This window comes from Cydia strobilella, chromosome 14 (assembly GCF_947568885.1).
Source record: "Cydia strobilella chromosome 14, ilCydStro3.1, whole genome shotgun sequence".
NCBI classification, from domain to species: domain Eukaryota; kingdom Metazoa; phylum Arthropoda; class Insecta; order Lepidoptera; family Tortricidae; genus Cydia; species Cydia strobilella.
Genome location: NC_086054.1, coordinates 13,831,840 through 13,950,168, shown reverse-complemented (window position 1 = coordinate 13,950,168; position 118,329 = coordinate 13,831,840). Strand labels below are relative to the sequence as shown.

At 38.1% G+C, this 118,329-nt stretch overlaps 7 protein-coding genes across 8 annotated transcripts; 3 read left to right on the top strand and 4 right to left on the bottom strand.

Annotated features, from left to right (window-relative positions):
* The first annotated feature begins 9,417 nt into the window (after window positions 1-9,417).
* LOC134747233 (torso-like protein) lies at window positions 9,418-14,893 on the top strand. Its single transcript, XM_063681838.1, has 5 exons — window positions 9,418-9,768; window positions 11,721-11,939; window positions 12,268-12,562; window positions 13,314-13,448; window positions 14,567-14,893. The coding sequence occupies exons 1-5, from the start codon at window positions 9,608-9,610 to the stop codon at window positions 14,825-14,827; spliced, it is 1,071 nt and encodes a 356-aa protein (XP_063537908.1). The 5' UTR covers window positions 9,418-9,607; the 3' UTR covers window positions 14,828-14,893.
* A 2,626-nt stretch (window positions 14,894-17,519) lies between these two features.
* LOC134747263 (tetratricopeptide repeat protein 5-like) lies at window positions 17,520-27,026 on the bottom strand. Its single transcript, XM_063681878.1, has 8 exons — window positions 26,804-27,026; window positions 24,711-24,843; window positions 23,162-23,382; window positions 22,364-22,660; window positions 21,711-21,896; window positions 21,358-21,533; window positions 20,541-20,685; window positions 17,520-19,728 (listed from the first exon to the last, which is right to left on the bottom strand). The coding sequence occupies exons 1-8, from the start codon at window positions 26,870-26,872 to the stop codon at window positions 19,609-19,611; spliced, it is 1,347 nt and encodes a 448-aa protein (XP_063537948.1). The 5' UTR covers window positions 26,873-27,026; the 3' UTR covers window positions 17,520-19,608.
* A 2,796-nt stretch (window positions 27,027-29,822) lies between these two features.
* On the top strand, window positions 29,823-32,984 carry LOC134747232 (uncharacterized). Its single transcript, XM_063681837.1, has one exon. The coding sequence runs from the start codon at window positions 29,951-29,953 to the stop codon at window positions 30,695-30,697; it is 747 nt and encodes a 248-aa protein (XP_063537907.1). The 5' UTR covers window positions 29,823-29,950; the 3' UTR covers window positions 30,698-32,984.
* Window positions 32,985-34,004: 1,020 nt separating this feature from the next.
* On the bottom strand, window positions 34,005-43,444 carry LOC134747166 (structural maintenance of chromosomes protein 1A-like). Its single transcript, XM_063681745.1, has 7 exons — window positions 43,178-43,444; window positions 42,768-42,975; window positions 42,087-42,289; window positions 40,572-40,665; window positions 39,548-39,676; window positions 38,641-38,864; window positions 34,005-34,299 (listed from the first exon to the last, which is right to left on the bottom strand). Exons 1-7 carry the CDS (start codon window positions 43,351-43,353, stop codon window positions 34,005-34,007), a joined length of 1,329 nt encoding a protein of 442 aa, XP_063537815.1. The 5' UTR covers window positions 43,354-43,444.
* Window positions 43,445-44,168: 724 nt separating this feature from the next.
* On the bottom strand, window positions 44,169-60,834 carry LOC134747484 (pickpocket protein 28-like). The gene is made up of 11 exons (XM_063682106.1): window positions 60,495-60,834; window positions 59,506-59,671; window positions 57,381-57,457; window positions 54,263-54,377; window positions 53,949-54,103; window positions 49,531-49,756; window positions 48,929-49,196; window positions 47,292-47,357; window positions 46,021-46,201; window positions 44,956-45,047; window positions 44,169-44,427 (listed from the first exon to the last, which is right to left on the bottom strand). Exons 1-11 carry the CDS (start codon window positions 60,719-60,721, stop codon window positions 44,297-44,299), a joined length of 1,704 nt encoding a protein of 567 aa, XP_063538176.1. The 5' UTR covers window positions 60,722-60,834; the 3' UTR covers window positions 44,169-44,296.
* Window positions 60,835-74,843: 14,009 nt separating this feature from the next.
* On the top strand, window positions 74,844-85,941 carry LOC134747287 (uncharacterized). Its single transcript, XM_063681910.1, has 6 exons — window positions 74,844-74,921; window positions 77,962-78,034; window positions 78,315-78,391; window positions 79,204-79,297; window positions 82,364-82,488; window positions 85,533-85,941. Exons 2-6 carry the CDS (start codon window positions 77,974-77,976, stop codon window positions 85,620-85,622), a joined length of 447 nt encoding a protein of 148 aa, XP_063537980.1. The 5' UTR covers window positions 74,844-74,921; window positions 77,962-77,973; the 3' UTR covers window positions 85,623-85,941.
* A 7,742-nt stretch (window positions 85,942-93,683) lies between these two features.
* LOC134747286 (CAPA peptides) lies at window positions 93,684-117,622 on the bottom strand. 2 transcript variants are annotated; one of them, XM_063681907.1, is made up of 5 exons: window positions 117,576-117,588; window positions 105,933-105,997; window positions 98,635-98,742; window positions 94,766-94,960; window positions 93,684-93,880 (listed from the first exon to the last, which is right to left on the bottom strand). In XM_063681907.1, the coding sequence occupies exons 2-5, from the start codon at window positions 105,994-105,996 to the stop codon at window positions 93,801-93,803; spliced, it is 447 nt and encodes a 148-aa protein (XP_063537977.1). In that variant the 5' UTR covers window position 105,997; window positions 117,576-117,588; the 3' UTR covers window positions 93,684-93,800. The 2 variants fall into 2 exon arrangements, with proteins under 2 accessions (XP_063537977.1, XP_063537978.1); XM_063681908.1 differs by having other exon boundaries at window positions 93,685-93,880; window positions 105,933-106,001; window positions 117,576-117,622.
* Window positions 117,623-118,329: the final 707 nt, after the last annotated feature.

Below are 118,329 nucleotides of genomic sequence, written 5' to 3'. Positions count from 1 at the left end.
CAGGTAATCTACCTAGCTTCAAATAGTAATTAATTATTACGCTTTTAAAAATCCAAGTAATTTGCAAATACTCTTGATAATTCTATTTTCCTCTTACTTTTGCGGGCAAAGTTGCCGTTAGTGGGCAAAGTTCATTGACGTTTCACGCCAGTTCTTGAGCATCAATGTGTTGCTTTTATTTATTGGTCTGAAATACTCGTATTTATTTTAATGTATCAATAGGGGATATTACTGCAATATTCTGCCACCAGAATGCAGCACTAGCCTTTGTAGTAAACCATAGAGTAACTTATACATACTGTACCTTTAACAGGTTTTTGACATGTTTTCAGCGGTAATAAAATATAACATTGATGCACCAAGGCGGTTTGTTTGCAGAGGACCTACCGGGAAACGCGAATTCGAAATTTCGCTATCTGCCTCTTTATTGCTCGAATATTCGATTTTTTGTTTCGCGATAAACCCTCAGATTGTGGTAGTGGCGCCCCCTACACAGAGTTCGCGTAATATTCCCTATTGCCGGTTATTTACATACGAAATTAAGGATTCGTCGCGATTAAGGTTGTCAAATAGCGCGGATGTTCCTCAACGCTTCAGTTACTTTAAGGATCTAGATAAATTGGACCTTATAACGTATTTAATAAGGTGCAATTTGTTTAGTAATAGCCAAAATAGCCGAATAACTGAGACTAGAGAATTGCGCGGGCGATGATAACCTATGACATGAGAGAATTAACAGATAAAGAAATGAAGTCTAACAGAGAAATACTGAATATCGTGTTAAAGAATAGTCAACACGAGGTATTTTTTTTCTTATCGGTGGCAAATATGCATACGGCCCGCTCATGGTAAGCGGTTACCGTAGCCTATGGACGCCTGCAACTCTAGAGGTGTTACATGCGCGTTGCCGACCCTAACAACCCACACCCTCGTTGAGCTCTGGCAACCTTACTCACCGACAGGAACACAACACTATGAGTAGGGTCTAGTGTTATTTGGCTGCGGTTTTCTTTAAGTGTACTTTCCCAGTTGGGCTTAGCTCTAGATCTGGAACAAACATCGGCTGTGCTGTGCCCTACCACACTAAGCGAGATTACCTAAACTATACTAATCGAGTTATTACGGACAAAAACATCTGTAAACTTTAACTTTGATTAAATTGGTTGCTATAAAATTGTAAATAGGTACACAATAGGTACCTACTGTCCGCGCGCGAATTTCGTGCACGGCTGAGGAATGTTAGGAATGTTGGGCGTCATGACAGAGTAGTGTCATTTTGTACGTACGGGCGCGGCGCACACCCTCCCACTTCCTCGACCTCCGAATGCACGGAATTAGCGCGCGGACAGTACACAAAGAACAAAAAGAAAACATACCGTTCATTTAGTAGGATTTAAGGTTACTTTTCGTTCATGGTCAATGTTATGTACTGGGAATTAATATTTGGGAGTCAAATAACACAGCGCGCAAGTATATTCGAGACTGATTTATTTACCTTCAGTAGGTAGGCGCGTAAATCTTAACCTACCCTTATTTAATACATCGCATCCTTCCCCCCTTACAGTAAATTACCTTATTAATAGCTACTTAATAGTAATTATGCTAAGTGTCAGTTTGTCTATCCCAAATCTAGCTTTCGTTGCTAGCTGATTACTCGTATAACATACATGTTTGGTTAATAACATATAGGCTATTGAACCCTTATTCTAACTAAATACTTACGACATATGTTTTGCCCGCTATATTACTATTTTACTATAATGTAATAAAAAGTACCTTATTGTTATACTCAGTCGGCGATATCGAGCGATATTAAGTTTACAGATTATGACAACAAAGTCTTTATTTTTTTAAATAGTATTTACAACTAAACATGCAACTAATGAGCGCCTAACTCACACCAATATTATCACTTAATCTAAGGCGCCTTTAACACTATTGGATAAGGTTTATAATCGACAAGCTTGCCATTATACTAACATTGTATTTTATTTTATTTTTTTACTATGAGATTATTCAAACCCGTATCTTATCGGTGGACGACGAATGCGTTTCGGTCTTTGTATAGGTACATTTGGTTCCGAAGTCGTGTTATTGTCATTGCTTGTGCGGTGTAGTGACTCAGTGGTGGCCGGAATCGCATGAGCCAGCGAGGTAGCCCGGTTCAATTCTTGGGAGTCCGAACATGTGCTAATGACGGGATCGTTAAGCAATTGATTAATATGCCTTTTGTGACTGCGTCCGTCGGCCCCTTCTACCCGGTATGTCAAGGGGCCCAGCCGTTCGATGACGGAACCCGCTGCCCAAAATTGCTTGTTTTGCTGATATACTCGATACATAATTTTTTCTCCTACCTTAAATTCGCGAGTCGGCGGTGCGTCCATACCTATCTGCTTTCGTTGAGCTTCCCGCACTTCTTCTCTCGGGTCTGGCCGCAACAAATCAAAGCGACTGCGTATGGTGCGCTTTAACAATAGTTCCGCTGGCGACTTACCGGTTGTAGAATGCGGGGTTATGCGATGAGTTAATAGGTATATTTGCAATGCTTCATGCACGTTCGCATTATCCCGTTCCGCCTTTTTTAGGCATTTTTTAATTAACCCGACTGTATTTTCGGCAGCCCCATTGCTACTTGGCTTATACGGGGAAATGCGGATGTGCTTGATGCCCTCTTTCTTTAGGTATGATTCGAACTGACCACTTGTGAACGGTGGTCCGTTATCAGATACCAACTCATATGGATTTCCGAAACGGGCGAATATTTCGCGTAGTAGGGTAATGGTTTCGTCGGCGCGCGTGCCTCTTATTTTGCTTGCCTCAATCCATTTGGAGTAGGCGTCAATCAGCACAAAATAATACGTACCAGCTGTCGGCGTCAGAAAGTCCACGTGTACTCGATACCACCTCTCCTGCGGCCACTCCCACGGATGCGTGGCTGCCCGTGCTGGTGCCGGGCGCTCCGCTGCGCACGCTGCGCACTCGGCTGTCACCCGCTCCACGTCCGCGCCCAGCCCGGGCCACCATACATAGGCGCGCGCCAGCGCCTTCGTGCGTACCGCGCCGCCGTGCGCTGCATGTAACTCGCGCAGCACGCGTGCGCGCAGAGTCGTAGGTACCACCACCCTGTATTCAAACATTATACAATTTTGCTCGCGACTTAACGCATTGCGGACGCGCCAAAATGGTTTTAAGTTTTCGTCTCCGCAATACTCCCAGCCTTGGCCTAATAAGTTGAATACTTTATGCAAAACCGGATCTTGGCGTGTCGCTTTTGCAATATCGCGATGATTTGTCGATATACCGTCATCTATAAAATTCAGAAATTCGCACGATCCCTTACTTTTTTGTTCGTTTTTTCTGATGTCTAACGGCAGGCGTGACAAATTATCGGCTAAACAATTTTGTTCCGCTTTAACGCAAGCTATCTCATAGTCGTACCCGCTTAAAATTACCGCCCACCGCTGCAAGCGCCCCGCTACCATTTGCGGGATACTTTTATGTTGGCTAAAAATATGCGCCAATGGTTTACAGTCCGTAACTAAGGTAAACCGTCTACCAAAAAGGTAGTGATGAAATTTTTGAACGCCAAAAATGATTGCCAGCCCTTCACGACATATTTGCGCGTAATTTCGTTCGGGCGGTGTGAGAGCTCGCGAGGCGTGCGCCACTGGCAGATCACCCCCCTCGCCCTTTTGTACCAGCGCTGCCCCGACCCCGTAAGGAGATGCGTCACAATAAAGCCATAGGGGAGCATCTGGTTTATAATGCATTAACATTGGTTTTGCGGCTAACATTTGTTTCACTTTCATGAATGCTTCATTGCATTCCCTAGACCAAATAAATTTGTTATGTTTTTTTAATAGCTCGTAAAGCGGGTGTAAAACGGTACTTATATTGGGTACGAATTTCGCGTAATAATTGACCAACCCTAAGAATGCCTTTAAACGCGATACGGTGTCCGGTACCGGGGCTGCCTGAACGGCATCTATTTTGCTCGTCTGTGTGCTCAGGCCCTTTGCGTCGATAACGTAACCTAGATAAGACACAGATTTTTGAAAAAAAATGCATTTATTTTGTGCTATTCTTAATCCTGCCTTAGACAATATTTTGAATACCGATATCAAGCGTTTATAATGGTCATCGTCATTAACTCCCGTGACTAAAATATCATCGCAATACACTGCAATAAGGTTCATATTCTTGAATAGACTATCAAGGACGCGCTGAAATTTACTCATGGCACACTTAATACCGAATGGTAATCTATTGTAACAAAAGCTACCCTTATGCGTCACAATTACGCACAGCTGTTTTGATTCTTCTGTAAGAGGTAATTGCTGATAAGCATGACTCAAATCTATTTTGCTGAACAGTTGCCCTCCTTGCAAATTAGAGAATATTTCATCGATACGAGGTATCGGGTATTTGTCATCCTCTAATACCGGGTTTAGTGTTACTTTAAAATCCCCGCACAGTCTCACCTCACCTGATTGTTTGATGACGGGCACGACAGGCGTCCCCCATTCGCTAGTCTCCACCGGCGAGATGACTCCGTCCGCCTGCAGACGCTCCAGCTCGGCCTCGACGGCGGCGCGCAGCGCGTGCGGCACGGGCCGCGGCTTGCAGAATACGGGCCGCGCATCGCTGGCCACTCTTAGTTGTATGGGCTTACCAGTGAACGTGCCAGTTCCCTGCGCGAACACCTGCGGGAATTCTCGAGCCAGCTGTGTCCCTACACGCTCACGATCCTTAATAATACTATATATCGACTCGGGAGTCTCAGGACTGCATTGTATACCTAACGCCGTCATCCACCGACGTCCGATAATGGGCGGGCTGTCGTCTGTGTCTACTACGACTAAATTTAAATTTGATTTCTTTTTATCGCCATACATAACTTCACACAACATAATGCCCTTCGGTGTGACTTTTTGTCCCGCGTACATTTTTAACTTTGTCTTAGGAGGCAACAATTTAACATTTTTAAACAGCTGATTAAAAAAATTGCTAGACACAGCGCTTATCGCAGAGCCACAGTCCAGCTGCATGCGCACCTTGACTCCGTTGACCGTCACTGTACGCCACCATGGCTGATCACCGCCGGTGTCGTCGTCTATAGAGTACAACGGCACGTCGTACTCGTCGTCGCCGTCCTCCGACCCGACGTCGTCGCTCGTGTCCGTAGACTCCGTGCACGCGTTGACGCTATAATGTTTCCGGTTTTTACACGCTTTAGCAATATGTCCCTTCTTGCCGCACACATAGCACTCCGTGTTCATGAATGAGCAGCTCCTCGGATGGTGCGTGCCCAAGCACCGGGGACAGCGCGCGCGCGGCGCCGCCGCCGGTTGCCTACGGCGCGGGGGCGCACGCGCGCCGCCGCCGCCGCCGACGCGCACCGCGTGCACGTCCTCTTCTCGCGTCGACATCGACTCCGATGTCCCGCTCCCAGCACCGCTGCTAGGTCCGCTGGCCTTCGAGTCTCGATCCGCCGCCTCCAGCGACGTCGCTATTTCCACTGCGCGGCTGAATGTTAATTTGTCTTCCGTTAACAGCTTGAAACGTATCGCATCACTTCTCAATCCATATGCCAGCTGATCACGTAGGTTCTCTTCTAAGTACGTGGAACTGGAGAAATTGCATTTCTGCGCAAGCTGCCTGAGTTGCGCCACGTACTCATTAATGGACTGGTCGGCCGTTTGCTTACATGCCCGAAATGTCATACGCTCTGCCAGCTCGGATCGCTTAGGTGATAAATGTTCGCGAACTTTTGACACTATATCGTCGAAACTCACTGTAGCCGGCAACGATGGATAACACAAATCTATTATTAAGTCCAAAGTTTCCGTTCCAACCACCGCAATGAGGTACTGCACCCGATTTTCTGTTTTTACGTTTGTTACCTCAAACCATGCCGTTAACTGACTTATATACGTATTCCACTTTCCCGAGCGTAAATTAAACTCCTTAATGTTAAAAGGTAGTGTTTTCGACATCCTCGTCAGCCAATGTTATGTACTGGGAATTAATATTTGGGAGTCAAATAACACAGCGCGCAAGTATATTCGAGACTGATTTATTTACCTTCAGTAGGTAGGCGCGTAAATCTTAACCTACCCTTATTTAATACATCGCAGTAATCACGGATAAATATGGTATCAATGCATTCAGTATAATGTCATGAACAAAAATATATGAGATGACAAGCGCGAACATGGTAGGGGTAGTTGCTGTGACGTCATAAAGTCTAAATCTTAAATCTAAATTTTAATATTAAATTGCAAGCTTAAACAACCAAGGTGGGCGCCCCACAAAAGGTAGCCCAGCAATAGCTACTAATTTTGGATAATTTTCTAGATCAATCTGTCATAATTTCGCATACGTTAGAAGGTGAATGACACGCTATCAGTGTAGACTTTGCGAACACTCTATGGGAGACAATGGCCTCCTTTACACCGATAACGATTGTTTGGAACTAATGCACAGCGGCGTAGCTACCAGAAGGTAAAGCGGGGCAGTGCCCGGGGGCCCCCAAAATTAACCTGATTATTGATAAAGTAGCTTTGCATTTTTAAAATATGTATGTATACCTATTGGCTAAAATCTAAACATTTTAGAGGCCCCAGTGCCCTTCGTCATCTATTGCTACGCCCAGGGGTCGGAAACCGGTATTTGCTCCATACAAAAATACCGGTATTATTACGTTCTTTTTCGTTCTTTTGTTTATAATTTCATTTTTAATGGGACGTTTTAATAATGCAAAATTGTTTCCTAAATACATGATTCAGTCCTACGTAATGAGCATAAAATAATTCAAAATATTGGGCTATTTAGGGGTTTTTTAAAAATACCGGTTCCGAGCCCTGGCTACGCCACTGCTAATGCTAAATAGTCACGCTCTTATTATAAACCATTTATATAGGTATGGCCAAACATTAGGTACCTATTATTAAGCTGTGATTTGATATCCTAGATACAAAAATGTCAGTTCAATTGGTCATTGGACAAATAGGGGCAAACGGACCGTCATTTTAGTATTTGACATGTAGGTAAAAACAAGAATCAGGATCATTGTATGCTCGAGGTAATTACATTACATCTCTACATAACTAATCATCAAACGAAGAATGATAGAGCGATTTGACCCCTATGTATAATTGTATATGTTTTCTATGTAATGGTTTCGATTATGATCGGTGTTCGCTTGATCCATACTGAAGGCCCTGAACTTGTCATTATTAATTTTATAGCCGCTTTCCTTGTTCATTCGTAAAACAGGGATCTCCTAACTATAGCCCGCTGTCCTATAGAAATAAACACTAGTCTAGATAGTGATAGGTGGGAGTCCCACCCAAAAACAGTATAAAAAATGATGTATGAAAGAAAGATAAAGTATGCAGAATAAAAGTGCGAGAGGAATAACAGCGAGAACTGATCATCATCTTCCTCGCGTTATCCCGGCATGTTGCCACGGCTCATGGGAGCCTCGGGTCCGCTTGACAACTAATCCTAAGAATTGGCGTAGGCACTAGTTTTTACGAAAGCGATTGCCATCTGACCTTCCAACCCAGAGGGGGAAACTAGGCCTTGTTAGGATTAGTCCGGTTTCCTCACGATGTTTTCCTTCACCGAAAAGCGACTGGTATAAATATCAAATGATATTCCGTACATAAGTTCCGAAAAACTCATTGGTACGAGCCGGGGGTTTGAACCCGCGACCTTCGGATTGAAAGTCGCACGCTCTTACCGCTAGGCCACCAGCGCTTCCGAAAGAAAGATAAAGTATGCAGAATAAAAGTGCGAGAGGAATAACAGCGAGAACTGGTATGAATGCGAAACTGTAAGCATAGGCTCCGATAATGTTGGAGGATAACATTGTAAAAAAAACTCGTCTAATTATAATCTGGCCCGCAAACAAAACGGAAAACGTATTTAGGTAGTCAGCATTAATAATAGCAGATGAAACAACGCACCTAAACCTCCACCACCCTGGAATTATTTCACATATCTCTTTAGTGCGCCTTCAAAGGTATCGGTTAGTCTACTTTGTTCTACATGTAGAGATTTTTTGTTAAATTATTAGAGAATGATAGCTACTTTTGTTGCTGACTGTACTTATACTAGAGAGTGGTTCTAAGTATATTGCAATGCAAGCAGCTTTTTTGCCACCCGAGTGCTGAGCGTTGTAGAAAATAAGAATTATTAAATAATGGTGGGTACCTAAGCATTTTTTGTAGGCTAGATAATAGATGCAAATTATTGTGTAGATATTGGTCAGGAGACAGTCATAAATGTGTTTATTAACATTTATTTACATACAAGATATATACAGTGGTACTACGTAAACGAAATTAATAACTAGCTTAAATCTAAAATAGGCCCTTGAGGCATTGTACCAAGGATGCTGGCGGCATTTCCCCGCTGTATCGCAATGCTGATACGTTGTGCGAGAAAGCCGCCAGCTCTTCGGTCACCAGTTACGTCAACCAGACGCTTCGCGATTTCTGCAAACAACTTATGCGCGCTGGGACCCCATGGACCTAGAGTTTCAACTCCAAATGGAACGAAATGATGATCAATGATAATCGTTTATTAATGGTTATAATAAAATGTGTCACCCACTGCTCTACTAAATCAAGAATTTTAATAAAGTACGTAGATCATTTTCAATATGGTAATAATGATAAAAGAAAACTAAGCGCGGTTTTAACTAGAAGGTCAGTTATATGAAAATGTATGTTTTTTTTTAAACATGCATATTTGCCCTGGAGTTCCAAGCATCTAATAATACAGTAGCCGTATAATATTGTATATATATGGTACAATATCACGTGCATGTTATAACAACCTCTAAATACACTCCTTTTAAAGAACTCCATGTACCAGTCTCTAGAAAAAAACCTGGCAAGAGTATATTCCAGTGGGCGTTCCCAATTTCGAAGAACTAAAATTTTCTTAAACAGCACAGTGCGAGTTCCCATCTGTGGCTGCCCCACGTGACAAAGGCGGGAATGAACGGTAGGTAATACTCACACTGAGGCCATTTAGGATCATTTCAGGTTTCATGGTACGAGGGTGAACGCCCAGCCGACGCGGCCAGCGGCACGGTGGTATTAGCATAGCAATCACCATGGCAGTTTCATAATCAAACAGCTCTTTTTGAGTAAGTCTAACCCGCCCTTCATTGTTAGGTATTTACACTTGGCATAGGATAAATTATAAATAAAGTAGCGTGGATAAGGCTCATTGCTTATATAGGTACATATCATACAACGTTATGTGTGATTTCAGTTTGGCAAACCAATACGAATAGCGAACACAAAAGTTACACGCGCCTCTTTAATACCGCTGATTTTCAATAAGTATTAATAACAGATAACAGCTATGTATTTATATAATAGTGTCACAATATACGTACGATACTACACGCTGTTCAAACGAGTTTCCTCAATAAATGACTTCATTTACAATTATGAATTGCGTTAAAATAGCATACCTATGTAGAGCACGACGCTCAGTCTAATCTCGTAGGTCAAGTTCACAATGTGTTTACTTATATACATCATTAGCAAAATGTGAAAAAAACCTCAGTGTACATGCCGCTTCCATGCGGCGAGGAGTTTCAAATATTGTTACAATTTTTTACGCATTTTCGAAAATGTTTACGGTGCTTTTCATAATTTGTTTACGCGTGGCGTTTAGTGCGAGTGATGAGAGTGACTTAGGATATAGTTTGAGTATAGGAAATGCTATAAATGTGTTTGCCAAGTAAGTTTTTATTATTATTTTGTGCAATTGTAATAAGATCAGGTGCACTCCGATTACTAAGCGATATGTAAATTAGTAGCATGTTTACTTATTTATTGTCGCGTAACTGGATCAAGAAATAAGCCCTAATTTCGTTTATAATAATATGTTTGTGCCGTTAAACCGTTACTTACTTACTTAATGGCACAGCGACCCAAAATGAGTCTTGGCCTCCGACACGAGTATACGCCAGTCGTCTCGATCCTGTACCATGTCCCGCCAGTTATCGGCATGGAGATCGCTCAAGTCTACTCCAACAGCATCGCCCCAGCGATACCTGGGACGTCCGATCGGCCGTTAAACCGTTGGTAGACTTATTAAGTTGCAATTAGGCATGCTGGTGCTTTTAAACCAAAGGTCGCAGGTTCGAACCCCATAAGTTCGTGTCTATAAGTTTTTAACGTACGATATATCTTTGATATATACCAGCCGCTTTTTGGTGAAGGAAAATATCATAAGAAAACTGGACATCCCAGTAAGGCCTATATTATATAGGTAGTTACTCCTCTGGGTTAGGAAGAACATATGTCAGTCGCTTTCGGAAAAACTAGTCGTCGCTAATTCTTGGGATTAGGTTGCCAAACTAAGATGCTTATTGCTTAATGCTCCAATATGCTGCAGTAGGTACATGAAGTGACACCCCTTTAACTCTCGAGAAAGTTGACAAGATTAATATATTATGATTACTATACATATATATGATAGTATATTATGATAGAGTTTGGCGCTAAGTTCCCCAAAATAATATCTTTTATTATAGAGATATGATGAGCAAAAGAGATATTTGTAGTTTAGCCAAATATATAGCCCATACCCCCCAAGTGGTCAAAAATAGTTTGCATTTATTCATTTCGCTTCAATTGTACTGGTACCTATTTTTATGCGCTATTTTGTTGTATAATCACAAGGCTGCTAAAAAATCAAACCAAAATTGTTAGTATTTTTATCATAGATTTTGTGTTTCCGAATAAGCGCGCCTCTGCCAAGAACGCGTTAGGTGTGTTCATTTCACTGAAAGTGTTAATTGTAAAATAAAGGCATTTTGTTCAACATTGTTTTACCCAGTGATTCATGCTAATAGTAGTCACTTAGAAACACCTAATCTGTGGTAAAAATTTAGCGTACAAATTATTCCCTATTATATGAATCTAGAGGTATAATAATGTTGCCGAAAATATTCTTTCGTAATTGGTCAAGCTGGTTTCAATCGAAATATTAGAATCCATGTTGCCGAAAAGTCTGTTAATGTGTAGTTTTTTTTTCTTGGAGATAAATGGCGCTGCCATCACGATCACCAACAGCTCCTTGAATTTAGCTTTTTAAAAGGGTGTCTCATAATCGGTACATCCGATTGATGCGAGTTTAAAACACCCCTCTGGTTATGAGGAGGACTAGACAAACAAAATGAACTGAGAAGAAAATTCTACCCGTTACTTTGTCACACGTATCGATGTTTCACAATTTGTTGCTTATTAATCTTATTTTATTACAGTCAGGTGATAGAGCACGCATACTGTGAGTTAAATATCTCAAATCTCTGTAGAGTCTGTAGCAATAAACTTATCTCCCAAATACGTACATTCGAAATAGACACAAGGTTACTTCACGAACTTGGCCTGGCGTCTGTCGAATCTAAAATATGATAATGTCGTCCATATTGGCTAAATTATGTTTTAACATGGAAATGATAACACAGAAATTTAATACTTAAAACACGTGTATTCTTTCTTTTGTGTGTTTCTTAAATGTTGTCAGTTGAATTTTACGATTAATGAAACCTAAAGGCACTTACGTGATAATAATAGCGTCGTGGGGTGACTAAAAGCGATGATAATACACGGTGCGCGTCGTTGGAATCCAAATAATCTCGCCCTGTGGCTGTGACGTAATATGTGGATGAACCCATTTTCCAGCTACGGCGACCTCTCCCAAGTAACCCAAGTGATCTCAGCCGACTACGACGACGACGAAGACGAGTTTCCAGAGCCCTTCAGCGAGAAGAACATTAAGGTCTTCCTCAATGTTAGCAGCAAAGAAACCCTGGGCGAAGACAGGGTGGAGATGAACATATTGCTGTGTGAGACCTTTGATGAGCTGCTGGATGGATACTTTCAGAATTTTCAGATTGAGGGGTAAGCATTATACTTTAATTTCTTTACATTAAAGTCCTCAATGCCAGCAGCAAGACGCCGAGAGAAGACCGCATGGAGATGAGTATACTGTTGTGTGAGACCTTTGATGAGCTGCTGGATGGATGGAATTTTCAGAACTTTGATTATAAATAGATTTATAATTTTTCGAATTAACCCCTATAAAAACAATAACATTTTATGAAATTTGGTAGTTATTTACGTGGCCCACGTATTATAGGAACCGGGGTTTGGTGGTCGGGTTAAACGCAACTTCCTGACTGACTTATCAAAGCAAAGCCAAAATGACCAATTTCACACCCTTTTTCAGAACAGACAAACCATGGAAAGCCTTCATGGGTGACTGGATCCAAGACGAAATCATGCGCACACTCGGCATAGACGTGGACATCGCTCGCGACAACTGCTGCTACGTGCTGTTAAAACTGTCAAAAGTGCACAAAACCGTCAAGATTGACAGTTTGGAACAGGTGGCTGTTAAGAGCTATGTGGAGAAGGCGATGAGCGCCATGAATGGGAGCGATGTGGCGGATATCAGAAAGTTTATGAGGAGTTATGGGACGCATTATATAGATTCTTATGTGACGGGAAACTTTGTCTATCAGGTAGTCTGCAGTTCTCATTTTGTAGCTGCTATTTTACCGCACCATATATTTACACCTATACGGAACGCAGTATTTTATGGATACTCTACCTTTTTATGACCAGTCTACATTGACCGATCAAGACCGGAGCGCACTATACCTACTAATCATAGAATTTGTAAGTAAGCTCACGTCGATTTTCCTAATCCAGACAAACCAATATTAATGAATGACAAACCTACTGAAAAGCAAAAAAGGAGTGTACAGGTTTTTAAAGGGTCGGCAACGCGCGTGTAATATTTCCGGTGTTGCAGGCGTCCATAGGCTACGGTAACTGCTTACCATCAGGCGGGCCGTATGCTTGACTGCCACCGACGTGGTATAAAAAAAAACAGCGTCATAGCTTGCCGTGACATTATGCTGAGTGGGGATCCTGTTTAGCATCTAGTTTGTATTGTATGTGTTTTTCAGTATTGTCCAATGTTAAATAAATGTATTTTCTTTCTTAATGACGGAAATTGTCGCTCCTTTCGTCGTGTACCAAAATTCCATCACGTCATGTGCCAATATCAAGTTTATGTTTCTGATTTAGGACACAAGATGGCAGATCCTCTAAAGCGCAAGAGAGCTTACCTGAACTGTAGGGGGCACGAGGCGTCAATGTCAAATTTAAGCTATTGATTTAGACCACAGATCTAGAATGTAAGCTTAAGCGTCTATAAATATGCGATGTAGACTAAAATACCAGTATACATTACATTCTCTGTTGCAGGTGTTCAAGTTCAAGAGGTACGGGTACAACATGCTGCGCTCGTACGTGCGGGACCAGAAACACCATACTGACAACTCGGACAGACTGAGGTCCCACTTTGCGTCCAACTTCCTTAGACAAGTAGGGGATATTAGGGTACGTTCACATAACCCCGCAATAGTCACTTTTCGAATTTAAAGAATAATAGGTAAAGTAGTGCATTTATAATTGTTTTCCATCGTATTTTTTCGTTAAATTTGTCATGCTACTTCAGGCAACCTTAGTACTTTTGTACCGACTGACTGAAATCGAACCTCAATACTTTTTGTACTGAGATTGACTGAAATAGCATGTCACGTTTGTACGTTTCCGTGGAAATACGATGGAAAAGAATTATGCACTACATCTGTACGTACATTTTGTTGCATTTACGTGTTATGTACGGGTCCCATAACGTATTACTTGAGCCGTAAATGCCGTAAAAGTGGCACCCCCAGACCCCCACACTTTGTTGGTGCAGATGCAGTGCTCATATCGAGTCAAATTTTTTGGGGGCATACAACCCCCCAAAAATAACAAACACATTTTTTTGGGGGTATAAATACAGTCGGAAATAAATGAAATGTTTTTTTTTTCAGGCAGAATCTTATTTTCAGCAATCTGTGTTACCTACTGTTATTCCCCCTGGCTCACGAGCATAACTGCGTCAATAAATTTCTCTGATATTTAGATTAAGGCAAATTAAGGTAATATTTGTAAAACTTGACAATTTAAAAGAAAAAGCACTTTTAAATTGTCAAGTTTTACAAATATTTGGCTAGGCCTATTTGAATAAAGAATATTTTGACTTTGACTGACATACACCGGAGTTTAGGATGCGGGAATGTTTTACACTGGCCAAAAATAGGTAAAAACCTAAAAACTAAAAACAAACTATTTTAACATTTCCAAGCACATTTGGAGTTTACTACCTATGTTTAATTCATAGTTTGGTAATTAATTTACAATAAACAAAGTTATAAATACACTAAATAATTCCCGCACCCAGAACCAGTACAAATTGAACCGTAAACTTTAACCGTCCGTTACGGTTTACGGTTCAATTTGTACTGTTTAATGGTTATTTGCAATTAACGTTCGGCCAACACTGCTACTTGACAGACTAAAGAAGAAAGTTGTTTGCCCAGACAAATACAACATTTCAAATTATCTTCTACATTTTGAGCTCCAGACAACCAACAACAACAACCAACAACAACAACTTTTAATTACAGTTAGCAAGCGGCAACAAAACAATAGAAGCCTGGGCCCGACGGAACCTCCTCGACAGCCAATACCTCTACTACCGGCCAAGCTTACTGCGCCTCTTCTACAACAACGCATTAATCCTGTCCCTCAATCGTATGCTAGACGACGGAGCCCTACTAGGGCTTTCGCTTAAGACCCTAGCTCCCTTGTTTAAAGATGAGGAGAAGAGAAGAAAATATGTAGAGGTGGTTGAGAATGATATGAAGCTGTGGGAAGTTAATGCTTAACCTTTTTTAGATAGGCAAATGAAAGAGTACATTACGATACAAGTGCGTAAAATAGGAAATTCGAAACAAGTGGCGATAAATTAAAACAGGGTCTCTATTGTTTCTCATAAAGCTTTAAGTCATAATGTATTGCTTGTCCGAATTTTCATTTGATTAAATTGGTTTTTCTCAGAAACGCGTAATTTTCAGGATTGCCATAAACCAAACTTAACCTAACCTATCTATAGGATAACCTCACGAAAATCCTGAAATGTTAACGGTTTAGAATTATGACTAATGATAATCTGACAATCATTACACTATATTTATATTCAATAATTATGTCAAACAACAGGATTCCACACACACACAACACAACCGAAGAAACACGACCGAAGGGAGTGTTTTAAAACGCCACGAGTTGCGAATTACCCATTTGCACATGTCTCGTACAACGTTTTACAGTAATTATGGGCCCTTTAAATTTTCGACATATAGTTGCGTAATTTGCTAATTATCGCACTAGTGCGGTGAAGTATGGGCTAAATTTATAACTACGTGTTGGATTGTAATGAAACTTTGCACATGAAATGACATGTGATATATGTACTGTAAAATCTTTTTTAATACTTAGATAAATTGGGATGAATTATACAGATATGAATACCCCGTTTTCGGAAGAGTGACAGCCCCTGCGACATAGGTACATTATCTTCATATATCAAAAAACCACTACGTTAGATTCTTTGTCTAGAAGCGCTGGTGGCCTAGCGGTAAAAGCGTGCGACTTTCAATCCGGAGGTCGCGGGTTCAAACCCCGGCTCGTACCAATGAGTTTTTCGGAACTTATGTACGAAATATCATTTGATATTTACCAGTCGCTTTTCGGTGAAGGAAAACATCGTGAGGAAACCGGACTGATCCTAACAAGGCCTATAGTTCCCCCTCTGGGTTGAAAGGTCAGATGGCAGTCGCTTTCGTAAAAACTAGTGCCTACGTCGATTCTTAGGATTAGTTGTCAAGCGGACCCCAGGCTCCCAGGAGTCGAGGTAAAATGCCGGGATAACGCGAGGAAGAAGTTAGATTCTTTGTCTGAGCCAAGAACAAACTGGTTATGTAGATAACCAGCACTGTATGAACATTTATCAATGTTTGATGCCAGTGATTTATTTAGAAAATGACAATTTCACTAGATTTATATTGACCGGGATATAGACCGTGATTACCTTTTGTATTATTTGTGAGCTCCCGATATTTCGACGCAGTTACATGCATCATGTTCACGGGTCTGAAGATAGCGGGTGGGTGTCAAAGTTGTGTAGACAGCGCTCTGTCTACCCTCATTCTATTTACATGATGCATGTAACTGCGTCGAAATATCGGGAGCTCACAAATAATACAAAAGGTAATCACGGTCTATATCCCGGTCAATATAAATCTAGTGAAACTAACCGTGAATCATTCAAAACTCTAAATGACAATTTATTGCTAAAAGCATAATATATAATTACAAGTTTTAAGACACTATTCAGAGTATGTCTATAATACTTCAAATCTACTGTTATATTATAGATTTGAGGAATAAATTGTCAATTTATTTGTTTTAAGTGTAAGCAGTATTGAAAAGTAAATAAACTTTTTATTATTAATAATACATTTTATTTCCATAAAATATAATTTAAGCCTGTATTTTATTAGGTATTAGTATAGCTATTTGTTACGTTATTTCTCTCAGCTATACAGTACAAGATATTTATTATAAGAAATACATCAATTTATATGAATAATAAATACTGATTGTACAATATGTGTACAGTATTAAATAGAAACATGCTCATAGTTTGACAACTGAAACGGATGGCGCTGCTCAGTGCCATGTTTTGTGTTTACTGGATTGTCAAATTCAAGTTTTGGCAACCAGTTACCGCATAATTCACGGCGCCATCTACACAAGCTGTCAAATTCGAGACACGATTTGATCTTTGACTACACACATACTCTTATTATACATGCAATGAATCTTTTTTACAAATTTTTAAAAAACCCCGCTGTTAGTTAAGCTTATTAATCGAGTCTTAAGATCATATTTAGCACATTTTTATTATGATTACAACCAGAAATTCATATTCACACGCAAAAATAGTGTAATAAAATCACAGACATATATTACTTCGTAAAGAGCGGCCTTACGAGCACTACGAATGGGGCCGATACATTGGAGTCAAAATCGCATTTAGTTACACCAGCGCGCTCAGTCGTGTGGCGAATTGCGCAGTGGAAATGTAGTGAAATTGTGTAAAAACTATTCAGGTTCTTATGCGATTATATGCCATTTTGACTCCAATGTATCGTCCCCATTCGTAGTGCTCGTAAGGCCGGTCTGTACGAAGTAATATAAGTATATGACTATGAATAAAATGGCGAAAAAAAATCTGTAGTTCCAAAGAAAAACTGATACCTATGATTCGCCGAAATGTATGAGAAAAGATCACTTTGTATAGAATATCAACATATTTTTTGCGTTACACTGGATTGTCACTTTAAGTCATAATATGTATTACTTTATACCACATCAGTCTTGCACATCTTAGTTCAAATAAATATTGTATACACATCTTTTCAACTGTTAAATGGGGCATTTTCTATGAAAAGGGACCTTATTGTCGATGGCGCTTACGCCGCACAGTGTCGCGCGGCATTGTATTTATATCGGAGCATCTTTTATTATCGACATCGACAATAAGGTCCCTTTTTATAGAAAATACCACAAATAGTTACACATAACATAACCCACAACACAATGATGCATAAAATACTGATACAACCACAAATCACATTTAACCCTTTTACAGATCCCCAACGTAAATTTTTACTTTTACATAATTTTAGGACAAAATAAAAATAGCAATCAAAGTGACATAAAAATATAAAATGATGTCATATCGCACTTGCCTTCAAGTACTATATGACCACCAGAATACACACACGATTTCATTTCAATAATTCCTATACACAGTTATGTTCCACCACACTTACAATCATACTTAAAAAGATATTTTTTTTTGTAAAATACGCCCACTCTTTCTCTATTTTTTGTCAATTTTCAATTGTCAATTTAATAATTATATGTACGGCGCTTTTACGATTAATTTGTATAGATTTGTCGTCAAATGAAACATACGGGTTCCCCTCATCTGGCATAATATTGTTTGTCAGGAATACACTTCGCATAACACGTATCGCAGAAAAAAATTAGTCGAATGATACTTTCGCATAAATATATAATTGCCATAATAGTCATTTCGCATAATATTCATTTGGCAGAATTTTCAAAGTGGGTTAGGTTAGGGTTTTCTGCCAAATAATATTGCGCGAAAAGAAATTCTGCAAATTAATATTATGCTAAAAGCAGTATGCCAAAAGTTTTTCTGCCAAACGATATTTCTACCAAGTAACATTATGCAATACAAAAATATGTCAAAAAACTTTCTGCAACACAATAGAGAACCGAAACATACATTTATTATAGTAGTGGGGAATACTTAGATACTTACATATACAGATGTAGTGCATTATTATTTTCCATTGTATTTTCACGGAAACGTACGAACGTGCCTTGCTATTTCAGTAAGTCTCGATACAAAAATTACTGACGTTGACTACACACGTGTGTGTGTGTGTGTGTGTGCGCGCGTGCGTGCGTGCGTGTGTGTGTGTGTGTGTGTGCGTGCGTGCGTGCGTGCGTGCGTGCGTGCGTGCGTGCGTGCGTGCGTGCGTGCGTGTGTGTGTGTGTGTGTGACTAATTAATGTGTGATGAATTATGCACTAGGTACATCTGTACATATATCCAAGATAGAAATGTAATGTACAATACCTATTAGTTTTCATGATTTCAGATTATTTCGCAACGAACACAGCTTGGAATTTCGTACGTTTCGTATATAGTTACATTTCATACTTAAATCAGTCTGGTTCATTGATAGAAATTCGGGTTGTTTCTAAGATAGATTTTAAATAAGCCAGTCAACCAATTTGATTCCTAGGCCACTCTCATCTCCGTGTCGCTGTAACTACTATATGGTATGGTTCTATCCTATGGTATGGCCTAGGAATCAAATTAGTTGACATATGTGCCATTTTCAATCAAAAGGGTACTTATTGTCGGTTGTCAATAAGGCGCTATTTCCATACAGCTTTAATTTGAAATCAACCTTATTGACAAGCGACAATGTGGTACCTTTTGGTTGAAAGGTCACATATATCGACTTCAAAATGGACCGAAATAAAATAAATTAACCTACAAGCGAACGAAATTATTTTGACATAATTGCGGAGTTAGAAGCGTTTCAATGTTTTTTAATTTAATTTTAATTTTATTTACCAATAGTGTTATTACCGGGTCTCTATTGTTTGACATAATTATTGAAAGTCATAATGTAATGATTGTCATATTATCATTAGTCATAATTTAGTTTTTCTCAGAAACGCGTAACTTTTCAGGATTGCCATAAAACAAACCTAACCTAACCTATCTATAGGATAACCCGAGGAAAATCCTGAAAAGTTAACGGTTTCAGAATTATGACTAATGATAATATGACAATCATTACATTATGACTTTCAAAAATTGTGTCATTCTCAACCAAAAGGGTACTTATTGTCGCTTGTTAGTAAGGCGCTATTTCCATATAGCTTCAATTAGAAATCAACCTTATCAACAAGCGACAATGTGGTACCTTTTCGTTGAAAACGTCACAATTATGTCAAACAAAGGGACCCCGTTATTACCTGAGTTAGGTTCGTCAGTGCACCTCGTAGGTGCTGGTGACCTTGGTGGACGCGAACTGGTCGAGGCCGACGCGTTTGCCGTTCACGCGGAGGAGAGTGGGGTTGTTTACGCGGATGGTCTTGAAATCGTACTTCTGAAAAGTAAAAAACTGGCCAAGTTCGTAAGCAGGAAAGCAGGGGTCACTACCGGTGTCTGCGGTAAAACAGATATAATCTAAAAAACCGTCCAAGTGCGAGTCGGACTTGTGCACGAAGGGTGCCGTACCAACAGGTAAGTTTATGATGATGATGATGACAATTGTCACAAGATTTAAAAGAATTTTCGATAATGCTTGACAGGAAATGAGTTCTGTGTCGGAATTTCGTGACAATTGTCGTTTCTTGTGACAATTGTCATTAGCTTCGCAAAGTACCTACCTACTTATTTATTAGCGATATAATGTAGTTTTTTATTTCTTTAAAATGTTGTTGGCAAACTAGCACACCGCCCGCCCGATGGTAAGCGGTTACCGTAGCCTATGGAGGCCTGTGACGTCAGTAACAGTGATGTTGACAATTGTCGCACCTGTCACCGTGGTGAAATAGGTGCCAAAACTGCGTGACAGCAAGACTATGGCTACTATGAGCGATTTCTCTAAACCTAAGTATTCTATAGTTGGTCAAACCAAATTGTCAGTAAATGTGACGTTTTCAATGAAAAGGTACCACATTGTCGCTTACCATAAGGACGAAAATTGCTTGAAAATACGAAAAACCTGTCAGAGCGTCCTTATGGCAAGCGACAATGTGGTACCTTTTGCTTGAAAACGACACAAATAAGAACAAAAAACTACTCTTTTTTTTGGGTGCTAGTACTAGTGTAAGACAAAGATAGTATGATTCTCTAAGTCTATGTTTGAAATGAGACAGTCCTTTGACAAACTATAATAATATAATAGGTACATACGGCTAAGGGTCCGTCCAGTTTGTGCGTGGTCAGTTTCGGCTCGGGAATGGCCACAGAATCGCCTATGATGGCTCCCCGTCCGTCCGCCCAGTTATAAACGGTGACGAGGACGCACTCCATCGAGGCGTCCACTATCGCGAATGTGCTGTGAAATTGACAGTTGTGATTATATTCATAAGGTTCATATTTTTATAATAACTACCAGATGTGGATAAAATAACACAGCCTATATCCCTCCAAAATAAACGTTTTATCTATCTATCTATCCCTCAAACAGAGACTTTCGCATTTTTAATATCTACTAGTACTGTCAAACATCGCCCAGGGACTTGAGGGTTCACTTTAGAGTTAAACAGCATTTTTACTGTTACTGTTACTTAGGCAAGGCAAGTAATAAAATAATTTCTATGACTGGTAGTTCAAGGCACAAAAATTATAAATAGTACATGCGCGATACAGTGGTTATGTTTTAATAAAAACCGGGCAAGTGCGAGTCGGACTCGCCCACCGAGAGTTCCGTACTTTTTACTATTTGTTGTTATAGCGGCGACAGAAATACATCATCTGTGAAAATTTCAACTGTCTAGCTATCACAGTTGATGAGATACAGCCTGGTGACAGACAGACAGACGGACAGAGGAAGGAGTTTTAGTAATAGGGTCCCGTTTTTACCCTTTGGGTACGGAACCCTAAAAAAAGGTGAAGGTAAACTGATAAAGAATAAAATAGATCTGGCATCCGTGGAAACTGTCATAATTGTAAAAAAAAAACAAGAGAAATTAGTAGCTATCAAAGAAAGCAAACTAAGTAAACTTACAACGGCACAGCGTTCTCGTTATGTATGGAGCCAACAACTTTTCCCAGCACAACTTTGCCTGCGTTCTTCCCGTCGACCAGCTGGTCAAAAGTGGCGTGGCTAAAGGCGGGCTCTCGCTTGCCGTTGTTGTCTATGGTCGCCGTCGCGTACACGCCCAGCATCTTTTTGTCTATGGCCTGCGGAGAATAGTTATTTCAAGGATTTGACGAATGTCTAACTTGACGAATCAAGGATTTGACGAATGTCTAACTTGACGAATCAAGGATTTGACTAATGGCTAAATTGACGAATTAAGGATTTGACTAATGGCTAACTTGACGAATTAAGGATTTGACGAATGGCTGCGTAATCACCTGAACCATCTGTTGCAGCCTCTTTGTCTTTATTCTGCCTCTCGTTCTAGCCAGGTCGTCCGCGGCCGTCAGGTACTGCTTCAGTCTGGCTAGTTCTTGCCGAGGCAACTCCCAAGGCGTATCCAGGCGGCACGCGTAGTCGAAATCTGATAGGGCTTCTGCGTAGTATTCTTCGAATTTCAATGCCTGAATTTTTTTACATTAACAATTAACTGTATGTTCATAGTCTGGCTAACTAAATATTTTGACGCAGTAATTAATGGCAGATGCAGACAGGTTGGCCTGAGTATTATTTATTTTCAAATAATGTAAATTAGAGTGTGTTTTAATGCATCAAGTATAGTTAATTACTTGGATATTTAAAATACAGTTAGGGATAAAAAATAAATTTGTTTTTAGGAAACTTTTTCATTTGCATGTTTTTTGGATATTCCAATATTACGCATTATTAAGTAGTATTATTACATATAAAATAAAAAAGATTTGAAATTCAAAAGTCAAAAATGTTACATGAAACAATTTATCTATTTATAATGTATTATTGTTACTTTTAGTTGCCCAATTCAATATTGACCGTAATTTTTTGGCTGTGCCACAAACGAGTTAAACACATACTTAGGTCAAAAGCATCAAATGGATGGATAAATACTCACAATTCCCTTATTATAATACAAATCCGGCTGCCCCTTAGCCACTGGGTCGCTCAAGGCCTGTTTATAAGCGCTCATACATAGCTTTAACTTCGCCGGATCTTGCACACCGAGGAAGAATTGACACAAATAAGCATTTCCTAGTACTGTCCAAGACACTCCGTCTTTAGTGTCTAGGGATACCGCTTCTCTGGCGAGCTCTACGCTCCGGGCGATGGTGGAGACGATGTCTTCTCGCTTGTCTCCGGTTTCCTGGCGAAGGATTATGGAGAGACAGCGGAGGGAGAGGCGGTTGCGTTCCTAGAAAGTTAAGTTAGCCCTAGTAACTATAGTTAAGATAAGAGCCAGCATGTGGTTGACATATGACAGACATTGGATTGGAGTTCCTATATTGATAAACTTAAGTTTTTTATTTTTTTTTCTCTTTTCATCTTTATTTACCAAACACCAAAGAGTTCTGACCGCCCTAGGCTGACTATGTATATCCGCCCCCCGCTTGTCTCAACTCAGAGCCGCCGCCGCGCCCCCTTGGTCCTTGCGCCCTAGGCTTTAGCCTTATTAGCCTGTGGATAAATCAGGCCCTGCATATTGTACAGATTCCTTTTAGTATTTTTGTCCGAATCTGATGTCTGATCATACGTAAACCATGTTGTACGGGTATGTCTACCTAGCGCACTTGTTCTTCGTTTTGTATGGGAAATGTTCTCATTTGAGAATATTCACCATAGTAAACGGAGAATGTTCTCGAGAACGGCACAACTCTATGTTTACCTACATAAAATAAAACAAAGTCTCACTTACATGTTTCAAAGCCCCCTCAAAACTAGCCTTCGCTTCTTTCACATTCATGTTCTTCCAGTAACACTCTCCCAGCTCGTTCCATGCGTCCACCATCTGCGGGCTCAGCTTCACCGCTTTACTGAGGCACTGGGTCGCGCGGGCGTCGTAGCTGGTGCTGCTGTTGTAGCACCGGCCTTTCATGTACAGGAATCTGGCACGGAGGGAGAATGGGATTTGGCTATCTAGAAGAGATTTAAAACATGATGATGTCGAGTTCAAGTTCATAATTAAGAGTCATTAGCTGGGTCCACACAGAGCGAGCACAGGACACGAGCGGGACAGATTGGATGGAGAATGGAGAAGGCAAAATACCGGAATGATTGGAGACACTTGGATGAGGCCTATACCCAAAATGGAGAAATGACTAAAAAATTGTTTATGTTTTTAACTTTCTTTGTATGTAAAACAATGTAAAGTCATGGAAATAGAGGATATATTTTTTATTTTTATTTATTTATTTAAGCCTTTATTTTTCCTTGACATGACAGAGGATATATTATTATATTATTAAAGGAGACATTCAAAGCGAGAGGTAACACATTGTAATTTGTTATGTGCAATTGTGCAGGCACATTCTGTCACAATTTTTTTTTTATCTGGTTTTTATAGAGGCTTTGGACACTCTAGGTGAACATGTCAGCCTCATGGGTGCTTTCATAGTTCCCTACTCAAGGGAGTGGTAAACACTGATTGCTTTGTCCGATATAGGCTCTGCCAACCAACAATTGATCTGTCCATTGTGTATGGAGCCCAGACTACCAAAAATTCTTTTTGTCAAGTCCGAATTCCGGACGCCTTCCAACAACACGTGAGACAAGTCATCAGTCTTCTGACAGTTTGCACACAGTGGTGACGATTTAACACCCATCATGCACAGAAACTTGTTTGTAGGGATGTGTCCGGACCAGACTAGGAAAGCTGAGACTAACACTTTTCTAGCGAGGTTGGCAGAATCAAACCAGGGTATCCACAAGGGTCTATCTTGGATTGTTCTGTACCAGATTCCAACACCCCTTGATATAGCTTGTTCTCCAAAATGGTATTCCCATTCTGTCACTCATGACATGTTTTTTTTTTATAAAGATTTTACTAGTTAAAACTTAATAGTCCATAATATTGTCTTCGGTTACCGCGATAGTTACTCATGAAATAAAACTATGAAAACGGATTATATCGCGTATATTGAATTTATAATACACGTTATAATTTATAACGTCGGGATGTATTATAAATTCAATATACGCGATATAATCCGTTTTCATAGTTTTATTTCTTAATAGTCCATTTAACATGTTCATGTAGATATAAATCATAGAGCATATAATCACTACGATCTAAATGAACCGATGATAAACCATCCCGTAGGATGGTGCTAAAATTATTAATTGAATTTAATTGAATTGAAAATGCCAGAGTGAGGGTAAATATGGCATTAACTTTACTTTACTAAATGTCCTTATAACTTTTTATTTATTTACACATAAAACAATAAGTTTAAAAAATAGTTTACCATCTATGCTTTCAAATTTTTCAATTAGGATTTCTTTCTTCTCATCAACAAGTTTATTCTTGTCTGGAGCCAACTCAATTGGGTTGTTTTCAAAGAATAAATCTCGGTAATCAAACAGTATTTTGAGTTCTACCTGTAATAAAAATAATATTCAGTATTATAATATAATTTTGGAAACTAATTTGGTTACTAGCAGCAGGCCTATGCAACTCTCCGCGCGAGCTTGGATTTATACCTACAACTCGCTTCCCGCCGGCGGGACTCAAGCTAGCCAGTTGGTTGCCACACGCGCTCACATACGCACGTCACCGCACGCTATGCTTAAGAAATATCTTCATCACAAACAAATAACCCCACATCGCCCTTGATCGCGTTAAATGGAGGGATATAGTTCTTGGTCACGATCCTCAGTCATGATGGAACGATGAAGAAGAAGAAGAAGAAACAAATAACACTGCTTGTAGTATGCATGAATGCAGAAACAACAAAACAAATAATAAGTATAGTTTTTTCCTCTTTCGACGGATGAGGAAAAGTAAGTAGACATTCTCAATATAGGTACTTAAAGGCTTATGACAGAGTGGTGAGGAATGAACTTTGGTCGGTACTGTCGGTGTATGGATTGAGCGGCCGTCTCATTCAGGCACTGAAATCGCTCTATGAGGATTCCAGTGCTTGTGTGAGAGTAAACGGGTCGTACACTGAGTGGTTTAGCATCGAAAAGGGTGTTAGGCAGGGATGTGTAGCGTCACCGTGGCTGTTTAATCTGTTCATGGACAGTAGTTTGCATGATTTGAGAAATGATGAGTGTGGGCTGAGAATGAGTGGGTTACCCGTCAAATGTCTTCTTTACGCTGATGACCTGGTATTGCTAGCGTCATCGGGTGAAGAGTTGCAGGAGATGGTAACTAGAATGCATGGATCTTTTGAAAGGAAAGGAATGAAAATAAATGTAAGTAAGACGAAAGTTATGGTATTTGAAAAGGAGGAATATATGACAAGCTGTGAAATTTTGATTGGTCAAGAAAGAGTAGAACAAGTGAAAGAAATTGTGTATCTGGGAACATTATTCACTAGGGACGGTAAGCATGATAAAGATATTGAAAGGAGAGTGAATGCTGGAAATCGCGTGAATGGGGCACTTAACGCTTTTATGAGCAGCCAGAAGGTGTCGCAAAAAGCACGGTTGGCTGTGCATAGAGGGGTGCTGGTGCCTACACTTATGTATGGTAGCGAAAGTTGGGTATGGCAGAAGAGGCATCAAAGCCAAGTCAATGCAGTGGAAATGAGAGCGTTGAGAAGTGTATGTGGGGTGAGATTACAAGATAGAATTAGGAACAGTGTGATAAGGGAAAAGTGTGGACTGAGCGAAGATGTAGTGACAAAAATTGAGAAAGGTATGTTGAGATGGTTTGGACACGTGGAAAGAATGAGTGAAAGGAGGCTAACAAAGAGAGTATATAAGGGAGAGGTAGAAACGGGAGTTGGAAGGGGCAGACCTCGGCGGACTTTCTCTGATCAGATCGGGGAAATCCTGAAGAAAGGCCAGGTCAAGAGCACCCTAAACCGGCGAGCGTGTATGAGGAATGTTATGAAAGTGAAGGAAGCGAAAGAGGTATGTCAGGATCGTAGCAAGTGGAAATCCGTGGTCTCTGCCTACCCCTCCGGGAAATAGGCGTGATTATATGTATGTATGTATGTACTTAATCCTACTGTTATTATTTTTACGATAGTTACAAGCTACGTAGGTACTATTAAATTATTTTTAATTGGATTGTGTAAGTTTTATGTAGCTACAGCTACACCTACACACTATTCCAAATTCCAAGTAAGCTTTTCTAGTCAAAAGTATGAGTCACGTTAAGTTGAACTTATCCGCTCATGGACTAGGGCAATACTTTATTCGTTTACAAGAATAACATTGTGGGACTTCTATTTTTGGTATAAATAAATAATTAACCAACAAGTATGAAATTAACTAATTATATTTTTTTGTCACAAATTTAAGAACAATATTTTTCACCAGTCAGTTTTGATTAACGAGAAGTACATAATCGGCTTATCCATATACATTATTATTCTAGTTTACTTACCGCAAGTCCATCTAAAACTTCAGTGAAATTTTGCAAAATATCCGGATCTTCCTCTGCATCTACAGACATGGTCGATGATTTTAAGTAACTAGTATACTTAGGTAGCGCAAATTTAGCGTAATTTATTTCAGTTACAATATACTACCACTTCTATGTATTTTATTTCAATAAATCCAAATCCACATTTTCACAACAATAAAAAAATATTGTACACATGCAGTAGACAGACATAGACAACTTATTTTGACATATATATTTTTTCACACAATATTGCAAGCTCAGAATAATGACTAAAGCAAAGAAGCCGGGCAAAAATAAAAGCTTGGTAAAAGATATCGTATTCACAACACGTTATTACTTTTTGTCTATGAGTGAGTGAGACAACAATCCGCAAGTTCTTTCGTTTTTTTCAGTATTGTCATAAGATAAACTGAGGGAAATGTCAAATGGTCCTATGTGGTTCTATAATATAATCCAGCCAAATAAAATATATGTTCGTTATTTCACAGGTAGGTGTCAACTGTAACAACTTGACATAGTCGTATTATTTTAGTTGAAATATTTCGGGATGTTTCAGCGGTCATCTTGGTTTATTTTAATTTAATTTTTGCTATTCCTGAAAGATTGTTGGAAAACGTGCTGAGTTTTTATTTGTAATGGTTTGAAGTTCCCTTTGTGATAATGTCTTGTGTGATCGAGGGCTGTAAATCGCATACAGGAAGAAAAGAAAATACGCACGAACCGATAACCTTTAATCGGTGAGTTTTGTTCAATTTTGAAAAAAATTATTTATAGGACCTGACCCTAAACATAGAAATCGATATGTTGTTTATATAATTATTACTTGCATTCAAGTCTATATAGATTTTTGCATATATTTTCGAACTTTTCTGCTAAGTATGAAAGGTTATATTTTTGGCATAGTGATGTATCGACCTCAGATCAATAACCTATCGACATTTACAGCTTTCTTATAGTTTGGCCCAGGACTGTCTCATTTTAATTGATGAGTACAGTCAAGGGCATAAATATATATACATTCCCAGTCGCAAAAATATGTGTACGGTCAGACAATAAAATCGTGTTCACATATTTTTAAGCCATTTGTCTGGATCGATATTTTTGCCTTCGACTGTACCTATAATTTTCTTTGTTTCGTTTTTACCCTTTGGGTACGGAACCCTAATAAAAAAGACATTAATGATCATTGATGAACGTTCCTTTTATTAATATTGTTGGTCACAACTTTTTATTTCAGATTTCCAAAGGACGAGGAATAGGGGATATTACTGCAATGTTCTGCCACCAGAGTGCAGCACTAGCTTTTTTAGTGCACCGTAGAGTAACTTATTCATACTGTACCTTTAACAGGTTTTTGACAAGTTTTCAGGGGACCTACCGGAAAACTCGAATCCGAAATTTCGTTATCTAGCTGCCTCTTTATCGCTCGAATACGCAAGAGTGACAGAGATGTTAGATAACGAAAGTTCGATTTTCTTGTTGCGCGATAGACCCTCAGATTGTGATAGTGGCGCCACCTACGCCGAGTTTCGCGTAATATTCCCTATTATTAAATAATTAAAAAATATTACACGAACGTTTTTTTTTATTATTTCCTATTTGGTACAGTCAGCTGCAGAGAAAAGGTACCCCACGTCCATACTAATTTACAGAACTTTGTATGCAGGGGGGTGCCTTTTCTCTGCAGCTGACTGTACATGACTAGAAACTATACTTAGTCTTTTAGCATTAGAAAAAACGGTAAACCATTTCCACGTGTCTTTTTATTGACAAGTTTTTTTTATAAATATAACAATATTTTACGTATGAAAACAAAAGTATGTAAATGATCGTATATTATATTTGTTGTGACTTATTTTCAAAGTGTTTTTCGATAAAACGACACGTTAAGATCGCTCGCCTTCTTTCTAATGATAAAAAAACGAGAGGTATAGTTAGACGGTTCTGAGTGGTAGTGGTAGACTGCAAATGAGATAAAAGCTATATTAGGTACATGCATTAATCCTCATATCAGGCGGCTCTTTGATTCCAAGGTTTGCATATTTTTTATACTTTTTAATGATTTTTAGAATATGAAAATTATAAAAAGTGTAAAAGTTATGCAATCCTTGTATTCCACGCATTTCATTTCATTTCATTTCAACGAGCCGCCTGCTACAGATTTCTTGAAATTGCCGCGTTATTTCAGGTTCAACTTTCATTAGCCAGACTATTATCAATTTGCCAATTTCGTGATTATTATTTTACACGGCACATAAACTTATGCATAATTTATCGATATAAAAAGTCGACACAGTTACATCCCTAGCAAATTATCAAACTTATGACACCGTACGTAAATGAGAAATAACAAGCATATATGCATCTCTTTTCGGCACATTATCTAATTCGTAAGGAAGTAAAGTACGGGTATACATATTTGCGAAGCATTTTTGCCCGACTTCTATGCTTTAGTCATTATTCTGAGATTGCAAGAATGCCAAGCTGTCAAATGCAAAATGCCAAGTCTGAGCTTAACCTATTATAGTTGGTCAAACCAAATTGTCAGTAAATAAGAATAAATAAAACTATACTCATCCTTTTCTTTTGGGTGCTATTACTATACTCTGATTTGTAATTAGATTCCAAAAAACTAACCTCACTTTTTCTCTTTTCCGTATGTTTTACGAAACTAAACAAAGCTAAAAGGATACATCTATATTTATTTTAAATGCTAGAGTATGCAAAAGGGAAATTTGAGTTTACTTCTTTACATATTTTCCATTATTACGAAAGAAAAAGGATCTGAGTGAGGTTAGTTTTTTGGAATCTAATTACAAATCAGAGTTTAGTGTAAGACAAAGATAGTATGATTCTCTCTGTCTAATTTGACAAACTATAATATGTTATGATTAGTAGTGCGAATTATGTCCGATCGTGTAAAGAAAGTTTAATTTTTTAAGGCGCCATATTTCAAGTATTTCAACCATCTGACACTTCTGACAGTTCAATCCATCCGTCTGATCCGTCAATCAAACATTCCATTCCATATACAAAATTTACTTGATCGTTTTCTAGAAAGAAAGTACGAAATTCCCAATTATTATATTTACAACTAAAAGTGCCCGTCAGAAGTATTGCAATAAAATGAAAACTGGATTACAGACGGGGATCGTCGTTGGCTCCAAGACGCGGGTCCGTTGCATCTACTGCGATGTGTTTATACCAAAGGCAAACAAATGTATCGAGCAGCATACTAACGGCGTAAAACATAAAGAGAATATCGAACTTATGTCCGAGAACGGTATAAGCCTAACAAACGAAGTGTTGCACTGTAAACCTTGCCAGGTGAATCTTACTGAGGGGGAATCGGTGTCAAAACATATAGATGGAGATTCGCACGCGAATTGGATGGCCGCTATAAAAGACCTCGTGGACGGTGAGTTTATCAATATAGACGACTATTTATCCTGCGAGAGAGATGATGTAACATGCGAAGTTTGCGAGATAACGTTCAGCTGTACTCTGGAGTGTATACAGGAGCATGTGAACTCCTTTAACCACAGAGCCAAAACTGTGGATAGGCTTAAACCGCTCAATGGTATATTTCGAGTCGATAATGACGCCGAAGTGTGGTGCAAAATATGTGATGCATACATTGATAACACAGTGCAAGGCATCCTGGATCACATTGATGATAACGAGAGCCACATGCAGTGGTTCACAGATATTGAAGACTTGATAGAAGACCAAGACATTTCTATAGAGAACTATCTTGCAAATGAACATGAATTGAATGCATTTTGCAATAAATGCAATGTCCATATTCCATGCACAGTGAATAAGATTGAAGAACATGTGTACAGTGAATCTCATCTTAATCAATTCAGTTAATTTAAAGTGTGTTTTGCAGTTATATTTCAAAACTAAGCTGAATAGCCTTTTTCAACTCTGCTTTTCTAAACTCTCAGGTGTAATGCCAATTTGCTCTATCAAGTCAGCATCACACTTTGCCATAACCATTTTTTCCTCAGCAAACAGATATCATGTAACCATATTTGCGCAAATACAACAGCAGTGTGCTGCAAGCATTATCCTCTGGCCACCCAGACGCCTATAGAAAGGTTTCCTATTTCATTATAATTAAAATATTTATTTAGACAAATCAAAATTGCATTTGTCTTGACAAGTTTTGATGTCTGGGCGGCTAGACCTAGACGTAACTTAAGCTAGACTAACTTAAAATATCTAGACAAGGTAACTTTCCCGGGTGTACATACATATCCTCCTAAGGCCCAGCCATACAAATGAAAAATCTAAAATATGCCACTGAAATTTGAACCTATAGTGTAGGAAATAGAGTTGATTTTGCGTTGTTGGAAAATTGAATGAAACATAGCAAAAGCGACTGTTCTAATTGAGTAGGATTTAAATTTCATCTAACTGAAGAGGTACTATAGGTAAGACATTGGGCCTTAAAAGGATATATACATATACTACAGTGGCTATTATAAATCAGTATAGCTCAATTGACACAAAGGCCTCCTCCTCCTCCATTGTGGAGGAGGCCTTTGTGTCAAAAGGACATGTCGAGCCGACGGTTGTTGCAAGCACATAAATAAATAAATAAATATTGTATTAGATATAACTGTATGTTCGATAATAAAAGGCTTTGAAATTGAAATTAAATAGCTCAATTGAATATATATGTTAACTGCCTACAAAAAGTAAACATACTGTGTTGATACTAATTAAAGCACGGGTCTTTTTTGTGTCAAGCCCTTGGTCCAAAAATGGTATTTAACCACTTTTGTATATTGAACAGGCCTTTGCCATTTTGCTATACCACCCAAAGAGGGCCCAACTGGTTGGGAACTCTCATTTATCTAGAGAGCCTTCATTAATACAGTAGGCCTAGCATAGCAGAGGTGCGACCGTATCTCGCTATATTTATCTAACCACGAAAATTCAATTAACTATATATTGGTCTCCTCTCCTAAGCATAATTAGGTATTAAGAATATCCAGCTTTCATTTTATTGATCCTCAGTGAGTTAGTAAAAAAATAATTTTCTTATCTAAACATTATTGTTAATATTAACAGATTACCTATATACGACAATTTCATATATTAAAGCTTTAACTGGGTACTGTCACAACCAAGAATGTGCCTCAAAAGTCTATTCCGTGCCGAATTTGGGGTATTTAAGAACAATGAAAGTGTATAATGTAACTAATATAACATTCCCTATCAATATTCTCAAAATGGACACTGGACCAAGCCATGCAAGAATCCAAGAATATAAAAGTATGCAACTACACATAAAATAGACTTATATTGACCAGGATATGGACCGGGATTACCTTTTGTATTGTTTTCAAGCTCCAAATATTTCGACGCAGTTACATGCATCTTGTTCACGGGTAACTGAAGATGGGTGGGTGTCAAAGTTGTGTAGACCGCGCTCGGTAATATAAGTCTAGTGAAACTATCCGTGAATCATTCAAGACTGTCACATGAAATATCAAAATGGACTTGGTTATGTTACATTGTAGGGAATGTTACCTATGGGTTTCATACGCATAGGGTGGGGTTGTGCCAAAACATTACTGTGAATACTACTTTTATAATATTACTGCCTTACCTGGTAAAACTTGTATACTATCTCAAAATAAATCTCAAATAAATATCCCATATTTAACCAACAATTTTTCATGTGTGTACCTACCTATAATGTTATTTAAGAATTTCTCTCTTACTAATAAGAGATCAATACCTAAGCATTAAAATAATATTATTGAAACTGGTGTGTTTTGAAACTAAAATATATTTGTTAATTCTTTACAATTTGACAGGTAATTAACCTGTAAATACTCTTATTATTAAGGGGGGAAGTATTGAAAAGATGGACTGAATGTAAAATTAATATAATTGTATAAATATGTAATAATAATAAATGTAATAATCTAATAATGCATGCATATATGTATTTTGTAATAGAATGTAGGTTGCTAGGTTCACTGTTGCAACACTTGCAAAATTCCTTTGCTATCATTTTGCCGTTTTGTGTTCAAAAATAAATTAATTTAATCACAATTCTATTAGACTATTACATTCACTTTGCATATGCCAATTCTGTTTCGAAGCATGTATTTAAAAAGTTAAATAAAATATTTTGTGTAAAAGCATAACTCCTTTTATTCTAATAGAATTAAGAAATACGTTATCCAACTAAATCTAGATATTAAACAAAGTTATTAACAACTTCAAAAATATAATTTACAAATTATACATCGAAAAAATAAGTTGCTTGTAGGAAAATGCTATCAGACCAGCAAGCGTGAGTAGCCGAGCGTTCTCGCGCGCGAGTCCATACTTGGAGTCGCACTAGATGTATGGAGACGCGCGCGAAAACGCCGAGAACGCAACTCATGCTAGCAGATCTGTAAGTGCGTATATATATATAACTTTTATCAAACACTGTTTTAGTCAAGGGCGTATTATTACATCCATCCTGTCGATGCCGCCGGGCCTTACGTTTGAAGCCGACGTCGCTTCCGATCGGTAGCCGTTCAAGGGCACGAATGGCACGATGGATGTAATAAGCCCTTTAAAAGGTTGCTTATTTTGGCGAAGTACCCAAAGTCCGCTCCAGACTACACGGCGCGAAGCCGCGAACGCGGTGTCGATTTCGCTGATTAGCGAACTAGACTCCACACTCGTGTTCGCGGCTTCGCGCCGCGATTCGCGCACGAGTGTGGAGGGCCCTCAATAGTTGTGTGGCACCACTGCATTATCTACACCGTGATACAAGATTTCACACCGCGCCTCCGCCGTACCGCGCGGAGCAGCGGTGCCACACCGGTACGTGGGTTCTTCGCCTTAAGCCGGATTCACATTTGTCTGTCGTGTTGTGTTGTGTTGTGTCACATCAGGCGCATAAGAACGGCAATCGGTTTTATACATTTAATATGGTTGCGCACATTTGTCTGACGAAGCGTGCATCACGAGTATCACGACACGTCAGACAAATGTGAACGCAACCATATTAAACCGATTACTGTTCTGATGCGTCACGACACAACACAACACGACACGTATGTGTAGCTGGCTTTAGGGTTGCACTAAAGTCACTAAACCGTCTGTCAACATTCGTTCATCAGTTCATTATGTGCAACCCAGCTTAAGTCTTAAGACCATTTTAATAATCCAACGGATAATCATCCTCCTCTTCTTCTAACTCATCTTCTTCCTTAATCGTGCTCAATGGAATATTTTCTCTAAAGCCCACATTTCCAGCGTCATTAGAGCGAGAATTGTCTGTAGTATTCACCGCATTACGAGAGCCGGTTCTCCTAGGACTGCTAGAAGTCGGTATTTCGTCGCCAGACGTTCGAAGTCTGATTCGATTTTGGTCAAGCTGCACTACTTGGGATAATTCCTCTTCGATGCAGTTTATTTGCGCTATAGATGCTGTTAGATCCCCTTGTAACGATCTGAAAAAAAGAGAAAGATTTTTATCCAATCTTAAAATGAACGTCCCTTCGCCAACGTTTTTATGCTCACAACTAAAACGTGTTGATTATCGGTGGTCAGAGTTTGCAATTCGGATCAAATTAGTGATGCGTATCTGGATTCAGATCCGATATGTCTTCCGTACAAGAAACCGGATTATAAACGCTACTGGAGGCGCACGCATTTTGATATTGGTTGTAATATAATCGTCAGACGCCAAGGTCCGTTGTGACTTGTGCTTTTACCACCAAAAACGCCTATCCTCTCGATTTATGTTTGCTAGTCTGTAGTTCTGTACCAATAATGTTGGCGTGTGTTTTATTTTTATGAGACATGGCGGCTTATTTCCGTATAGATAAATTTTTTGACACGTTCGTCAAATAGTTATTGACTATTACCTCTTTGACGACTAACAAGTAACCGTTTTGAAATGGAAATAGTAAATAATGATGTTTATATATAAGTCAATTAATGATATCAAACAAGTTCGTCTCTTTGTGGAGCTCTTAAGACGAAAGTGAAGGTGCGAAATCACCTTTTCATACAAACGTAGTCCTCATTTTCCTCTCTGGATATTAATTAAAAACATTATTAAAAATATTTTGACACAATTTGTTGTATATCAACCACATCCACAGGCTATGCCCCTGCGTTTGATTTTTTTTCAAATTTTTAATTATAAGAGAAGAGTTAGGAGCATTTAAAAATTTGTATGAAATCTGTTTTTCGCTCAAATTTTTTACAATAATCAAAAAATCGAAAAAAGTTAAACGTATTGATATACATCAAACTATGTAAAAATACTTTCCTTGATGTCAATATCCAGAGAGGAAAATTGGGGCTAGGTTTATTTTATAGAGAAGCGGCCGTCCCCTTTCCTCTTAATCAAACCATGAAACTTCAAAGTTGCGTGGGTTATTTTCAAGTGGCCGACGAATCATCAGATTAGTAACCGTAACCCGTAGCTTCAGGAAACTTGATTAATAAGTTGTTGAAATATCAGTTATATTGTGCGAAGTTTCGTCTCATAAATACATACACTTTCTGAGGGTTAACTGCGAGTTAATTTTCTTAGCTTTTGTTTTACTGGAAGTTTTTCAAGTCTAGAAGCGGTCAAGGATTCTTACACAGGGTGCCTAAAAAATAAGTGCATTCCCGTTGCCAGGGAGGTTTTGGGATTACACTGAGCAACTTTTACTATGGGAACAACCACGAAATTGCGAAATAAATTTACCCTCCCATAGAAAATGGACCAGCCAAAATGTATGACCAGCCAAATATTTTTTTCGCGATTTTGGGGTTTGTCCCATAGTAAAAGTTGCTCAGTATAATCCCAAAACCTCCCTGGCAACGGGAATGCACTTATTTTTTAGCCACCGTGTTGTGCATAATTGTTTTCCATCATATTTTCTCGGAAACAATCGAACATATTTGTCATGCTACATCGAACCTCAATACTTTTTTGTACTGAGATTGACTGAAATAGCATGTCACGTTCGTACGTTTCCATGAAAATACGATGGAAAACATGAATCTAGTATAACTGGATCGGTCATGAGGGGTGGGGGAAAATGACCGAACGGGATAGTCTTATGTACCTTTCAGTAGGAGTAGCAGAGAAAGCGCTGTTATTGTTTGTCCTTGTCATAGTTTCACTTTTCCACCGCTGCCACAACCGAGGTTGTGGCAAACAAATAAGTACGTGACATGTCATGTTTGTTCGTTGCTTGTTTAATTATCGTTGTTTTGTATGAAATTGTGCTTTCTCTTATGAAATATAGTGATGGTTAGCGTTTTGAATGCTTGAACTTTGATAAAATACTGGTGAATTGTTCTGTAATCGGCTGTAATAGCCTCTCTGAGCAAAAATATTAGATCATAACCTTTTACACGTAAGTACGGTATTTTACACCTTCCTCTTAACGCAATATGTGAGAATAACATCGTAAAATTACGTTACACTCAAAGCAATGTAGAATTAAACGATTTCAATAAGAATATCACAATTATTTACGCAAATTGACAAAACATTATTTGTAAAATTATCCGCCCAAATTACGTAGGTAGGTAGGAGTCTGAGGTCAGCCATTTTTAAACTTCTTCTTAATTTAGCTGCATAACAATCATGTTAGGGATACCAGATGAAAATATCATAATTTTATGGGTAATTTTGACCTCGAAGTTTTTTCGTACTTCTAATTCCAAAAAATAAATAAACAAATGTTGTGAAGATTAAATGTGGTGTACATTAATTGGTGTGATTGCGATTTGTGATTTCTTTAAATTAAAACCCATAATACATTTTATTTTACGTTTTATTTACTAAACATGTTTAGTTTTGTACCACCTGCGCGAATTATAGGAGGTATTTCATTGTTTATACGCCTAAAAAGAACGGCCCATTGACATTATATTTAACAATTTTTTAATACCGTCAAACAAGCTAACTTTGCCTCCAGGGTAATCGCCCCAACGTGATGTCAAATATTGGGGTAATTTTTACCAATATGGTATCCCCACGTTTATGACGTCATCTATGTCTATCCCTTACGGGCGCACGCGTATAGCTGGTCTATGTAATGCTAGGTTTATGATGGAAAACAATTACGCACTACATCTGTAGTACAGTTGTAGTCAAACCTCGGCGCTTCGGCATTTCAATAATTGTCAAGAGGTTTGTTAAAGGTTTTGACCTTAGTCTTAAGTCTTTATTTTGACTATCTTAGTGGGTAGTTGCCAACTAACACAGTCAATCTAAGAAATAAAGCGACCATAGTTTAACTTTGTCTAGGTAGGTTTATCACTTTCCTCGTGTCTCGCAGAGCCTTGCGAAGCGCCGCTGTTTCGCCTTTTACACAACTACATAACTGTTCAAATTCACTTTATCACTTCTCGTTTTATGTTTCGACTGTCCAAGGCCGCCAGTTCTAGGATTTACTAGTCAAAGATTGAATTGTTACGAAGTAGGTATTATATTTTGCTCACACTACCATGACCGCTAGGGATAGTCAAGCAACTGTACCTATCTACAAATCTTTAAAAAGTTACTAGGTTCAAATACTTGGGTCACTGGATTACTGACACTCTAAAAGATGATATTGATATAGAAAGGGAGCGCAGAGCACTGTCGGTAAGGTGTAACATGCTTTCTCGCAGGTTTGCGCGTTGTTCTACTGAGGTGAAAATAACCCTGTTCAAAACGTATTGCCAAAACCTATACACGTGCAACTTGTAAAGTGACTATACCAAAAAAGCCTACAGTGCTCTTCGCGTCCAGTACAATAACGCCTTCAGGGGGTTGTTGGGGCTGCCCTGGCGCTGCAGCGCGTCAGGAATGTTCGCCGCGTGGAGAACTGACGGTTTTCAAGCCGTGCTGCGCAAGCGGGTGGCGTCCCTGGGCGAACGCGTGCGGGGCAGTACCAACACTCTCCTGAAGGTGATCGCTGAGAGGAAGGACAGCCCTATCCTCGCTCACTGGATGTCCGTGCATGTCAATTGTAATTATAATTATACTTTTTACTAACACACCTAATATAAGTTACTACTAACATAATATGGATTATTTGTATCCGAAATAAATGCTTTTATTTCAAAAAAATACCTACTGATCTCACTTGCCCTATTTATCTGCGATATAAAGCTGCCAACTGGGCGCCGTGCCCATAACTGCAATGCATCGAATTCATACACGTAATCCAAGTGTAAATAGTATTCGAACTATTAACTCGACACTGATCACTATGCTAGCCTACTTTTCGGTATGTTAAATAGCCTTCATTGCAGGTAATGCAGGGTAAAAGTAAAAACCTCTCCTTGTTTTCAACATTTATGTTTTTTTAATACTACGTCGGTGGCAAACAAGCATACGGCCCGCCTGATGTTAAGCAGTCTCCATAGCCTATGTACGCCTGCAACTCCAGAGGAGTTACATACGCGTTGACGACCCTAACACTCCTCTCCCTCGAGCTCTGGCAACCTTACTCACCGGCAGGAACACAACACTATTAGTAGGGTCTAGTGTTATTTGGCTGCGGTTTTCTGTATGGTGGAGGTACCTCCCCAGTTGGGCTCTGCTCTAGATTTCAAAGTAGATTAAGAAATAGTGATCGGTAACAACGGTTTAATTTCATGGCAGCACGCGTGGTCAAGTTAAAATAAAGGAAAGTAACAATTTTGAAGCTGGAAGTCAATTGAGGTTTTATATAAAGGTTATTAACCTTAATTAATAATTTCAGCTGAATTTTACTTTACAGATTCCCTTACTCAACAACGCTGCCATGAAATTAAAACGTTACCGATCATTATTAACAAAATATACCTACGTGATCCTGTCAATGTTATTCCTCAGAAACTTCAAATATTTCTTCAGCCTCTGAAGTTCGTCTTTTAACTTTCTGTCTACACTATCCTTCGTCAGTTCCTTGGGTGGTCTCAGCCTACGGTCTGCAAGCCTAGCTTCCATCAGACGTACTTTTCCCATTGTCTCTAAGACGTTCTGTTCGGTTTTGGTCAACTCTTTTGAAAGGTACTCGAAGTCTTTTTGGGCCTGTTAAAAAATAACACGTGTGCGTGATATTGCTATGATGTTTTATATTATCGATTCATTTATTAATATTATCGACGAAATGAGGGCCGTTCGAGCCGTTCAGGTGGGCGAGCTAATCATTGATGTTAAGTATTAGTTTGGGGCCACTTAATACCAATAATAAAAGTGAACCTAATAAATATTAAATTTTGTAATCCTACAATGTTCAATTTATAAATACGTTTCCCAAAAACTGTAATGGAATGTGATCATCATTGGTAAAATGATGTATAGGTAATGTATGTATAAGGTCAAAGTAGAGAAAACCGTCTATGAGGGCAGACCGTCTACAAGCTCATTCGTCGCTTTTAACTCTTGCGTTTGTACACATATAGGTACCTACTCCACTTACAGAAGGCTGGTAGAGCAGAAAGAGTGAAGCTTCGCCTTTTTGTCTGTCTGAGCGACGTAGGTACGAATACAAATACTAGTTATTGCCCTATGACGGTCTTCCCTGCAATACACTTTATATGCCGATCTTCACCATATTTACCTGTATCTACAAAACATTTAATTAATAATATGTTAAATTTGTAACATGCACAAAACAAGACAGATTAAAAACCACTTTGAAGTAAAAATTTCCTACCCCTCCGTTTAAATAAATTTATCGACTGAAAATAAACTTCATCCGAGATACAAACCTCCCCCTTCTGCCACTGTAGGTCTTCCAGCTTTCTCGTGTTTAGATACAGTCGTCTCTTCAGCAGGGAATCTACGCGGGCTGCATAGGACTGAGCAGTGACCGATAGTAGATGTCTGCACCCTCGAACCTAGACCAATTCGTATTAGTTAAACTTATATTCTTTTATATCAAATAACGTATATAAATAGAAACAAGTGCGAGTCGGACTCGCCCACGGAGGGTTCTGTACATTTTTTTTACAAATATATAGTTTTCAGATTTTTTCCTGTACTTGTGTATGACGATATTACTTGCCAAATTTCTTACTTCTATATAGGTTAACGGGAAGTACCTACCCTATAAATTTTGATTCCCTTAAGAGTGTCGAAATATACGTTTTTTGCGGCATATATAAACGGCCGTATCTTTTTTTACGTTAACTTAGAAGTTTGATTTTTTCACAGCTTCAAGGGGCTGTATACCTCAGCATATGATTTTAGTTTCAACTCGAACCTCCACGCGTTCCCGTAATAAAGGGTCTTGACAGACTGACGTACGCACGGACGGACAACAAAGTGATCCTATTAGTTCCGTTTTGTCCTTTTGAGGTACGGAACACGAAACCCTAAAAAAAGAACTTTGAACAGTTTTAAATGTGTTGTCTTCACCCTTCTTAGTCAATTTAGTGTAAATGAACAGTGTTGACAGCGCTTTCAGCGCGGATGATACATCTGAGCAGGTATGATCAATAAACGTGTATGGGAGGTATTCACTACACACCGAAAAACTATTGTTCGGTATCATAGCGGTATGGTTATATATATATATATATATGTAAAAGTAATTTTTCTTTTCTGTTCCCGAAATAAAACGTTGACGAACAAAATCCAAAACTACTCGTACCGGAGACAATCAGTCACGAATTTTCACTATAGAGCCATTTAGGGAATTTATGTTGGACTCATCATAGCTTAAGTAATGCATAACCAATTTAGCTAGAACCCTAAACGGAATATCAATTAAAGTCCGTGACCTGTACCTACCTGTTGTCGTATACTCATCGCGTGACTGAGGGCACATAATCCTTTCCTCTTCAGTGCATAACATTGTCTTTCCCATCTTATTAAAGGCGATAAACTGGAAAATAAGCAGGTGAAACTTATTTGCACTTATTTCGCCATTGGTATTTTAGAACAAAGTGACTTTACAGCTATATTTATATTACAGAAGTAGTGCATAATTATTTTCCATCGTATTTTCACGGAAACGTAAACGTATCTTGCTATTTCAGTCAGTCTCGGTTCAAAAAGTACTGAAATTGACTAAAGTAGCATGACAAATACGAACGTTTTCGAGAAAATATGCTGGAAAACAATTATGCACGACATTTGTGACGTTTTCAACCAAAAGGTACCATATTATCGGTTGTCGATAAGGTTGATTTCAAATTGAAGCTATATGGAAATATCGCCTTATTGACAACCGACAATAAGTACCCTTTTGAGTGAGAATGGCACATTTGTATCTACCTTATAATTACGCTAACTGCATTTATATTGCACAGTATCGTATCGTAAGAAAAGGTTAATGGAAGGAATTTAAAATAGCGCGTAGAAACTCGTACAATTTTATTCTCGGCCTCAATTCTGGTGTTTCTTATGGTTAAAACCTGATTCGTCTCATAATAATTAGGGTAAACTTCTCAATTTAAGGTTTTGACTCCTATTTTCGTGGAAAAAACGAGCCAATCATTGCAGAGGGGACTGTCTTTATTACAATTTCCCTTAAAATCTTCGAGCAACACCGGGAAGGGAGACGCGGCATTCGTATTACTGACTATTTCCCCTCTGCCGAAGCATAGGTACAAATGTACAAATGTACTCGTCCGTAAACGAAAAGGTGTGCAAGATTTGTCTTTGACGTGTGTCATTTTCTATTTGTGTCATTACAGATTGGATTTTGTATGTAGTGAGTGACAAGTGCGCCTGTGTGCACGTTTCCCCCCCGCAAAAAATGGCAGAATGATTTGTACGATAAGATATCGCTTGGGCTCCTCCCTTCCGACATGTCGGAAGCCGGTGTAGCTAGGAGCTTACAATCGCTCAATAAATCCATAATATAATTAATCATTCATCACATATAATCACCTAAAACCAGTATTTTGCCATGAGTTGTTGTCGGCCGACAACAAACTATGGAAGCGGAGCGTGAATCTCGCGACCTAAATGCGTCATAAGCGCCATTAATTTCACTGTGCTTAGGTACGTTTTGGTCGCGCGGTTCACGGCTTCACGCCCCGATTGCGGCAATTTGATTGTCTGGTATGGCTTTTCTATATGAAGGAATAATAACTCAATGGATATAATGAATAACATTTACTGTAGGACAAACACACGCCAACCTTTTTTTTTTATATATACCACGACGGTGGCAAACAAGCATACGGCCCGCCTCCTGGTAAGCAGTCACCGTAGCCTATGGACGCCTGCAACACCAGAAATATTACATGCGCGTTGCCGACCCTTTAAAAACCTGTACACTCCTTTTCTTCCTTTTACCTTTTCTTTTTTATTCCATTAGACGGTCTTCGAGATGAAATATCAAGACCAGGCAGTTTCTGTTCAACTTGAATCGTCTCTTCTTTGTTCGAGGCAGCAACTTCTATTCTCTTCTTTACCTTCTCGATCTGAGGAATTTGCTCGTCAAGTTCTTTTATCATCTTCTCAAATTTCCCCCTTTGTTCTTGTAGAAATTTGTACTCCTAAAATCAACATTCAGTTTTGCTAGGTCAAAATAAATGAGGGTATTTGATCTAATTTACACACAACAGCGATAAAGAGGGTGGCTTTGTATAGATATTTCCTTAAAAAGAAACCCGATTACTTGCACTTAAGTATAATTGTGTAGCTATGCTCTCAGTTCTAAAGATACTAAAAAATTAGAGCAGTAAGAAATAAATAATGTTGTAGGAAGGAATGTACTCATAATATACATTTTTAAAGGGCAGCAACGCGCTATACCACCAGGCGACGTAAGCTAATGTGCTACCAACGTGATGTACCTTCAATCACCAGTTAGCTACCTATGTACAGCACAAAAGGGGCGCGACAGTATCTCGTGACAATTTCATCATCTTGGCTAGGCACCCTAGTCGACTTCCTTTAGAATCTTGACCTACTCTACCTGCTGAACAGTTGCCTCTTCTAAATAACATGTGCAGGTAAAATGGCGCCACTAACCATATTGATAGCATCTTCCACAGGATCGCTCTGCGGTGACAGCGCTCCCGGTCGACTCCCCTCCTCAGAATGCCTGTTAATCTCGTCCTTAACCCGATCTACTACTACACGTAACGCCTTGTGTTCGTAGCGTAACGATTGTATTAGCTCTTCGAGACGGTTTGACAGGTCTTGGAGGACCCATCGCCAGGATTCTAGGTCTGCAATTCTTGGGAAAGAGAATCAATCAATTATCTGAGTGGATAAGCGAATAGTGTTCTACCTATGTCATTTGTATATTCTGGCAAGAGTTCATCCGAAAATGATCACTTTTTGTTACACCAAAGTTAACATTTTGATCCACCTGCCATCACTGCCTAGCAACATGTCCGCACAACTCTATTTTACGTAATGATGTAAAATCCACTTACCTTTCCTGAAGACACTTGATCAACTGGTACTCACTGGATTGGTGCTCAAAATCGTTCAGGGTCAACAGCTCCTGATTACTGCTTACTTGCTCCAACACCTTAGCACTCAAGGCTTCATTCAGGCACCTGAGCTTCTGCAGCCCACAAGGGGCTCCAAGATAACAATTTGAATACATAGGTACTTCTATTTCTTTAGAGATTTTAAGAGAAATTTACTTTTCATGTTTGATTTTGTGCTCATAATTTTGGCGTTTAAATGAGCACTGTTGACATTATTGACAATTTGTCATGTCACGATCAATCAACTGAGTATTGTAGTAAAAAGTTTGGTTGGACTAAAGCAAAGGGGGTGCCGACACTTTTTTCATCGGAGTGATGTTATTATGACACCTATTTTTTATTGTGTTATCGTAGAGAATACGCTAAAATAAGCATGTTTTGTAGGAAAAACTTTTCTCTAAAACCAAAAATGGCCGGGATATTTGACCCGCAAGTTGAAACCACTACTTAACAAATTAAAATCAATCATTTGCAACAGTAAATTTAAGTAACAGAGACAAGATAGGTGCGACGACGAGCGAAGCGAGGAGGAGTGTGTTAGGTTAACCGCGATGATCGCGATCAAACAGAGCGCGAAGCCGAGCGAGCGAAGCGAGCGTGCCGCGGTAGCGGCCGGCGAGCGCCAGAACAGACATGTTATTGTACCTACTAAAAAAAATCTGTCTTTTTTTTGCACCCCCTTTGCTTTAGGCCAACCAAAAGTTTAATCAAAATTCGTGTAGGTCGTATATTGTCAAAAAAATATTCGATTCTTTCTGTCAACTAGTTTTAGAAGCTATATAATGCTATCTCCTATATCTATGGACGTGCTTTATTTTGACGTGATTTTGACGACTCACTACCTATCGCTTTATTTTGTCTTTATCACGCGATAATGAAGCCAGTTTCACATGGTTTCACAGCCTTCACAGGTCAGATGATCAGACATCAAGAATTGTTGTGTAAAAAAAATCCATAACCCTGGGATTCAATTTAAAGTACATTAATACGTGCTTGTGAATAAGTGAAAATATTACAATGACATTTGTGTGGATGGCCACTAGAGCCTATCAAGTTAATCTAACTTCTGTGGCGATGGCAGATTTCGGTGACCACTGCGTGCAAAGGTCGCAGCAGCACGAAGTATATTAGCTCCGCTACGCTGATGATGCTGAAACCGAGGAACAGGCTCAGCAGGCCGCCGATGGCTCCTGGATAAACAGGTAAGTCATTAAATTTACCTAGCCATGAACTTTGGAAGTCACCATAGAACGTCTGGTTGTGCAATGAAGAGTGGGTGTCAGGGCTAGAGGAAGATCGCCAATGAGATGGACCGACCAAATCAAGGCCAGTGTGTCGCTGTCGATCACAATAAGCGAATGCTCACACATCTGTCGTTAAGCGAGTCGCTCAAAATTTTACATAATGACCACGACCACTCTGTAAAGAGTGTAACGAAGAAAACTTTGGAAACCATCATAATGGGAAAGTATTCAGAAAGCGTAAATCTGGAGGTCGCAAGGATGACTTGGCATGGTCCTATTAATGAATGGACGTTGAGTAAATGTTGAGATAAAGATGAAATGGAGCTGTTCTTCTTTTATTTCGTATTATTCATTAGGTAGGTTAGGTACTTATTTTAAAAATGGCACTTTAACTTCGGCTTTTTTCAAGGCCTAGGTGATAAGAAGATACTTATATAGCGACATATGATTAGATCGATAATTTGTGCAACGTACCAACGAAATAGTAATCATCGTACTGCGCATGACGATGTTGCCCAAGAAAGCTGTCGTCGTAGAAATGAACATTGAGCCGAGTTATTTCTCCCCTGCCGGTAAAATAGAGATCACAATTAGGTACTGAATGATCAACGTCTAAGTGCCAGTTGCACCATCCGCACTTTACAGACTGATCAACGTCACCCGGCGCGCCGGGCCGCGGCGGTTTGCTATGAAACTTTCCATACAATAAAATTTTGCGAACTCTTTAACGATGACAAACAGTTTGGTGCAACCGACCCTAAGTTTTATAACAGACTTAAAGTTGCATAAAGGTATGTCGCCACTGCCACTTGTATGGGCCCAGGATATCTTCATTTGCGTGAATCTGCTAGGTCACCCGGATGAGTCTTAAATTTGGAGAACACTTCAGCCATGACGTGAATTTACCAGCCGCCACCAGTGCTGGACTGCCTTGTTGGCTTATGTCATTCTTCTTATACATGAGACGTATGTCATTATTATTCACAACGACGGGACTTAATCGCGTAAAATAAGTGTTTCTACAGATCGTGGGTTTTATAGTAGAAAAATCTGGGAAGCCATTGAAATCAAAAAACGTAGAAATTTCGATCGAGACGAAGGTTTTAAGATCTCATCCACATGGAACCCAGTCATTAGTAAGTGTAAGCGAAAACAAATATCGAAAGTTGAAAAATAAAATATATTGTGAGTGTTGTGTGTCGACCCGGTGACATCCCTAATCCCTAGTGCGCAAAACGTTCAAGTTAATAAACAAGACCAAGTGCGGGTAGTTCGAAAAACTCGCGCGCCTAGAAGATGTTGATGTCAACTTTAGCCAGTCTTCTCCGAGACCACGGGGGACAACGCCGTCCTCGAAACGTCGGAGGTAAATTTAAAACTTATTTTACGCGATTAAGTCCCGTCGTTGTGAATAATAATGAGTAAAAATCGTGAAAGTTTAAATCAGTGTGATGAGAGGTATGTGCCCGACAGTAGAATGTCATTATATCTAACTATTGATTAGCGATGAGAGCGAACGAAAGTTTCGGCCTAACTCACGGTCCAGGATACCCCCACTTGGGTGATTCAGCTGGGTCTGTCTTCAGATCCGAGTAAAACACTTGGCTGTTGTAGATGACGTCATTGCAAGCCGGATGGCATGAGCTGGACTGGCCCGTTGGTTTTCGTTGCTCTTCGCTGTCCGCGAAATACGCGTATATCAGTTGCTCTTCTACTTTAGCTGTGGAAAAGTTTAATAGGTATAAATTATAAATAGGGTAGGTAATAGGTTCCTCCTGAAGTCGACCCCTAGCTAGGTGGGTCGTCTAATAAATGTAAAATAAAAAATTACAGTATGGGAGCGTTAAAAATGTGCATGTGAAATCAATGTACTCGTAGTACAGCGTTGTAGGCTACAGTGCCCGACCAACAGGTTGCATGTAGGTACGCTTTTGTTTGCCAACTACATGATATAAAATAATTAGGCAAATAAATAACCAACGGGTGACCATAACTAAGATCCTTTACTAGGACTTATTATATTATATATTCTGTCACTACATTTGGTTTCAATTTCATCAGAGAGTTATATAATTATTACACGTTTTCCTACGTTTAAACTGCATCTACAATTTCTGTAAATACTAATGTTCCGACTGAGATTCTCTTACATTTTGCTCCGTCAATCTTTGTTTACTGTCTGAGTTAGCTTATGTGAATCCTTTAGATATTCAAGTAAACAGGTTGTTAGCTGAAATTCCAACGTTCAGTAAATAGAAAATTAAATTAATAGCAGTTACGTAACTATTCAATCTTATAGTAATAGAAACGAGATCTTATGATAACTATTCAGTGGGTGTTTGGAGTACCTAGATGTAATTAAGAGGATACACTTCAGCCGCTTCTGCATACAAACGTAGTCCCCATTTTCCTCTCTGGATATTGACATTATGGAAAATGTTTTAACATATGTTGATGTATATCATATACATATACATCAACATGTGTTTTGGCTTTTTTTTGGGTAACAATTAGGAGCAAAAACAGATTTCATACAAATTTTTAAATGCTCCTGACATAATAATTAAAGATTCGAAAAACATCAAACATAGGGGCATAGCTGTGGTTGATATACAACCAACTGTGTCAAAATATTTTTTAATAATGTTAATACCCAGAGAGGAAAATGAGGACTACGTTTGTATGAACCGGATATCACCTTGCAATTATTTACCAACCGCCTGAGATAACTTGGTAAACGTATCATTAAATACCATATAATTAATTGTATACCATAGGTCTGATCTTAGTAAAGGTAATTAATAATTTACCTCTAACATCGTTTATGCATAGGTAATCCGATTTTGTGGAACAAATAGGCTCAGACAGGAACTTCTCTGAAACAATCATGCAAACAATAGGTATAGGTGGATAATCAATTAATATATTTACCCTCGGTAATCTCGGTATGGATCTATCTTATATTCTTATCTCACGGACATGGACGGGTAACTTTAGAAGTTGGAGCCATTTCATAAATATTATCATAGTTTTACATAAATTAAACGAAACCGGAGGTCCTGGGTTCGAGTCCTGTTAGGCAAGGGCATTTATTTACATACATACATATAATCACGCCTATTTCCCGGAAGGGTAGGCAGAGACCACGGATTTCCACTTGCTACGATCCTGACATACCTCTTTCGCTTCCTTCACTTTCATAACATTCCTCATACACACTCGCCGGTTTAGGGTGCTCATGACCTGGCCTTTCTTCAGGATTTCCCCGATCTGATCAGAGAAAGTCCGCCGAGGTCTGCCCCTTCCAACTCCCGTTTACTCTCTCCCTTATACACTCTCTTTGTTAGCCTGGCATTTACTGATTTAAACTAACACGATTTTCACTCATAATTACTAATGCGATGATGATTCTTACTAATGCGGGACTTTTGTGAAGCAATTGAAATCAGAAAACATCGAAATTTCAATCAAAATGAGGGACAGGGGATTTCGTCTTCGTGAAATCCAGTAATTAGCAAATGTAAGGGGGAAAAAACACCCCGCCACATACCATTGGATGTCGTGAGTGTTATGTGTAGGCAAAGTGACAACCCTAGCGTACAAGTTAATAATCAAGATCAAGTGCGGGTAGTTCGCAAAACCCGCGCGGCAAGAAGATGTTGATACAATTCCTCGCCAGTCTGCCTGTGACCACGTTACGTCACGTTCGAAACGTCAGGCCATAAATAAACGTAAGTTTGTACGCGATTAAGTCCCGTATTAGTTTAAAATTATGAGCCTGGCATTTATTTGTATGTAAATATTTTGCTCCTGAGTTATGGATGTTTTCTATGTATCTAAGTAGGTATGTCTATATATATTTAAGTAGATATGTATATCACTGAGTTGAAGCTTTGCTTAGTTTAAGGGCTATACTGATCAGATCAGTGTAAGATTGTCCTCAAATAAACTGTGCTCAAACAGTCCCAGTCTGTAGTGTCACTCAAGGCTACTGAAGAAGCTTTGGCTTTCTTACCAAGCGTGATTTGGTTAAGTACTGATGTCTATTTTTTTTGACACATGCTGTATTTTTTTTATCTATGTATTATACATGTGTTTAGTATTTTTATAATGTTATTTTTATTTATATATTTTATTTACTTTTGGACATTTTGCTTTGTTTACTTTTAAAATGTTATTGTGCATTCCGTAAGTTTGTCTATCTGTTTTGAATTCTCCCCTCATCTAGTCTAAGGTTAGCTGGAAGTTACCTTATAGGGATAAGTTCGCCTTTGTACCTCTATTTCTGTAAATTGTATGTAAACCTGTGTTGTGTACAATAAAGTGATTACTACTACTACTACTTTTGTAAGTTTTTCCTAGTTATATACGTATATTTATTTATATGGACTGTCCATCATTCCGTCATTTGAAAAACCCCGATAAGTTAATTTTAGACTTTACTTACTGGGCCAGTTGTAAAGAACACAATCGCATGACATCCTGGCTTCCCGAATCAGTAGATCCAGTTTACAGTTACTATCTGTATATGATTCAAAGTACTCCAGCTTTCTTTCATCCTGAAAAAAGCACTGTCTCCGTTCCGGCAGCAGGCCTTTGAGAGAAGAATCCGTCCGGTAGGTGATGGGGTACACCTCAATGGTCGTCATCCTATCCATGGGTAGACGGATGATGGTGCTGGTGTACACGTGGTTGGTTGGCGAGCTGATGATTAACTGCATATAAAATAAATGCCTATATTTCATGTAATTTCAGTTACATGATACTCTAGGTGTTTTGAAATTGCTGAGTAATCCAGTAGAAAAATTGGCATTCTCGGTATCTACCTACGAGTATATCATTAATTAGTAATATATGTCAGTCATTTCTGCCAGATACATCCAGTGATCGCCACAAGGTGAAGAGGTGGCGAGGTAAGCTCAGGCGGTGATAGTGGGCTGACCTAGATGCTATCGAAGGATTGCTTTGTGTCTCTATATAGATGAGTGGAAATCCAGGAGGGAGGCTTTTTGCCTAGTATAATCTTCATTGACATGTGAGAATGCTTACATTAAACCCAACACTAGCGCCATCACAAGCCACCTGGTGTTCACTATCGTTCAAGTACAGCTCCACCCCCAGCCCGTTCGTCTCTCCAGACGCCATCACCCTAAACGGCTCCATGGCAGGGTCGGGAGGAAACACCTTCGGGTAGCCTGCGTCCAGCCCCCAGTCCAGAGTCTTTTGCGAGACGGAGGGTGAAAAAGTGCGCTGCCAAGCCGTTGTGACGTTTGTCCTGAGGGAGGGAGACTCAGATCATATCTTATATCTATGGAGGGAGATGATAATGAGGGTAATGACAGCAATACACTTAAGGTGCAGTGGGTTTAGCCAGCAGAGTTTTTGAAAAATCGTAAAGCTTTTTTAGATCATAGTACGGTAGCCAAATAAAATTAATAGCAATCTTGAGGCCTTTCTTAGTAACTATCGATTTAAAACCTGATTAAACAACTTTCGCTTGATAAAAACGCACCATGAAAAAATCAAAGTAACTATTATGCAAAAGCTATCGTGACCTAAACTCACTGCACCTTAACTAAATAGTTGGACTTATGCCGTTGCAATAAGTTCTGCAAAGCAAGCAATTAATTGTCTTTAGCTATCATGATGGGATCGCATTCGCTTTTGCCAAGATTATGAATCTCATTCTGCCCCTTCTGATGGTCAGTACGACCACCAGTTTGACACTGAAATATTCGATAGCGTGTGCGTAACTTAGTTTCTATGCATCTCACTTCTACAGTCGCCATCAGATATATCGGAGCGGCCGAGGCGCTCACAAATATCTGAACACGCCTCTATTGTCAAGGCGTTAGAGTGCGTGTTCAGATATTGTGAACACCTCGGCCGCTCCGATATATCTGATGGCGACTGTACTCGCATATTAGTGCCACCGAGATGTATAGAAAGTAAGTTAAGTACGCAGACGTTAGTGATTAGGTCAGTTTCACACTGAAAAGGCAGTCGTGGTAAGGTGAGGAGGTGTTTGATTCTTCAACGCCTACTTGGTATTTTTCGATAACCTACTAATTCATAATTTCGGAATATTTTGCATTTTATGTGTATATGAAAATAAGTTTATTCTTATACAACTAGGTAATAACAAATCAAATAATTTTGCCAAATATTTTTTGGTTTGGCTATATGATATCTAATTCAATTTTTAATTCTTATAGTTAATTCATTCCATACAATATCGAACATTGCGTGAATCCGGCGCTACGTTGGGTTTTGTGCGAAGCTGTCTCCACAAATAACGGCTCTGCGTGAAGGCTCTAACAAAAGCCATTATTTGAGATAATAGGCTAGCCAGGTTAATAGAATAAAGGCACAAAAGAATTTAGAAGTTTTGAGCTTTATTTAAGGGCGGACTAACGAATAATTGTAGTTTTTAGGGTTCCGTACCCAAAGGGTAAAAACGGGACCCTATTACTAAGACTCCGCTGTCCCTCTGTCCGTCTGTCTGTCTGTCACCAGGCTGTATCTCATGGACCGTGATAGCTAGACAGTTGAAATTTTCACAGATGATGTATTTCTGTTGCCGCTATAACAACAAATACTAAAAAGTACGGAACCCTCGGTGCGCGAGTCCGACACGCACTTGGCCGGGTTTTTTAAATTGAATTGTTACATGTTTTAACCAAGGGCAAGTGCAATAAAAAAAACACGGAAACTAAATAAAAATATTTTCAAAAGCAGACTCCAACTAAAACCTTACTAGGTTACAGTTGGCATACGGGTCGGAATGTTGGACCATCAAAAAGACTCACGAACAGCAATTGCACGTCAACGAGATGAAGATGCTGAGATGGGCAGGCGGAGTAACTCGTTTAGACAAAGTCCGCAATGAGTATGTGCGAGGGTCGTTCAAAGTAGCTCCTATAGATGCCAAAGTGAAAAAAGGACGATTACGTTGGTACGGGCACGTAATGAAGCGTGAAGAAACCCATCCCATAAAATGGGTCCTTAATCTCCCAGAACAGCCGAAGGGACAAGGCAGGCCACCTTCTACATGGTGGTCTAACGTGCAAAAAGAGGTCCAGAAGCAGAACATTAACCCACAGACAACCCGAAATAGAATTCTTTGGCGCAAATGTACGGGAAGACCCGACCCCAGATAAACTGGGATAAGGGTAGGACAAAGAAGAAGAGGTTACAGTTGGCTTGATAGAAAAAAAAGAAACACCAAAAAATGTCGCCGATATAGCCAAGCGACATCACTAGCAAAATTTCAAACAGTAACTTTTCAGTGTCTTCTCCTTCTTCTTCTTCTTTGCCATGTCCCGTTATTTGGGGTCGGCCCTCCTCGTTCGAAGGCGCCAGGTTTTTCTGTCCTGGGTTGTCGTATGTTAGTCTGCGCCCGCTGCATGTCTTTGGTAACGGTTGTCCACCACGTGGTAAGCGGCCTCCCTTTGCCGTTCGTTTTGTCTGGGGTGGCTTTTTTGACAGCATACTCTTCGTTACGCCTCATCACATGCCCGAACCATCTCATACGGCTTTCAGCCATCTTTTCTGCAATGGGAGCGACCTTGAAAGAGCCTCGTACATATACATTTCGGACTCTGTCCAGTCTCGTCACTCCCGCTGCCCACCTCAGCATTTTCATTTCATTGGTGTGCATCTTCTGTTCATGTTTCTTCTTGGTCGCCCAGCACTCGGAGCCATTCATCAGTGTAATTAAGGTAAAATATTTATACCCTTTTTATTCCTCGCGATATCCCTTTCTACCGTGCCACGCGATACCAGCGACGGTAGATATATTTTATTTCTCTCTAATTACCGTAAAATCAGGTAACTTTAGTCTACAACTTACAACTCTGGTCCAAATTCAAGTTCCAGTAAAATATGTATAAGAATTTTTCAAATTATGTTGAGTATATAATATAGAAAGAGTATTAGTGTATCTAAGCTCCATAATAAATGTTACGAGTGTAATCATGAAGGCTCGTTAAGAATCAACGTTAAAAACTGGATCATAGTTGGACTTAAGCTACCTAATTTACGACTATAGCTACCTGAGTTTACGGTACCGTTTTTTCCCTGGCTTTACACCCCCTCTTAACCCAAAAACGCGTCCTATTGCACCCATACCCACGTAAGTAATAGAATTAAAACGTTGCTAAAAGCTACGCTAAAACTAGAGTTAGGCGTGTAGCCTAACCTGTTTGCGTCTATTTTAGTTCAGAACTAAGCAAGCTAACTAAGCTATCAATAGTTTTAGGAATTCCTCTAACCAGTCTATATTGGTTAGTGACTCTTATCAAGTAATCAGGGTCCATGAGATACTATAACTTTATTTATAACAATTGTATAAATACCATGGTTACAATAAAGAATATTATTATATTATTATTATAACTTCAACGGATCAGTTCTAATGCATGCAGTAAGATATTTAGGCACATTTGTGTATTAGGTTATATAAACAGATTTAACCCAATTACACAATCTTACGTATTATAGCATTGTGAGCGATTCCTGAGTATTTACTAGTGTGGATGCAGTCAGCCAAAGACGGCCACAGTGTCCTTAAGGATGTGTCCCGATATATTTGGTCCCTTTGGCTGTCACTATCTAATTGATGCTGACTAGCTAACTAGTAGCAATTAAATATAGAGATATTTAGTCTGCTAAAATGACAAAATAAAACAACTTTACAATAAAACTACAAAGTTAAAATTAAATTCGTTAACCTTACTTACTCACTTACTTGTGTGTAAATTACTTACTTACTTATTGTAAGGTCCACCGATGGTCATTTCAGAAAGTCTGTTGGTATACATGAACATACACAAAATGTAAATTAATTTTATATCAAATACGTCTGGTAATGAAGTAATGACACCACAATGTTTGAAATAAAGGAAAAATTGGACGGGATGGGACGGGATTAAAAGGGTTTTTGTAGTGTGAAAATTTAGTGATGGATATGGTAGAAATATTCAGTATCACCGAGTATGTCTAGGTAGATCAGCTGGTGGAACGGCGGGCTTGTATTCTGGAGTCGCGAGTTGTAGTCTTGCCCAAGACAGTGAGTTTTTCAATTTTTCCTTTATTTCAAAACGGAATGTAACTTACATGCCTTTTTTTAACCTGACTTGGGCTCTATTGCACTATAGGGCTATTAGAGTGATAGGACTGTGTGGGGGGATGGTAGCCTGGGGAAAATCCAGAACCCTTCCGCATCACACGAGACGGTTTTGCTACGCTGGAATACTCCTAAAAAGTTTTCGCTCCAGCGCAGATCGGTTGAGCGGTCTCAACCTGATCTGAGGGTGTAAAGGGAATCGAGCTAATGGGAGTTTTGTCGCTGGTTCGCTACAACCTAGCCTAAATAGCCGAGAAGACTCCAGCAAGAAACTCAGCTAGGCCCGACGACTGTCGGAGTGATGCTAACCGGTACACGGCGGTACCGGGACTGAACTCACATGCCATGGAGCGGTAGGCTGTTGAAAGCGAAACATAGGCCGTAGTTGGTGAAGACTGGGCTGAACAGCTTGGTGCAGCATTCCTCCGTCAGCCACGTTTGGGAGGATGGACGCCAGTAGCAGGATTTTATCACTTCTGTGCATTTTGGGGCACCCTGTACACAAATGAATGGTAAGCTTAAAATTGAAGTTTCTTCGTACCTTGTTACCACAGTTACAGTCAATATGAAAAACGATAAGGATCTCATATTATTGTTACGGTGACTAGGTACGAAGCGGCACGAAAAGGAATATCCTTGACTGTTATGTTTCACCTGTAATATAAATTTCTCCAGCAACAAATTCTGTTGAGGTGTGATCCTTTCGTCCAAGGCTCGGTTTTCCTTGCTCATTTGTGGACACACCAGAGAAGCGAAGAATTTCTCCAAACTATAAAACGTGTCACAACAATGAATTAAAATCAAAAACATATCTACAGGTGCACAACACACCTAAACCATTCGGATCTATTTAAATAGGAAGTTAAAAAATTCGAGTAAATAAATAAAATCATATATAACCTACCGACTGCGCCACTTATGTACACTGTTGAAGCCTAAACTTTGAATTAAAGGTACAGAAAAATTACTGATCTTAATTTATAATTAATTAATTTCAAGGTGTCCTAAACTACATCGTAAAATTGACCCTTGAAAAATAATTTTACTTTACTGAATCGTGCCGAATATAATATGATGACTGATCAGTACGTTTCACAGCTAAATTGATATTGCCAACTCGAAATCTTTATTTAAGCAATAAAATTAGCGTACCAAGGCTTAAAAAATAAGAAGTTTTAAATCAATAAATAACAAAGTTTCTACAAAATATACTAATAATATGATTGCTTTTATTCGCCAAGCGCCAAAACCTTATGACTGATTACAATGCACAATTTTTAAGATTAACTGGCGCATCATTAACCGCGTTTGGAACAAAATGTTAAAGTATATTTATTTTTACAGCCTATTGTGCGGCTCCATTAGGAAGTTTACAATACGCTTTTTGTACTGCGAATGAATAGGGAATATTGCGCGAAACTCTGCGTAGGGGGCGCCAGGGCACCACTACCACAATCTGAGGGTCTATCGTGAAACAAGAAAATTTCTTTATCTAACATCTCTGTCACTTGCATATTCGAGCGATAAAAAGGGCAGATAGCGAATTTTTAGATTCGCGTTTCCCGGTAGATCCTCTGTGAGCAAACCGCCTTGATTCATGAATGTCATATTTTATTATCTCTGAAAACTTGTCAAAAACCTGTTAAAGGTACAAGTATGTATGTTGGACTTCCGGTTCGAGCGCCATCTTGATCGTGATTAATTACTTTGTTTTTTGCTTATTAATATTGTTTAAAGTGTAATATCGATAGCTTATTATACAGTAAACTAATGTGGTAGTGTGCAGTGAATGGAGAATTAATTTTGAAGCGCGTTTAACCACCATCTTGGAGTCAACGGCCGGTAGTCCACGTGCTTCTTGTAAAGACTAGCTATCGATTTACAAGAGCTAACAAATCACCGTACACTGTCTTGTACAACCGTACAATTTTTGTCGTTTGTAAACCTCTCAATACCTTGATACTGGCGAAATAGTCCCACTGGGCTGAAGCCATAATTTTAAAAGAAGAAGAAGTATGTATGTTACATTGCAGTAATATCCCCTATTGCGAAATGCTATTTGTTTTGATTTATCGACCGGTACATGTAGCACGTGCTTTTACTACATTTCCTTCTGAAGTTTAAGGGAGAATAGTACCTATGTGATAATTGCTCAGAGTATTTCTAACGAAAGTAGATATACTTACCGACTTTATAATGCTTTAAATATCGCGGCCATAAGCCTCAATTTCTGTCCATATGTAGTGGTACTCTATGTTACATAATTAGACACTTAACCTATAGCAAAGATAGATATAACTCCGTAATAGATAGATACAGTCTAAGGAAAAAACGTGCCTCGAAAATCAAGAAAATTTGATTCTCGTTGAGAGGGCGCTACTAGTTTTGGCCTACAGTCGAATAGATGGCGTTGACGGTTTCGTTTGTTATTTAACAATTTTAACGCATATCAGTGAAAGAACATGGGTCAAAATCATAAAAATAATTAATGCAAATAAAAAAAAATCATTTATCTATATTTAAATACATTCTATCGTATTTTTATAAATCTTCATTTTTAGTTTTAAAGTGTTTCGACAGATGGCAGTGAATTTACTGGGGTTACAAAATTTACTATGACAGTACCGCTCTAGTATAAGTTACTCTATGCCTATAGGTATAGACACTTAGCCTTAAGAGACTTGACTGACAGACTGACCAACGTAAATCCCTAGTAGCTAAGGTTATTAGCATTAGCACCTATCTTCACCTTTACATACTTTTTTTTTTTTCAATCTAGTTTTTAATTCACTAACTGGTCGCCCAAGATACAGGCTATGCCTAGTTTGGGGACCCCTGTTCATACTGTTATAAATGTACCGCTGTATGCGCGCAACCTGGACCTTATGTATACTCCATCTGCAAATTCCCATCTTTGTGTGCAAAATAAATATATTTTTCATTTTTTTTTTTCATTTTCATTTTTCAACCGTCGTTTTAGTATCAAAGTCTTCAACCTGTAACACCCTGTTTCTACTGGAAATCTTAAACACCGAAACTGGTATGCACAAGTAAATAATTTATTCCCATAAATATTCCCAACTGGACAGTGTAAGGTTATATTTTCTAAATCATCACTAAGTCACGCAACGGTTACGCGCGCCACGCGTGGTTCAGGTAGAATGCTTCTAAAGGGGCCCACTGACTATCAGTCCGCCGGACGATATCGGCCTGTCAGTTGTTCGGAACTGTCAAATTTTTGTTCTAACAGACAGGCCGATATCGTCCGGCGGCCTGATAGTCAGTGGGCCCCTTAACGCCACGCAGCGCGTCGGCTCAGTCGGCTGATTCCATTGATATCATGTTCATACTATTCGTTCTTATAAATTCTGTATAACTCAGATCATAACTCGTCATTTAACTCGCCACTTATTTTGTCAAAAGATCATATAACGAGACCGCGTGATAAGTGCAGTTTTAGTTTACTTATTTAAACATCGTGACTACTTTGAAAAAAATCTCGTATCTCACAATGATACTCAAAGTTGAAAGGTTGTATGCATCCCATACATAATAGATAACATCGTTTTTCTTTTGATTGACAGTACAAGATACGAGTTTTTTTTTTCAAAGTAGTGCCGGTAAAACTATATTTGTTAAGGGGCCCACTGACTATCAGTCCGCCGGACGATATCGGCCTGCCACTTGTTCGGAACTGTCAAATTTTTGTTCTAACTGACAGGCCTATATCGTCCGGCGGACTGATAGTCAGTGGGCCCCTTTAGGTACTTACTCATCGAACCGGTTTACGTTTCTATAAGACAGCTTCACGTGCAGGTGTGGACATAGCACCACGTTAGGAAACGGCACCTTAGTAATAAATCAATTAACAATGACAAAGAAATCAAAATAAGTTTCTGTCAAAAATTTCATTTTTAGGGTTCCGTACCCAAAGGGTAAAAACGGGACCCTATTACTAAGACTCCGCTGTCCGTCTGTCCGTCTGTCACCAGGCTGTATCTCATGAACCGTGATAGCTAGGCAATTGAAATTTTCACAGATGATGTATTTCTGTTGCCGCTATAACAACAAAAATTCTAAAAACAGAATAATATAAATATTTAAATGGGGCTCCCATACAACAAACGTGATTTTTTTTGCTGTTTTTTCCGTAATGGTACGGAACCCTTCGTGCGCGAGTCCGACTCGCACTTGGCCGGTTTTTATAGATAATGGTACGGAACCCTACGTGCGCGAGTCCGACTTGCACTTGGCCGGTTTTTTGATACAAGTTTTTACTGCTAACTGTACTTTTCTTTCAACAGGCAACTAATACTCATCGAGACAATTCTAACAAACTCAAACACAACTAGGTTGCGTTGTTTTATCTTAGTTCCTAATTCCTATAGCCACCGTCTGTCTCCATGCTCAAATTTAACTTGCAAGATTTGACCCGTACAAACATAGTTACATACATTGCAAGTTAAATACAAGCTTGTAGTAATAAAGGTTAAGTACATAAATATATTCGTCACCATATTTATCTCCTAATTAAAATATTCCCAACAAAAAAATTTTCACATCACCTATTCGAAAAACGGCTTTTTCTTCCCTGCTGGGGGGATCACAGTGGCACTTTTCTGTTCTAGGACATGTTTTTTTTTCTTTTTTGCATACAATTTTTTTAGGTTATATAATATTTTGGAACATATCGTAACAATTTCCTCATAGGTGATGTGAAAAACAGTATGTGTCACATGGTAGCAAAGTTATTTCCATCTTGGGCGTAACACACTTGAATCCCTTACTACGCTCAGGATTCTACTTTAGAATCCTTCGCTTCGTTTAGGATTAGGATTCAATTGTACGCCCTCGTCGTAAATATGTCATTTTGTTCCCTTGTGACACAATCTACTATTTCATCTTTCATTATTAGCCTTTCAAGTGGCATACGTCATTTATGAGTTGAAGGAATTTCGATTTTATTTTAATTAATCAAATTCCACATTTAACCTTTCGTATGCTTAGGAGCAGATCTGCTCCATATATATTCAGCTTAAACATGAAGTTGTCACGATTGCTATTTATATGAAAATTTTTTGACATGCGCATACGAATGGTTAAATGACGTTAATTGTCCGCGAGGCGGTTCCTGCCACTTCAAGGGTGAGTTAATACAGTCTTCAAGTTCGTATAATTAAATTAATAAGTAATAATTATAATTAGTTGAGCACTATTTTTGTAACTGAATATATTTTTGAGTCTGACCTTAGCGACCTCTTAATCTTATCTCTGGAAGTAGTCTAAAAATATGCTCATCGGGGCTGCTATAATTAGTATCATAATTATCGTTTATTGCACCATGGTGCATCCATGGTCCAATTCAGGATGTGCACATAATATTTGACGGCCGCATTTTCGGTATATTTCTATACACGGTGGCTAAAAAATAAGTGCATTCCCATTGCCAGGGAGGTTTTGGGAATATACTGAGCAACTTTTACTATGGGACCGACCCCGAAATAAAAAAAAATCAAATTTGGCTGTTTCATACATTCTGGCTGGTCCATTTTCTATGGGAGGGTAAATATTTTCCAAAATCTCCCTGGCAACGGGCATGCACTTATTTTTTAGCCACCGTGTATAGAAATACATAGGCGGCAAATTTAAAAAATGTAGGCGAGAAGGGATATCGTCCCATATAAAATTTGAATTTCGCGCCTTTATCTACTGACAAAATTTGCTTGACCGACTATATGTACCGCGTGACTAAATATAGTTGGTCAAGCAAATCTCGTCAGTAGAAAAAGGCAGCAAATTTAAAAAATGTAGGTGCGAGGGGATATCGTAGAAAATTTGAATTTCGCGCCTTTATCTACTGACAAGCTTGACCGACTATAGTTTTAAATCGAACTAACCGCCCACACCGGCGAAGGCAGGGAGTCGATGACATTAACAAACGGTGTGGATGTCCACTTGAGGAACAGCTGCGTGATGTTGCCAGCGCACGCCGCTACGCTGATTATCATTATGGCAACCCAGGTGAGACGCTCGGCGCGGCTGAAGGTCGGATCCAACATATATCTGTAGGAAAAATAATAGATGATCGGACTGTAATTGAAATAATGTACTTGACATTGATACATAAAACAGTATTCATAAATAAATAGTCTGAATAAAACAAATATAAACAACTTTGGGAACAAATCAAATTATTTTATTAGATATTTTGATTTGTGTTTTTAAAGTAGTCGCACTACTATATATAAATTATAAACTGTAATAGATGTCATAAGTGACGAAGCCCTCCAGTCCACATCTATTACAGTTTAAAACAATTAATATAGTTGGTCAAGCAAATCTTAACAAAACAGTGCATGGGCACGTCATATGTATGGCTATTTGTACGTATAGTATGAATTTTCTCAAGCGATTGTTACGCCTAAGACCCTAATCTGTTAAACAAAAGCCATTGTTTCTTTACTGCGAGCGGTCAGCTTCCGTTTTGAGCACGTGTCAATAATGTCATTTAAAAAACTGCTATATCGTATTGGTTTGAAGGTTCAATCTATGTAATAATATGAGCGCTCGCCTTCATTGAGGTGGTTGATCGTCCTACATTACCAAAACATGTTAGATGTTACATAGACTTGAACCTTAAAACCACCATCGTATTCTCAAAGATTGGCTTATGCACAGCAGTGGGGTGGGCGATAACAGGCTGAAACAATGATGATGATGATGACTCGAATATCGTCGCTATACTTACTCAACCTCATATCTGCAACAATCATTTGATGGAAATGTCGCTTTTCTTTCATTCGGAGTACGGGTGTTTTTGTCATCAAATGAGTGTTGCAGATACGAGGTTGAGTAAGTATAGCGGCGATATTGAGAGTGCACTTACTTCATTCCATGTAAAGATCCTTGACTAAACAACTGCTTAAACCCTCTAACAACTTGCATCGCCCACACTTTAGCAACCGCTTTGTACGTCCATTTTTTCATTCTTCCTTTCTTATGTACACCTAACGCCTCCGGACTTATATACTTGAAATCCTTTATATAGAAATCTAGTAAATATTTACTGTTTAACGTTTGCTCTTTTGTGTTTGTGTCTGCATTTTGTGACATCTTGGGTACAACTAGTTAAAGTGGTTGATGCAATGTCAGTAATTGCTACACCTTTGTTAAAAGGTCATTTGGTTTACTAGAAATTGACTAGTATTGCTGTAATCAAACAGGCGGTTTGTTCTGTTGGTATTTATAAAATATATTTTATTAACTAAAGTAGTCCAGAAGCATTCGCTCAGAAATGCGACGAAACAATCTGAAGATACTTTTAAATATTCCAGCGATTTTGGAGTCTGTATGTTTATGTATGTTTGTTTTTATGTGTTTGTTTCAAATTTTAGCTAATAATGAATATATTTTTAATAAGTAAGTACGTTTAATTATTGAATTTTCGCCTATTCCCTTTATTATATTAACACTTTTAACCCACTTTCATAAGAAGTAGGTGACCCAAGTAAAAGTTAAACACGAAAAAATCGGATGTAGTCGGGTTATGAGTTTTTATTTCAATTCAATGCTCATATTAAGGCGGTTCCCTGAGCCAGAAGGCGAAAAATCTCCTTATATGATCATATTTTTCTAAGAGGCGTTGATATTCGTAGACGTGGAAAAAATATATGTAGTTCTTGACTATATTATCTTTAACAACATAGCTTCCGATACACGAATTATGACACTTCGCTCGATACAATTAATTCCCAAAGTAACCTCTAACTCCGACTTTTAATCCTACTTTACTCGGTTATTTATTATGTGTTACTATAAACAAAAAAAGAAGAAAAAACAATCTTAACTTAAATAGTAATTTCATAGCTTTCGAATTTCGATATTGTAAGGTAACGTTTTTAAAATAAATAAAAATCGACAAAATTCGATCAAAATTGACACTTGGCGCGTATGATCTTTCCCGTTCTTTCTTGCAGAATGTGACAGTGACAGCGGCAAATCGATGGAACGGCCTTAACAGAATCTAGCGAGAAACTTGGTAAATACGACTAATTTTGGCTAGTACCTATTCATTGTGGGTACACCTCAACCATAACAATAACATATCACTAATACCATATTTTTTACTCGTTTTCGCGTCTCACATTCCATGAATATTGTCATTTTGTCAACCTATTAAAATACCCCAGCGGTAGCAGCATGGTTCCATTTTTATCGCTTGTCACTATGCCTGTCACTTTCGCACTCACATACTTGTTAGAACGTGACAGGCATGGTGACAGGTGATAAAAATGCGACCGTACTATGGTCGCAGGAAACGCCGCGTGGCATACTGGTGTTAAATGTGGGAGTAATTTGCAATTGTGTTATTAGCTGAATGCACTCAGACCTATTAACAATATGTTAGGTGTCCACTGCGAAGCCATATACTCCGATCAATAACGACTATTTTCAAATTAATTATAAATTTTACAACGGGATATAACATTATTTCAACGGCTAAGAAAACAATTCACAGTTCTCAGAACACATCGATACATAATTAACAATTTTTTTTTTTTACTTTGCAAGGATTATTCATAGTATCTAATTCACATAATATTGTTTTTTTTTTAAATTGTACATAATAATAAATTAACAAAATTAAACATTGTTCTATAGCGTGAAAATATAATGTGAATCAGATTGTTAACGTGTGTCCTGTGAGCTAGTGACATGATGATCCATGGAGTCCACGACTTCCACGATTGACACAGAATTTAATTCTCTCTCTTTTAATACTTCTGAAAATGCTGACAAGACAAATATCTGAAACTAACCAAAATTATTTTTTATCAATCAGATACGTCTGCGAGCGATACTACAAATTTTTCCTTTAATATAAAAATGTGTATCAACCAAAAGTTAATTTGGTGCAAAAATTAACGATTGACATTCGTTATACTGTAAGTACCCGTAGTGTACATTTCATTCGATAGCGTGACGTCACGTACGCGTTTGCGTTAAGTCATTAAGTCTCATTTTGTATGGGATTTTGAGTTTCCAAAACGTCCCGCTTTGTGCGCTGTTCGAAATCCCATACAAAATGATACTTAACGCAAAGGCGTACGTCACGTCAGTATTTAATGAAATTTACGTTAGGGGTACTGTAATTTCCAATGTATGGCAGAGTATTATTGTCGGATTATATCTTAGCGGCTTCACTCACGTATTTTTATAGTCACTCGCGCGACATGTTTCGGAGAGCCTAGGTCTCCATTTCCAAGCACTAACAGTGCCTGAGTGCAGTGTGAGTGTTTTCAGGCACTGTTAGTGCTTGAAAATGGAGACCTAGGTTCTCCGAAACATGTCGCGCGAGTGACTAAAAATACGTGAGTGAAACCGCTAAGTTAGTTATATTATTGTCGGAGTCAACTACCTTGTTTATTGGTCTAATAGACAAGTGTCTCGATTGATCGCGCATTTAACAGCAATTAACGAATAACTAACTATTCGTTCTGACTATACAGGGTGATTCATGAGACGTGAGCAGGACGAAGCCTACACAATCAGTAAATGTTAACAAAGAGGATATTATACCTATATAATAGGATAGAGCGACCAACCCGGCGACCCCCGGCGCGTCCGCGTCTGCGGAGCCCATAGACATAGTATAGTAGTTATAGACATGAAACCGAGCGACCAGGAGTAAGAGAAAGACATATTCATGTATTGACAGGTTAATGTATGGCAGCATAATCCTTTTTCTCTTTCACTCTTATAAATTTCGGTATTTCGCCATCGCCTCCTACCTATGCTGCCATAACCCGACCATTAAAAAAACCCGGTCGGTGATAAGGACAAACCATGGCACTATTTTCTCTTTCCTTTTATAGGAATCGCAATAAGACTATCTCTCTCTATCAAAGAGTGTCAGGCCCTGTGGTCAGGCCTATGGATGGAAAGGATGCCAATCTCTTATGGCAGAATTGTTGCAAAAGTGACCGCTTTCAGCTTTAAATAATAGTTCCTAATCTCTCCGGTGGCGCTAGTTAGGCTCTGGGACATGAGTATAACATGAACCAACAAATAACCCGACCAAATTACGTAGGTTGTTTTGGTAGTATTTCGGCGTATGGTGGCGCCGCCTAATTACTGTTTTTTGATGGACACTTTTCATACATAGAGATTTGGCTCCTTTATATAGTCTCCATGGTCAGGCCCTTGGCGGAGCCCGAGCCCCTCCCGGCCGCCACGCAAGCCGCGCTGCTGGCGCGAACCTTATCATAGTAAATTCACTGCCATCTGTCGACAGACGATTAAAACTAAAAATGAAGATGTATAAAAATAGCATAAAATGTATTTATATATGGATAAATATTTTTTTTATTTGCATTAACTATTTTTATATGTAATATTGTCTTCGGTTACCGCGATAGTTACTCATGAAATAAAACTATGAAAACGGATTATATCGCGTATATTGAATTTATAATACATCCCGACGTTTCGAACTCTTTACAGCGTTCGTGGTAAACGCTGCTGCACGAACGCTGTAAAGAGTTCGAAACGTCGGGATGTATTATAAATTCAATATACGCGATATAATCCGTTTTCATATTTTTATATGATTTAGACCCATGGTATTTCACTGATATGCGTTAAAATTGTCAAATAACAAACGAAACCGTCAACGCCATCTATTCGAGAGTAGGACAAAGGTAGTAGCGCCATCTGTTCGAGAATCAAATTTTCTTGAATTTCCGTACCCAAAGGGTAAAAACGGGACCCTATTACTAAGACTCCGCTGTCCGTCTGTCTGTCTGTCACCAGGCTGTATCTCATGAACCGTGATAGCTAGAGCTAGACAGTTGAAATTTTCACAGATGATGTATTTCTGTTGCCGCTATAACAACAAATACTAAAAAAGTACGGAACCCTCGGTGCGCGAGTCCGACTCGCACTTGGCCGGTTTTTTTCTTTAGACTTTATCCATCTATTACGGAGTTAAGGAGTTATATCTATCTTTGATGTTAATGAATCGTTCACCATCATATTTAAGTAAAACAATTACGCTTTTTTCTGTTATTTAACTTTTTCGTAAGGAAAAATTTAATTACTTATCTACAACCATGGACACCCTACAACACTTAACTAATAAAGATAATTTTCACAGATGATGTATTTCTGTTGCCGCTATTACAACAAAATACAACAAATACTAAACCCTCCCCCTCCCCTCCTCCCTCCCCTCCCCCACTCCTTACACTTCCAATGTACGTCACTCATTTTATCAAGCAAATTGACAGATACAGCGCCGTACCTATAGAGCCATGTCACTTTGATGATTGTTGAACAGAACCCAGTATGAGTATCATACGATGCGATTCATACGCATTTTTAAACAAGAAAGAAATCTTACCAACGAAAAGAAAAATCACCCAAGTTTTGTTCTTTATAAAGTACACAAATCAAAGTGCAAATTCAGGCAACTTGTCGACGATGAGATATCGAACTATTTGCAAAAGTTTTAGCATACATACGATTGTTGCTTTTGCAATTTCACAGAAATAGCAAATACCTGCCTATAATACCTACCTACCTATAATAGCTTGACATGTCATTTTAATAGTAAAATTAATATATTTTCTATTTCCAGACGTATTTTTTCAAAAAATCACAGACGGGAATGTTGAAGTTTAATTCTTAATGGCACGCTTTTATGACTTGATTTTTGTTTAAATTCGGTTTTATATCTAGCTGTGAAGAAGGTAAGACGACGTTTTTGAATATGTACCCATACGTTTTTATCGACGATGGATCGAAAAATTCGAAGTAAGTTTATGCTATTTTGGGTAGAGGCTATTCGTGCCGTGCGCACAGTCGCACACAATTTTTTTTTACAATTTTCTCGAAAATTATTTGATCAAACCAATTTTGTCAGTAAATGTAGGATTTACTCATTTCTATTTTTGGTGTCATAATACTAAGATACTATGCTCTTGGAGCTAAGCCACTCTTGCCAAACAATAAGCATTATTTTATTTTAATTTTATTTATTTGGAAGTAGAAATAGAAATAAGTGAGCAGGAAATAAGTTTGCAAATACACACTAATTATTATTCACAAAGACGGGACTTAATCGCGTTAAATAAGTTTTTAAGGGGTTCACTGACTATCAGTCCGCCGGACGATATCGGCCTGTCAGTTAGAACAAAAATTTGACAGTTCTAAACAACTGGCAGGCCGATATCGTCCGGCGGACTGATAGTCAGTGGGCCCCTTTAAATTTACCTCCAACGTTTCGAGGAACATTCACTTATTTCCTTAACAGCTCAGCTCCTTAAGAGCCAACAGGAGCTGAGCGAATTCTCAATTTTGAGATTTCAAACTGATTATCTCCGTCGCGCTGACGGGGGCGGCGCCGCCATATCCCCGTGTGTGTGGTGCACGCACACAGACGCGCACATCATTTGCGCTCACGGACCTTATACCTGCAAGTCGCGTCGCGGTCGCGGCCCGCTATATAGGCATATCATAGGCTATAGCTAGTTCTTACAAACTTTTTCTGTTAGCTTAGCTCGCTACCACCACTGAGCGTTTACTTATTTCCTGTTATTGTGATTTAACTTCTTGATTTTAGGTAGCTGAATTCAATATCCTTCTACAACCTGCAATCCAAATAACATTTTGACTTTTACAGGAGAGTAAAAAAACAATCATTTCTTTTCTCGTTTCCGTGCGGAAAGTATCAACTTTCGACACGCTGTGCTATTAGTACCTACATTGTGCAACGAGAGATTTTGTAAAGGAGGAGTTTACAATATTCTTACCCCCGGAGTTACACACAATGGTTTTCGTTACACTTGTGATGAAAAACTAAATTTTCAGGGAAATAATTATAAAATACGGTGACATTTCAAATATTCGTCCGCCATATTGTCATTTCTTGACAGGTTAGGCATCTAAGGCACAGACCTTCGGCATTCAGCCACGATTGAAAATTTTGTGTAAAAATATATTAAACGGCTATTAAATTAATCCAATTAAATATTATAAACAAAAATACTAAATTATAATTGTCAGTATTTTAGAAGTAAAACTCCCTTACACACCCTTATACTTTAAACAAAGTATTTTACTTATAACTTACTTGGTTCGTACTTCGTATGAATTAGTGACATATCTAATTAAAAAAAGAAAGCTATAACTCCCGCGGGAACAATATAGGCCTTTTGTTTTCCCTTCAGTACACCTGCATGAAATAAGATCTTTTCGAGCAAGTGTGATGAAAAACAAATTTGTCGCTCTCCGGCTTCGTTGATTAGAAAAAAAGAAAGCCTCAGGTTAGATAAAATTATCATAACAAAGAAACATGTGACATGAGATATTTCTTACGTTGATGTAATTATACAGTTTTATTAATGGTCCGTTTTTTATTTATGAGTCAGATTTTGATTAAAATAGGTATGTTTGAAGAGCTCCTAATCCTGGTCGGAATGAATAAGAAACCCCAATTTGGGACAATAGTCTAGTCTACAAAACGTTCAAGGTGGTTAAAAATATAGTGTAAGCTGTTCGCATTAAAAAACCGCAAATCGATGTACAGGTTAGCCATTTGGTACACGTATACTAGAGGTCAAAACAAAATTATCGACCCGCAGTTCCTAAAAAAAAATCCCTTGGGAGGGGAGTGCTGAAACTTTTTTTTGTATAAAAAATCTTTTTTTTTTGTATAAAAAAACTTTTTTTTTTAAACCTATCGTATTCTTCTCTTATCTATCATACGAAAGGGCTTTTTGAAGCGATTCTGAAAATATATCACATCATTACATTTTAGCCATTTTTCTTAAATTGAAACAAAAAGAATTTTCAAAACATACCAAGTTTGGGCTCCTCCAGATACGATATGGCTGATTTTTTTTGTACAATATACCAAAAATGATACGTGATTTCCTCATATCTAACCCAAAAAAAGGAATTTTAAAAATAATTTTATTTAGTTTTTTTTTAAATACAAAGTGACACAGTTAGGTTTAAAGATCTTTATTTTCTCATAAGAATACATAATATTCACTTACACGAGAATTAATTGTTTTTTCACGCAAAATACATTTTATCGGTGAGCGCACACTTAACCTATAACAAATAACTTAATACTGTAGGTATTAACATATATGACTTAAACTAAAAGTATACAAATTAAACTAAATTAAACAAAAAACACTTTTTTTTGTTTTTTTTTTGTCGGGTATATCAATAACTTATAAACAGAACAATTAGCAATGGAATGCGAGCGTAGTTGCTACGGCCCGGACCGGCCGTTCTACTTCAATACCTATTTTACGAGACTTATGGAACTGTACTGCAGATACGGTACATATTAATCATACAAGGATACGTAATATCCATATATCCAACGGGAAATACCTCTTTAACCCTTTAACTTGACCCCAAACTTGGTATGTTTTGAAAATTCTATTTGTTTTAATTTACAAAAAAAAATGGCTAGAATGTAATGATTTGGTATACTTTTAGAATCGCCTCAAAAAGCCCTTTCGTATGATACCACACACGATAGGTTTTTGAAAAAAAAAATGTTTTTTTCCATACAAAAAAAAATGTTGTAGCACACCCTTCCTAAGGGATTTTTTTAGGAACTGCGGGTCAAAAATTTTGTTTTGACCTCAGTATGCGTGTGCCAAACGGCTAACTTGTACATCCATTTGCGGTTTTTCTTTGAAATTGGGCTTGTACGGCTGCCACTAATAGAGATACTAACTCCTAAACATACGTATGATACCTCATTAGATTCGGAATGATGTCTAGAAAAATGTATTCGAAGCATTCCCACATAAAAAAAGTTTAAAAGCTATTAACAAAAAACGCAAACGTACCATTACGCAAAAAACAGCAAAAAATCACGTTTGTTGTTTGGGGAGCCCCACTTAAATATTTATTTTATTCTGTTTTTAGTATTTCTTGTTATAGCGGCAACAGAAATACATCATCTGTAAAAATTGCAACTGTCTAGCTATCACGGTTCATGAGATACAGCCTGGTGACAGACTGACAGATAGATTGACAGAGAGACAGACAGATATTATTTTAAAGGTATTAAATATTCTTTTAAAAATTAGAAAAAAATATGGTGCATTTAAAACATATCATGGAATATACTACGGTTATAAGTTGATAGTATGTAAAGTTATTTTTTCAACCAGTTAGGCAATTATTAAGTAACCACATTTTTCTCGAACTTTCGTCTTTGTTGTAAATAAAAAAAAAAGAAAATAATTGGCGTAAAAAGTATTTCGCCTCGTGGAGCCCTTTTCATATACATACTTAATAAGATCACGTCATAAACGATTTAATAAAAGTAATACTTTATTTAAAATAAATTTTAGAATAATAGTGAAAATTGTAAAATATAAAACAATATTTTAACCAAAGTATTACTAATTCTTTTTACAATCAAATGTATGAATACGTACTTAGAACTGATACTTTTCTAAATAACGAATAAATGGACTAAATTGTGTAATTAATTTTTAGTGCAAATCACCACAATTTGCTTCTAAAGAGCAAATCAGTGACCAAAAATTATATATGATTTTTATGTTTCGTTCATATATTCAGATTTGTGTATGAAAATGTGAAACTATTATTTCTAAAATAAATTATTCGTCCCTAATTTACACAATAATTATACCAAATTTGATCTCATAGCAACAGATATGTAGAAATAGAGGCAAACTGGACCGCAGAAGCCGACTTTTCCCCTCCCTTTTTCGCGGGTTACCAGGACTTAATCTCGTAGCTAGTGCGTCAGCTCAGCTTTGTATGAACCAAGGAATAATAAATAGTGTTAAACGATATCCCCTGAGGCCAAAGTGCATACTCACTTTACTTACTTCGCCTACTAAGAGGCAAATCGCGACTTTGAAAAGGTTTATCGATCTTATCACATCACTAGATTATCGACATTTAATGTCGACTATTGCCCATCACTTTTCTGTCTGTGTACGTATTTAGAAACTTGACCCCGCCCCTAAAATTAGTGCGATAAGAACAACTGCAGCTTAGGCGAAAAATCCTGCGTAAAAATCTCAAAAATCGAGGTTTTGTACTCGACTGTTTCCTCCTCCAAAACTTAACCAATCGTAACCAAATTTGGAAATCTAAATGATTATGAAATTGTCTGTGTCGGACTGTTTTGATTTTTTGGCTAATTGATACCAGTTTTGAATACCACGCCTCTCATTGCGGCATAGTCAGTGAGGCCATTTTTGGCCATGTGTGAAGGGCTCTAGCGCCTTAAAAAACAAAAATATCAAAAAAAGCAAAACACACCGACACAGATATTGACAATATTAATCTGTGTTGAAAAAATCATTGCTCTAGCTTCAAAAACCACGGAGGAAACAGTCGAGTACGTTTGTATGGAGAAATGACCACTCCTGTTGGCTCTTAACATTTGATATTGAGTTGGATTTTGTAAATTTATATTAATCTCACTTGATTAGTGATTAATTGATTATAGTTTCTAGAATTTATTTTAAATACACCGTTAACGAGGGATTATTAATCAACGTAGGCGAAACCAGGAATAGGCATAAACTACTTTTGCTTTTGCTGTATAAAACGAGCGACCTTTACCCTTGAGTCACTGACAGTGTCAATACTGACATAAAAGCTAACGTCTACGTAATTTACTTTTCCCCTCACTAGCTCGGAAAGCCGTCTATTATCCTTTAAAACAAGCGGGGAAAAACGCATTTTATCCACTAGTGGGGAAAGTAATTTGACCTTGGATGGAGCGTGTTTAAGTAGCTTGACAGATAACAAAACGTAAAACGCTCATGATAATGGTTCGTTCGATATTAATTATCATTAAATAAATGGTTTGAGAATCTAATAAAAAATACCAAATTTAGCTTTGTTTAATATTTTTAAGTCATAAACCTTAAAATTCCATAAGAAACGTTAGATTTTTTGTAATGATGTTAAATATAATTCTGAACGCACAAGTTGAGTCGATGCAATTTCAAAACGCATCGTTGACATTTCATACGTCAGAACAGAAGTCATTGTCAACAAAATTTTTACTGTTCTCACCGACTCACGTAAACATCAGAATTTTTAGTGTGTTGTGTTTTGTGTGTTAATATCGTAAAAAAATGAGTGATTCCAGTGATGAAGATGATCTAACGCCTGTGGATGTTGCACTTTCCTCGCTATAGTGAGGGGAAAAGTTTTGTGTTACACACGGGTGCAAATGTATTTTACTTCTCGTGTGTTGAAACACTTGCTACGCTCAGGATTCTATTTTAGAACCACTCGCTTCGCTCGTGGTTCAACTATAGAATCCTTTCGCTTGCTCGTGTTTCAATTCCACACTCGCGGGTAAAATACAACTTTGCACCCTTGTATAACAAATAACTATTCTATACATCTCGCTCGCACGAAGATGTCCGTACGAGCGAGATGCATAGAAAGTAAGTTACGTTCTCGCTAGAGTTTATGTCAGTGCGAAACTGGTGGTAGTAGGGTTGCCACCCATACTATATATAGTATCGTACTATATTTTAGTCACTTGTACTATATATGATACAAAAACAATATAGTACGAAAAATACTATATTTTCATCACTCAAGAATGGGGTATACAAATGTCACCGATATCGCATCGTATGTGACTTGGATTTTTAATTCGCCTCAAATCGGCGCTATTTTTTTTTCAAATTTCCTAGTAAATACTATATTTTTTCAATATTTTGACAAAAATACTATATGTGTATAGAAAAAAGGTGGCAACCCTAGGTGGTAGCCACACTCATCACCAATAAACTGCTCCGTAGTTTTGCGAACTTATGTATTTTATGGTTCACATATTTTTTTGTATTTCCATGTTATTATATCAATAAAAAAAAAAACTAATGAATAATAAAATAAAATGAAATAAAATATATTAATTGCAAGAACATAGTGTTTTGATACAATCGGTGGTCTTAAAATAAATAGTAGTCCTTATGTTCTACCTTATGATAGGCATGCAATATAAAGCAAGCGGCAAGCAAGCATGCAAACAATACAATTTGAAATATAAACATTCATATCACATATAATAATAATTATAATTAGGAAATAATTAAAGTAACTTAGTATTAGATTAGGAAAAAATAGGCTAAACGTCAATTTTAAAATTATTGCATTAAAAAACCGGCCTAGTGCGAGTCGGACTCGCGCACGAAGGGTTCCGTGCTATTATCTATAAAAACGGCAAAAAAATCACGTTTGTTGTATGGGAACCCCCTAAATATTTATTTTATTCTGTTTTTATTGTTCCGTACCCAAGACCTGGCTAGTACGCGCTCTAGTATTCCCCATATTTCTGTATGGCGTGGAAACATGGACGATACGAGCCCGAGAAAGGCAAAGGATCGATGCATTCGAGATGTGGTGCTGGAGGCGTATGTTGAGGATACCCTGGACCGTCATGCGCACCAATGTATCGATCCTTTCACAGCTTCGTGTCCAAACTCGCCTATCAGCAGCGCATATTGTCCTACTTCGGCCACATAATGAGGAGGGGAGATGAAAGCCTTGAAAAGCTGATCATTGTTGGAAACACGGAGGGCAAACGAGGCCGGGGACGGTCTCCAACTAGATGGAGCGATCAAGTAAAAGGGGCCCCATCCTCAACCAGCTTTTGCTCGGTCGTCAGAGACGCGATGGACAGGCCCCGATGGAGGCAGATTACAAGAACCAGGTGTGGAGCATCCACATCCACTGATGACCACGATCCTCAGTCATGAGGGAGCGACCACAGAGAGAGAGACCCAAAGGGTAAAAACGGGACCCTATTACTAACACTCCGCTGTCCGTCTATCTGTCTGTTACCAGGCTGTATCTCATGAACCGTGATAGCTAGACAGTTGAAATTTTCACAGATGATGTATTTCTGTATTTGTTGTTATAGCGGCAACAGAAATACATCATCTGTGAAAATTTCAACTGTCTAACTATCACGGTTCATGAGATACAGCCTGGTGACAGACGGACAGACAGACAGCGGAGTCTTAGTAATATATAGGGTCCCGTTTTACCCTTTGGGTACGGAACCCTAAAAATGAATAGTATGTAGTAAAGTATCAAGTGTTAGGTTAGTGCACTGGAATCCTGTACCGAAGCCCTACACTGTATCAGGTGACAAGGAATGGGATTCTATTTACGTAACAACTGAGGAACTATAACAACAATTACCTACATTAAAGCTGGACGAAGTATTGAGTTTATCTTTACTAAGGGTTTTTTTCCGTTGCGTTTTAGTGAGCAAAGCAAACGTAGTGATTATAAATTCTCTTTGGGCAAAACAAAAGGCCGCTCAAATGGATTTGGTCAAGACTATACTGTACAGTCGCCATCAGATATATCGGAGCTGCCAAGGTGCTCACAAATATCTGAACACGCCTCTATTGTCAAAGCGCGCGTGTTCAGATATTGTGACCACCTCGGCCGCTCCGATATTTCTGATGGCGACTGTACAATCCCAGCTTACTATTTACACTTGAAAATTGCGATTCGTGAATAACATGTTGTCATTAATTTTAAGTGGAAATAAACCACAGAGGTTTCCGTGCTTTTTAGTATTTGTTGTTATAGCGGCAACAGAAATATATCATCTGTGAAAATTTCAACTGTCTAGCTATCACAGTTCATGAGATATGCCTGGTGACAGACAGACAGACGGACAGACGAACAGACAAACAGCAGACGGACAGAGGAGTCTTAGTAATAGGGTCCCGTTTTTACCCTTGGGTACGAAACCCTAAAAAAGAATTTATATTTTTAAATAAAACCATTGGTTGTAAAAATTGTGGTTATTAGGTATAACTAACAATTAAGTCAACTATGATCATTTATATTAGTTTTGGCTAAAACACTGACGGATATTTTAGAAAAAAGTTCGTTTGATAACACATGAAATTGTAACACACTTCGTTGTTTGTTATTGTATATTGTAGATAAGAGATGCAACTAGCCAATTTGACATCACACTACGAAGTGAAAGCAATGCTAGTTACTCGTATACCTACGTGTAAATAAGTAGGTATTTATTACAAATTATCACTGACAGTTGTAGACAAGTTTCGTGATAGTGGACTTCAAATAACCCACTTGTCACGGTTTGGGGATGTCAAAGGTTGGTGATAAGAGACAATAACATGTGACTTTGTAGCTCAACCAAACATACTGAGTACATTTTGTAAAATGTGTCTGCAAGATGCCTAGCCAACGTGCCAATCGTTTACGCTCCATGGCGTAGCGTAGTCATCTCTCTAGATAAGTCTTCCGTATTAGTGCGACAGTGACAGTTGCATTTCGTTTGAATGGTTCTCTTCTTCTTCTTCTTCTTCTTCTTCTTCCTGCCCTTATCCCACGTTATGTGGGGTCGGCACAACATGTTTTTCTCTTCCATTCTCCTCTATCTTTCGTCACCTCAGCACTGACTCCTTTCTTTCAACATGAGTGTGTTGAATGGTTGACTGGTAGAAAAGCCTTACGGCATTAAGTCCGCCATTTCTACTATCATGTATTGTGCAATAAATCTATGGTATAGTATGTATGGGCCTTAGTTGCCTGAAAATAAATGATTTGATTAAATAAATAAATAAAAGTATAAAAATTTTTTTACACGATTTCGGCATTGGTCCCATAATAAAAGTTATTCAGTACATAGAGTAACTTATACTAGAGCGGTACTGTCATAGTAAATTTTGTAACCCCAGTAAATTCACTGCCATCTGTCTACACACTTTAAAACTAAAAATAAATATTTATAAAAATACGATAAAATGTATTTAAATATGGATAAATGATTTTTTTTATTTGCATTAATTATTTTTATGATTTTGACCCATGTTCTTTCACTGATATGCGTTAAAATTGTTAAATAACAAACGAAACCGTCAACGCCATCTATACGACAGTAAGCCAAAGCTAGTAGCGCCCTCTGAACGAGAATCAAATTTTCGTGATTTTCAAGGCACGTTTTTTCCTTAGACTGTCCTCCATCCATCCATCTATTACGGAGTTATATCTATCTTTGCTTTAAATAAATAAATAAAAACTATGTAGGCAATACCAATACATTTCTAAAATATTAATTAATGGTATCAAGTATCAAGAGGGTGCAGTCGACTGTGCGATGTGTAAGTATGTATGTATTTGCGAAGTAACAAACGCTAGTGAACCCACGCCAACTGTGTTGTGTTGCGTGTTGTGTGTTGTGTCGACCAGTGAACTTAGTAGTTGTTCCAATTTTGTTAAAGTAAGTGTTCTTTGTTTAATAAAACTCAACAGTATGATTATACTTGTTTTTATAGAATAGACATCGAAATATTTTGTGCAAGATTATGTGTATGAATATAAATTACAAGTGATAAAGTGTGTGTTAATAACTTAAAAATATATAGTTGGTTCATTATTTTTTTAATCAAAAACAATCTGATTTTACACGTATTTACTTCATTCCGTATTTTGTACCTTTTGCACCTACATATTTTATTCAAATCTTGTAGCTTAAATTTGAACCACTTCCCGGTGACAATGTATTAATATGCTGATCTGATGATACAGTTGGAAGGTATCCAAAGGAACTCGTAAGACTGCATCATTATGTTGAAAAGTCTAATAAATAGGTGCAGTAACTATGAACAATTTTGGGAACAAATCAAATTATTTTATTAAATATATTGATTTGTGTTGGTCAAAGACGCCTAGTCTTACTAAGATGGCATATAGTCGCGAAATTGGGATGGGTACCGCCGTGGCGAGGTGGCATAGGGTTCATGGCGTTAGCCGCGATAGCTAAAGACGCCGGGTCGAATCCGGCCTTCACCACTGGAGCGCTTTGTCACTTTTTAGGGTTCCGTACCTCAAAAGGAAAAAACGGAACCCTTATAGGATCACTCGTGCGTCTGTCTATCTGTCTGTCCGTCTGTCACAGCCTATTTTCTCCGAAACTTCTGGATCAATTAAATTGAAATTTGTTACACATATGGAAGTTTGTGACCCAAAGATGGACATGTAACGTAAACAAATTAATTTAAAACACGGGGGCCACTTTTGGGGGGTAAATGAGAAAATAAAAAAATTTTTTTTTTTCAAAGTATATATTTTTTTATAATTTTAAGATAAACAGTTTAGAAGTTATTCAAGAAAATAGGAAAAAAATGAGCATTCCCCCCCCCTTTATCTCCGAAACTACAACGTCAAAATTTTTGAAAAAAATACACAAAATAGATCTTTACCTATAGATCACCGGAAAATCTATTAAAAATGTACAGTCAAGCGTGAGTCGGACTTAATTACTTAGTTTTTGATCCGACCCCTACGGGTTTTTTAAATACATTTCACATAATTAATACATTGTTTAAACTGTGTAATGTACGGAACCCTTGGAACGCGAGTCCGAATCGCACTTGGCCGGTTTTTCTTTGATATATAACATCTATTTAGGTGCAGTAACTTTAATTAATAATTTGGGATAAGAGGATTCTTGTAGCACCCATAAGTAGCTCAGTTGCTATTTGTTTTGTTGATAAACTTTCCGAGTAAATAAGTACTTTACTCGGAAAGTAGTCTAATCCTGTTTCTGATTTTATAGGAATTCGGAGAGTACTTAGTTCTTGATTTCTGATAAGACTAAAACAAAAACAACTGGCCAAACATTTTTACAGTGACCTTGGCATTAGGGAGCAAGGACAATCGTCTTCAGTGTCTATAAGGAGGTTTTAATGTGTAAATTATGCTTAGTGGCCATAATCGGACCCCTAATCTGTTTGTGGGTCATGAATCTCAGAATGATTTAATTAAAGCAATACTAAATGGGTACAGACTCATAAATACATACGCTTATTCATGTTTACTTCATAATTTATAGGTATTACTCGTAATTTGGTGGATAACTAATGGATGGTTTGTTTTTCTTATCCTTCAATATTTTTGAAATACACCCAGATATACAGTCAAATATATATTTGAAATCACAATTGAAACAGATTGATAACATTATGCTAAAGTTGATTTTAGGGTCGGCACAGACGGACGGCAACCCGGCTGCAATTTGTATGGAAACTGTGCAGTCGGTGTGCAGTCAGTGTGCGGGTCCCATATAAATTGCCTCCACGTTGCAATCCGTCTGTACCGGCCCTATGACGATATGCCATGCTACCTCGCGTTAAGATTCATAAAAACAAAGATAGATATAACTCCGTAATAGATGGATACAGTCTAAGGAAAAAACGTGCCTCGAAAATCACGAAAATTTGATTCTCGATCAGATGGCGCCACTAGTTTTGGCCTACACTCGTATAGAGGGGGTTTACTGTTTCGTTTGTTATTTATAATTTTAACGCATACCAGTGAAAGAACATGGGTCAAAATCATATAAAAATAATTAATGCAAATAAAAAAATCATTTATCCATATTTAAATACATTTTATCGTATTTTTATAAATATTTATTTTTAGTTTTAAAGTGTGTCGACAGATGGCAGTGAATTTACTGGGGTTACAAAATTTACTATGACAGTACCGCTCTAGTATAAGTTACTCTATGATAAAAATAAACAATTTATTTCTTTGAGTCATTATCACAGCGTACTCACATATACGCTAATGGCACTTAAGTCCTTTATGCCAGTTTTCACCATTTAGAACATTTTCCAAAAAACGAAACGATAAAAAAAAAACTATTATTTAGTTACTAGTTTATTAATTTAATTTTAAATTGTATTTTAATTTCAAGTTGTATAACAAATAAACTATTAAACCTTACAAAATTTCACGAGAATCGGTAGACAAGAACATGCGGACATACGAAAGCAGCCCAAGTAGCAGTGACGTCAGCGACGTCATACAGACGGTATTATTACGTCATAATGACATCGCTAACGTCATAATGGCGTATAAATGCTACCTGGGAGTTTGCCCGAGTCAAAACGGAGACCTTCGTTAACGCTTCGGTCAATTAGAACTACTAAACTTTAAGCAGCTTCAATCTTCTAGAAATGCAACTTAGATCTTGGTTTTACCATTCGTGACAAAAATGTTAAATTATGTCCTTTTAAAAAGTCAATTTCGGGGTAAAAGAAGTAACCTTAACAGGATTTACTAATTGATTAGATAATTTAACTAAATTAAGGGTAAAGTTTTTTAAGCGAGTCCTTAACTTAATATTTCTTGATAGGATGATTAGGATATATAAAATTCTAAGAAATTAAAAGAAATAAAATATTCAGTGTCTAGCATAAACCTTTACTTTATTTGACAGGTATTTTTAAAACTTTACTACTTATGTGTTACAGATTTCGAGCAAAATGCAGTCCAAAACTTCTGCAATCGCCGTGCTCTTACTGTTTTTATCACTAGTGTATAAATGTGAGTATGTTTTCGTCTGAACTAACAACAACACAACGCAGTATATTACGTAGTCGAAGGCGAACAACACGCAAACGCGAAGCGAAGCTATGCGGCGCGGCGCGGGGTGAATCAATCCTTTGATACCTATAGAAGTGTCCTACGTGGACGATCTCGCTGCGAACGCGAACGCCGTGGGCCCGCCGCGCCGCTTCGCGTTCGCGTTGTTCGCCTACGTAGACGCTGTGTAACTTAGATGACAGTTGAATAAGTTAATAATGTGATAATAAATATATTTCAGCGTCCGCAATTCAATGCTACTACTGCAACAGCGCCAATAACAGCGCCTGTCTCGACCCTAACGAGATCGAAGAAGAGGTATGTACAGTCATATTTCTTGCAACAGCCGTATTCGACTAGGAATGAAATGGGTATGTGATACCACGCGTAACTTACTTTTTAGGGTTCCGTACCCATAGGGTAAAAACGGGACCCTATTACTAAGACTCCGCTGTCCGTCTGTCCGTCTGTCCGTTTGTATGTCTGTCACCAGGCTGTATCTCAAGAACGGTGATAGCTAGACAGTTGAAAATTTCACTGCTGATGTATTTCTGTTGCCGCTATAACAACAAATACTAAAAAGTACGGAACCCTCGGTGCGCGAGTCCGACTCGCACTTGGCCGGTTTTTTTTTAAATGGAGGTGTTTACAGTGAGTAAATTCAATACGGGCGAATATTTAAACTGTGGTTAGACTAGGACCTAAGAAGTATATTGAGATAAATTTTCCTTAAAATACAAAATAATTCGGTCCGCAAATGTAAAACAACACCAGTTGCTTTTCGGTGAAGGAAAACATCTTGAGGAAACCGGACTAATCCCAATAAGGCCTAGTTTCTGCTCCGGGTTGGAAGGTCAGATGGCAGTCGCTTTCGTAAAAACTAGTGCTTAGGTCAATTCTTGGGATTAGTTATCAAGTGGACCCCAGGCTCCCATAAGCCGTGGCAAAATGCCGGGATAACGCGAGGAAGAAGAAAATAAGATTGGATATATACACTGTAGAACAGTAATCGTCCTGCCGCGGCTTGTATATTTCTACCTTATCTTTCTTTCTACCTAATTTCTGCTGTCAACAATACTCATACAACACATCAATCAATCAAACATAACACAATAACACATGTTCAACAGATCCGCGGACGCATCATACCAGTCGTGGACTGCGCAGTCGCTATCCCGCAGCCGATATCCGTGAGATTCTTCTGTCGGAAGATCATACAGACCAGTGAGTGCCTAACTACTACCCCACTGATGCGGCTCCACTCGGCGTGTGAGCGGGACAGCGTTATGCAAGTATAAGTATAGCGTTGTCCCAATAATACATGTCCATCAGATCCGGTCGTAGACTGCGCTGTAGCTATCTCGCAGCCGATATCCGTGAGATTCTTCTGTCGGAAGATCATGCAGACCAGTGAGTCATCACTAACTATTACCCCACTGATGCGGCTCCACTCGGCGTGTGAGCAAGACAGCGTTATGCAAGTATATAGCGTTGTCCCAACAATGCATGTTCATCAGATCCGTTCGTAGACTGTGCAGCAGCCATCCCGCAGCCGATATCCGTGAGATTCTTCTGCCGGAAGATCGTGCAGACCAGTGAGTCACCACTAACTATTACCCCACTGATGCGGCTCCACTCGGCATGTGAGCGGGACAGCGTTATGCAAGTATATAGCGTTGTCCCTATAATGCATGTTCATCAGATGTGGTCGTAGACTATACTGTAGCTATCCCGCAGCCGATATTCGTGAGATTCTTCTGTCGGAAGATCATGCAGACCAGTGAGTCATCACTAACTATTAGCCCACTGATGCGGCTCCACTCGGCGTGTGAGCAAGACAGCTTTATGCAAGTATATAGCATTGTCCCAACAATGAATGTTCATCAGATCCGGTCGTAGACTGCGCAGCAGCCACCCCGCAGCCGATATCCGTGAGATTCTTCTGGCGGAAGATCGTGCAGACCAGTGAGTCACCACTAACTATTACCCCACTGATGCGGCTCCACTCGGCATGTGAGCGGGACAGCGTTATGCAAGTATATAGCGTTGTCCCAATAATGCATGTTCATCAGATGCGGTCGTAGACTGTACTGTAGCTATCCCGCAGCCGATATCCGTGAGATTCTTCTGCCGGAAGATCGTGCAGACCAGTGATTATTACTCTCTTACTGCTGTGGCGCGACGACCCGAAGTGGATCTCGGCCTACGACACCAAAGACCGCCACGCTACTCTGTTCAAAGCCGTTTCTGTCCAGCCGACGGCCCCGAGTTCGCTGAGGTCTTTCTGCACTTCGTCTCTCCAGCGGTACCTAGGGCGTCCAGACGGTCTTCGGCCACTTGGTACTCCAGAGTACGCCCTCCAGAGTACGCCCTCCAGACTGCGCTATCTTCCCCCATCCGGACTACATGCCCGAGCCATCGGAGCCTGGCGGCTTTCGTTTCTCCAATGATGTTCGGCTCGGACACCAGATCTTCAATCTCCTGGTTCTTGCGGAGTCTCCAGGTTCCATCCTCTCAACGTGTGGGTCCCAATATCTTGCGGTAGATCTTTTGCTCGGCTACCAGCAGCGCGCGCTCCTCTTTTGTGTTAGTGTCCAGGCTTCGCATCCGTACATAGAAATTGGCCTTATGACTGTTTTGTATATTCGAAGCTTCGAAGTGATTATTAATTTTAGAAATTGTAGTCTAATGGCGTTATAACAAACAAAACCTAACGGTTGTCAAACCTAACAAACCATTGACAACCGGTTGTCCTTGTCCATCATTTTGACATTCATGTTTGTTAGAAAGAGACAACATTAAAAAAAAAAATATTTGTAAGAGGTTGCTAAGTTTTATGAATAGAAAATAATGCCACAAGTTAGCAACAAGCACGCCGATATAGATGGCGCTGTATTGTGCTATAAATATGTTTAATGATAACTGATAGATTGAGAACCAAAATATTTAGATCACTACGGTTACACTCACTAGTATTTTTAGTCGCTTTTGGCGACATGAGTGAAATATTTTGAAATATGTCTCACGATAGTTTAATTTCGTTGATTGAGAACCATTGAAAGTAGAATAGGAAACATGTTGGGACACCTGTTACGACACGACGAATTCATTAAGACCATCATAGAGGGGAAAGTTGAAGGAAAGAGGAAGAGAGGAAACCCAAGAACGGCATACTTCTTGGGTTTCCTCTCTTCCTCTTTCCAAGTGAAGGAGAAAGTGAACGTCGTGTCGTATCAGGCTGTCAAGGAAAAAGGCAAGGAGTGAAATACCTGGAGATTGCTTCACCGACAGGAGCGCAGTTTTCTGATGATAATAATGGATTGTCAAATGTCATCTTTTGATAACCAGAGTTACTGCATACGGTGCACGATCCTCTACAGTCTACATCGACCGTCAATTTAGAAGCATGATTTTAAAAAGATTCAAAGATTTGCTTGTTCAACATAGGTAAGTTACAAGATGTTAAATACATATTTCAGTATCACTATGTCGTGCCTATTGGCATACAAATTCAATAAAAATACACGCTAATCATAATATCACAGAAAAACAATAATAGTCAAATCAGGGTTATGTCATGCAGTAAATCTTAATTAGGTGAACTAAATTAATGATTACTAAACTGAAATAGATGCCATATATTAAAGAAAAAGTGACGAAGCCCTCCAGTGGTGAAGGCCGGATTCGAACCGGCGTCTAGGAGGTGCAAGGAGGAATACGTATAGGAGGTGCAAGCGCTTACTGCTTGCTCTTAGAGTTGGTCAAAGACGCCTAGTCTTAGTAAGATGCCATATAGTCGAGAAATTGAGACGGGTTCCTTCGTGGCGGGGTGGCCAAGGGGTTCAAGGCGTAAGCCCGGATTGCTAAAGACGCCGGTTTGAATCTATTTCAGTTTATAATTTACATATAGTAGTGTGACTACTTAAAATTTGTTCCCAAAGATGTGTAATAAAATAAAAATCATTTAACAAGTTTGGGAACAAATCAAATTATTTTATTAAATATTTTGATTTGTTTTTTTTTATGTGTCAAACTACTATATATAAATTAAAAACTGTAATAGATGTTCATATATTAAAGAAAAAGTGACGAAGCCCTCCAGTGGTGAAGGCTGGATTCGAACCGGCGTCTTTAGCTATCGCGGCTAACGCCATGAACCCCTAGGCCACCCCGCCACTTTTTCTTTAATATATGAACATCTATTACAGTTTTTAAAAATCATTTATTTCGGACGATTCGAGAAATAAATAAAAATTACATAATTTGACATAACATCGATTTTTTTTTCAGTTTACCACACGCGACGTGAGAACGATGTGCGTATAACTCGTGGCTGCGGCTGGATGCCCTCTGAAAAGGCGTGCTACCGCGCGGACAACAGTGACCATTTAGAGACCGTGTGCCAATGCTTCTCGGTGAGTACCTGCAGCATATAACCCGCGGCTGTGGCTGTATAGCCGCGTATCTTCTTACACTCCCCCTTTCTGGGGGTGTGAGGTGGCCATTACAGGGCGGGGCCCTTTTTGGCTGTTTCTGTCGCGTGCCGTAACGACGGCATGGTCTGTTGTTGCCAACTATGTTGGCTGTATTCTTCTTTTCTTTTTCTTGGTTGTGGTTGGCCATCATGGCTTGGTGGTCATGGTGGCCAATCTGCGGCTTTGTGGGTCTTCGGGGGCTACTCCTGCGGCACGAGCTCTCGTGGTTGGGCTCGCTGCCGGCGGAAATCTGAGGGGGCGGGCATGAAAGGAGGCTATCCCCTTCAGAAGCTGGTGATGTGACGAGTGTGCCAATGCTTCTCGTTGAGTACCTGCAGCATATAACCCGCGGCTGTGGCTATATAGCCGCTGTATAGGCTGCCTCTAGTGGATACAATCATCTAGCGACCGTGTACCGTTTTTTTTAGGGTTCCGGACCCAAAGGGTAAAAACGGACCCTATTATTAAGACTCCACTGTCCGTCTGTCTGTCTGTCACCAGGCTGTATCTCATGAACCATGATAGAATACATACAGTTGTTGTTGTGTGTAGGTACATACATTTGGAATTTTCACAGATGATGTATATCTGTTGCCGCTATAACAACAAATATTAAAATAGAAGAAAATAAATATTTAAGTGGGGCTCCCATACAACAAACGTGATTTTTTGCCGTTTTTTTGCGTAATGGTACGGAACCCCTCGTGCGCGAGTCCGACTCGCACTTGGCCGGTTTTTTGTTTGCGGGATAGACTGGATACCCAAGAGCGACCGCGGGCCGCGTGCCAATGTTTTTTTGTGAGTATGGTGCACCGGCCTTTGATGCGCGGGATAGAATGATTATCTAGAGATGATGTGCCATTGTTTCAATGTGAACTATCGCTCGGTTCACTAATTCTTTATACGTTTATTCGTACTATATCTAAGGGTTGGCCGGAAAACGGTTATATTCGCATAATCTCTTAGAAGCGTAGGTATAATCCTCCGCGTATAAGCAGGTATCTATTTTCGGCCTATTTTATTTCATTGCAAACAGCTTATGCCTAAACAGATGATAGCGCGGACGGACTATTAATCCACGGTAAACGTACGATATGCGACGAGTAAGTACTTTAATGCTTCATTAGATTCAATTATTCCATTCCAAATAGCAACGTGAATGTTTGAAAATCGAGCAATGATTGATTTGACTGTATTTAAAATAAACTATTTCACACCATGCATGAAATAAAGAACCAGTAATTATAAAAAAAAACCGGCCAAGTGCAAGTCAGACTCGCGTTCCAAGGGTTCCGTTACACAATTACACAATGGTTACAAATGTTACATGTGTTCCGTTACACAAGGGTTACATTACACAATTTAAACAATGTATTTTTTATGTGAAATGTAAGTGAAATGTCTTTAAAAAACGGATCAAAAACTAAGTAATTAAGTCCGACTCACGCTTGACTACACATTTCTAATAGGTTTTCCTGTGATCTATAGGTAAAGAACTATTTTGTGTATTTTTTCCAAAATTTTTGACCCAGTCTTACATATGTATACCAAATTTCAACTTAATTGGTTCAGTAGTTTCGAAGAAAATAGACTGTGACAGACGGACAGACGGACAGACAGACAGACGCACGAGTGATCCTATAAGGGTTCCTTTTCCGTTTTTTTCCTTTTGAGGTACGGATCCCTAAAAACTTAGATAGCAGTTTTAAACACAAGTTCTATTTATTAAGTCGGATAGAAATATAAAAAGTAGGTGAGTTGACCGTGACATCATAGTGTAATGTTTAATATTAGCAAATCGTTTTGACAGTTCTAAAAAAGAAACTGATTTGACTGGTAGGAGAATGAAGACCCTATTCGGCGTACCTGTGTCGCCGGGCTGTCCCCATAATAGTGTTATTCATAAATGTACCTATGTCAAATCAATTAGTTTATAGTCGTTTCTCCTTACCCATCTGTTATTGTGTTGTTATGCTATTCGTATTTATTAGAAAGCAATAACATTTAAAGAAAGGACGCTTCGAGGAATTTAGTACATTGACCCGCCTGTTTCTATCTCTATCGCACGCGCGTAATAATGTTGCTGTACCGCTCCCTCAGTGTCATTGCCCGCCGTCATCATTGGGCGGGACAGCTATATTATTAGTATTATTACGCGCAATCAAATAAAGGATCAGGATAACAGATGTTGCGAATAGTCAGTGACTATACAGTGACTATTCGCAGCATCTGTTTAGTCACGTGACTGTTTCCATGAATTATTTAAAGTTTCTAATTGGCGTTTTAAATTAAAGCAGTGGGGGGACACTCCTCCTTTCGGGCAAACTCGGCTCCGTTCGGCTCAGCATTGCTCCGAACAATTATTAGTGTTGGCACAACTTGTTGACGTCCCTTTGCGTGCAACGACCACAGATAAGATAATGACTTGAATTTTGACAACCCTAAATAGCCGAAAGGGATAGTGCCATACATTAGAAAGGGACAGCATGATTCGACCCTGAATCGCTGTCAAACTTCGGGTTTGTAGGAAGTGTCCTTTCTGTACGGTAGTACTATTTATTTTGTGATTAAACGCCAAGCACGAACAAATTGTGCACTCTGACCCTCCAATTCCCTATCTCTAACTCACGCGCATAATTCGGTATACTGCTGTTCCGCCGATGATGCCGGCGGTCAATGCCACTGTGCGAGCGGGTGAGCGTACAATTATGCGCGTGCAACAGAGATGGGAACTGGCGGGTCAATGTACGAAATTATGCGCGTGCAACAGAGATGGGAACTGGCAGGTCGATGTACGAAATTTCTCGTCTATTAGCGTCGTTACTTTAACGATAGGGCCTACCGCGAACCACCTTCGACTTGTTGCCTCCCTGTCACACTTACGTACGAATGTACAAGTGCGACCGAGAGGCAACACGTCGTACGTGATTCGCGGTAGGCCCTCAGTATTTTCGAGTATTTTTAACTATTTACATTTGTTTCAGGACCACTGTAACCGCGGTGACCACGTCAGCCCTGACACTGCTGTAACTCTCTTTCTGTTACTCTCTTCTGTCCTATTCTTCTACCGTTAGATGATTTCTAATAAAGGTTCTTCGTTCAATTGACGACCAGTCTGTCCTGAAGCCGATGGTCCTGGGTTCGAATCCCGGTAAGGGCATTTATTTGTGTGATGAACACAAATATTTGTTCCTGAGTCATGGGTGTTTTCTATGTATATAAGTATGTATTTATCTTTATAAGTAGGTATGTAAATCGTCGCCTAGCTTTGCTTAGTTTGGGGCTAGATTGATCTGTGTAAGATGTCCCCTAATTTTTTATTTTATTTAATCATTTAATTAGTAAATGTTAGTTTATTACCATATTAACGACTTTATTTGTGATCTATAATTTATTTTTCGTTATATTCTTAAAATACTTAAAATCTGACTAAACTAACATATAAGACTGCGATGGTTTAATTTTGCATATATTTTATTTATAAAATTGTAATTCATTTTAGTAGCTTGTAAGTTATATTTCTGACATGATTTTAAAATTGTTATATAATAAATTATCTTATCTTATCTTATCTTATCTTATCTTATCTCATCTCATCTCATATAGTGGTAATAGATACCCACACGTATACATTTTGTGATAATCTTAGTAATTGACTGAGCAAAGCGTAGGTCTCCAGTACTGCTAGGGCAAAAATGCCTTATTATTACTATTATTATTGGGGCGTTGTGGGCCTTTGAGTGTCACGTCGACCAAACAGTGATCTATTGTGACGGCCCTTTAAAGCTCATTAGTAATGCCCGTTGAATCCAGAAAATTCCAGATTCTTTGGGCCGTAATGTTCTGTACCTCATAGGGTTGCAGTTTGCAGTACGTGCTACCCTAAGTAGGTATAGGTACTTCTTTTTGACATTAGTGGTCCACAAGAACAGAGAATGTGCATTGCAGTCTCCTCTGACTCCTGGCAGAACCTGCATGTCGGATCTTGTTTCTTTCCTATTAAATTTGAAATGTGTGTTTGTTCAACTTGCAGTGTCCAATCAGTATTCTAGTCACCGCGCAGGTTTTGTGTCTTTTGAGCCCTAGAAGCTCCTTAGCAACTTTGCTGTTGAACCCTTTGATTAGAGCTTTCGAGTGTTGTTGTCCTTTGACGAACCTTAATGAAAAATGCCACAGAGCCACTATTTTGTATGTTTAGACGTTTTTTTTTCCTTCACGCAAAAGGCTGCAAGGATTTCGATAACATTTCGCACTCATAGTATAATTATAACCTGAAAAAGGATAAAGAACACGTTTTATCCCGGAATTCATTACCCAAAGGAATATTGTACGAGGGTTCAGTCGCCATCAGATATATCGGAGCGGCCAAGGCGCTCAAAAATATCTGAACATGCCTTATTGTCAAGATGTTAAGTACGTATTCGTATGGCGCTAAGACTTGGACATTGAAAGCTGCTGACCGCAAACGCTTTGACGCCTTCGATATGTAGTGCTGGAAAAAGATGCTCCGTATCAGAACTCAAAATCAAATCAAATCAAAATCTCGTCGCGGCTGTCATCTGAATGTCTTATCATCATCTTCCTCTTCACCTTCTATCAGCATTTTGCCACGGCTCATGGGAGCCTGGGGTCCGCTTGGCAACTAATCCCAAGAATTGACGTAGGTACTAGTTTTTACTAAAGCGACTGCCATCTGACCTTCCAACCCAGAGGAAACTAGGCCTTATCGGGATTAGTCCGTTCTCCTTACGATGTTTTCCTTCGCCGAAAAGCAACTGGTAAAAATATCAAATAATATTTCGTACATAAGTTCCAACTCATCCCGATCATTCCGAAATGATATTTCGTACATAAGTTTCGTTGTTATCCGAATGTCTACGTAGAGTTTTTGAATACTTCAGTCATATTGCAAAGAAAGACAGTGGCAACCTCGAAAAGCTCATTGTAACCGGCAAAGTAAATGGGAAAAGGCCTGGACGTGGACGCAGTCCAATACGTTGGTCTGACCAGATCCGCACCGCTCTTGACTCCACATCAGTTCACATGGCTCTCCACACCGCCAGACAGAAACAGATGGAGAAAGATCGTAAGAGAGAAACTGATACAAAAGGGTGGTCATGACCCTCAATATTGAGGAATACGATGCAAGGAGAGTGCGTGTTCAGGTGTTTTTGAGCACCTCAGCCGCTCCGATATATCTGATGGCGACTGTACCTACATAGGGGAGTGGTAATGGAGTGGAGTGGGTAAATATTTGTACCAGTTTGACGATTTCTACGCAGAAAAAGTCGCGGGCAAAGTACTAGTTTCAATTATTTTTGGAATACAACCCGCTAACCAACAGACATATTGTTTGCCAATAAATGCTTACTTATAGGCTTTTATTCGGACCCTTCGATTACGAAACCCCAAAAACACTAGCCTGAATCAGGCTAATAGCCCCGAATTATATTTTCGAGTATACTTATTTGTAATTTGATATTATGTATATCAGACTTGCAGTGAACACTAGTAAACAGATGCAAAAGCTCTGGTGGCGGCGCGGGCTCACGCCGTGTTTGAACGCCCTTTATTTAGGTTAAGCTGCATGTGGGGCTCCCATGTCAGCGGGTCCGTGGATTAAGCAAACGCATATATTTTTGAGAAAAATATGTTTTTTTTCGGAATCAGTAAAGCTCACACCACCTGGCACAAGTATATGTTATACTTAAAAGGTTACAACCTCATTACTATTTCAAATTTAGGCAAGAAGACTAAACCAGCAGCTGCAGAATGTCATTTCCTATGCAAGGCTCTTCAATCTCCTAACCTAAGCACTCAAATTTAAAACATAAACTTAGCTTTCCGTGCACTAACAACATATCCAACTTTTAAAATTAGTTACGTAAGAATCATAAAAAGTTGGCTGCTTTCAGAAGAATGAAGCGTCTAACTAACGTCATTTAGCTTCATAGGTGGATGTCATACATATAAGTAAATAAATATATCTGCGCTCGTACTTGCATATTAGTGCGAGCGAGATGTATAGAAAGTAAATTACGTGGCCGTTAGCGTATATGTCAGTTTTGACACTGTCAGTGACTCATGGTCACTAAAAGCGCCACTTGCACCATCCCACTAATCGGGGGTTAACCCGAACCCAGTGTCAAATTATAGTGTGTGAATGCCTCAAGGCGTTAAGTCCGCCATTTGTACTCTTTTTCTGTAAATTTGTGCAATAGTTTAAATAAATAAATTGTACTAGTAACCATGGTAACTCCAGGTTTAACCGGTTAATCCCGGGTTAGTGGGATGTTGCAAGTGGCCCTTAACCCTGGGTTAGTGGGATGGTGGTGCAAGTGTAGCGCTTTGTGGCTTAACTTCAGGATGAGATTAACTTAACCTACTTGAAGAGAGGCCTTATGCTCAGCACCAGTGAGCGATGACACGGTAAAAATGATGCTGCTGTGTAAGAACTAAACGTATGGATATTTTATGGGGTCATAACCGCCACCAGTGGGCCCCCACGCCACTGCGCTGGTCCCACGCTTCAGTTTATACAGCGCTATTTGTTGATGCCGCAGCAAATCGTTTGTTTATGGACCCAGGCGTATTTATATGGTCACACGGACCTTATGTATCGTGTAATATTTATAGTTACACGTGCCGATATATTGGACGGAAGGCGTATTCAGTTTTGCCAATTGTGTTTAAATAACATGTTTTTAATACTAATGTACAGCGAGCTTCAAGAGTGCATAGATTAGATTAGATTAGATATATTTATTTCTTAAAGAAAAAGGCACAGTATTTTACAACCCCCACAATTTTGTCAAGACGTAAGTACCCACTGTACTTACGTCTTATATTGAAGCGACTTGACAAAGTTTTAGGTCCTCAGGAATAAATTATTTCAACACAAGCATCTCATAATTATTACGTAGTTTTAAAATGAGAACGAGTTTTTTTTATTTTTGACGTAAGGTCGAGTACGCGTATTCTCTAGTACAGATTAAATTGAAGGATTCAGCGACGAACGTCGCTGCAGTAATGTCGCAACAGTTGACATCCAAATATCACCTTAAGTTAGCCTCCTAAGGCCCAGCCACAGCCATACATAAACAAAAAGCAGAATTTGTGAAAAAATGCAGTTTAACAAAAGTTAATTTTGTTTTGCTTGAAAATGAAATGGAACAAAACAAATGCATTTCTGTTTCTATTGCAAATGATTTAAATTTAAACGAACTTAATAAGTCCTATTATATTTTTAGTTTAAAGTACATTTTAGTCCTATGTTCGTGATTTTTTTCTATCAAGCGAAAGTCAAAAACTCAGGATTCGAATCGCTGAAGTCCCTAGAGAAAGGCCTCAAGATTTATATTTTTGGCAACCGTATTGTGATTTAAAAAAGCTCTATGACTTTTCTAAAACTCCGTTCTTTAAGCCCACTGCAACTAAAGGCAATAAATCGGAATGTTTATAAAGTTCCGATACCGCTCCTATCGGCCCCTAACTACCGTACCGGCCTAATAACGGAAGGCCGAAAGTACTCTTCAAGTTTAATTTCCCCGCGATCGCTGCAGGCGCGCTTATCCAAGATCATTCAGTTTATTTATATCTAAGGGTGGTTTATTTATTCCACCTGTGTGTTTCTTGGTCCAACGTGCATTGCGTCTCACTCTCTCATTAAGCAAAATGTGAGATGCAAATACACATTGGACATAAAAATTGGACAGTTGGAATACCAACCTAAGCAACGTGGGTGAATCAAATTGCAAACGGACTATTATTACAAGACCTTTTTTCACTGCTGTAAATTAATTTAAAATGACGTCTGGAAAATCAGCATGAGTCTTAGAAAGAAAAGCTGAAGAAATTCATATTCCAGAGTTACTTGGCGATTTTTTTTTAGACATATATCGAATGCTGTGTGACTCAACCTCGTATATGAAATATGTATATGAAAACACGTAAAACAGTTATTTGTATGGTGAAATTTTTTTTTTTTACTTTTTGCACTGAACAAGTAAAATGTTTTTGTAATAATTAGACAACTAATTCGATGTAAAATATAATTCAAAATTGACAGTAGCTAATTTATTAGTTTTAAATCCAAGTACGACGACCATATGTAAGAGTTTGAGTCATACATACGCATGGGCCTATAAGCGGTTACACGTGTTTATGTCAAGAGAGGGATTTATATCAAAATACTTAATGTCGCCTGCGATATTTCCGAACCGATACGATCTTCAAACCTTCAAGAAAAGAGCATACTCCCATCTTAAAGGCCGGCAACGCACTTACAACCCCTCTGGTGTTGCGGCTGTCCATGGGCGGCGGTGATCGCTTACCATCAGGCGATCCATCTGCTCGTTTGCCTCCAGTATCATAAAATAAAACAATTACTAAGCCGCTATGGATTACTAATATAGCCGCTATCTATGAAACACAGAACATAAGTGACGTCACGGTCAAGTTACCTACTTTTTTATAGTTATTTCTAAGTTATAAAATATAAATTGTGTCAAAAAATAATTGCGGACTAGGTACTTCTACTAATTTTCGTGTATGGTATGAAATAATTTATTTTTTACTACACCAGCACGTAAATGCTCTCTTTAAACTTCAAAAACTGTTGAGATAGTTACATTTGAAGGGTACACGGAAAGAACATGTCTATCTATAAATTGTATATACCTACAGATGGCAAATTTTTTTTACATTTAAGAACATGTCTTCACTATTTTTGGAAAAAGAGATTTTAATCTCAAAATGTAGAGCCCTTAATGAACTATGTTACAACTTCTGTTACCGCTGCAATTATAAATATAACTCGTTTTTGTCTCACTTTAAAAACACCTATACACGAAAATAATATGGTTAATTACCCACATCGTTCCTTTCAAACCGCTATAACTCAAAATGTTGTCAAAGTGACTAGACATGTTCTTTCCGTGTACAGTCGCCGTCAGATATATCGGAGCAGCCGAGGTGCTCAAAAATATCTGAACACGCACCTAGCGCCTTGACAACAGAGGCCTGTTCAGATATTTGTGAGCACCTTGGCCGCTCCGATATATCTGATGGCTACTGTACCCTTCATTTATTTCACAAAAGCGGAAAAGTAATCTGATGCAAATTTTGATTTGTTTTCTCATGTTGGCTGGTAGAATTATTTTTAAACGTTTATTTTGAATTAGATTTGCGTTGTATAAATAAAATATATACCTACAGTATTTTCCTCGCTTGGTGTGGGCAAATAACTATTGTTGAAGTATTTTCAATGTAAACTTTACAGTTTCACTAGACTTATATTGACCGGGATATAGACCGTGATTACCTTTTGTATTATTTATGAGCTCCCGATATTTCGACGCAGTTACATGCATCATGTTCACGGGTGACTGAAGATCGGTGTCAAAGTTTGACGTCCGGTCTGGCCTAGTGGGTAGTGACCCTGCCTGTGAAGCCGATGGTCCTGGGTTCGAATCCCGGTAAGGGCATTTATTTTGTGTGATGAGATATTTGTTCCTGAGTCATGGGTGTTTTCTATGTATTTAAGTATTTTTTTTATACTAAGTCGGTGGCAAACAAGCATACGGCCCGCCTGATGTTAAGCAGTCTCCATAGCCTATGTACGCCTGCAACTCCAGAGGAGTTACATGCGCGTTGCCGACCCTAACACTCCTCTCCCTCGAGCTCACTCACCGGCAGGAACACAACACTATTAGTAGGGTCTAGTGTTATATATAGGTATTATATATATCGTTGTCTGAGTACCCATAACACAAGCCTCCTTGGGCTTACCGTGGGACTTAGTCAATCTGTGTAAGAATGTCCTGTAAAATGTATTTATTATTTATTTATTTATGTTGTGTAGGCCGCGCTCGGTCTACCCTCATGCACTCTCTTTTACAGCTTGCTTTCAATAGTCGAGAAATACCTGTATCATAATTTGCCCACATTACACAATACATGTCCCACTGTTGGGCGCATAGTCTTTTCAGTTTATAAGAAGATTGAGCTACACGCTCCTCGCTTTATCATTTGGGGACTAACATACATTTATTATGTTTATTTATATGTCTGTCTCTCCTGTGTTCCATACATTTTGTATCAGTAAGGGAATAAAAATTAAACAAATATTTGCGCGTATCAGCGTCACTTTTATTGTTTCAATAAACTGGCGCATATAAACAATTACTATTTATACTTTATTTTAATATAAACAACAAATTTACGAAAGGAGCCCCATGGATTACCTACACAAATAAATCCATCCAGCCTTGGGACCCACTCTCGCAAAACTTATTCCTAGTTAGGATTAGTTTTATATTAATTATATACCGGGTGTTTTCTGTAACAGGAGCAATTTAAATTATGCTGTAGGCTGTACTCCTCAAACTGACCAACATTTGTTCAGAAACTTTTAAAAATAACTTGTTTTGATTTTTATTAAACTTTAAAGTTTATTATACGACGCAATGTACTTATTGCAAAATTTGTTATGTTTAAAGGGTGACAAACAACGTCAAACACACAGATGGCAGCGTACATTGAAAATAATATTTAATTAGTATGAAAAAGGTATAATCTAACAAAAAAAACATAATTTTAAAAAGTAGCTGAACAAATGTTGGTCGGTTTGAGGCGTACAGCCTCCAGTTTAATTTATTGCTCCTGTTACAGGAAACACTGTGTATATAATAGCGAATATACACATAAGTCACAATAACTTTGACGGTAACGTTTCATTTTTCGTATACGTAAATAATTTAAATAATTTGAGATAACGTAAGTAATTATACAGGATTAAACAAATTTGACTAACAGTGCATCTCGCTCGCACCAGCATATCACGAGCGAGATATGGTCTGCGAGCGAAGTTACGCCTTTCATGCAATTACCCTTTAACAACCTCCACGAGCTCTGCGACTTAATCAAAATAAATCTAATGTCATCCCGTATATTTTTTTAGTAATCGACTGCCATAAATTCAAATAGAAAACTGACAGTATATTTGTATAAGAATGGCAAACGTGATTAGAAATCTCATATTTCAACTTTATTGTAAATGACTGCTCTATGAACAAATAACTTTTCTCAAAAACGCTTCACCCAGAATAATTGTAGAATTGTTTATTCTAAAATTTGTCAAATGCATGGTTAGGGACACTAGTGCCAGCCACCCTGTATACGTAACCGTTGGCACTGATGTGTCGGGGGTGTAACTGTCTTAAACTAAAAGGGTTGCTTCAGTCGGTAGGAACTTATTGGTTAGTGTGTCTCTTCTTTCTCTCAAGTTCGGGGTCCATGTGTTCTGGCTCGCTGTGTTCCTTCGCCTGGTAGTCTGCGTGAAGAAATATAAAAAGTTTAGTTTATTTAAAGATCACTTAAAGATTGAATATGCCATAGTTTATTACATTATATACATTAAATATTGAAATAGTTCGAGTTAGTGGTTCGAGTCCTGCCGGTGTAAATTTTCAATTTTTTCTTTAATTTAAAAATATTTAAATAGTGTTTTAAAATATATATATTATTATTATTAAAAAGTATGGCGTAAAATGTACGTAAATAAGGAAGTAAGAATTTAGGTATTGTCGCCAAGTTGAAGTTCAAAATAGTTTTTTTTTTTTAATCATTGGTTGTCACACGCAGGTAGCGGAGTTTTTTTTTGTCCCTTTTTTTCTCGCACAATTCGGTTAGACCTTAGACTTAACGTTGCTAGCTAGCAACGCTGATTATGTGGGCGAATAGCGTAGGTTTTATTTATAATAGTGAATTAAAAAAATTATATAATACCTAGAACAAAATTAGAAATTCTTAAAAATCTTTAACGGCGTCTTAATTCCGTCAAACCATATTGAATGTAGGTTCTTACCTATAAAATATTCGACGGATATAAAAGTTTAAAATGACCATAAAAATCTTCACTCTTGTAATCGCCTTTTCGCTTGGTGGTAGTGGAACAACTCTTCCAGACGATTCAGGCTCACTCAAGGAACTGTTCTTCTGATGGCTGCCGAAATATATAGAGAATATGTGAAACTTATCCTCTAAGTTCTTATAGGCGCGTCTAGCCTTCGCCCGAACCACATGCCGGTGGTATCTCCTTTCTCTCCCTCTCGCTTCTCGATCTGGCGGTGGAACAGTTCTTCCAGATGTTCAGGCTCACTCACGGAACTGTTTCTTTGATGACTGTCGATATATATAAATAATATGTGAAACTCACCTTCTTCACTCTTGTAGGCGCGCCCTAGCCTGGGCCCAAACCACATCCCAGTGCTGTCCCCGTTTTCGCCTTCTCGCTTCTCGTTCTGGCGGTGGAACAGGTCTTCCAGGCGGTACAGGCTGGGGTGCTCGCGGACCTCGCTGCGCCCGACGCGTGGAAACGCGTATAGTTGGCGTTTCTCTGCTGGCTTGTATTCTGACAACGAAATGGACGTATAAATAATCTTAAACAAAATCAGATTTTTAAAGCAAGCGCATATGACACCCCTTTTAGTTGCAAGCGCCCATAGACTACAACGGTAACCTTTTATCAGTCGAGCTGTATCGTTGTTTAGTATTGACGTGGTGTTGTCATGTTAGTCATGTTTCGCTTTATCGGTAGTTGGAAATAACCTGCAAGATTTTATATTGACAAATGAGATTACCATTCTTGAATCACCAGTATACTGAAGTGCTAATATCAGACGAATGCGTCTCGAGTGCACACGCATGTTTGCTTCAGACTGCGCGTCTAATTAACGCAACCCATGAAAGGCTCTCAAAAAACGCTCAATCTACAGCAAACTGGCGTACGCATTCGCTCCTCAACGCTTCAATCTATTCGTGACTTTTTCTGCGAATTCCCTGTGATTTATTTTCGTCCATCAGGATGACAATTATCCATAGAATTTCACGTCCGGGAAGCGCCGTCACTGCAACTTTGTCCCCTAATGAATCAAATTGGAATTCTCTGAAAGCAGCAATATGCTGTGTAATTATCTACTGACCTACTCTGTAATATTTTCCTGGCCTCCAGTTGGATATTAATTAAACAAGCTTCTATAAAAATCTACCAATTACGTATGAAAATAGAGGACATCCGGAAATAGAGGAACATTGTCGTCAAATTTTTATGTGTCAATATCTTATTTGACACGCATTGAAATAAAAATATCACTAAAAGAGATATTTAGATCTAGATACGATCGGCACTCGTCACTATTAACTGAGAATAAACCTTAATGTAAAGATTAAAAGGTTCACCAATAGTCAGGTTAGAGTGTTCCTCTTGGTACGTTCCGTTATTAAGTAAAGTCGTCGTCAATAATGATAATGTAAACAAATATGACAGCTTTTGTTATCGTTTGACACATAACCTAACATTTTTACGAAGGTTATTTTTTCTGAAATATTAATAATTCACATTTAATTTAACTAGAAAATTATGTAAATAAAATATTTAAGTATATAGACTGTTGATACGGTCATGGTTGTCCTTTTAAAGAGCGAGATTACGGAGTAATGAAGGTAAATTGGTTTGTTTACATTATTTGCAAGTTCTATTAACGACGACTTTCGTTAGATAAGTAGGTGATTATCGGGATTATATCGATATAAGAATATCAATTTACAATTTGACACATTATTGAATGAAAGATGAAAGTACAGAGTGGCCCAAAATACGTTGCCAAAAATATTTTACTGCATATTGTTGCTCATTTTAACAAACCTTTAGGTTAGGTTAGGTTTGTGTATTAAAGCCAAAGGAGAATATGTTGAAGATAATAAGTTTTAGAGTTTTGAATGATTCACGGCTAGTTTCACTAGACTTATATTGACCGGGATATAGACCGTGATTACCTTTTGTATTATTTGTGAGCTCCCGATATTTCGACGCAGTCACCCGTGAACATGATGCATGTAACTGCGTCGAAATATCGGGAGCTCACAAATAATACAAAAGGTAATCACGGTCTATATCCCGGTCAATATAAGTCTAGTGATAATAAGTTTTGTTTCGTTAAATGATTGTATTTTAACAAAGAGGATATAATAGGATAGAGCGGTACTGTAATATTAAATTTTGTAGGCACAGTAAATTCACTGCTATCTGATAGACACATGATTAAAACTAAAAACGAAGATGTATAAAAATACCATAAAATGTATTTATATATGGTTAATCGCTGATATATGGATATTTTTTTTTATTTTTATTATTTGCATTATTTACTTTTATATGATTCTGACCCATGTTCTTTCACTGATATGCTTTAAAATTGTTAAATAACAAACGAAACCGCCATCTATTCGAGAGTACGCTAAAGGTAGTGCCGCCATCTGTTTGAGAATCAAATTTTCTTGATTTTAGAGGCACGTTTTTTCCTTAGACTGTATCTATCTATTACGGAGTTATATCTATCTTTGATTTTAATGACCTTTTGTTAAAGATGTGGAAGTAAGAAGAATATTTATTTTTATTTTTTTGGGTTACCTACTTTTGTACCAACGTGTAAAGGATGACTCACGTTAGACCGGGCCGTGTCCGGGCCGGAGCTTCCGGCGCTTCGTTTTCTATGGAAAGTATCACGTGATCACCTGTCATGTCATAGAAAAGTGAGCGCCGGAAGCTCCGGCCCGGACACGGCCCGGTCTAACGTGAGTCATCCTTAATATATAATGATTTTACTGACATTATTATAAATATACTACTCTAGCTTTCTTTTTCTTTAACTGCAATGTCGACCATAGGATTACGATTCCCATAAAAAGGGCATAAATTAACAAAATTACCTACCTGTTTACCAATATAATCACAGTACAACTACATATTTTAAATTTTCCGCTTTTCTAACTATAACCAAATATCATTAATCATTTTAAAAACAGTCTTTTATGCATTTATTTTAGAGAACAACGGTCACCCTATTTCTCTCCCTTAAATTATTATTTTAAACTCCAACATTATTGAATCTTAAACCGAAACAAATTTGATGACATGAACCTGAGAAGTTGTGAAGTATATTATAGTCTCGTTAAATTTATAGGTTACGACCCATAAAGTATGAGTGTCCATCCCAAATGTACGCCGTAGGCATTTCTTAATACCACGTGTCATGGAAGGTCAAATGTCAGCTAAAGTTCAAAAGAAGCTAAGCGTGCATATAGCTGCGTAACTTTACCAACCACGTGCCAGGTGTGATAGTGTAGTCATGCCTTGGAAAAGGGTACCTACAGATTTAACACTGATGGGGACAGTATAGCACTTACCTAAATAGAAGTCATTGAGCGGCACCTCCCAGGTGTGATGCGCGCGGAACACCCTTGGGAAAGGGTACAGATTCAACTCTGATGAGGAGAGAATGACACACTTACCTAAATATAAGTCATTGAGCGGCACCTCCCAGGTGTGATGCGCGCGGAACACCCTTGGGAAAGGGTACAGATTCAACTCTGATGAGGAGAGATTGACACACTTACCTAAATAGAAGTCATTGAGCGGCACCTCCCAGGTGTGATGCGCGCGGAACACCCTTGGGAAAGGGTACAGATTCAACTCTGATGAGGAGAGAATGACACACTTACCTAAATATAAGTCATTGAGCGGCACCTCCCAGGTGTGATGCGCGCGGAACACCCTTGGGAAAGGGTACAGATTCAACTCTGATGAGGAGAGATTGACACACTTACCTAAATAGAAGTCATTGAGCGGCACCTCCCAGGTGTGATGCGCGCGGAACACCCTTGGGAAAGGGTACAGATTGAACTCTGATGAGGAGAGAATGACACACTTACCTAAATAGAAGTCATTGAGCGGCACCTCCCAGGTGTGATGCGCGCGGAACACCCTTGGGAAAGGGTACAGATTCAACTCTGATGAGGAGAGAATGACACACTTACCTAAATATAAGTCATTGAGCGGCACCTCCCAGGTGTGATGCGCGCGGAACACCCTTGGGAAAGGGTACAGATTCAACTCTGATGAGGAGAGAATGACCAACTTACCTAAATAGAAGTCATTGAGCGGCACCTCCCTGGTGTGATGCGCGCGGACCACTCTTGGGAAGGGGTACAGATTCAACTCTAATGGGGAGAGTATGACCAACTTACCTAAATAGAAGTCATTGAGCGGCACCTCCCAGGTGTTATGCGCGCGGCCCACCCTTGGGAAGGGGTACAGATTCAACACACCGTCTCGCCGAAGCTTCGCGCTGGTCTCTGTGATAAAAAAAATTATGCTATCAGGCATATTTCAGTACTTTTTATACTGTAAGTAACACCTTAAGACCTATTTTAGGATACATTAATACACTTCTATGCGTTTAATACCTATAATACTTTACTAGCATCTTGGCGACACGGTGTAAATTTTTAAAATTATTTTTTTGTTATTTTAATTATTTTGATAAAACTGAAGTAGGATTAACGCTTAATCTAAAAAAAATACACATTTCGGGATATTTTTCCATCTAACCTTCTAACTCGGAGGGGAAACTAGGCTAAAGTATCTGTAATTTTTTTTCTACTTTTGATTTTACCACTTTGTCGGCATGATTAATTTATACATATCTATGCCAAATTGGAGCTTTTTAGCACTAACGATCAGAGCAAAGTCGCGGACGGACAGAGACAGACAGACACAACATAGCTACGGAACCCCAAAAAACGTGACCACTTTAGCTTCATACGCGTGAAAGTTTGCTTTAGATTCCTTTAACTTTGTGATGTCTGCAGGAAAGACGCGAACAAGTTAAGCATACTATAAAATATGTACCTAACCAGAGACGTACAGTTAGACAAAACAGTGTGTGCGTGTAATCTTGCGCGACGGCTTGCCGGAGCGATTTATAGACTCGAGTTTGCAATATCATTACGCCCCGAGTTACACACAATGTTTTTCATCACACTTGCGATACAAAAATGAAGTATAAAACTAAAAAACTGTTAATTATAATACTAGAAACTTCATAGCTCCCTAGGGAAAACGCTTTTTCTATAGTTCCCGCTAAGCCTGCGTGGTGCGTGCAATTACACATTTACTGAGTTTACTGAGCGAGTGTTATGAAAAAGCTTTACTTCAACAAGTAGACAGATTCTCTTTTTCTAGACCCTAGAGTCTAAACTACTAAATTAGATAAAGGGCTATTAAACACTAACCAAAACTTGCATGCCTTAACACTGGCCAGCACTGAACAAAATAAATGAACTGTCCATGCAAAACCACGACTATCATCAAACATTTCCAAGGCAATTGCGGCATCGCCTTACAAATCGTCTGACGAATGTTCGCCCCGGCTATAAATACCTACTAAGCTGCCGATAAATATCAATGAACTCGGAGTCTATTCTCGCCGTTGACTTGAAATTGAATGAGAATTGTATTGATATACCGTATTAAGGGGCCCACTGATTATCAGTACGCCGGACGATATCGGCCTGTCAGTTGTTCGGAACTGTAAATTTTTTCTTCTAACTGACAGGCCGATATCGTGCGGCGGACTGATAATCAGTGGGCCCCTTTAGACGTGATTCAATGACAATGTAATGACAATAATAACAATTCGAGAAATGGGCCCTAAAAGTTAGTGTAAATAAATTGACAATATTGCTTACAATGGCTGATTTGAAAGAGCTGTGATACTCACAAATATGTGCATCGCAAGCAAGCAAGCTTGGGGGTTTTTAGTAAATATTTGTGCTTGAAACGAGAGAAAAAGAAGTTAAATACCGCTAAAAAAGGCGATCTCTTCCAAACAACGTTTGACTTTTTATTTATGAGTGTTAAATGTTAGATTATTTTATTCGAAAGACGTAGATGAGACGTCTAGCAAGTTCTTACAATAAAAGAAAAATAACTTAAAAGTGAAATGCTAACATCCAAACAAAATCCTTTAGGTAACCGGGAGCCCGTAATAAAACTGTCTAGATACTTTTATTTTAATTAAATAAGGGTTGCGCGCAAATCATAATAATCATTATTTTTCACTTTTCACTTAACCACCCCTCTCTAGCCTATTTAGAGTCACATAACTTTGACTTTATTGTACAGGGTGACACAAAATGGGTTCTTAAATCAGTTCTTAGGTCAGTGTCCTTTTATTTTATAGAACATTGCATTTCGTAAAAAAAAACTTTTATTTTAGTAACTTTTCAGAACGTTTTATATAGAAATATTTATGCTGGATTTATTTTATTATGATAAATAATACAAAAGTTACAGTCTTAAGTTATAAAACGTTCTACGAAACACAAGTCAAAATAACTAGCAGTACTTAAACAAAAAAAAATATGATTTCGCTACAGCTATTTAAGTCCCCGACAGGCTCGGCCGAATTTCACCTTCCCATACAAACGGAGTTTCGTTCTCATTTTAAAACTACGTGTTGGATTGTAACGAAACTTTGCATATTTGACATGAGGTATATCTAGGTCTGTAATTAGTTTATAGCTTCAGTTTATAAAACAAACGAAATAGAGCAAAAACAAGTTTTGTATGAAAAACCAATTTGCTGATTTTTTTTTACTATGGTATCTTAAGCTGCATAAATTATTACAGACCTAGATGAGGTACCTTATCTAGCGAGTCGTTTTAAAATAAGCGCGTAACTACGTTTGTATGGAGAACTGAGCTTGCCGGGGACTCTTAAAACATAAAATCATATAATATTTTTGTACAAACATTACCTAGCTGTCGGAGAAAAAATGTGGCTTCCCCTCAAAAAGCCTTATCTACTGTAAGTCCTAACTTTATTTGTCATCGTCATTTTACTCGTCACTTTGATTTTATTCTTCGAAAGGCGTAAAGATGTACCTGTACATGTTTAATCACGACCAAAACAGGATTTTAATTAACCTGGCCACCTTTAACATCAAAAGACCACAATTAACTAACTTCTTACTACCTTAATGACAATCTAACCTTAACACAAAGATCAATAAACAATACGAACAGTAGCCACATAGCACCTTGTTCCACCAATAGATAAGTTAAGTTTACACTGAGCTCGATTTAGATACGGTTTCAAACTGGTTTTGATACGACCTTGGTTATTGGCGCGCACCTCTAATACAAACTTATTTTTTTACAGAAAACAGTCTTTACATTTCTCAGTGTGACAGGCTAAGCCTGTCCTGCCGAGTCCCTTACATAGGTATGATTCACAAAAAGCAAGACGCATGAGAGGGCACGACATTCAATAGGGGGTATTACTGCAATGTTCTGCCACCAGAGTGCAGCACTAGCCCGTTCAGTAAACCATACTGTATATACATACTGTGCTTTTATCAGGTTTTTGACAAGTTTTCAGATATAATAAAATATGACATTGATGCACCAAGGCGGTTTGTTTACAGAGAACCTACCGGGAAACGCAAATCCGAAATTTCGTTATCTGCCTCTTTATCGCACGAATTAGAAAGAGTGACAGAGATGTTAGATAACGAAATTTCGATTTTCTTATTTTGCGATAGACCCTCAGATTGTGGCAGTGGCGCCCCCTGCGCAGAGTTTCGCGATAGGGAATATTCCGCAAAACTCTGCGTAGAGGGCGTCACAAGCACAATCACAGGGCCATCACATCGACAGTTCGGTTTCTTCCCTCTGTCACCCTTTCCTATTCGATCGATAGAGAAGCAGACAAACCGCCTTGATGGATTGATGTCATAGTGAAAACTTGTTAAAAAAACTGTTTAAGGCCTGTATAAGTTACTCTATGGTTTAGTATGTTTAGTAGTTTAGTATGTGCACTAGTGCTTCACTCTGGCGGCAGAACATTGTAGAAATACTCCCTATTACTTACACAATTTTATAATTTTAATTATCTCACGCACGACTTTGACTTTATTTCGCATGCACCATTCATGATGAGCGATCTTCTGCGCGATAGGGTCGTATCAAAATGAGATCAAAGCCGTAACAATTTGTTTAATTTGAATCGGGCTCAAGTTTACACTCTTTTGCTGCGGTACGCGTGGGTAACTCTTTAATCTCTAAGAAACTAATTCAATATTAAGCTTTGTCGTATATTGACCTCAAGGGTAATGTGCCTTTTGATTGGAAGTTGGTGGACCAAGTTTTTGTTAATATCCGTGGCGTGGGATGCCATTTGGAGTCTATATTTAGAACTAAAGAAATTGTAAGTTTTTAATTAGAATATTTTTTTGACCGAATACCTAATAATATTAATAATAGGTAGTATTTTAAGCTCGTACCGCCCACCATAAATTATTAGTTATACATATTATAGTATTTTAATTTGAGTTGAGTTTCTTTTGTTCGAAAATTTTACGAGACAAGAAATGCTAGAGTTAGACCAAGATAAGTCTGCAACGATTTTGATAGCACACGCTGTGCAAGTGTTGTTTTCAACGTGAAACTTCTATGAAATTATGACGTTTAAATCTTTGCAGACTTATCTTGGTCTTACTCTAGGTACTTTGTTTTTTTATGAAGGTTGAAAATCCATTAAAACAAGTTGAACATCGTAAAATCGTAATGTACATTAGGGCGTAAGGTACTTACAAGAAATAAAAAAATCGTATATACCAAAAATTCATGCAAATATAAAGGGTTCTTTTATAAGTATTCAGCTCTAATATTATTTATGTTCTCAATAACCTTATTTTATTCCGGTTTCAGCTAACCAATTTCATGCATTTATTAGGTAATAAAACCCTATGAGCATGATTTTTCCTAACGCCTTATAATGTATTAACGTAGTGAATCTAGTCAGAGTTGGACCAAGATAAGTCTGCAACGATTTCGATAGCAGTTATTAAGTACGTCCATAGAGTAACTTATACTAGAGCGGTACTGTCATAGTAAATTTTGTAACCCCAGTAAATTCACTGCCATCTGTCGACACACTTTAAAACTAAAAATAAATATTAATAAAAATACAATGTATTTGAATATGGATAAATGATTTATTTAATTTGCATTAATTATTTTTATGATTTTGACCCATGTTCTTTCACTGATATGCGTTAAAATTGTTAAATAACAAACGAAACCGTCAACGCCATCTATACGACAGTAAGCCAAAGCTAGTAGCGCCCTCTGAACGAGAATCAAATTTTCTTGATTTTCGAGGCACGTTTTTTCCTTAGACTGTATCCACCTATTACGGAGTTATATCTTTGGTATGAAACTATGACGATAGTTTCATAAAAGATTTCTTAAATAACACTTGCACTGCGTGTGCTATCAATATCGTTGCAGACTCATCTTGGTCTAACTAACTTTTATTTTTTGATTTCACCTCGCTTCTTTATTTGTATGGACTTCCTGTATGTGTATATCTAAGCCATATCATCTTTAAAGTGTGAATTTACTGATGAAACTAATACAGATTAATTTCGGATCAGTCTTAAGGCGAAATCGGCTTACAGCCTAACGACATAAATAAGATAGAGCGGTTTTGTCATAGTAAATTTTGTAACCCCAGTAAATTCACTGCCATCTATCGACACACCTTAAAACTAAAAATGAAGATTTATAAAAATACGATAAAATGTATTTAAATATGGATAAATGATTTTTTTTTATTTGCATGAATTATTTTTATGATTTTGACCCATGTTCTTTTACTGATATGCGTTAAAATTATTAAATAACAAACGAAACCGTCAACGCCATGACAGTAGGGCAAAGCTAGTAGCGCCCTCTGATCGAGAATACAATTTTCTTGATTTTCGAGGCACGTTTTTTCCTTAGACTGTATCCATCTATTACGGAGTTATATCTATCTTTGGTAATATATACATATAACATGTAGGCCGCGAAAATCGCTTCCAGCGAAGTTGAGCGTCAATTGTTCTTCAGACATATGTGGCGGTAGACACCAAACATAATATTTCTATATTTTTATTTATAATAAATAAATAATAAATAAAATATTTTATTTATTTATTCAGGTATGAACTCATTACATTAAAATAAAGAGAAAATAGTGCCATGCTTTGTCCTTATCACCGACCGGGTTTTTTTTTCATGGTCGGGTTATGGCAGCATAGGTAGGAGGCGATGGCGAAATACCGTAATTTATAAGAGTGAAAGAGAAAAAGGATTATGCTGCCATACATTAACCTGTCAATACATGAATATGTCTTTCTTCTACCCCTGGTCGCTCGGTTTCATGTCTATAACTACTATACTATGTCTATGGGTTAAGACAATGTCACATGTCATTTAGAATTCTAACCCCGTGTTCAGCTGTTAGGATTAGGGGAGCTTATAAGTAGAGCGCTGCTTACATTTAAAATGTATGACTCTATCAGTACTTGTGCTTCCTTCCAATAAGGTATAAATTTGTGCAAAATATTCTGGGGAAAATTAAGGCATATTGAAGTAGTTACCATCGATTATTTAATGTAATTTAATAGTTCCAATTACTAGTGTGCTTATTTTTATGAGCCCTTACGCCACTTACCCGTCATAGAGAAGGGTCCAACTTCTAACGTGATAAGAAAATTGTTCCACTAATAAGTTAATGTGTCACAAACAGTGTGTTTGTGTGTGTTAATGTGTGTGTTCTACGGAGACTGCTTAACATCAGGCGGGCCGTATGCTTGTTTGCCACCGGCGTATAAAAAATAAAATAAAAAACATTTTTTTGCGTGAATTTTTTTTTTCTTCTACTTTTTTCTAATTATAACGCGATACCGAATATGCCCTTAAACGGATCCCCACTATTTTTGTTACACCTTGTATATGTTCATTAACACATACAGTGCCAGCGCGAGTTAGCCGATTACACAGGAAAACCGGCCAAGTGCGAGTCGGACTCGCGCACGATGGGTTCTGTACCATTACGCAAAAAACGGCAAAAAAATTACGTTTGTTGTATAGGAGCCCTACTTAAATATTAATTTTATTCTGTTTTTAGTATTTGTTGTTATAGCGGCAACAGAAATACATCATCTGTGAAAATTGCAACTGTCTAGCTATCACGGTTCATGAGATACAGCCTGGTGATAGACGGACAGACAGACAGACAGCGAAGTCTTAGTAATAGGGTTCCGTTTTTACCCTAAAGACCGCATGTATAGTCCGACAATAAATTGCAGGAAATAGATGAAGGCACCACGTACGTAACTGTCACATTTTTGACGTAAAATGCTTAAACATGGCAACAATTTAGTATGGAAATAATTTTAAGTTCCATTTTATGTAATTTCTACTAGTTACATTATGTCGCACTTTAATGAAAAGAGAACTCGCTTAGCGAATGCCGTTGGCAGTAAATGTGTTAATTTTAGAACATATGTCAAATAAATGTCTTATCTATCTATCTATCATATGCAACGCAAAATAGCTAATAATATGATGTTAACAATCTATATATATATATATATATATATATATATATATGTTATATTTTGTATTGTTAGTTTGTTAGGCTACTTACGGTACGCGGCAAACGCCGATGACACCAGAATCATGGACATGGCGATCCTCGCGATGGACTGCATCCTGTCTGCAACAAAAAATAGTTATTTGTTATACAAGGGTGCAAAGTTGTATTTTACCCGCGAGTGTAGAATTGAAACACGAGCAAGCGAAAGGATTCTATAGGTGAACCACGAGCGAAGCGAGTGGTTCTAAAATAGAATCCTGAGCGTAGCGAGTGTTTCAACACACGAGAAGTAAAATACATTTGCGCCCGTGTGTAACACAAAACTTTTCACCTCACTATAGCGAGGAAAGTGCAACATCCACAGGCGTTAGATCATCTTCATCACTGGAATCACTCATTTCTTTACGATATTATAACAGAAAACTCTGGAAGTTGTTTATTTTTACGCGAGTCGGTGAGAAAAGGTTTTAAGTAAAAAATTTGTTGACAATGTTGACATTTCTGATGTATGTAACGATGCGTTTTGAAAATGCATCGACTCAACTTGTGCGTTCAGAATTATATTTAACATCATTATAAAAAAAAAAAGTTTCTTATGGAATTTTAAGGTTTACTTAAAATCATTAAATAAAGCTAAATTTGGTATTTTTTATTATATTCTCAAACCATTTATTTAATGATAATCAATATCGAACGAACCATTATCATGAGCGTTTTACGTTTTGTTATCTGTCAAGCTACTTAAACACGCTCCATCCAAGGTCAAATTACTTTCCCCACTAGTGGATAAAACGCTTTTTTCCCTGCTTGTATTGAAGGATAAACGACAACTTTCCGAGCTAGTGAGGGGAAAATAATGTTTCCGTAATGTTATCATTAAATAGGATGAATCGGATCACAAGGCGAATCGGATTAAAATGAAAAACCGTTGAAAATGAAACATTGCATTGATATGGGCGCACTTAGCCCGCGACGCCAGTCATTAACAATATTTATATCAACACAATGACACAACACAATATTTCAACAACAACAAAAACAACAACAACAACAACAACAACAACAACAACAACAACAACAACAACAACAACAACAACAACAACAACAATATTTCTATTTCAGTTTACAATATTTATATATCAACATATTTTTTAGTCTGACCCGATCCCATCAGTTTTTAAAGAACAAAGAGAGCTTTAACGAGCTGGGGCCCATTTCTCGAACGGTAGTCTAATATTATTAGTTTGCGTTGCCATGGTAACCCATGCGATTTGACATTTCGTGGACTAATATTATTAGTGTGTTGCCATGGAAACCCATACGATTTGACAGTTTGTGGACTAATAATATTAGTTTCACGGTTTAGACTCACTTGATGTTAGTATGTCTCACAACATACTAACTTATACATATATTGATTAGATTGGTTGTCAGTATTTCCAAGTTTTTGGTATTTTTCTTTTCTTTTCTCTTTCATTTTAATTGTAGTACCTAATTACAGTACACATACGCATGGTCTGGAACACTTGGTAAACTTGTATGTAAACATACTCGTACCTTTTAGTTAAGTCCGTTTATTTTAAGTATGTTTTAGTGAGAGCGTTTAAGGAAGTAAGTGACATCTCAATCATATATGTACCTAACAATGTAACCTATTATCCTGTCGCATACCTCTGTTGTTTCTCCAAAAAATAAAATAAAATAAACAGTTTAAATTCAAATAATATTAGTCTAATACCGTTCGACAACTGGGCCTCCGGCGCGCTGAAAAGGAATTTTCTGTTACAAGATAGCATAACATTTTAGAATTTGGCGAGACAATACGCGTTCCCTTTGGTTCAACCAAGGCTCAAATTACTAAGCCTCGTGCAGGCATTGATACCAACACGCCGCCAAGGGACAGATATACTATATACTCACTCAATACTTAAAGCCTTAAGGGGTTTTGTCGACAAACTTAAGAAGAAACTCAAAACCATGTCCTATGAAGAAAGACTACAATTCTTAAAGCTCACAACCTTGAAGGAGCGCAGAGAACGCGGAGATCTGATTGAGACATACAAAATACTAACCCAACACTATGACCTTAAAGATTTCCATAAGATGCTAGAACGCAATAGTAACAACCGTCTGAGAGGTCATCAGTATAAGCTGGTGTCTCACAGGTCCTACAATAATCCTCATAGACAATTATTTAGCAACAGAGTGGTCAACGCTTGGAACAAACTCCCAGAGGATGTAGTAGCGGCCCAAAGTGTCAATGAGTTTAAGAATAAATTAGATAAGCACAAAGCAAATTCTACTCAACACTGAGAACTCGGTTTATGACTCTGGATACAGGCATTATCAGTTGTTTAAACTGCCTGCCTGCATTGCAAATAAATAATAAATAATAAACTTATTGTATGGTTTTGAATCTAAATAATAAAACACGGTCCATGTATTGCAAATACAAGGCATTTTTCCCTATAAAAGACAAACTTAAACTTAGCTGTCTAATGGGCGTTTTCAGAAAAAAACCATTAATGTTTTTTTCGAAAAACCATTCACTTTTGGGTTATTTAAACTAAGAATCACGAGTACTATTGAATGAAACAAAGAAAAAAAAACCGGCCAAGTGCAAGTCGGACTCGCGCACGAAGGGTTCCGTACCATTACGGAAAAAAACAGCAAAAAAAATCACGTTTGTTGTATGGGAGCCCCATTTAAATATTTATATTATTCTGTTTTTAGTATTTGTTGTTATAGCGGCAACAGAAATACATCATCTGTGAAAATTTCAACTGTCTAGCTATCACGGTTCATGAGATACAGCCTGGTGACAGACAGACGGACAGACGGACGGATAGATGGACAGCGGAGTCTTAGTAGTAGCATAGAGTAACTTACGGAGTTATATCTATCTTTGGTAATAGGGTCCCGTTTTACCCTTTGGGTACGGAACCCTAAAAAAGGTATCTCCAGTTTTTCATAGAAATTTTGGGTGTCAGTTTTGTAACGGTCCATTCAAAATGTATGTAGAACTGTGTTACAAAACTGACATTTTTTCGGGTACACATTTTTTTTTAAATCGATAGTTCTCGTGATTCTGAGTAGAAAAAACCCAAAAGTAGATGATTTTCGAAAAAAGTTAATGATACACGTTTAGAATAAGTGAAACTCGAGAGAATAATTTCTAAAAGAAAATACATTATCTTTGCTATCGTACACCTTATCTTTGTCTTTAAATTCGATTTAGTGTTCTTAGTTTCTTTTAGCATCATTATCATCATCATATCAGCCGAAAGACGTCCACTGCTGGACATAGGCCTCCTAGGCTCTCTTAGCATATAATTTAATAAATATTTGACATCAATCAAACGTAAAAGTGCATGTTCTCTTCGTAACGTAAACGTAAAAGTGTTGTCTTGCTACGTGTGCGTAGCCAATGGCTACGGCGTAGAGTACTCTCGTAGCACAATCCTTCGGTCACAAAGAACGAGCGAAAATGTCAAATCAATATCAAATCTAATTAGAATTTTTAATGTGGCTCTTGCTTTGAAAAATGCTTACAACAGAGCTCAGCATCTGAGCTGAGTTTTCATTCGAAAATCTGTTAAACAATTATGAGTGTCGTGGAACACTCGGTTAGAACGAAGTTAAGTAGTATTTAGTAAAAGTTTTCCAAAATCCATCAATCTTTGGGTTATTTCTACTCAGAATCAAGAGGACTATCGATTTTTAAAAAAATGTGTCCCCAAAAAAATTTCAGATTTGGAACGCATTTTTACATACATTTTGTATGGATCGTTACAAAACTCGCACCCAAAATTTGTATGAAAAACTGCAGACACTTTTTTTCTTTGTCTCATTCAATAGTACTCGTGATTCTGAGTCTAAATAATCCAAAAGTGGATGATTTATCGAAAAAAAGCAAATGGTACCATTTTTTCTGAAAACCTCCAGGTACACTTTTCGCCAATTAAACATTTTTAAATACCAAAATAAAAACGCAACTATTTATTCTACCAATGACCCGCGATAAGCTGTCGACCTTTAAAAATATACATTTTTCGAAGCAAATATATTTTTGTTCAATTTTATCCTCACTCATACAGATTAGTCAATATTAACTTCCATCTCCCGCGAGTCCCGCGTCTAAATAAATAAATTCACCCCAATTATTATAATTCGTTCTCCATCAAATTTACCTCATTTTTTATTCTTCTTTGTAATGAGGGTTTAATACAAGATGCTTGTAGAGTTAGACCAAGAAAAGTGTGCAACTATTATTTTAGGTCTGTGACTTTGATAGCACACGCAGCATGGAGACTATATAAAGGAGCCAAATCTCTATGTATGAAAAGTGTCCATCAAAAAACAGTAATTAGGCGGCGCCACCATACACCGAAATACTACCAAAAACAACCTACGTAATTTGGTCGGGTTATTTGTGGCCTTATATGGTTCATGTTATACTCGTGTCCCAGAGCCTAACTAGCGCCACCGGAGAGATTAGGAACTAACATTTCTGCCATAAGAGATTGGCATCCTTTCTATACCATCCATAACACGCAGTATTTATGTTATGGATGGTATAGAAAGGATCGCAATCTCTTATGGCAGAATTGTTGTAAAAGTGACCGCGTTAAGCTTTAAATAATAGTTCCTAATCTCTCCGGTGGCGCTAGTTAGGCTCTGGGACATGAGTATAACATGAACCATATAAGGCAACAAATAACCCGACCAAATTACGTAGGTTGTTTTTGGTACTATTTCGGTGTATGGTGGCGCCGCCTAATTACTGTTTTTTGATGGACACTTTTCATACATAGAGATTTGGCTCCTTTATACAGTCTCCATGATTTATGTGTCATAATTTCATAGAAGTTTGACGTTTAAAATAACACTTGCACTGCGTGTGCTATCAATAAGTTCCTATTCATTTTAGTGAGGACTAAGATCATTGACCTTTCATAAAACTTAACGAGCATTAAATATATTAAAACGGCTCACTCACGTATTTTAAGTCGAAGATAGCTCGAGAGGTTTCGCTCCAAAGTTACCTATACCTCGTTTTTTTTGCATTAGACAAAGGATAAACAATCTTGACGTATACAACTTTGGGAATAAATCATTTTTCTTTATTTTTTAAGTAGTCACACTACTATACATATATAAAATATAAACAGAAATAGATGTCATATATTAAAGAAAAAACCGGACAAGTGCGAGTCGGACTCGCCCACCGAGGGTTCCGTACTTTTTAGTATTTGGTGTTGTAGCGGCAACAGAAATACATCATCTGTGAAAATTTCAACTGTCTAGCAGTCACGGTTCATGAGATACAGAGATACAGCCTGGTGACAGACAGACGGACAGACGGACAGATGGACAGCGGAGTCTTAGTAATAGGGTCCCGTTTTTACACTTTGGGTACGGAACCCTAAAAAGTGACGAAGCCCTCCAGTGGTGAAGGCCGGATTCGAACCGGTGTCTTTAGCCCGGATTGCTATAATCGACTTGCAAGATTGTATTACATTATTAGTTGGTTACAATAAAGTTAATATGTGGCTTTCCATAAGAGAAGGGTCCTTATACTTCATGTGGATATAAGGGTCTGGTGGAAAACCACATAAGTAGGTATGTATTAAAAACCGGTCAAGTGCGAGTCGGACTCGCGCACGAAGGGTTCCGTACCATTACGGAAAAAAACAGCAAAAAAATCACGTTTGTTGTATGGGAGCCCCATTTAAATATTTATATTATTCGGTTTTTAGTATTTGTTGTTATAGCCGCAACAGAAATACATCATCTGTGAAAATTTCAACTGTCTAGCTATCACGGTTCATGAGATACAGCCTGGTGACAGACAGACAGACGGACAGACAGACAGACGGACAGACGGACGGACAGACGGACAGCGGAGTCTTAGTAATAGGGTCCCGTTTTTACCCTTTGGGTACGGAACCCTAAAAACGCGGGGGAGGAGGTGACTGTATAAAGTGTATAATCAGTCCATTAATTGACAAATCCATATATGACGGGCATTAGTGGCTCCCAAAAAGCGTCATGACGCTATCTTTAATCCGTCACTTAGCGTATCTTTCATATCGGGCGGTTATAATTGACAACATTTGGAATTTGATAGCATGGATAAATGGCTATAAACCTTTAAAGAACTCTGTGATAAAAACAACAACGTAATTGTGTTTGAGTTGGTTAGAATTGTCTCGATGAGTATTAGTTGCCTGTTGAAAGAAAAGTACAGTAAGCGATAAAAATTGTATCAAAAAAGAAATTTTCGTCAAAAAACTTTTTTAACCTTTTGAACGTTTTTCCTCAAGCGTCAAGACGTGGCCTACACGCCAATATCTCGACTAGAGAATAAATGGAGAATAACGAATATAAACCTTATCTGTCAGCAGGACAATTGTTTTGACAGCGTCCGCCATGACCACTTTAGGTTAAAATCGCAGTTGTGTCGCCTTTATGTCGTTTCAAGGACTGCTTCACTGAGACAAAGCTGCAAAGTGGCAAAGGCAGAATAATAGTGTGCAAGTATCATGTTATTATATTTAGCTTATTAAGTGCATCCGTGCATAAATTATAACCGTCTAAACGCCGCAGGCTGCACCGATACCGTATCAAAGTTTGATCCAATAGTTAACCGGAAATTGGCCGCCGGATACATCCAATTTATGGCCACGAACGTGAGCTAGACTAATGCGTATCTAGAACTTATTCTAGAAAAAAAGGTTGGATTGACAAAATGAAACATTGACAAGCCTGTTATCGATAATCAAAGCTAGTCAAAGATAATTATTGGGCATTTACCGTGTCAAACACATTTCAGAAAAAGGTCCCTTCTTTGGACAAAACTTGATTTTGTAATGAGTTGTAATTCATCAAATTGACATATACATTTCCTCTATATGAATTGTCTAGTCACTTTAGTCACATTTTGAGTAATCACGGTTTTAAAATTTGGAACCATGTCAAAATGTATGGTAATTTCGTGACCAGGTCTTTTTTAACTAAAAAAAATAGTTACATATATTGTACAGTGGTAGAAAAAGATATTCATTAAGAGCTCTACACGTGAGTGACCCGTTATCAATATATTTAATAAGAGCTCTACATTTTGAAATGAAAATTTCATTTTCCGAAAAAATTGACTAGACATGTTCTTTCCGTGTACTCTTCATATATAGTACCTAAATTTGTATATACTTAGGAGGCAGGTTAAGGTACCTTAAGACGGAAGTGGAGGACTCGCGCGAATTCGCCTTTTCATACAAACATAGTCCTCATTTTCCTCTGGGTATTAACATTATTGAAAATATTTTGACACAATATGTAGTATATCAACTGCAGCTATACCCCTACGTTTGTTTTTTATTTTATTTTATTTATTATAAGAGTAAGGAGCTTATATTTGTATGAAATCTGTTTTTCGCTCCTAATTTTTACAATAATCAAAAACCCTAAAAATCGAAAAAAGTCAAACGTGCATCAAATTATGTACAAATATTTTCAATAATGGCAATATCCAGAAAGGAAAATGGGGACTAAGTTTGAATGGGGAACCGGCCGTCTCCATTCCTGTTAAGACAAAAAATATGGCTAATATGTTAAAGAAACTAGGCTACTATTATTTGGCGGTAGCTATTATGTTTAACAATGATAGTGTTTTCTAAAAAATTAAGAACCTACGTATCGATAACAGTTATGTCGATATTTTATTTTACGACTCCTCCTTTGTGCTAGAAAAAGTTTTATATACCTATATGATGTAATCGTCTCCGCTGGCTTGGCCACCTCGAAAGGATGGATAAACATCGGGCAGCCAAAAGGGCCTACTTGGGTCGACCAACTGGACGCCGTCCTGTTGGTCATCCTAAATATCGTTGGGTGGATCGAGTGGAGGCAGATCTCCGTGAGCTCGGCATTGGCGATCGCTCTGTGGGGCTACCGCGAAAACCGAAATTCGCAAATTGCGGGAATCTTTCTTTTTTACTCCAATGAAGGCGTAATTAGAGTGACAGAGAAAAATGCCCGCAATTTGCGAACTTCGATTTTCGCGGTTATAGCCCTGGATGTAGCAAAGTGGAGTGCTCTTGTATTGGAGGCCAAGACTCATTTTGGGTCATCGCGCCAGCCAAGAAGTATATGATGTTACTAATAAAGGTAGTTGTAAAGGTAGGTGTTAATAGTGTCTCAAAGCTTCAATATACAGATATATAGAAAACTTTTCTTAAGTCTTAATGCTCAATATTTATCTCGTATGAATGTTTATAATTAATATATGAAATTGAGAAGAAACCACCGGGATTTGAGACAACGATTAGCGTAGTATGTAATCCTTTAATTAAGCAGAATAAGATGTTTTGTTTGTGTCTACTTAATATTATTTACGTGAAGGTATAATTTAGAAGCATGGGTTTTTTTCGTGGGTTGATAATTTTTATTTACAATAAGGTCGGGGTACTTTATAGCTCTCCAAGGTTACTTTGTCCACCCGTGAAAACCTATCTTATTGAATTGATAAATTCTTTAAAACAACATTATGTGATTAATCTGTTTTTGTGTATTTATCAATTCGATAAAATCGGTTTTCACGGGTCGAAAAAGTAACCTTGTAGGGCTAAAGTACCCTGACCTTACGGTTATAATTTACATTGTTTCACTACAGTTGAATTTTAATAAATAGAATAGATAACTTAATCCACTTGCCTATGAAACAAACTATTGTTTGTTACATTAATTAAAATTTACTTATGTATATATCTACGCATATTTTTATTCAAAACTCCATAAATAAATGTTATCAAGAATTTAATATGAAACGGATTATGGAACGGCACAGCAATTTAAATTATTTTTAGAATGCAATTCGAAGAAAAACGTGGTCCTGGGGCCCGTTTCTCAAAAGCTTGTAACTTGTAATACAAGTGGAAGTCCTTTTCTAACAAAATCTGTCAAAAAGGGACATCTGCTTTTGAGAAACGGGCCCCTGTAGAAATGACACACATTAAGCACCTTTTAAAGAAAACTTTTTGATAATATTGTCTTCGGTTACCGCGATAGTTACTCATGAAATAAAACTATGAAAACGGATTATATCGCGTATATTGAATTTATAATACATCCCGACGTTTCGAACTCTTTACAGCGTTCGTGGTCAACGGGTGATAGTTTTATTTCAAAACTTTTTGATCTTCAAGCCAAAACGTTTGCGTATCTGAACGTCACATAATTACAAAATCTTTATAATTTATCCCGTTTTAGATCAGTCCATCGTTGACGTAGGTAGACAATATATTGTTTTCCTCCTTTTAAATTAAAAGTCGGCATATTTCGTGTATCCGGTTACTTCTCAAGATTTCCTTGAATTTCAAATTGTCAAAGTTTTCTCATAATCCTTAATTAAGAATAACGAAATTGATTGTTTCACCGTCATATAACTAACGTTATAACGTTAACGTTTATTATTTTGTCAATTTATTTTGGATTCATTATCTTTTAATAAAATTATACCTACTTACTTTGAAAAAAAAAACAGAATACAATACTTTTTAATTAAAAATGCTTAAAATTCCTCCTAATCCACTTGGCATATTTTTATATACTATTTTTATACTATTTTACTGTACATCTGATGCTACATTACGACACCTTATGCTATAATAAGCACATTACGTAACTATTTCGAAAATTTTAAGGGCCATATGTACAAAACGTTGTACGATACACGTGCGAATTTTGCACTTGTATCGTAAATAACTATTATACACAGCCCAAATAAATGATTTCCTATGAGTAATCATGTAATTTTATGACCTATAAGTAGTGAATATAATTATGCGATATACAGTCTGACAAAAAAGAGTAGAAATTAAAATGTGGCAACACTGTAGTGTCGTCCCGTTTTTCTTAGATTGATTTGAAAGGGACGACACTATAGTGTTGGCACTTTTTAATTTCTACTCTTTTTTTGCCAGACTGTACCTACTTTTAACAATGCAAGTTATTCTTTGCTCGTTTTATAAAAAAAATTTTTTTTTCGACGCAAACTATAACTGGCAGAAATGGGCAATGAAAACTTTCTTATTGTATCCCACTTATTTTCACAGAGTATTAAAATAATCTTTAAGAAAAAGAAGCACCCATATCACAAAACAATTTAAAGTGTCATCATTTGTGCCATTCTCAACGAAAAGGGTACTTATTGTCGTTTGTCAATAAGGCGCTATTTCCATATAGTTCCAATTTGAAATCAACCTTATCGACAAGCGACAGTGTGGTACCTTTTGGTTGAAAACGTCACATTTTATGTTTTTCATCCGCAACTTCATAAGTTAAATACTACCCAAATCACTATACGTGTGCCTATTATTTTTAACCGACTTCAATTTCATGTAATTTGCTTTAGGATCCTTTTATCTGAACCTGATCCAGAACTGTAAAGTTATATAATGCAGCGGTTTTGCGAATTGAGGAAAAACAACCCAATGAATTTTAATCGATCGACTCCTATTCAAATCCTGTTAAAAATATAAGTAGCTTGCTTGTTTTAAATTTAGAGAGTGGCTATTAATGCATGTCACGTCATCAATAAAAAAAAAGTCCAATTACAAACTGAAATAGATATCATACACTAAAAAAAAAACAATTTTCCAAATCGGTTCACCAATGACAGATACAAAAAAAATACGGTCTAATTGATAACCTCCTCTTTTTTGGAAGTCGGTTAAAAAAAAGTGACCAAGTCCACCGGTGGCCGAGGCGGTGACCTTGGGTCACTTTTTCTTTAGTGTATAATATCTATTTCAGTTTATAATTTGTATATTGTGTGACTACAAAAAACACAAATCAAAATATTTCATAAAAATAATTTGATTTGTTCCCTAGTTGGAAAATGTCAAATTACACTAAAACACACCGCTGTATTTAAGCTAAAGTCGGACCAAGCTACCTCTGCATGGCATTTGTAATGACAGTGCGTAAAATTTCTATGAAAGTATGACAATTCTTCACTTTGTTCTGTTTAACTCGATGCAAAGTTAGCTTAGACGGACTCAGAATCCCGATTGTTTAACCCTTAAATGCACGATTGTTTAACCCTTAAATGATTTTTTTTTTCTTTTTGCCCGAAATGAATATATTATTGCGTGAAATAAATATATAGTGTTGAGAAATCGTTTGCTGATTATGAGAAAAAAAAAAACATAACCTCTATTTTCACTGCGAAATCAGTGTTAGAAGTTGCATAGGCTATATTTATAATTTAAATATATAATTTTCAGTAAGTGACATGAAAATTTTTACTGTTTTTTTTTTTTTTTACTATATTTTTTTTGATATACCTATGATGAAGATTTTAAATATAAAATAATTACAAACCCCGAAATAAACGTTCAAAATCACATACTAAAAATCACCAAATCGTGAATTTTTCCAAGTATTCCGACATATCATCTTAAAACGAATGTAATTTATATAAATTTAAATACTGCGTAAATTTAAGTGTAAAATCGGAAAACGGATTAGTTTTACTATTGTAATAATATATACGAACAAATAGATTTTATCTAATTATGTATAAAATTAGATGTTATTGTTGTGTAGGCTGCATCCTAAACTATGCAGTTAAGGGTTAAATGTTTCGCACGTCCGCCGCTCAGCGCTCAACACGCTCAATGCTCAACTCACCTGAGTGCCTGCCACCTGTTGCTCCTCGAGAATGCTCAGCGGCGGGCCGAGCCTCACTTTATATAGCGCTGGACGCCCGCGCGCCAGCGGCACTCAAACTTTACGATATGCAAAACGAAGTCGTATGATGAAAAAGTTATTGCTTTATCGTAGGTGTAGCACAATGGGTGAACGCACGCTTTTTGAAGTGAATACTTCCTTGGTTGCATATAAGCATTTTCATGAGTTTATGTCCTAAATGTCTCCATGATTGACTATGTCAACCTTTTGATATTAATCGCAATGAAGTTAGTAATTTGATACTTACATTTTTGTAATTCTTTACAAGACATATATAATTGTGTGCCTAACAAATAAGTATGATCTCGCACTTAAACAAAGTGAATACGTAAGGCAACTCCTCCTCCTCCAAAAAAAATCCGTGCGAGCTTGTGCAAATATGCCCGATGCGTTTGGTATACACTATACACCAATCAGCGTGCAGCGATCTTCAAGGTCGTATCAAAATCAAATCAAAATTGTAACAGGTTGTTGTCTGAATCGGGCTCTCATTTTTATTCACTGTGCCGTAGTCCGTAGAAAGAAACTATGCACTCGTAGTAGAATATCTCTTCGTAGCGCTTTATGCGCTCGTAGGCTCGTAACGTAGCTTGCTCAGGGCTATAACCGCGAAAATCGAAGTTCACAAATTGCGGGCATCTTTCTCTGTCACTCTGATTACGCGTTCATTGGAGTAAAAGAGAAAGATCCCCGC

Coding starts and splice junctions, on each gene's coding strand:
- LOC134747233 (XM_063681838.1), top strand. CDS start 9,608: ATGCGGCGAGGAGTTTCAAATATTGTTACAATTTTTTACGCATTTTCG. Junction 12,563..13,313: donor CGGGAAACTTTGTCTATCAG/GTAGTCTGCAGT, acceptor TCTCTGTTGCAG/GTGTTCAAGTTCAAGAGGTA. Junction 13,449..14,566: donor GACAAGTAGGGGATATTAGG/GTACGTTCACAT, acceptor TTTTAATTACAG/TTAGCAAGCGGCAACAAAAC.
- LOC134747263 (XM_063681878.1), bottom strand. CDS start 26,872: ATGTCTGTAGATGCAGAGGAAGATCCGGATATTTTGCAAAATTTCACT. Junction 22,661..23,161: donor TTGAGGGGGCTTTGAAACAT/GTAAGTGAGACT, acceptor TTAACTTTCTAG/GAACGCAACCGCCTCTCCCT. Junction 21,534..21,710: donor GGCTGCAACAGATGGTTCAG/GTGATTACGCAG, acceptor TATTCTCCGCAG/GCCATAGACAAAAAGATGCT.
- LOC134747232 (XM_063681837.1), top strand. CDS start 29,951: ATGAAAACTGGATTACAGACGGGGATCGTCGTTGGCTCCAAGACGCGG.
- LOC134747166 (XM_063681745.1), bottom strand. CDS start 43,353: ATGTATTCAAATTGTTATCTTGGAGCCCCTTGTGGGCTGCAGAAGCTC. Junction 42,976..43,177: donor ATCAAGTGTCTTCAGGAAAG/GTAAGTGGATTT, acceptor CTCTTTCCCAAG/AATTGCAGACCTAGAATCCT. Junction 34,300..38,640: donor AATAACATTGACAGGATCAC/GTAGGTATATTT, acceptor TCTTTTTTTCAG/ATCGTTACAAGGGGATCTAA.
- LOC134747484 (XM_063682106.1), bottom strand. CDS start 60,721: ATGTCACAAAATGCAGACACAAACACAAAAGAGCAAACGTTAAACAGT. Junction 59,672..60,494: donor GGATCTTTACATGGAATGAA/GTAAGTGCACTC, acceptor TTTTTCCTACAG/ATATATGTTGGATCCGACCT. Junction 57,458..59,505: donor TGCCTTCGCCGGTGTGGGCG/GTTAGTTCGATT, acceptor TTTATTACTAAG/GTGCCGTTTCCTAACGTGGT.
- LOC134747287 (XM_063681910.1), top strand. CDS start 77,974: ATGCAGTCCAAAACTTCTGCAATCGCCGTGCTCTTACTGTTTTTATCA. Junction 78,392..79,203: donor CTAACGAGATCGAAGAAGAG/GTATGTACAGTC, acceptor CATGTTCAACAG/ATCCGCGGACGCATCATACC. Junction 82,489..85,532: donor CCGTGTGCCAATGCTTCTCG/GTGAGTACCTGC, acceptor CATTTGTTTCAG/GACCACTGTAACCGCGGTGA.
- LOC134747286 (XM_063681908.1), bottom strand. CDS start 105,996: ATGCAGTCCATCGCGAGGATCGCCATGTCCATGATTCTGGTGTCATCG. Junction 94,961..98,634: donor GCTCAATGACTTCTATTTAG/GTAAGTTGGTCA, acceptor TTTCGTTGTCAG/AATACAAGCCAGCAGAGAAA. Junction 93,881..94,765: donor CGCCTACAAGAGTGAAGAAG/GTGAGTTTCACA, acceptor TTCTTCACGCAG/ACTACCAGGCGAAGGAACAC.